This window comes from Prinia subflava, chromosome 11, assembly GCF_021018805.1.
Source record: "Prinia subflava isolate CZ2003 ecotype Zambia chromosome 11, Cam_Psub_1.2, whole genome shotgun sequence".
NCBI lineage: Eukaryota > Metazoa > Chordata > Aves > Passeriformes > Cisticolidae > Prinia > Prinia subflava.
In genome coordinates this window covers 8,610,621-8,714,253 of record NC_086257.1, presented here as the reverse complement: position 1 = coordinate 8,714,253, position 103,633 = coordinate 8,610,621, and the positions used below count along the sequence as shown (strand labels likewise).

General features: G+C 42.5%; 2 protein-coding genes across 6 annotated transcripts; both read right to left on the bottom strand.

Moving 5' to 3' along the window:
• Positions 1–24,987: 24,987 nt before the first annotated feature.
• On the bottom strand, positions 24,988–28,123 carry KCNE4 (potassium voltage-gated channel subfamily E regulatory subunit 4). The gene is made up of 2 exons (XM_063407952.1): positions 27,971–28,123; positions 24,988–27,548 (listed from the first exon to the last, which is right to left on the bottom strand). The coding sequence occupies exon 2, from the start codon at positions 27,520–27,522 to the stop codon at positions 27,031–27,033; it is 492 nt and encodes a 163-aa protein (XP_063264022.1). The 5' UTR covers positions 27,523–27,548; positions 27,971–28,123; the 3' UTR covers positions 24,988–27,030.
• Positions 28,124–50,644: 22,521 nt separating this feature from the next.
• ACSL3 (acyl-CoA synthetase long chain family member 3) lies at positions 50,645–101,667 on the bottom strand. Of its 5 annotated transcripts, none has more exons than XM_063408747.1 (16): positions 101,529–101,667; positions 86,119–86,221; positions 81,221–81,642; positions 75,000–75,177; positions 69,972–70,081; positions 69,298–69,436; positions 67,336–67,486; positions 66,644–66,767; positions 66,409–66,480; positions 65,760–65,899; positions 64,875–65,047; positions 63,337–63,411; positions 62,524–62,715; positions 61,613–61,727; positions 56,919–57,076; positions 50,645–54,700 (listed from the first exon to the last, which is right to left on the bottom strand). In XM_063408747.1, exons 3-16 carry the CDS (start codon positions 81,569–81,571, stop codon positions 54,537–54,539), a joined length of 2,142 nt encoding a protein of 713 aa, XP_063264817.1. In that variant the 5' UTR covers positions 81,572–81,642; positions 86,119–86,221; positions 101,529–101,667; the 3' UTR covers positions 50,645–54,536. The 5 variants fall into 5 exon arrangements, 4 of the variants coding, with proteins under 4 accessions (XP_063264817.1, XP_063264818.1, XP_063264819.1 ...); XM_063408748.1 differs by having other exon boundaries at positions 101,601–101,653; XM_063408749.1 differs by lacking the exon at positions 101,529–101,667 and adding an exon at positions 100,992–101,134.
• Positions 101,668–103,633: the final 1,966 nt, after the last annotated feature.

Sequence of the window (103,633 nt, the reverse complement as noted above, 5' to 3'; positions counted from 1 at the left end):
TTGTTCACATATTACACAATATGTTTAATTAAATATTTTCTTTTATTTTCTGCTCTGTATCTCAAAAAGACAACAGAAAAATTAGAAAACGAATTGAGAGCATTTTGAGAAAAGGATCATCAAATAAATGACGGGGGGTGAGGGAATGGTGTTGGTTTTTAAAAAACGTTTTTGTTGGTGTTGTTTTGTTCCTTCCTTCCAGTTACCCAGCAAGGGAGAGTGGTTCTGGCTGTTCTTAAGCCAGGCTTTCTGTTTTCTGGATCATGCACACAGGTATGGCCAGGTCCACAGTCCTGGGTTTGGCCAAATACTCTTCCAGGGAGATGTTAAGAAAGGAATTCCTCCTTTTCCCTTCTGTTAATGCAGTTTTGTTATTTATCAGATTGTTAAGGATGACTGAGCAAAACAAAAGATGAGTTTCAGTGCAATGCTTCTCTCTGACTTAATGCAGTTTCAAGCAAATAAATATGTCTCATCTACTAAGAGATTAATAGAATCCAGTGGCATTGCTTTTAAGTAGGTACTTACTGCTCTTTCACAAAATTCAGGAATTGGATTATTAAAAAAAATAATCATAGATAACTTTGTACCAGGTACTTATGCCTAGGGCAGACAGCCAGAATCTGTAGACTTGTGAAAACATCTCTTAACATCTCTCTGTGGTGGCTGCACTGTTGACTTCACCAGGATTCAGAGATATTTTCTGTTCATGAGGGAGATAAGGGAATGGATGTCTTTATGCATATTAAAAAAAGATCCTCTGAGATGTCCTCAGAAATATTCAAATCAGTGCATTTCACAGAGGTCTCTGTCTTTTATGCACAAATTGCACCTCACAAAGCACAGTGCCAAAAGCAGCTAACACCAACTTTACAGTAGCAGTTACCATCATCTCCAAACCAACTAACTCCTGGAACATTTTGATGTAAATAAACAAAGCAATGCACAATACCAGGCAAAACAAACAAAAAAAACCCACCACCAAACCAAACCAAAGAAACATAACTTACCCCCGCCAAAAATCTTAGAACTCACAAGAGCACAGCTCACAAAAGCTCTAGTTTCCTGAAAGAGCTCAGTATTTGTAATTCATAAACATCTTTGGACAACAAATAAACACAAAAATACTAAGTAGGGAAAAGAGAGTTTGCACTTTCCTCACATAACTTGGCAGCAGGCTTTCTAGCTGTCCACAGGCAACTGCTCCCAGCCACCTCACAGCCCAACCTCACCAGGTCCCTCTTAGAAGAACACAAATCCATGCAATTCTTCCCAACCCCAAACAGACATTTGATCACCACCAAACTCAGCTGAGAAAAATCAGGTTTGTTATGGTCCTCAGAGACTGTTACAGATTCATTCCCATCCTGTGAGCTCTCATACATGAGCTCAGAGCTCAGAAATTGTAGCAAAATCTCAGGTGCTTGCAGCCAACTCCTTTCTTCTCCCAAGTGTCTGAGGAAACCCTCATCTCATCCAAGTCCAAGCAGGTACAGCAAACACCTGAGTGACAGGCAGTCCCACTTCAAATAAGTTTCTGTAAAGAATCACTTTTCCACACCACAAATAGAGCAAGTCAAAGTGCACCAGAGCTTCTCTGTGAACAAAAGTGAATCCTTTTGTTAGATTGTTAGTTTTGACCTAATCTGCAAATACCAGCATAGCAGAGGCCTTTTGCCAGCCGATCAGTACAGGTTTATCTAGTTAGAACCCAGCAAACAGAGCTTTTCACTGCTAAATCAGTTAATTTCTGTGCTGGTGGTGCAGCCAGGCTGCCTTTGCAGGAAGATCAGCTGCCTCTGAAAGATGAAATCCAAAGGCACAGTCACAAACTCAGCTAATCCACACAGACAACGGGATATTCCTTTTCCAAAGAATATTACCCACAGGAATATGGGGTATTTGCCCAGGGGAACTCCATAAAGGACAGCAGTACCATAGAATTCCTCAACCCAATTCCCATGAATGCATCAAAGGGCTCCTGGGATGCTGCCAGCAGCCTGCAAAGGTGGCACAACCAGCACTCACCAAACCTGCTCGTTGCTTTGCTGTGCTCCCATCAGCATCACACTGAGCATTCAAAATGTATGGGAAATTCAAACCATGTATTGAATTCTGTTCCCAAGATAGCAGATCCAATCACTCATCTGTTCTTTACTTCCACAGCTGTTCACTAAGTGTCTAACCAGAGCACAGATAAACGTTAAGGTACCAACTTAAACATTTTCCATATGGTATCCAGTTATGCAGCTTGGATTCTTTTAGTTTGAAGCTGGAATGTCTGAATGTTTTTACATCTTTTTAGGAATAGCACACAGGAAATAACACCTAATTTCCTCAAAAGTCAGGATAAAAGCAGGAGCCTAATAGTCACCTGCTTCAATGAATCTGCTTAATTAGTCATCAACAATGTGCATGAAAACAGGAAAAGTAATGGACTCTCAGAAGTCCCCTCTGTGTTGCCTGCTGCTATCAAATATATAAAAACACCATTACCATATGGAGATTGCAAAATCCCTGTGTTCACTCATTCTTAAGTCTGTTCAAATGAATTTTTTTCTGAATTTTCCATTTTTAGATATCAAGGTGGATTTTTTTTCTGAAAAGCCTAAGAAAATTTCTTTCAGCTGTTTCAGAAACATGGGAGTTAAAATCTTGTTTTAAAAAAACCTCAATAACAACCACCAAACAAAGAGCCTCCTCCCCCCACCAAAACAAAACAAATCCACCCTCAACCACCCACAAAATTTCCCCTTTTAAATGACAGTAGATAAAACAGCAGCAGCATCAACAACTGAAATGTCTCACATACCCTTCAGTTATTAGTTTAATTTTATGGTGAACTTTTGGCAAGTTTGTTGTGCTGGGCTTCACACATAGGATATATGTCTCAGAGAATCTGCTGTTTGGGGATATGAAAATGGAAAATACATCTGGCACATAAAACATGCTGCAGGAGCAAGCTGGGAAGGAAACAGGTTGGCTGTGGAACCACTGGATTAACAGGATCCCACCAAGCTTAGTTTATTCACTGTATTAAGAAACCACAGGTGAGATGAGCTGCCTTTTGTCCTGATGTGTGAGGAGGCCTGGCAGAGAACACTGAAAATGGTTTTTATTGGCTTGGCTTTGTGCACATGTACAGGAGCCAGGCTCTCACAGGGCACAAAGCTGGAGGAGGACAGATGCTTCCCTGGAATATACCAGGGAGATTCCCCAGAACACTCCACGTACAGGGTCAGGTCAAAGGTCCCTCTAATCTGCTCTTTTCCCCCACAGCAGCTGGGATGCCTAGAGAAAGTAGCACAAGTATACAATAATATTTCCCAAGTGTATCCTCCCAGCTCGGAACTTCCTCAACCAGAGACTGTATCTACTGTTCAGGAGCCTTTTGTGGAATTTTTTCTTCCATTGATTTGTGTAATAATGGTCTGAAACTTTTGGCCTTCAAAACATCCTGTGGCGAGGCATGCCATCATTTAATTATGTTTCTATGGAAAAAAAAAGTACAGGGGGTTTTGTTTGTCTTAAACTTGTCAGCTGGTTATTTCATTATGTACTTATAGATCCCGTGTCATGAGAAATGTTGAATATGCCTTCACTAGTCACCTTTTCCATATCTCTGAGTTTATAGACTGCCATGGTCTGCCTTTCCCACCCTCTATCTCACATCATATTTTGCAAGTTTAAGGAGTGTCACCATTTCCTACATCTTCACAGAAACTTCTGAACACAGTAAGTCCAAAACTGCACAGACTGAGACAAGAACAGACTATGAAGATGTTCTCTCTTTTATTTTCCTAGTATTTTTCCTAATTTTATTTTTCTGCCTTTTACATTATTGTCAACCACTGTGGAAAACTAGTGCTTTATTCCTAATTCAATCTCTGTGAGGAATTTTGAGTGTGTGTCTTGGGGTTTTTTTCTTGTTTGGGGTTTATGTTTTTGTTTGGTTAGGGTTTTTAAGAAGTTCTAGTACTCTAACATTCATAACATAAGCCAGATGAAGAATTAGCTCCTTAATTATTGAGACTTTACAAAAACATCATAGATGTGAGGCATAGCTTATTTGTGTGAATCTCTCCTCTTCATCATAACTACATGACTACTAATTCTATTGTTTATTATAATTGCTTAATAGTTGTCTCCTGTAGAAAGTCATCCTTACCCAACTTAATCTTGCTAGATTCCCTTAAGAATCAGCATCAATTTACCATCTGTTATTCATCTGGCACCAAAGCTAATTTAACTCATATATTATGCACCACAGTAGCAGCTCAGTAATTTCTATTTGACTACCTTCAAAACACTCAGGCTAAAAATTGTTCAGCTTTGACAATTTGTTACTACTCATTTTTATGGATTTGTTCCAAAAACTTCTCCTGACATCACAACACCTCTCTGAGAAATAGTTCAAGTCAGTCAGACAGAGTCACACCAGCACACACACATGGAAGAGAGGAGATTGCCCCACAGAAAAGGATCCTCAGAAAGGGCTGGATGTCATGGTGATGTATTATGCAATTAGAACACCACATTTACCTTAGAAGTGTAAATGCCAAATTTGGAAAGAGTCAGAGACCCTTACCTCCACCCACATCAACATTAATGTTGACACCATTTATAACTCACCAGAGGAAATTTCCAAAACTTTTTGCTAGTTCTGTGTGCTATAAAAGTCTGAAGACTAAACAGTACATTTAGCTGTAAGTAATACCTCCTAGGATCACATTACTTGAGGCTAGGGAGAGTACAGAACGTCAAGACTGAATGAATACCTTACAAAGATAAGCAAACAACAAAGTGCTTTGTCCTCAGGGCCCTTTTTGTTTTGTAAAAGATTGATAGCAAAGTCAAACCCCACATGTTCTCAGGTTTAGGCTTATGCGTATAAGTCTTACAATATGAAAGCAAAATTTCTTGAGGTTTTATAATGAAGGTTATTTGAGAAAAAGGAAAGAAAATAATAAATTGAGCTGTTCCCACAGGCACCCTTCTTTTCCTTGGCCTCATTTTTTCCACTTCCCCCTACTTCACATTGAAGTTCCTTCTGCTTATAATCACATCTCAAGATGGTTTCTTTAGCTTAGTCATAAGTTTTGGTTAGAAGGAGCCAGCCCAAACAGAGCAACAATTATGCTTGTTGCAGTCTTAATTCATGAGGTGTTCCTGTTACAGCTCGTGTTTTCCCAAAAGATCCTCCAGTTTCACACTCCAGCTTGGTGCTGTTGTTGCCATTTAACTGATGTTTTAGACACTTACTAAAACTGATGCTTTGGTGTCGGAGTCCATGTTTTCATGGATCCTCCACAGAGAGTGAAAAGTACAGAGATAGAATTAAAGCCTTTAGAAAAATTAGAATATATAAAAGCTTTAAATGCATAAAGTAGAAATCTAACCCTTAGCTTTAAGCTTTACATGCCCTAAGTCCTAGTTCAGTGTAGAAGGACACAGCTTCAGGCCTAGTGATAGAGTAAAGACATAACAAAAATAGGGTAGATTGTTGCTTGTAACTCGTATAAACTTAAAGACATAACAAAAATAGGGTAGACTGCTGTTTGTAACTCGTATAGACTTTATGCAGAGAAGATAGAGTTTTTCATATATGATAGAATAGAGGTTTTTTACAATAACAAGATAGAACTTCAGGCTAGCAAGATAGTGTTTTGCGTTAATAGATATGTTATGTGCGTAGGTTCTGATACTGTTTTTCGTAGTTTTACGAACTTTAGAATTGTACCTAGATTGGTTAGTGTGTAGATAAAAAATATGAATATGCATTTTGCAATTTGGGATAAAAAGCCTCAGGGTTGGAGGTGGAGGCATCGATTGATTGATCAATTCGATCCATCGATCCAACCTCCACTCTCTGCAACCTGAGGAACGATCCTTGACAGGGAGCCGAGATGGGATTTTAAGGTATTATACATCGCGGTCCCCGCTCTAAGGGACCTGGGCCCCGGGGTCCCCCCTTTTCCCCTGCAGCACTTGCTACCGGTGCGCTGGTTGGGACAGTCGGGGACTCTGTGTGGGGAGGGACCCCGGGGCCCCACTGCCCTCGCGATCCCGCGGACGGGAACCCTGTGCGGCTCGGACCCTCCATCTGCCCTCGCGATCCCGCGGACGGGAACCCTGCGCGGCTCGGACCCTCCATCTGCCCTCGCGGTCCCCCGGACGGGAACCCTGTTTGGCTCGGGCCCCCATTGCCCTCGGGAACCCTGCGTGGCTCGGGCCCCCACTGCCCTCGCGATCCCCCGGACGGGAGCTCTGTGCGGTTCGGGATTTCCCGTTGCGTTCGCGTCCCTGTGACCGAGGGCTCTGTGTGGGTTTGGAATTTCGGGGTTCCTTTTGTTACTACGATCCCTGTGGCTGAGATTCCTGTCTGAAATTTGTGATCGATTCCTCTCTGTTAGTGTGATCCCAGCGATTGAAAATGCAGACAGTAATAAGAGGTTGCTTTACCCTGAGGCGGTGAATTATATGCTCTGTCTATAGTTTTATTAGAGCTTTGTTTGTTAGGAATTCAGTGCTTTATTTGCTGTTTCATTAGAACTCTGTGTGTTAAGATTTCTATGCTTTAGTTATTTTCTTGTTCAGACTTTCTTTGCCTAGGTTTGTAACTGGTTGTAGAATAAGGCCGCTCTTAGAACTCTCTGCCTTCAGATATGTGCTTTTGTATGAATAAATTACTCTATTTAGAAATCAAGATGTGGTGAGATCTTTAGAGACTTTATACCCGTACCCAGCCTAGGCACTTTGGTTAGTTATGCTGTCAGCTCTCGCACCTCTGCTGGACAGGGATGGCCCTCAGCTCTGTCTTTGTACGAGACTACAACAAAAACAATAAGGACAGCCTTGCTAACAGACCACACTTAATTATTTAGAAGCCAAAAAGACAAATGGGATTCATCCCTTAATCTACATACTTGTTCTGCTGAAATCACAGGATCCCTGCACAAAGCAAAACCCCTTTCAGGCACTGCCCCTCTGCCTGACCCCGTGACCTGTGATGCCCAGTGTTTGAGAGGAAGGTGGCAGGAAGGTGGCAGGAAGGGCAGCAAAGAACGAGTTGCCAGCTCTGAATAATCCCTTCTTAATATATCACCTTAAGGATCACAAGCAGGAAAGCAAAAGTAAATCCCCACACAAACAAACCCCCAAACTATCTCCATACCACATAATTTCACTAAATTTATAGGTCTGAACCCTGTTGAGAACAACTTTTCACTTGGGTGAAATGACATTTGTTTGCTTACAGGGGAGGCTGGAAAAAAGGAGAATTTCACATCCTCTGACTTATTTTGTCAGGTTGAATTTGATCTTACCCACATCATCAGTTCAGACAGTGAACACCAAGAGCTCCAAGGGAAAGGAAACCAGACAGTTCATGAGAAGAAATAAGATCTTTTGAACATGAATATCACTGAATATCCCATCCTATCAGGCATGTGCATGTGCTAAAATTGCTTACCATCCTCAGCCTCGTGCATGTTCTATCTGCATTGCTTCTGCTGCAGGAGCACCATTCCTACCTTAATTCACACACTGCCACTGTCATTCCCAGTGAGTTTCTAAAACCTAGGGCCCCAAATAAATTGCTTCATAGGAGGTTTCACAAAACACAGAGCTAAAGCTGCAGCAACTCAGCACTAGCCAACATCCCACCTGCAAGCCAAATCCCTCTCCTCCATCAGCAGGGTTGTAAAAGACAACAACAGGAGCACAGAGTGCAACAACCCAGCCAGGCTTGGTCCTTGTCACACCCCAGGCCTCAAATTTGACTCTAAGCATTACAACATGAAGAGTTCTGCAGGGGCCAGCTGGCACTGAATGGGTGATTGGCTGCTTGTTTCAGTGATGTGCATTCCTATAGCATCTACAATGCACACCTCTATCCCTTCCTTGGGAAATCAGTGGTCAGGTCAAAACTGAGCAACTGAGGGAAAACTTAAAATACCTTTCCATTCCTACCTGTAGAAAAAAACCAAACCAAAACAAAAAGAACCCCCCAAACAGCAACAAACAAAACAACCGAAAAAAAAATTAAAAAAAAAAAAAATCAGAAAAACCACATCACCCAGCTCTTTTCATTAGCACTAATACTCAGACCTTCAAATATGTTAGTGTGCTCAATTCCTGTTGAATTCCTTACAGATAAGACAATTAAATATCTACAATCCAATCTTGATTGAATTAGGTGATCTGTATGTTTTCTCTAGATATTTAAACAAGTCTCTGAGTCATAATACAATAGAATAAAAGAAGGAAAATATTTGCAGAGACAGCTCAATGAGAAAAGGTAGCAGGAATCAACAATCCTACAAGTGGTATCCATGGCACTGAAATAAGATAGCACTGTCTCTGCACACATTTAACACTTTGTTTTTATCCACTCTGAAAGATAAAGCTGCTGGGGTTTTTGAGTTATTTTTGCTCAGACTTTCTGCTCTGCTAAGAAAGTCAGATAGGTATGAGCCACAAGAATATTTAAATTCTAGCCATAAAATACAGCAGGTGCAGCTTTGTCTCAGGACACACAAATTGTACCACACAGGCTGGAAGGATGTAGAGTCTATATATACATAGTCTATTCTGGGACTGCATGATTAGGCCATGTGGGTCATTATAAAGAATAAAATGAACTGAAGGATTTTGCACAGTCAGAGAAGAAGAAATAGTAGAAGCTTTAAGTAGGTTTAACAGACTGCAATTCAAATTTAGAATGCTTTGGGATTAAACTGGAGTTTTAAGATTAGAAATCCATTTATAAGATCTGATAGGACTGAAGAAAATGCATGTTAGTGTTCCCTGGCACTGAAGAAAGCGAAGCACCAGGCAACAAGAAGAGAGTTGCTCTTTCAGCATTATCCTTAAATTTAACAGGTCTGGTCTCTTCACACCACTTATTTATAGAGAACACCAGAGACATCTTAGGAGCCTATGGGGCATCCACAGCAACATCCCTGACCAGTCAGCAAGGTCCTTTCACTGGGTGTGCAGCAAGCCTGACGTGCTCCAGGGAGCACTGGATGTCTGAAGTGCCTGCTGTGCTCCTCGTGCACAGTGAGCCCACCCCAAGGAACAGGCAGACTTGGTCTTTGTCAGAGCATGGAACCACTGGAGCCACTCTCATCAGCCCCAGCAAATGGAATTCTTCAGGGCTGCTGCACATGAGCACAGCAATTTCACACACACTGGCTTTGGGGCAAGTTTAGAAGTACTACACCAGTACACCAGGGACCTACAGCATAAGCCTTAGGTTACTATCAGTAAACACACCACTTTGAGTAGCCCTTCCTCTATAGCAAAGAGATCCCAAGCCCTTTATTTGCCTGCACAGGTGACACAAGCCCTAACAATCTTTCTTCACTTTTAAACAATATTTCAGTCACACTGAGGGCAATAAGTTTCATCTATCTCTTATGCCTCTCATCTCTTGGAACTGACCCCTTTCCAAAAGTGGCACATCACAGGGAACCACATCACATTTTTGGAAGCAAGTGGCTAGAAAGGAACTTAACAGTTTAGATAAACTTCATAATATAGGCAAGCTAAAAATCAGTTCTTAATTTGAACAACACTCCTCCCATCTCTAAGGGTCTCTGTCTAAAAAAACTTATCCACAGACCTAGCAGTGGGCTAAATTCCAGCAGTATCACAAACTGCTTTCACTACAAGTGTGACCAAATTCTTTTCTCCCCATGACCTTTGTTTGGTTGCACTTGCCTTTTTGTACACCTGTGAAAGGCCAGACTGTTTGGAACTCATGGTTTACTCACATAACTGTTCATTTGCAAAGCCAGTAACAGCTTGCAAGCCTCTGGCTGATCTGAGCAGTGTTTGCATAAACAACTTTTTCCTCATGGAGATACAACTTTACTGCCTCACATCTGCTGCACCTGCAGCCTCTCTGAGAGTGACTCAAAATGTTGTCATTCTGTGATTCCATGCATATCAGCTCAAGGCGTTCAGCTACCAAGTGCTGCTCACTTTAGCTGTACAACAGAAAGAATAAATGCCTCTTTTGACTTTTGCAGAATAAAAGGATGCAAACTGCATTAGCAGAGAATAATCCCTTTATTTATAATAACTTTAAAATCTAAGTGTGATTGTCATACTTAGATTATCCAGGAATTTTGAGCAGCTTACAACATCAGTAGTGCAATATCTTGTTACAATTTGTAAATATTTTAATATGTTTTCTGTGTAAGTAGTTATTTTTCCCCTAGATATGTGTGTAAAGCTTAGGAAGATAATAATGGCTGTGACCTGATAGACCAGAAAAGCCATCTAACACAGTATCTCCAAGGATACCCTAGAATGGATGCACGCAGAAAGGAATAAAGGCAAGGGAGCACAGGATAATGCTTGCACAGAACAGTCTCTCAGCATCCTGACGTGTTGCTCAGCATCTTTTTCAGCAAGAGACCACAGTGGTCAGTTTGATAATTTCAAACCCTAATAAAGCTGAGATTACAAGAATAAAAACTGGGATTGTGCCCAAAAATGAAGCAGTACCTGAAAATGAAAGAAAGCTATGAATATAAGGCAGGTGGAGCACCAAGACCTGCATGGGATGAGGAGTTCCCAGACTGCAAAGTCCTGATGGGAGATCCCACTTCAAAGAGGGAAAAAGTGCCAGCCAGGGCTGTGCTGGCATTACACAGAAAGGTACAAGGAACAGGGAGGTGACAACAGCAGCAGACAATACAGAATAATCATGTCTAGCACACCTTGATGCCAGCTTACACCTGCATGAAGCAGCAGCTGCCCTGGCTGCAGGGACTCGAGGGGGTGGCACCGTGATCTCTGTCAGAGTCCAGGGCAGTACAGAGGATTCCTTTTACCTCCACACACTGCTCTGGTGCCATGGCAACATGAACAACAAATGAAAAGCAAGATAATATGAACTTCGAGCAGAACTTGCCATTTTCATAATTTCTGATTAAAATGCCTTTGAGAATTTTTTGTAAATTTTTGTGCTTTTTTTGGAGCCTCTTCTGTCAGTAATTTATTAGGTTCTGATATTCGAGCTTGTCTTCAAATCACTTTTCACAAGCAGATCCCCAGGTAATAATTAGGCTTTGACAGGTTTTTTTCCAGGCAGCTTTTCCCATACCTTTTAGAAAAACAGTGCCCAAAGCCCAATCCATCAGTGATAACTCTGCTTTGCAAATTTTCCCTCAAATTCCAGGTGGCAGCTGCTGCCATGAGACAGAAAGTCACACAAAAGCTTGGGAACAAAGGCAACAGGAAGGACCTGTTAGTATACTCCATAGCTTCTAAGGAACAGATAGTTAAAAATAAAAACATGCACTTCTTTCCACCTGCAGTTTGCCATGTCCTGGGGTCCTCTGTTCATTGTGCTCCGGAAGACTTTTCCTCCAACACCTCCTGAAGCCAATGTGTAACAGCACTGAAGAACCCTGTGCTCTGGGAAGGAGCCAGCATTCTCACAGATGCTGATGTTCCACGTGAAACCTCAGAACAAAGCAGCATGCTGGAATTGCCACCCTGGTTCTCAGATCACCCTGTCCACTCTGGGATGTAACCTTCCCTGCTTCCAGAGGTTTTGTTCTTGCACCACAGGACCACACCCACACAGAGGAGTGAACACGTGTGTACAAATGGGTATATAAAGGATATATCTGAAAACCAACTGTAGCATCTTTCACTAACTCTTCTGCTTAGAACACTTAATTGCCTTTAAAGAGTTTTGAAATATTTATCCACAAAACTTCTGCCCAGGTTTGGTGATGATAGCAGGGACTGTCAGTGAAAGGGAATTCTTATCAATGAGTTTGCACACCTTTCTGGCTTTGCAGGAAAAAAAAAAACAACCATAAAAAAGAACCAGACAAACAACCAAATCACAAAAAGATCCTTCACATCAAGGTTTGTCTTCAGTTTCTGAAAGCTGGATGGAAGCTAGTGCAGTTGTACAGCAGGGTAATTGTGCCTGAGGTGTGACATCTCCAAGTCTGCCTCCCGCTCCCTCTTTCACTGCACTCCACCACTCAGCTGGAGCAAACCTCAGAGATGTGAGCCCGCCAGCACGGCAGGTTTTAGCCAAACCAGGGCCTGAAGCAGTGAGGCACACAGCTCAAAAGCACGAGCTCTTGTGCAGAACCCCCAGGCTGTCAGCCCAGCGCATCCCTGTGCACACACCCTCTGTGAGAGGACACAGCTGGGACACAGCACAGAGCCCACCCACACGCTGCCCCTGGGTCACCCAGCAAGTGCTGTGACAGCCACCCAACCTGCACTCGAGTGTGGTGACTCATCCCGGCCATCAGACCGTGCCTGGCAGCAAAAGGAGCTCACTGCCATGCACAGCACCAGGAACTTCCCAGCCACCACGGGCCAGCCAGCAAAATGTCAGTGCTGTGATCTCCAGGACCTGGCCCACCTTTAACAAGCTACCAGGGTGACCCCTGTCACCCCTTCTGCACCACCCACATTTTCCTGATGTGTCACAGGCACCTACAGACAAACCTCCCAAAAACTGAGCAGGACTGCAAATTGGAAAAGTTCTTCTCCCACAGAGATCAGTTATGCATGCTAAGGTACCACAATAGATCTCACCATACTTAGAAATTCCTCCACCAGAAGAGCCTGACAGCTTTCTTATTCAGCAATTTTTTAAAAAGAAATTATTATTTCTTATTCAGCAAAAAATATTCCAGGCCACGTAAAATAGAAATTTAAAATTACAACTGTGAGCTAGAGGAAAAAATCAAAAACACACCTTCCAGTCACAGAAGCAGTACTTAGAGTAACATATTCCTCCTTTCCACCTTCTGAGAGCAAAGAGGAGAGCTGTGGAAAAGGAGCTCCAAATCCTGGGGCATTAATAAGTTTTATTACCCTGACTGGCCTCATCCACACTCTCACCCATGCCCCCATGGCCCAGGACCTCCTTTGCAGCCCAGGTTTGGCACACCAGTCCCAGGACACACTGCAAGGACAAGTCCCCCAGCTGGCCTGGGCTGTCCCAGGACCTGAGCCCAGCACCCACCGCCCACCCCAGAGCTGTACAAGAACTGCTGATCCCAGCCAGGGCTGCACTGGGGGTCCCAGGGTCCTGGAAGGAGAAAAGCAGAGGTGGCTCTAGAGGAAAAAAATTAAGGATGTTACCTTTTGATATTGTCTCTGAACCATATGCTTCAGTTAAACTCTTCTGCTGAGATCAATCTCATTAGAATTCCCCTTTGACTACCTTGTTATTCTAGGCTTCTCTTGAATTAAAAAAGAATAAATAAATTCTGTGCAGTCTTTGTGATGCTGCTGTAAATGACATGTCCAACAGCCTTTGTACTTTTATTAAGACAGCAATATTGGCCTCAGAGTGCTAGCTGGTAAATGCATTTAGTGAACTTTGATACCTCTGCAGTGCCATGGGATTGGAGACTGTCCATGTTCTGGCAGCTCATAAGGCAAATCCTGTGTGCTTACTCACTGAATTGATGAGAATTGTATCCAGTGCAAGCTGCTGCACTGCTGCTTTTCTCTTGTCAATATTTGTTTAGAGAAAAATCCTGGAACTGCTGATTACACTGGCTCCTGCACTCTCTGTCAACCCACTACCAAGGAAAGCTGTGCATTCATTTACAGATGCAAAACCAGAATATTACACGTTTCCTTTCAAATATCAACACATCCTAACATATACAGGAATTGGAGTTCAGTGGCTGAGCATTAACCTGCAACAAATCTGAGGTGGAAAACACCAAATACCAATTACTGCACAAAATTCAGGCACACAGAGAATGATTAGTCACCTGCTACTTCCACCAAGGCTAAAACTGCATGGTACTTTCCTCAAAGACAGTCATATGCAAAATATCCAAAGTGCTGAGCTCTGGCCATCTCAGTGAGCTGTTTGTGCCAGGTACAGAGCTGTTACATGACCCTGCAGTGCCCTGTTTGCTTTACCACCACACTCTGGGCCACTCTCCTCTCCCCAGTATGACATTTTGCAGCCAGACCCTACAGGAATGCAATAGCCCTCTACAAATATACTTATGAAGGTTCTATTCAGTCTTGCAACACCTGCCATGGGGTGACTTTTCAGCTGCTTGCTGCATGGATCAGATTGGATGGGGGGCAAAGGTACCAACACTCTGAGATGTTACTACACCATTATTATCTGCCTCATTAGCTAACTGGAAAAAAACTGTAGAGATGCAGCTGAAATTCAAGCTTTCTTCTAGGTTAAGCCCAGTATTTTCATCCTTCCTGACTCTGAAAGGAGTTTTATTTTTTCCAGTCAAAACAGATGTAGAAGGAAATGATCAGAGAATGTTTTGAGTTGTCCTGAACTGATCCAAAAAGCCTGTGCTTATGGGTTTGGGTTTTGTAGGATTTTATCCCTGACATTCTTCCCACCACACCTTGCCCAGTACTAGCAGCTACTGAGAAAAAGACAGGACATATTCTCATCAAAATCTAAAGTCTGTTTCCAGTTAAGGTTGCAGTAAAATAACATGTCATTTATAAAATCAGATGGAAAAACCCAAAGAACAATTTAAAGACAGGCTGGTTTCTTCTCAGAAAAATAAATGTCAGCCTAGCTCCATTTTTCCTTCTATGCTTAGGACAGACTGAGGAGAAAAGAGGTCACACGGTCCTTTCTGTCTCATGAGCTGAATATTTCCCTTATGCTTGCACTATAAAAGTCTGCTGCAACTAGCAGCACCTTTAACAAGTACACTGAGGCCATTAGTGAGATCCAATTATTGCTTTCAGGTTGTTTTTAAATATTAACACAGTTGCCAAAGACCTACCTATTATCCACTGCCTGCCAGACCACATCCCAGATTATTTTGTCTCAGCTTTCTGTGTACCACATCTCCTCTCCCAGCCTGCAAGCTCAGGTGAATTGAGTTGCTTATTTTGTACCCCCTCCTTTAGCAGCTGGCGAATGAGGCCCCACTTTTGACAGATTCATGTGAATAATTGCTTTTAGTCAAAAAGATGATATACAAATTTGAGTAAGTTGATGTTTCCTCACCAAAAACTAAATCAACGTGGCTTTTACTTGAAACACAGTTGTTTCAAAGAAGCATTTGCTTCTTAAACACCAAAAGAAATCATAGGGTATTTAATTCCGTGGTTAAATCCAAGAACAAATGGATCCAGACTGATTTTTACCTATGCCCTGAGAGAATCCACATCTCTTACTGGAGCACTATGGCTGCCAGGCTACAGGATAAACAAATCTCACACTGTCTTGATGTTCTTGTACAATTTTATACCAGTTAGAGTCAGAGAGGACTACAGAGCAGAAATTAGATAGATCCCTGCCTCTGGGTATTTGCTAACCACCGTACTGGGCAGTATTTGCAATTTCTTTCTCTCTGGCTGAGGAAATACATATTTTATCCTGTAGGGACACAGGTCCAGTGGGACATACTTTGCATGTACTGTTCTTTCTTCCTAACATACTGAAAAGTGCTGGCAGTTCAGTGGGAATGGATTGTCCAGCTCCACCCAAGCATGGACTGAAACTGTATGAGGGATTCCCAGTTTCTGGGTAAATGTGTTACCTCCTGAGTTTAGTAAAAGGGAAAAATTAATCCTCTCCCAGGAAAAAAAAAAATCAAATCCCAGGAGTAACTACTCAGAAAATTTGAACTGAATTGATAAATAGTTTTGGGATGACCTAAATATCATTTTCCCAACAAACTTACTATTCACCAGATTTTTTGCCTTATGACTTTGCAGGCCAGTTGGTTCATCTGAGGTCCCTCACTATAGGCATTAGACAACAAACAAGATTTTCTTCATATACAGCTTGGATAGAAAGGAATTCACAATGGGATTCCACAGTCCACACTTAAAAATCTGCAGTCTGGTTTCCTAGAGTTACCATCATCACAAAATTCTCACTGTGAGAAACACAGCAGACAAAATGGTCACAAGTCACCCTCAAGAATGACATTCTCCCAAGTTAAAGGTCACAAAATGCCTGACAGAATTGCCCTTTTCGTAAATCACTGGAAATATTAAAGCTCCTGAGAAAAGCAGATGACACGGTATCAACCTCAGACACAAAGCAAAATGAAAGGGCAGCTAATTAGAGGTTTCACAAATATCAACAAGGCAAAGCTAGAGCAGACCTTAGCCTGTGGGGAGGAAATGCTTTCTGATTACCCTGTGACTGAGACTGCAGCTGTGGTCACCACCAGCACAAAGGACTGGCCGTGTCCCTCTGGCCCCTCCACGGGCACAGCCACAGGCAGTCCAGCCACAGGAACAGGAGTTTGCTGAATCCCTTCACAATCCCTCTGAACCTTCACAAGGGAGCTCTGCAAAGGATGGGGAGATGTCAGGGCAGTTTGTATTAAAGATGCAGCTAAGATAAAGCACTCATTGGGTAAGCTTGGCACATTCTCCTCAGCCTGCTCAGTGCTGGGACGTGGATGCTCTCAGCTAATGGGGCCTGACAGGCTGAGCAACAAGAGACATTACTCAGGCTGGGATGTGTAATTAAACCATAAAATGTGTCTTGACACGGCTGCTGGGGACTAATCACAGGCCTTGGGGGATGAAAGAGCATAAAGTTGTGAGCAGCAGCACCTGAGAGGTGTGAGAGAGGAGGAAATGACAGGGTTTGGTATCCCTCTGGTCAGCCTCAGCCCCAGGGGAGCCTCTGCCCCTGCCCTTTGCCATCCCCTTGAGCCACCACAGCTCCCAGGCTCCCTCACGGCAGATGGCCTCAGGGGGGGCACGAGCTTCAAAGAGCACAGGCTTGGGGTGCAACTCACAGAATTCTTTCAGAGGTGCCCTGTGGGGCTGCTGTGGAAGTGGAAAAGCACTGGCCTGGGCTGTGGCCCCCAAAGACCTCTCAGAGATGCCCCATGGGGGCTGTGAGTCCTCTGCAGCTCTCGTGGCCCCTCGCTGAGCTGCACGCCACTTGCTGCCCTTCTTTGCAAGCAGGAATTCTCCTCACTTCAAGGCTTTTATCACCTCACAGTTTCTTCTGAGAGTCAATCAGTGTAATTAGGAGATTTTTTCAATAACTTCCCATTGCTCCACACATGTGAACTAAACAGCCAGAGAGCTGCACAGAAGCAGTGTGAATAGAACTGTGTGGCCACAGCTCGTGTCTGCCTCAACTCTGCAAGTTCTCTTCACCCCTGACAGACTCAACCTCCACAGGTGGAGGGGGAGTTGGAACACCTCAGTTCCCAGCTTGCCCCATGTGGGTCAGAGCTCTGCGTCAGGACAGCCTGTTTCCTGTGCTGATGATCCAGGGCACAGTGGAGAGAAAAATGCAAAACAAGCATCTGTGAATGGCAGGTTAAAAGCAGACGGCAGGTTAACCTGCCCTCAGGGACATCTGTGACTGAAGGTGAGAAATCTGGTATGAATTGGACCAAAAACCCCACAGATTCAGAATGAGGAGACCCTATCCAGATGTCTGAAAACCTAGAGGATCCATGGCCACTGGAACTCTTTTGGGGCCATTTATAGGGGAGCCCCACTGGAGCGAGGAGCCAAGAGCAAACCTGCACATTTGCTGGGTTAGAACAAATATGGAAAGCTAAAGAAAAAGGATTTATTTTAATACTTCAATTTTATTTCTACTATGATATACAGAAAGTGACCCAGGATGCTGAAGAGGGCAGGGGAGCCCATGAAAACTGAAGCACTGGAGGAAGGTGCTGGATCAAAGCTAATGGAACAAATGAGGATATGTGTGAGGATGAGCTGTCCTAACAAATCTTTAGAGCTTCTTTTTCAAACCTTCACCAAAGAAACCCATTCTCTAAGCCAGCAGTGTTTTTACAGCTCCAGCATTCCCCATTTGGCTCTGTCTGGGCTTTAACATGCAGATCCCATGGTAGCACAGGGAAGAGAGGCAACCTCAGCCAAATTTCAGTGATCAGGGGAATGGTTGCAGTAACTGTCCATGTACTGCTAACCTCACAATGCTTGGCATACTTATGAAACCATTATTTCCACACAGAAAATATCACCAATGATGAATCTTGTGAAAAAGATTAGGGGTAAAAAAGGCTGAGGGCTGTAGCTGACGTTAGAGCAGGGTGCTGTTTTCACTGTGTCACGGCTCAGCTGGTAACTTGCAGCCCAGTCTTTCCCTAGGGCTTGACAGCACAGTCATTTTTATGGATCCATGCTTAAATGGAACAGTTTGGCCTTCAGATGCAACAATAGCTTACGTGCAGGACTCCCTAAAAGCGCAGGTCCCTGGAGAGGAACATGAGGATATCTACAGGAATGAGCTGGCTGTGGCCCGAAGAGGCAGAGCAGAGTCGTGCAATCCCTTACAGACCAAAGAGAGGAGTTAATCATTTTCCAGGCAGTGCTTCAAATTGGATCACTAGGGATATCTGTGAGGATTCCAAAAGAAATGTTCCTGATGGCCATTAATGTGTTCCCAGTGACGTACGAGATGCACACGCACACCAACAAAGAAGAAGCGAGCCTGGAAAAAACTCAGCTCATATGAAAAGGTGCACTTACAGTAAATTTCATTGCAAGGGACTCATTCATTTCCAGCACAAATAACAACTCCCACTGCCCTTCCACGTGTGCTCCCAGCAAGGGGTGAGGGAGTGGGATGCAGGGCATGTGTACAGCCCAGCTTCCACCCTTGAAAACTCCAAGGGGCCACGCTCTGTTTCCATAACACTTTTTACATGCTTACTTTTATGGGTCTCTTGATGACAATCTAAATCCTGCCTGTTCTTCAATAAACCATTAATCTTCCAGATAGAGTTCAGGGAAGTTGCTGTGTAGCAATAAAATGCATGTTTCCAGAGCCCAGAGGGAACAAAAAGGAAAAAAACGAAGTGAGAGACACTATTTCTGATAGACAAATTCCTGGCTTGCAGGGGTTGGGGGGCATGTAGGGTTATCTCCCCAAATCCTGCCTGGAACCTGTCCCTCCCTTCACCACACCCTGATGCCACTTTGAGTGCCACATTTGTGAGAAGCTCCACCCTCCAACATCACTATCAGCACAAGAAAGGGGCTGGTGACCCCTATCCCTCCCATCCTCACTGCCCAGAAGCCTTTTGTGAAGGGTGCCAGCTGGGACTGTGCTTTGGTGAGCAGATGCCAGCTGGGAGGTGACAGTGATCATCACTGCCCCTGCTAGCCTGCCTTGAAGGTCGGTGGGGAGAGGGTTCCACCATTCCCCACCAGCCAGAGACTCCAGCAGCTACCTCACATCACCCAGTTCACAGACGTGCTGCTGCTTTTGCAGAATGAAACATGAAATGTCTCCTCTTCATCCTGGAACGACGTCCTTCGGTGTGCTGAGGGAACTGGTCTCACAGAGCCAGTGACACAAACGCCATTGAGTCCCCTGGTCAGCCCTGTCCTGGGTTTGCATTTGAACTGGTGACCCACAGTAGAAGTTACAAGTTCTGTGCCCCACTTTATAACAGGATAAATGAGCACAATCCCTGGTGCTTCCAGGCCCCTATAAAATTGATGGTAACCATATGTCAGTGTGTAGCTGGTAGGAAAGCACGTACTGCGCTTCTCAAAAGAGATGGTAGCAGTCAGCATTAAAGAGTGCCAAGGAAAAGAAAAAAATCAGGTTCAACCTGACTTAAGTGCCTTAAGCTATGTGTTTTATGCAGTAAAGAAAGAGAAGGCAAGGATAGGCCTGAAAAAATAATTTCCCTGGGCTATGGTCCTGTAGAAAAATGGTGGAAAAGGAGAAAAAATACAAGAACATCAAAAACACACGTACAGATATAAGCACAATTATTGGAATCTCCCAGTTCAAACTGACACAGCTCTCAACAGAAAAATGAGGCAAAATTCACTGTCTGTCTAGACATCATAAATAAATAAATACAAAGACTCAGAGAGTCTAGTACTGTTGCTCTCAACTTCTGGGTTTCTGATATTTCCCTGGCACACATGTATCTCACCAATATTCCTATACAGGACACTTTTAGTCCCAAAGCTCTGTCTATTCTATATGAATGGTTTGTACTCTTCTTTCCACATTAATATAATGTTCTTGTTGTTCCTGATGCTAATACTTTACAAGACAAACTAAAGGTCATGGAAGAGAAGTTGTGGAAAAAAAATGTTTTTACTGACAGAAGAAATCCTGGGATCTATTGAATGTTCTTCATGAGTTTTATTACAAAGCTAATGCATAATGCACTGTGTAAATGTCTACACAAACAGTAAGTAAAGTACCTATAGATCACCTGAAGCAATAAAAGCCTTGAGCAGCCACCTCAGAGGCAGCATTTTTCTTGCCACTGCAGCATGAAGAAGGTCAGCCCTCTCTGCAGCCATTTGCACCTCTCTGCAGAAGTGAGCTGCACGATTATTTTAATCTGGTCTTGAAGTCTTGATGAGCTCAGGAGAAAAAAAAATCTTTACAATGAGCATCCATCTGAGATATGTGTCCTGGCCAAAGAGCAGCTAATTAGATATGACTGAAGCTAATTATGTTTAGCACTGAGCAGATAGACCCTGAGAATATGACAGGGCTCTTGCTGCTGTTTCCTCCAGTGGAGGCACAATGAGCTGTTTCTCAGTAAACATGGGGAGGTGCTACCATCACATCACCTCCTGGCCTCAGTGTCTTTTCCTAGATAACATTCACCCTTGTAACCAAAGACAACAGCATCCTTTGGTGTAAAATGCTGTGCAGCTGATGAAAATTAACCCATATTCACTCAATGCACATCCCCTGAATTTCCATGGTGCTCTCATGCAGTGATGAGTGAGAAAAGTCAGATCTGGAGAAATGTCCTGGTGGTGTTTGGGCTTTCAGCAATGCCAGCACTGCTCCTGCTTCTGCAAGCTCCCTGTGTCCCAGTGCAGTGACAACACAGTGCTGACAGGCTGCAAAGCAGTCACTGACACTCAGTGGCTGCTGCTGCTGACAGGGCAGTTGCAATGGGTCATTTTGTAGCACCAGGTATTTGTAAAGAAAACCATGGGATGGGTCTTCCCTTAAGCCTTGAAGGAGGCACCACTGGGGCTCTCCTGTGTAATGTTCAGGGCAGCCTGTGTGCTGTATCACTCCATACCTATTGTTAAAAAATAGTAGCAGCATCGGTTTTTCTCTTCCTCTCTCTTCTCTTACAGGAAACCTTGTTAGATCAGTTTATCTTGATCTGAGGAAAGAGAAGGGGGATGGATGTACATCATTAGAGGTGCACAGTTTATATTTCCTCCTGAGGAGAAGGAAAGAGCAAGCTTTTGTGCATTGGCTAGGGTGGAATACAAAACCACTTGCATGTCCCACATCCTCTCTCCTGCAGTGTTTAGCTGATGTTTTCATTGCTGGGATGAGACACAGCTGTCCCAGGAAGGGCTAGGTTGAGGACCAGCCCCACAGCAGGCTGCTCCAGGTCCAGCATTCATAGGTAAGCTGCAGGGCCTGGAGGCATCACTATTTAGATAGTTCCATCTAAACATCTGGAATTCAAACCAGAGGAAAGTCTTCAATTCTTTAATTGCTTCCTTCTACAAGGACAAACAATTCTTCTGCCTTTTCTCACTTTCCATCAGAGCTCAGCACTCTGAAATTCTCATTGTAATCTTCATATCAGCCTTAGGCGGGGAAGGTGTGCTCTTGTTTAAAGTTTATAAAAGGGTCTTAGCCAAAGCAAGTAATTTTCCAGAGTACCACAGTGAACCTGGAGCTGAAATGAATTTAGTCTCCCATATCTCAGAACTACTGCCCTGCTCTCCAGCTCTCAACAAAGCAAAAATCCCTGTTACATGGCTTCTATGGGCCTGAGAAGGGATGAGCTGAAATATTCCAAGTGCTAGTAATTGGCATTTTGTTGCCAGTGACTACTGCTGCATGTAGTGGTATTAAGGAGGGGGAAAAAATGCTGTTTCTAAGTGGGCAAGAGTTTGGTATTTATATTGTATCTTTCATCTAAAATTCACAAACATTTCATATCTGTCAGAAACATCTCATATTTTCACAGACACCAATATAAGTAGCATCATATGATAATCAAGGGAAGCAAAGGCCAGTTGAACAGATTACTGAGGGATTGAGCTGGGAGCACTGTCTGTAATGCATCATCCAATTGCCTTTATTATCCTTTTTTAGTCACTTATTTGTGTGGTAAAAGTCTCAGTCTAACCTGGCCTAATACAAGCTAGAACCCTACCCAAACCAAACAAAGCAGCCTTGAAAAACTGGTTGATTTTTTTTGATTCTTTTCCATTTTCTTGCCCAGTTGAGATGGTTTCAGAAGTGTCAATGAACTAAGAAGATGCAGCTATTTTTGGCCATACATGGTAGGACCTGCAGAGGTGTGTGAAAGTGGAAAAAATACAGGAGTAAATCAACCAAATACACAGAGGTAAATATGATCTGTGCATGAAAACCAATAGCCTGAAAAATTTTACTAACTTTTATGCCAACTGTTAACTCAGGAAAAAAATCATCTTCCCACTAGAATAAGTTCTAAAATGATTACAACATGACCATGGTAAGTCAACAAACATAGGAGAGCATGGTCCAGCTTTACCACAATTGCACCTGGCACATCCAACTCTTCTGTGCTGCACCCACTTTGAGGACCTCTGAGAATGCTCATTTTTTGTGTGGTAAGGACTCCTTTCCATCTGAAATTTTTCGATGAAAATTAAAGGCAGATGGTTTTACCTCTTGGTTGAAATGGCTGTGATAACAGCATGGTCTTCCCTGGGGACCTGTGTGTCCCTTGTCCTCAAGCAGTACACATACCCTAGTCCAGCATCATGCACTGAGGGCCTAGAAACAGAAATGATTGTTAGAGTTTACCCATTTCCCCCCTTTCCAGCTCTTTGAGAATAGATTTGATTATTTGTGTGAATGTGGGCACCTGTTTGAGAAAGGGACAGATCCAGGGAACCCACTGCAGGAGGGCCAATCCAAGGAGGGAAGTTTTGCAATGAGTTGTAGCACATGAGGTTCCTGGCCTTACCACAATCTCTGACCTGTGCTCTGGTCCTGGGAAAGTGGATTCCCTTGTTCACCTCCCTTCTCTGGTTAAATCTCCCTGTGCTAGAGCACAGCCATGCTGGGAGAGCTTGGGAGATCCTGTGCTTGGGGAAGAGATGGGCTCTGCATTCCCCCTTCTTTTATTCAGCAGGTTCAGGCATTGAATGAGTAACCTCACAGGTGTGTCTGAACATGATGCACTGGTAGGATTTAGGACAGGTCCTGTCACAGATCCCAGCTTGGCAATCTTGAGAGCTGGCATTTCTGTCTACAGTAGATCCAGGAGCCAGCCCAGGCCATATGTGGTCATCTTCTCCCTTTCTCTCAAAGGGGGTATGTGTTAACTACTGCAGCAAATGCATGACATGTAGCACTGCCAAGAAATGAGAGCATAATGCTATGTTCTTTCAAAGAAGGATGCATTTGTAAAAAAAAATTACCTCCATTCAGTCAAATTACAGTCAATTATCATGGCCTTCAAGCCAAGATCTATTAGCTCTGAATCGAACTTAACTCAGTTACTGAAGCACACTGGAAATGTCATTCATTTTGGAAAAAAATTATCTTGCTGCCTTTTACTCCTTAGTAGTCAAAAGGATTTTGAAATAAGATTAATGGGAGCAAATTTTTTCCTTCTATCTGTAGCTTTTGAATATTAGCAACACTTCTTTTATTTTGCAGTAACAGCTACCTGGCAGTCTAGGGTCAGTGAGCTGTCTTCAAGACATCATTGCATTCACTTGCACATCCATCTAACTTTTATAGCTAAATAGATTTTTGCTTCCTTTTTTTTTTTTTTTTCCCTGATGTCATCAAAATACTGATTTGGATAACGACAAACACCTTAGGGCAAAGGCAAACACATTCAAAACTATCAACATGCTTTCTCCAGCCCCACAACTCAAGGATGGCTCCATCACAGTCTGTAAGAAGATGGCCACATTTTTGTGTTTAGTAGCTCTTTTCACTGTAGATAGGCCCTAAAGCAGGCGGTGTTTCCCTTTATAGCAGCTCAGTTCAAAACAAGACACTGCTGGAATAAGCTCCCTTTTTGATCCATGCAGCAGAGCTGTAATTAACATTTTGCTCCGTTTTTCTCCCTGTCCCCAGTGCTGTCAGAACGCCCTGATTCACTGAGTGGCAGGGTGGGTGGGTGTGGGAGAGGCAGGCTGCGGGCTGACCCGCTGCTCCAGGACACCGCGCGGCCCCAGGGAAGAACAGCCCTCCGAGGGGCAGCCTGGGGGCCACACCAGCCTGTGACCAGGCCCCAGAATTGTTTATTGAGGACTGAGTGAAGAGACCGAAGCACAGGGGAGCCTGTTTTGTGGGAAAGTGAGCAGATGTAACTTTTTAGCCATCCCATTTTTGAAACAACCTCAGATTACCCCATGAAAGCAGGTCTTAACCAGTGCTGGTGAATCTGTAAGTGTAACTCAACAGATTCAGGGAAGTTCAAAATTGCCTCTAAGATTTATCCCCTCCTTAGGGAGGCAGATTCTGAAAACTTCCTCTCTACGTAAAACTGAGAATGACAGAGCAGCAGTGAGACCCGGGGTCAAAGCTTGTGACAAAGCCAGCTGTGTGCCATGGCCACACAGTGGAAATCCAGTGGGATCAGAGATCTGTGTCAGATACTTGTCCATAACCTCAACCCTAGCCCACTCAATTTGCTACAATGCAAATCTAACTGAAACTCAAAATGCAAACATGTCCAGAGGCTGAATAAGCAGCAGAAGTTTCCATAGCAGTTTTGCCAGCCTCCCCAGCACCCTCAGATCTTTGGGTGTCCCTGTGGCCCTGCTGGCACACACTCATGACCTGAGTGTGCTGCCCAACAGCCAACAGGGACCAAAGGTGGGCTTGGAGCACCTGGCTCAGCCCTGCAGCCAGCCCACAGTGCTGCAGTACTGTAAAGCTCAAGGAATCACTTCAAAAAGAGGCTAAGGAAAGGATTCTGCAGGAATCGTGCCCACTCTTGTTGCTGGAAATCTATTTGACGTAGTACGTAGAATGAACATGGAGACTTTTCCAGGAAATGTGTTTCTTTATTTAAATAAAATTAGTGCCAGTAGAAACAGTAAACTTTAAATACATGAGACAATTATATACAACTCGATGTTAGGAATTATATACATCAGTTTTTTACAGATACACATACATTTATACCAAAAGTAAAGGACGAAGGAGAAAGCAATGGAAAATGTGACAACTTGCACATGTCAGTCTCATTTGGAAAGTTTCAGGATTCAAGTGATTCCAGGCAAAGTGCCAAACTTAATTTGGCTCCTTTCAAACTTAAAACAGCCCCTTTTAGAGTAAATCTACCAAAAAGCTTTATATGGTCTGATCCAAAGTTCAGTGAAGCCGATGGAAAAACTCCCGCTGCCTTCAGTCTGCCCCAATCGGGCCCTTTGCGAGCACAGTGGAGCCTTTGTTCTGCTGTGCTTAGAGAGAGACAGCGATCCCTGATCCCTGCATCCATTAACCCTCTGATTCCTGCATCCCATTAACCCTCTGATTCCTGCATCCCATTAACCCTTTGAGCCCTGCCCAGCAGCAGCACACAGCACGCTCTGGCTTCAGCTCATTTCTGCTGCTCAGCGTTCATGTTTTTCAAGCTCTCAAGCTCTAATGCCAGTGGATAAATCACAGAGCTATTTTAGTGCAGGAAATACATGGAGACATTTTGCAAATATTTTGCTGTGCAATGCTTTAGATTCCGGCTCTTCAGCCCTCATGCTTCAAAACTAATCAAAACACTGTAATAAGTTATTATAAAATATAAGGTATGATTGAAATATTAATTTTCTTCTTTGTATTAATTTTTACTTCTTCTAAAAGTGCAATAATTTAGCAACACATTTCATGAGCATTTGAAAAATGTCACAGTACCATTAAATTGGGGGAGGGGGAAGTCTGTGGTGGTTTGGAAAACTAGTTACTAATAGCTTCATAGAAATGCATGTGTCACATGCAAGCTGATTTAAAAAATGATGTAACACAATGCCTACCTACACTGGCTTAAATAGAGCAAAAAGTCTAGATTCTTTAATGATGTAACTGGGTACAATTTTACTGAACTCCAATAGAGAAGCACAAAATCTTGTGCCAGTCCCTGACTCAGCTGATGATTTCACTGGGGCCAGGAATTCACCTTTGCTAGGTAAATTCCATTCAGAATTCCACCCATTTTTCAAGAAGGTGTAACAGAGCAAACATCTGAGCCTTTCTACATCTTACAGCCTGTAACAAAGATCTCTAAACCTCTCCTTTAACTCACAGATCTTTACCTCTAGTGACCAAATGTACACACCTTTAAAAAATACAAAAGCAAAACAACTAAACCACCTTTCCAGTTCATAACTCAGTCACAGGCTGGATTGCAGCAGAAGGTGGTGAACCTGACCCAGGTGTAACTTAAACAGAGACAGGTAAGTGTCATGGGTCTGGAGCAGGCTTTACAAACTGCACAGGAGCTCAGTGCCTCTTTTCTTCTGCCTTGGCTTTCATTCTTTCTGTACCTAAAGTCAGTCTCCAGCCATGCTGCAATCTCCTTTCAAGTACAGCATCAACAAATTTTCAGCTGTCAAGGCCTCATTGAGCAAATGTGCTGTTGGCTGTGATTTGTCATAAGAAAAACACAGTAAGTATTTCTAGTCTATCACAGCTTTGTGTGAATGAGCATTACCCATCATTTTTAAGAACCAGGCACTTGTCTGAGGGTAACTTCCCCAAACACTTCTGAGATATTTACAGAATTCTGAAATATGCAGAGACATGCCAGTAATATTTACCTTGTTAGAAAATACATATATATTCACCATGTTCTTAGCTTTCATAGTAAGAAATAATAATGAAAAAATTAAAATTAAGCAACTCAGTTATGTGCAAGTTACACTTTGAAGTTGGGTACCACTGCTTCCTTGTCCTGCCAGCTCTCAGGAACACCTTGGGCCCAGGAGCACAGATACCTGTTCAGAGTTCATTGGAGAGCAGAAAAGCAGAGCCACAAGTTCTTCGAGGGAGCTCCACTCACGCTTTGGCAGCTGCTGGTCAGGGGAGCCCTGCGAGTGCTAGGAGTCCTTGTGGATGTTTTCCACAGAGCCCTCGGCGCTCTCGTTGAGGGGCGTTTCTGACACTTCCCCCAGTTCAGTGTCCAGCACTTCCTCCTGGATGGTGAAGTGCACGTCTGGGGAGGAGGACTCGGAGCTGACGCTGCTGCCTTCCATGGAGCAGATGGCGCAGGACAGGGAGGGCACCATGCTCTCCTGCAGCATGTTCAACATCATGGGGATCTGCACGGATTTCAGCCCTGCCACCGCTGGCAGAGGCTTTACAGCTTCCCCCCATTCTCTCTCCTCGTCTTTGTAGAGCAGAAGCAAATGGGATGACTTCTCCTTTCTTTTGGATTTCATGTAGCCAAGCATTATTCCTATCAGGAAGATCCCATAGAAAGACATGACAATCAGAATGTAAAAATACTCGTTGCTGTTGTTCTTCTCTGTGCTGGGGGATTCAGCATCAAGCATAGCTTGGGTCACATTTGCATGGTCCATCTTCAGCATGGAAAGTGTTTTACCACAGCTAAAGCCTAGAGGAGAATGTAAATGGATATGTAAGATCAAAATTCAGAGCAAAGATGTAAAAGAAGCACCTGGAAAAAGGTCACCCCAAACTCTCATAATTGCAAGCTTCCAAACCCCATACCTGATTGAAGCTCTCAATATATTATACTCCTGCATTAGTATTGTAACTGAATGAACTCTTATTCAGATACAGAAAACATTAAAGGAAAGAAAACACATAATGTTAAATTATCTTGGATTCAATGCTGAATTATAAACCCCCCAAACCATATGATTAAAGAAAGATAAAACCTATATAGAAATTAATTCTCTGCTAGGCACTTAAACATAGTTTTGAGCTACTTGATCATGTTTCCATGGTGGAGGAAAGTTAGAAGTATTATTTTGTTCAGTGATGCAGGAAAAAAATAATCAAAAAGCAACTTACGCTGGTATGCAAATAATTCCTCCTTTTGCAAAGCTCAAGAGACCTTTCCTCTACCAAATGCCGGGTGTTCTGAAAACTTTCCTCTGCTGCAGTTGGAATAAATAGCTCTCAAGAAATGTTTCATCACGTGTTTTAGAGGCACAGTTTATAATAGTTTTGTGTTGGAGTCAACAGATGAACTTGAAGGATTGCAGTTCAACCCACTGAACTCTTAACAGCTGTGAAAAGAAAAAGAGTTGGGAATTCAGATTTTACTCTTTCCTAACCAGTTCCACACTGGCTCTCTCAGCTTGTGAATCTGCTCCTTTAACTTCCCAGTTGCTAAATCTGACCTCTTACCCTGAGAACTGCTTCACGAAACGGAAAACCTGCAATTGTTATTTGGTGTTTGTCAAAACATATAGAAAAATATACATGTGAATTTTATATTCAACACTACCAAGTTATTTACAGGTCTGCTATATACAGTCTTCCCTAAAGAGATGGAGGAGGAAGCAAGTTCTTTTCTTTGGTCAGGACTAGTGACAAAGCTTTAGAAAATGTGTGCAGAACAAAGTGGTGACTTACAACTCGAGGTGCAGCTCCACTTTGCTGCAAGGTGAGGGATTGGGGAGAACTGGGCCCTGAGTTTTGAGTGAGTTTTGGGTGGACAGGTGCTGTGCTGCCTAACTTTGGGCATCAAAGCAGCAACCGTGGGATCTAGGTTCTCCACATAATCAGTGGAAGAGCACAGATTCCTCCAGGGAGAAATTTGGAGCTTCTGAAGTTTGTAGCTGCCTTCTGCCTCTGCAGAAGCAGCTAAGAGTTAATCAGCTCTGTGCATGATATTATGCCTAAGCAGAGGCCAGGGCCACTGAGTTAATGACGATGGAAGTCCAAGGGGATGTTCCAGTTCCTGGGCAGAGGGGTGCTCTCTGAGTGACACTGCTGGGCTGAGCAGGACACTGGGGAGGGCAGCTAGGATGCAGCCCGGGCTGCAGGGCCCACAGAGTTCCCAGTCATCAGCTCAGTGGTACAGGAGGCTCTGAGACCCCTTTCCAACACGTAAGCAACAGCCCAGGCCATGGGAAGAAGGAGGCCCAGCTTGCACCTTAGGGATTTCATTTCCTTATACTCTCCATCCCCGTTCTTCACACACAAAGCCCAATTAGTCAGGGCCCACATGTGAATGTCACCCCTTCTGCAAAGCTTCAAGGATGTTTATGTAACAGAACACTCCACTTCCAGAAAGCAGTAGACTGGTGCTGGAGTTTCCCAATGATAGGTCTGGGGTTTTTTTCCCTGCAGTCACTTGTGGATTCTTTGCATAGACAGCAAATTCTTTTCTAAACTCTGCCCTTACAATCCCTCTGAGGTAAAGGCAGATAGGATTAACTTCTCCTCACATGTAGGAAAAGGCAAGAGAGAGAAGTTAAGCAACTTTAGATGTAGTTGAGCACTCAAGAAAAGACAGAGTTGTATCTGTGTTGGAACCAGCATTTTCCATCATTTCTCTGAACAACTACAGAAAGGAAAAAATTACATTAGCCAGATTGCCCTCTCTGCACCTTAAAATAGAGGATCCTCCCTTTAGGATGTTGGTTTTATCTCTCTGTGCATTCCCATGTGATAGCTCAGGAGCTGTTGATGTTGGACTAACGTCTAGCGGGATTTCATCTGACAAAATCTGTCTGCAACACCAGCTTGCCAAGTCTGAATTCTTCTTCCCTGTTCCCGACAAATTACCAAGCAGGCAACAAGAGCATATCAACCATAGGCTAAAGCAGAACCCAGAGCAAGTCTCTGGGTTTTCTAGTTAACTTTAGGGAATATTTACTTCACAGCTTTCTCAGCTCCATGTGATATCTGCCCTCCCCATTCAGCTCTGGAAATTTGGGGCTTGAAAAATTAAAGACAATGTGTTAGACTTTAGCAACACCTCGTGCAGGACTTTAACAGACTCGTGAGGGAGTGCCTTGCATTTTTGGGTCAATGAAAATTGGCTCAGCCCAAGGAGAAATCCTTTCTCTCTGCCCATGAAACCCTCTTGGGAGTTGCCTGATCCTGGGAACAAGACCAGCTAAAGCCTGTCATCAGTGTCACCACTCACCTGGACACAAAGGCACATCCAGAGGCACGGACACCCCCCAGCTCCCAGCAGTAAGCTGGCAGAGCAGGGGCAGCCCAGCTCCTCTGTAGGCACCTGAATGTGCAAACAGAATCCTTTATTTGCTCCAAACCCTCAGATTCTTCATGTAGGTAAAGCCCTATACAAAATTACCAAGAAGAACTGGAGCACCCAACAGGAACACAGGAAGACTGCTCAGGTACATCCACAGATTTATGCAATTGCCCAGAAGTTTAACCGAAAGATGACTGGATTGCATAATTCTCCAGTTATTGAAAAAAAATCTTTGCAACTATGTTTACTTTGGCTAGCTGATGACATCTCTTCTCCATCTGTCAGCCCATGGTTCTTAAAAACAGTTTAATTTTAAAAAGGTCTGCAAGGAATTTCTGAGCCTTCTATAGACATGAAGAGGAGGGATAGCAAGACACTGGGGAATAACCACCTGAAAAACATATGCCACTTGCTTATCGATGCCATCAGTCAGCTTCTGAAGCTGTACTCTGTAGAAACTATATTTTTGTCTAAAAACAAGACCTAGAAAATTAAAAATTGGAGTTTTAGTTATGTTTCAAAATTATATTTGCTGCAAATTATATTGTAAAGCCATTGATCACAGCAAAAAGCTTGCTTAATATGAAATCTTTTTTTAAGCTTACTAGCTACTTCTTTTTTGATGTCCCTTCCTTCCTTCCTTCCTTCCTTTCAGATCAATTCTTTTCCTCAAACTTCAGGGAATTTTTCCTGAAATTTCACTTCCACATCTCTTATGCTTTCAGCAATTGCCTCTCATGTGTTCCTCTTCACCTTCTTTGCACCCATGTCACACAAGGCTGTAATGTTTAAGAACAATCCTCACAGTGTTGCTACCACCTTCCATATTCCCCCTTTGGAAAATGTTCAGGCCAATAAAGCAGAGCAGCAGCCAGGCACTCCAACAATGAGAAGGTCACAACATACTTGTTGATGCCAGATTTTTTTTCTCAAGGTCCCTGTCTCCGAGAGAGCCTTTTGTGGCAGCAACCTCCGTCACCAAAGGACGCAAACTTTGAGGCTTGAGGCATCCCACGGGGCAGGAATGCACAACATGGCTTAAGGGATCTTATAATGTGAGCCCTTTCTCCAAATAAAAATTTGAGGACAGTCAGAAAACTGAACAAAGACAGAATCTATTATGAAGACAACATGAAACCTCCTTAGAGACTCAGATGACTCTGCAGGCTGCCTCGGAAAATGTATGCCTAACCCTTCATTATGGGCATAATCCATGGTCTGATGCTGCATTTATCTTTCTTGCCCCAGTTAGTGAGTTAATAAGACTAAAGACACCAAACAATTGTGAAAAGGCCAGCTCCTATGGAAGCTCAGTCTGTTTGATGAGTGTTTGCTGACAGTGCCATCCTAAAGAGTATCTGAGTATGTGCTTTTTTAGAGATATCATCTGAAAAAAAAGAAGAGAAATAGGAAGGACAGAGGAGTTGGGTTTTTTTCTTCCTGCACATGCATATTTAATGGAAGTAATGTGTGGTAATTTACTGCTAGGGGAAAAAGGGAGGGAGAGTTTTGCCATGCAAGTATGAACTTATTTTTGATTTAGACCTTCCAGACACTACAGTTGACAAAGGACAACTAACCAATGGTGATCAAAAAGATGATCAATATATTTCACTCCCTTATATTATTTCAGTTAAAGCTGGAGCTGCTTTTGACACCATAAAGGAAGACATGATAAAATAGATGTTTGTGGTCCTGATCTGGTCTTGCATTTAAGGACCTGCCATACTGACTGACTTTCAGTCCTGCTGCAAAATTCACACCTCAGTGAGGACCTGAGCCAAAGCCCCCTAAAGTTACTGGCAGTGCCTCTCCTAAAACAAACATCAGCACCTGCTCCTTTCAAGTTCTGTGGGACTCAGTGAAGCCTGTGAGTGTGTTGGAATAAAAGCTAGTTCAAAAGCAGCAATGCACTCATTCCCAGAGCAGGCAGTGAGGGGCAGAAGTAGCACAAGCCACGTGCTTAAGTGTACTAACAGTATGAAATTTATGAGCTTCACTAGGTGTTCTTAGTGCTTCTATGCCTCATCAGTTCAGCCACTTTAGTGAAATTAATCTAATAATACCTACAAATTTCTTGTGCTGGGAGGCACAGCATGGTCACCACCCAAAAAAGCAACAACCACTGTGTCCAGAAGCACCAGGAATGGGTTGGCAGCTGAGCCACTCCCACATGGCCTTAAGTTCAGTGTCATTTTCCACCACTCTCCCTTATTTTTCATACTGCAGAAATAGATGACATTCTTCATAAACTTGACACAAGCAATTTCTAGAGGATGATGGCAATTTCCTCAGTGTCATCCATAATATACTGTGCCACCATCTGGATGCCAAGTGGGAATAATGGTCTGATCTGTTATTAACTATAAAAAACTTAGTCAAATGCTACAGCTCTGCCTTGTTACCTTACACTCTTTACTGGGGAAAACATGCAGATATAACTCCAGAAGAGGCATGCATCGGCCTTCTCTCTGACTTCAGAGTTTAGTTTGCTTTAATTCAAATTTTATTTAACCTTTATAGCAGATCCATATTCATGAAACTTGAAATTTCTCAGGCCTTCTCTGCACAAAGGGCAGCAAAAAATATTTTAATGAACAGAAGCAAATACAGGGGTTAGTAGCATCTCACAGCCAAGGTGACCACCTGCACTCAGTCTCAGCTCTAGCAGTGGTAAGAAATTTCCCAGAAGCCACATCTGGAGTGTGCAATTGCTCTCCAAGCACACAACAAAGAACTGTAAAGGCAAATTGGTTTCAGATCCTGAGAGATGACAAGCAACAGAAAACCTCAATGATATCTGTAATAACAGTTCAGACTAAATTTAGCATTTACTGTAAGGCATGTGTTGTGAGAGTCTTGGAGTTTTGGAGACGCATTCCATTTCAACCACTAAACTGAATTTCAGAAAGCTAGGAGTGGCTGCAAACAGAGTGGAAACAGGTAATGGTACCAATAACAAGAAATTACATTAAAAAAATTAACAACTTTTCAGTGGTTAATATGAGAATCTGAGTTCAAAGTCATCACAGCCTCAATTCAGCTTCCTGTAGCTGACAGGTTACAAAGTTACTTTATTAACATTAATTTCCATGCAATAAAATGAATTCTATCTTTCCCATCACCTTACCCTTTTCTTTTAATGTGACATAGTGAATGTAGTGATGCTTGATTTGAAAATACTTTTTTTCCTTTTTCCTTTACTTTTTCTTCCCCCAAATATAATTATCTGTTGGATGCATCACTTTAAAGACAAAATTAACTCACAGCTTACTTTGCTTTTGGAGCCAAATAGTAGATTCAGCTGCTCTGTATGGCTCAACTATATTCAACATTATTTGCTTCTATTTTTATCCAAAACAGCAAGCAAAAGACTAAATTCTGGATGTCAGTGAAAACAAATAAATCAAGAGCCTTTAAATGTGATTAGCAGTGTTTAGGAGAAAATCACTGACAAATCCAAACACACAATTCTTTCTCTTCAGCAAAGAGAGAGTTCTTGCTCTCCCAGCTATGGAAGGGTCCTTGTTTAGGTCCATTCATTCTCCCTGAACAGCTTCTAGCTCCAATCTGCTCAGAATTAGCACTTTGATTTACATTATTGAAGGTTTTTCAACTACAAATTGTAGATAAAGGGATATGTATCAATATGTATAGGGCTTTTGAAAAATTCCTCTGTATGCAGCATGAAGAGCCCAGGTTTTTTGTTTTTGTTTTTGTTTTGTTGTTGTTGTTGTTGTTTTTGGTGGGGTTTTTTGTTTGGTTGGGTTTTTTTGGGGTTTTGTTTGTTTGTTTGTTTGTTTTGGGGTTTTTTTTGTTAATTTTAAGACTTTCTACGACAAGAGAAATTCAACAATGCCAGTAATTGCTAAGCACAAGAAACAAAGGGGACAAAAGCACTGAAAATATTCAAGTGCTCAACTTGAACCCTCACCTAAGCACAGATCATAAATTAAAGATCATTGGAAAAGTTGAGATGCTTACCCAGCGTAAGGTAAAAAGCTTACGGAGACACTGATAAGCATCTAGCTGTCCAGTTAAACACAACCAGAGATCAAATAGGGAAGCATGCACTAATTCCTTGTGCCAGGAAATGTTTTGTTAGAATGGGTTCACATCAGCTGAGGCTCTGCTGCCTTTCTGAGGAGCAGCAGCCACACATTCCCTGTTGCCACTTACACAAGTTCATGTCTCTCCCCAGGTAATCTCTTCCTCCTCGGTTCTGCAGGCTGTGGAGAAGCCCAGCATGGCTCCTTTTGCCTTGAGCTTTTTAGAAAGAAATGATATTTGGAAGCCAAGGAGAACAGAGGAGCAGGATCCTCTCTCATGAAACAAACAGGGCAAGGTTCACACATGCAGTGACTTCACTTGCTCAGGTTTGGAGGTGTAACAGTTCTCAAAGTTGGTCACACTCCAAAGAACTTGAGAAGAAAAACAAACAGACAAAAGTTTAATCATGAGGGAAACCACAGACTCTGAAATCAAGGAGACAGCTCTTGCTTAGTCCTACTAAACCACAGCATTGTGGGTTTAATTTTCATACATCAAGAAAAGGTAAAGATGCCAACATTTAATAATGCAAGTTCTGCCTCAGACATGCCCAGAGCTCCCACTGAATCCAGCAGGATTTTAGTGAGTGTTAGGAATACAACTACTGGTACAAGGCAGGGTACCAGTCCAGCTTCCAGCATGGTCTCTGTCTGTTTTTCTGCTTTAGGATTAAAGTACCTGCCCGTACTAAGGGGTACTTCATACCAAGTTCTAACACTGCTCTTGAACATGCAGCATTCAAAAGAGATTGGAAACAGAGAGGGAGATCATCATGGCATTTACTACAAAAACAATTCTACCCCTTTAGGAACTCACATCATACAGTAAAAACTACAGCCCGAGTGTCATAATGATCTTCCATCCTCCCGAGGGCAGCAAACACGTGCAGGGGGAGATTCACTCTCCTCTCCCAGAAATAAGTGTGGGGCAGAGATGAAAGGAACAGAGAGTGCTGTCACAGTAGCACACATCCAGCCCAGCCAAAGGAAAAGCACTTGCAAGGCTTTAGAGGAAGCACCCACTTTTTTTTCATTGTTATTTCTTCCAATCCCACAAAATTAGTTCACAAAGAGAGAAGCAGCCTATCCTTGTTTCACAGCCATGTCAGTGTAATGTCCCAGGTCACTGTGACCTTCAGCGCTTGTGAGATTTTCATTTTCACATGAATACCAGATGCTGAGCCCTCTCCCTCTGATATTCACTTTTCTACATCAGTCACTCCGATCATGTGTGTTTGTGGCACTCCCTCTGAGTTTTTGTTGTGAATCCTCCACATTTGACTGTAGCTGTTACAGCAAACATCCATTAATTTCAGCTCTCAACCCTGTTGACCTGAATCTTCATGGGATTTCAAATACAGCTTAGATTACATCACTGCTGTTCTCTACAGCAGTCCCCTTTCAAGCTGAAGCAACTAAGATAGCACTTCAGTTTGATCTATTACATCTTGGCATCTGTTGACTGTATTCACTTTTTAGAGCATTCACTTTTTAAAACACTCAGAACAACTATTTGTATTCTTGTTCCAAAACTCCACTTTGGAAACACAACAAAAGGAACAAAATAGCAATCTGGGGTGTAAAGAGCACCAATAGGATGAGCAGGTGTATAGCAAGGAGGACAGAAGGAATAAAAAAGAGGCAGCAACAGCACATGCATCCTCTCCAAAGGGAGGGATTCTGCAAGGCAGAGGAGGGAAGCAGTAAGCTGTGATTTCTGAAACCTGAGGCTCGGATTTGTTCCTGTGTTTCAGTATTTCTGAAACCTGAGGCTCGGATTTGTTCCTGTGTTTCAGTATTTTGGTATTAGTGCTCATAGCCACAGCTGTGAGTGTGCAGGAAAAGGCTCCCTAAATGCACAATGTAAAGAATGGGTTGTAGGCAATGCAGCATCATGCCAGCTCTAACAGGACAGGATTTCTTTCTTCTTAACTGTTAGGAAACCTTTATTTCCTTCAGTTAACACAAGCACTCCTAATCCAGCCTGGCGTGGACAACCAATGGAGTTTGAATAATCTAATCCTCTACTGCCAGGACCTTGGCTAATGTAACAGCCCCCCAAACCCTCCCACACCTCCTGCATGAAAGGTGTTTGCAAAGAGTTCCAAGAGACCTGCAAAAGCCCAAGGGAAGCCCTGCTGACATCTCCCCTATCACTGCTTTCAGGGGAAATCACTGCAGATCAGGAACTCCCAGGGGTTTGCAGGTGGCATCAAACTGAACCAGGAGTGCAGCCTTGGGAAGCACTGCCATAGTCCATGCTGGGTCTGTGCCCACACCACCCACGGAAAACTGCCCCTGTGCCCGTGGGGAACAGAAACAGGGGAGACAGCACACACCAACAGTGCGACAAGGCTGAGCAAAGGAACCCAAACTGAATTCCCAAATGGATCCTTAAAAATGAAAACAAAGAAAAGAAATTTAGCAGCATAAAAATGCCTACTCTAGGCAGAGGTGGTTTACTTAAAAATGATAAATAAAACCAGAGGGGATGTCTTTTTCAAATGCAATCCTTTATATCTCACTGGGCAGACATGAAAAAATTTTGTTAAAGCAAAGACAACCATTGCTTTGATGGAATTGTGCATTTAGAATTTAGGGAAAAACACTCTTCCTCTCTTGGCTGCTTGTAACATGTGAATAATCAGCCCAAAGTAAACAACATGTGGTCTTGTGTGGTCTTTCTTTTCATATGAGGTTGGTATTTCAGTTGAAACTAGGAAGTGACAGGAAGTGGGGAGTTCTGTGCAGATACAGGAGACCTTGTGCTTTCCCAACGAGCTCTGGAAATGCAGTGTGTTTGAAGAAAAAAAATCATTCCTGTTGCAGACAGGAAATGCAAAAAAGAAAAAAAAATCTAAACACATAGAATGAATAAATATTCCTTTGAGTCATATAACTAAAGGATTTTGTGTAGCCTTATTTACAACATTTCCTGGCTCTTTCATGAGCATTTCAATGCTCCAGCGTCACTGAGTACCAACCAATTCTTAAACTGAAGTGTTAAAGGAGTTCCTGAAAGCAACATAAGTGCTACATTATTTGCAATATAATTCTTGATGTGTGGCGGTGGCTCACATAAATGATCCACTTAGGGAAGAGAAACAGAGCTCTGGCAGACACAAAGGCTCAGCACTGCAGGGTCTGTGCTCCCCTTGTGCTGCACTGCAGGCAAGGGAACCATTAGCTGCTTTCTTCGGGAAGGCTCCTGAAAGAATGATGAGGGTTTAACATGCTGCTACCCATTTTCACACCAATATGGGCAGTGGAACTCTTGTGTTGTGTTTCTGAACCGCTGCTCTCTCACCCAGCCCCAGCATGCCCTGACTGCTCCCATCCTGGCAGGGCATGCACACCAAGCATCAACCCTGCCGGTTTTCCAGCTGTCTGCTCCCTTTCCCTACCCCAGATCCTCTCTGCACCATCCATCCATATCCCCAGCAGCCCAGCCCTCCCTCTGCGAGGGTTTGACCTCCACCCTGCCCAGCCATTCAGTGCAGCTCAGCCAAAGCCCTGGAGAGGTTTGCTCCCTCCAGGCCCCTCGCAGGATTTGGCTGTGTCCCTGTGTCCCTCGGGCTCAGCTTCGTGCTCTGTGGAGTACAGAGGCACGAGGACACAGCCTCCCCTCATATACAAAATCCTTCCACTGGAAGCCATAGCTTTGAATACTGGGACCCATGTGGTCCTTGCCTTCCTTTCTGGGCTTCCCACCTTCTGAGTTAAACATCCCACCACCTTCTCCCTCTGTGACTCTTGTCCCTCGCCTTTGATTTCTCCCAAATTATCTCATTTTCACCATCAGTCCTTCAAAAAACAGGTTGCCAAATCATCTCCTTAAAACCCCTCTAAAATCAACCTACTATCTAACAGTAGTAGAGTGGGAAGTGAGATAGAAAAAATATTGTAAATAACACTAAAATACCATGAAAAATACTGATGTGCACTCAGTACCATATCCTTATACTTGTCCATACCTTCTGTGTCTTTTCTCTGACATTACTGGCTATAAACACTACGTGTCACATCAAACCAAATTGCTCTGTTTGTGCTGGGGCAGGACTGTGTTTTTCTGGAGTAAAATACCTCACGTTTTTCTGAGCCCTGAAATAGCAATCACATCCCGTAGGTTTGTGAAGACACTCAGCTCTGCAGGGTTCCAAGTGCTTTCCCAATACCTCCCCTCAAGAAGGAGTTGCCCAAAGCAGTCCCTTCCTTCTCCCCAAAGATAAATTCTCTTTGCCACATTTCCCTGGGGGTGCAGCTCAGCACCTTGATCTCCACACCACCAGCACTGGGTGCAAGGCACATTCCAGGAATGCTTCCAGCCATAGTCTGTGTTTCCAGCCCCTAACTCTCCTCCTTTTCCTGAAACTTCACTCATGCTTTAGTCAGACTTTTTCTTTTAAATAGTTCCTCATTCAAAAGCAGAGAGGGGTGAATCTATTCTGGAAGATTCCCTACCCAGGTCCTCATTGCCTGGTATAGCCTATTAGGATTGGAGCTCAGATCAAGAAAATATTAATCTGAATTCATTTGCATTTGTAAATAACAGATTTAAATGAAAGAGTGGATGCAGAATTAACAGCGTTAGGATTAGCTAGCAGCATAAGCAAAAAAAGAACCATAAAACAAACACAAAAAAAAAATTTAAAAGCCAGTTGTTTGGGATTAAGGAGTTTTGACAATTAAGCTTTATGATTTGCTGCTGAACCAACCAACAAGTCAAAATATGTCATTTTTTTCCTAAACTCAAGAACTAAAAGAAAAAATAAACTCCAACCAATGTTTTGGTCTATTATAAAGTCTTTTTTTTTTTTTTTTTTTAATATCAGGATCTGAAGATTACTACAGAACAGAACTTAAGATTGCCAGTGATGAGCTGTGCCAGGGTGCAAGTTTGAAATGACAAGGGCAGAACCATCTTGTTCTGGAGTCCCTCATGATGTCGGGGTGAATAAAGCAAAATTAATCCCTTCCAGTTATGTGAAGGATGAAAAGCAGCTGCAGAGTCACTCAAACAGACACAGATTAGAAATCCCTGAGGATACCACACCACTTACCTCCAGGATCAGCAGGCTCTGCCCTGCCTCTGCTGCAGCCCCACTGGCTCCTGTAGCTCTCTCAGAAGGCAGGGCTGAGCTGACAGACATTACAGGATCCCAAAAGTTCCTGGGAGGAAGGTCACAGCCTCCTGTGCTCCTTCACAGACACCCACTACACTTCATTTTAAGGAAAGAAAGCATCTCTTTTATTACAGGCACTCAACCAGCACAGGCACGGCCTGGGAACTGTTCAATTCCACAGGACATCAAACCCACACAGAGATCATTCCCCACTGAAGTCACTGTGTTGGTTTGTTTTTCTGTAAGGTGAATCATATTCTGCCCTTTGGGTTTAACACCTAAATCCTTTTCTAGAGAAGATTCCTACCAGCTCAGCTCTGTAAATGGCCTCATCACCTCATATCCCAGTGATGTCAACAGCAACAAGGGTTGGTCACCTCCTCACCATGCCCTAGAACACCACATTTGTGTTCCTACAAATCTGCCCCTTGGCAGCCACCTCCAGTTCTCCCAGTTTAATGTTTGCTGGTCTCTGGTACATCTCTGCCATTGGGTCCCTCTCAAACACAACTCTTCTGGACTCTCTTTGGTATTCAACAAACCACAACAGGTTTCCTACGGGTGGGAGTTGTGATAGATCCTGTCTCATCACTGGAAATCTCAGTGTGGGAAGTTTAGGTCATCACTAAAACACCAAGCTGTCTTTTTAGGTTTTTTGGTGTTTGGTTCATGTCTTTTTATCCAGCCCTCCATGACTGGTTTCAGGGTCTGACAAAACTCAAAAAGGATAGAAAAGGAAACACAGACATTATTTTGGGCACCCAGTGCTCAGACTCTTCCAATAAATTGCCCCGTGCCTTGCTGTAAATTAGCTCAGGAAAGCAGACATTTTGCTAAATTAAAGATATTAGAAATCTTATGAGCAAAGTGAGCTTATGCCTTGCCCCCTAATTCATCAGCATTTTCATCTAATTTCTCTTATTTTACTCAACCTTTCATTTCAGAACTGGTCAAGTTACAACCACATGGGTTCATTATCACATGGAAAAATCCACGTGCCAGGCCAGTGGCACAGACTGCAGCAGCTCTGTGAGAGCAGTGACTCCAGCAGGAGTGAGCTGCACATCCATCCCCGGCCGGCCTCCCCTCGGCCCGGGTTGCCATGGCCACGAGCGATGCTCGGGAGAGGAGATTGCCATGGCACCCAGGCAAGGGGGCTGCCCGGGCCAGGGCACACTCCTGATTCCAGCTGCCATCGTTTTCATTAATAAGGGAAAGTAATGTAGCCAATTACACACAGGTAATGTAGATTTCTGGGGCCATTTCTGTTGGACTAAACTTAGGAGAGGTTCTAATCCAGCTTTAAAAACAAGTGCCAAAACTACATGTGCTTGTTAACAAAATCACAGACAAAACACATTGGATTTCTATTGTTATAACAATAAAGTGAGGGCAATTAATATGGACTAAACATTAGTAAAAACCAAATGAGGATCCCTCAGATCTACATGAACCCCATACTACTTTCTGAAGATGAAAGGTGGAGGCTTCCTTCCTAAGGGGCAGATACAGTGCAAGGAAAACCAAGCAAGCAGTAATCTCTGTACCAGGATTTTTAATACTGGAGATTTGTCCATGACTGGGGGTATTCAGAACTCAGTCTGTGACTCACAGGCACTCTTAAGCAGGACCCTGTTATCACCTCCCATTTAATAACTCCCCCATTTAATCAGATACCCTGCAGCACTGAGATACTCATCTCACACCGCTGAGCTGTTGCCAAGACACCATTCATACTTCTGACTCCCCATTAACATCAGCTAATAATCTTCTGCCCTCGGCTTTCAAAGCACTCCACAAGGATCCAAGGCTGCTGTAAGAAAACAGGGCAAGAGAGAAAAGCTTCTTGCTCTTGCAAGCAGTCAAATTAACTTTAGCCCATGGCTTTTGCATGCCTCAGATAACCAAGAAACCAGAAAAATAAAATCCTAAATCCATTACTTTAATCATTTGGGGATCTGAGTTGTGAATTTTGAATTACAGCTTGCTAGGAGTTGGCAGGAGCAATTAAACTTTAAGAAGCAGACATGACCACAGGTTCCTCTGTTCCCACCCGTTTCTCCCTCGAGTGCTAACAAGGTCTCTCTCTCTCTCTCTCTCTCTCTCTCTCTCTCTCTCTCTCTCTGCTTACATCCATAGCTGGGTCCCTCCTCCTTCCCTGGAAGCCCAGAGCACAACCCTCCACTTCTCAGCTGCTTTCCCATTTTGTTCAAAACACGGAGGATTTGAGCAGAGGTTCAGGCAGGGGCACAGCAACTGTTGATCCTGAACAAAGCTTTTGGGATCAGCATCCCAGGGCTGGGGCTGGGGCAAGCCGTGCTGCAGAGGCTGGCCAGCACTGCTGCTCCTCAGCGTGCACAAAGTCAGGGAGATGGAAGAATTCCAGCCACACTCATCTCACCCCATTATTTTGCTCTGACTGAAACAAACTGTTATCTTTGACCCTACTCTCCTCCTAGGATGCAATCACAGCACTTGTGAAATGCTGCTGCTTCTGCAACACTAAACCCACGGTGAGGAAATCAGCCCTGTAGATCTGAGTCTGAGCAAGAGCTACAGACAGCCAGAAACCCCCACGTTTCAGGGCTGTGTGTCCCAGGCTCTACACTGCTAACACTCACTCTGTGTCTTTAGCCCTTGGCACCATCACCGTGGTACAGGGAGATGAATGCCAAGGCTGCTGCAGGAAGCCAACAGAGCAATAAATGTCCAACCTCTACTGCAGCACCAGATTATTCCTACCCTCAGGTAGGTTTGTGTCAGATCTTATTTCAGCTGAACTTGATATTAGCCTTCAGAACAGGTAAAATAAAGAAATTCTTACATCTATGAAAAAAATACTGCAGGCAAATAAAAGAGGGATAAGGACCCCAAACCAACACATTTTGTTGAGGTCGGTGTGATGATACGTGGGTGTGAGAAGTGGAGATTTCTGACTTGCACCCTTCATTCTGTCACTGGACACATCACTTGCTCCAGGACTGAGAGGAAAACATGACTGGGTCACTGCCCGGCAGGAAGATGACCTCCAAGAGGGTCAGGGGCTCTCCCCTACAGCAGGAAAACTACAAAGGATGGATTCAGAAGAGATAAAGATTTTTTTTTTATTTTTTTTTTTGCTTTGATATTGTGAAATAGACAGTCAAAATCTTTTCAAAATAAATAAAGTAGGACTGGGAAGATAATTCTTTACAATAATGAAAGGTATTGCTTTTTTCTTGATCCAAGATGTGAGGGAATCAGGTCAGAACCATGGGTCTTTGCCCTTGTGGGAGATTCCCAAATTCACAGGAAAACAAATGCCACTGCAGCTCACCAAGTCATCTCTTGCACGCAGCTGCTGTCGTAACTGAGTCACTGACAGGCTACAAACATTTCCCACCACTTTCCAGTAAGGTTGTGGGGCTTTTTTTTGTCTGGTGACCAAAAAGAAAAAACCAAGTCAGCTCTGGCACAAAATTCCTGTGTTACATTTTAAATATTACTGAAATTATATTTAAATGGTATAAATATCTATTGCCATCCTTTACACCTACTGTCAGCTGAGTTTTCTTACACTGCAGTGTCAGGGAATGAACACACTCAGACTGTGCCCCAAGATATTCATATTCAGCCGTTTAAGACTATCACATGGACCAGCAGACAAACGCCAGTGGAGATACTTTTGCATTTGAAACTACCAATACCAACATTTCAGTTCATTAGCTGAGGAAATTTTAAAAAATTAAGTAAATTATCCAACCTCACGAGGTCTGAGTTACTGATTCCTTCAGTGCTTCAGGACCATTTACCCCCAGAGTGGCTGCAGTGACAAGGGGCTCGGTCACACTTGTTTGCTGGTTGGACACCACATGACCAAGGTGGGTGCCCTGTGCAGCCAGGCTGCTCCACCTCTGCAAACACCTGCAGAAGTGATGCCTGCTCACACCAAAAAACTCCTTGAGGCAGAGACAGCTTGAGGTATAAAATCCAGAACAAAAGAGATGAAGAGAAGGGATAATGAAGAGGATTAAAGTTTCAATATACTCTAGAAAAAAAATTGACAAGACTTCTGTCAGCTCAGTTAATACAGAAAGTCTTTTGGTGCAGCTGAAACGTGCTTCTGATCTTAAAAATGATTTATAAATTAGGAGTGAGATACCAGATGTGGCGATGATGCAAGCATTTGAGATGCATCAATCTTTAAAGCTATTTCTCTCTAAAAACTATGAGAAAGGTCTTGGCAGCAAAATCATAAAGTTTTTTTTTAAAAAGGGGAAAAAGATACAAATTATTTCTTAAGGGGAGCTAGGAAGACAACCAAAGTGGGACTATGGAACAGTGGAAGCTGGCTATAACTTTCTGCAGCCCCTCTAAAGGTTACCACAGCAGTGTCCTTTGCTGTGTGACATGGGCTTGGTGCGGTGTCTAGCCTGAAATGGAGTGCTGCAAGCTTCCAGAGAGAGCTCTCGCTGCAGACAGCCTGCGGGGGCTTGGGCAGCCTCAGCACGGCCAGGGGCTGCAAGGGCTCAGCTCTCAGCAGGGATCTCAGCTCTCAGCAGTGATTTCAGCTCTGAGCAGTGATTTCAGCTCTGAGCAGTGGTTTCAGCTCTGAGCAGGGATCTCAGCTCTGAGCAGTGGTTTCAGCTCTGAGCAGTGATCTCAGCTCTGAGCAGTGATTTCAGCTCTGAGCAGTGGTTTCAGCTCTGAGCAGGGATCTCAGCTCTGAGCAGTGGTTTCAGCTCTGAGCAGTGATTTCAGCTCTGAGCAGTAATTTCAGCTCTGAGCAGTGATTTCAGCTCTGAGCAGTGGTTTCAGCTCTCAGCAGTGATTTCAGCTCTGAGCAGTGGTTTCAGCTCTGAGCAGGGATCTCAGCTCTGAGCAGGGATCTCAGCTCTGAGCAGTGATTTCAGCTCTGAGCAGTGATTTCAGCTCTGAGCAGTGATTTCAGCTCTCAGCAGGGATCTCAGCTCCGAGCAGTGGTCTCAGCTCTGAGCAGGGATCTCAGCTCTGAGCAGGGATCTCAGCTCCGAGCAGGGATCTCAGCTCCGAGCAGTGGTCTCAGCTCTCAGCACTGGTTTCAGCTCTGAGCAGTGGTTTCAGCTCTGAGCAGTGATCTCAGCTCTGAGCAGTGATCTCAGCTCTGAGCAGTGATCTCAGCTCTGAGCAGTGATTTCAGCTCTGAGCAGTGGTTTCAGCTCTGAGCAGGGATCTCAGCTCTGAGCAGGGATCTCAGCTCTGAGCAGTGGTTTCAGCTCTGAGCAGTGGTTTCAGCTCTGAGCAGTGATCTCAGCTCTGAGCAGTGATTTCAGCTCTGCCTTGCAAGGTGTTCCCAGACCCACTCAGGGACAGGGAACACAGCAGTGCTCTGTAGCAATTTCCAGCCTTTATTGTCCAGCCCCGCAAAGGGTGACCAGGGATGGCAGCTCCCTCTGGACAGGGGAACAGCTCGGGTATTTATGGGGGAAAGCAGGGGTGGTACCAAAGGGGAGAAGCCGATGGGTTGGAAAGGATCTACATGAGTCTATCAGAGCATTGTGGGCACTTTACCCTGCCTCATCTAAGGGCTCTCTCTCCCGGGGAGGGGGTTTGAGGTGAGTTTATCACATTGCTCTCAAGGGACATCCCTCCAGGTCAGAGGCCTGGCAGGTTCATCCTCCTCCACGGTACGAAGTGTTTACGGGGAGGGAGCTCAGAGCGGAGGCTGCTGTCAGGGGGATCCCTGCCCTGGCTGGGTCTGTGCACGGCTGGCTCAGCACAGGGAGCGGCGGGGCCGGGCTGCGGCCGTGCCTGGGACCAGCCCTGCTCCTCTGTCCCGCCCCACACGGGTCAGGCCCGGGATAAGGCTGGGCAGGAGCCCGGCACCACCAGGGACCCCATGGCATCACCAGGGACCCCACGGCACTGCCACTGCTCCTGCAGGGACCCCACGGCACTGCCACTGCTCCCGATAGGGACTCCATGGCACTGTCACTGCCCTGCCAGGGACCCCATGGCACTGCCAGGGACCCCATGGCACTGCCACTGCCCCGCCAGGGACCCCATGGCACTGCCACTGCTCCCGATAGGAACTCCACGGCACTGTCACTGTTCCTGCAGGGACCCCATGGCACTGCCACTGCCCTGCCAGGGACCCCACGTCACTGCCAGGGACCCCACGGCACTGCCACTGCTCCTGCCAGGGACCCCACGGCACTGCCACTGCCCCACCAGGGACCCCATGGCACTGCCAGGGACCCCACGGCACTGCCACTGCCCCACCAGGGACCCCATGGCACTGCCAAGGATCCCATGGCACTGCCACTGCTCCTGCAGGGACCTCATGGCACTGCCACTGCTACTGCCCCGGGCACACAGGGAACACCCGGAGACTCAGACACACGCAGGGAAGAGAGCGGGGAAGAGAAGGCACCAAACCATCCTTAAAAGAGGCCGTACTTAAACAAAAGGTTGAAAGAAGCCAGGGAGGTGGCTGTAATCTCAGCCCTAAGAGGGAAAGAAAACGTGAAATGGTGTCAGCCTGTGTTCCTAATGAGACTTTCTAAGGCTTTGTTGCACTGAATCAGCACAGGATTCTTCAAATCACCACAAGCTCGAAATTTCTATCACAATAAAGCTGTTCTGAGTACTACTGGAGCTTTCTTGAAAAAGTAAATAAACAAAGACAAACAGATGGAAATAATTATAATTTGAATACTCGGAATTGTTGGAGTGCAGTTTTTGACTATCCCAGATTGGTCTGGGTTTGAAAAACCAATTCAAACATTTTCTACAAAAAGTAAGAAAAGGCTAGAAAAGAGGAAAAAAACCCCAACCCCCCCCCCCCCCCCAAAAAAAAAAAACAACGAAACCCCACCACAAAGAACTGACTCCTGGCATAACCATGTGGGAGGTTCCTGGGCTTTTTGTTGTCTCCATCACACAATCCATGGAGCCCTGAGGGACAGGCTGGCACCCTGGCACCCACCTTCACACAGGGACGAGCCCCTGGACTGGGACACACAGAGAGTGGTCCAGCAGTGCAGGTGTTTGACCAGGTATTTGCTGTGGCACACGAGGGCCAGGACAATGGTTCAGCAAAGGAGAGGGGCAGGCAGTGCCCCCCAGCACAGAGGGGGATGGAGAAGGGGTGAAGGGGCAGCTCCCAGCACCAGGGGTGCATCCTGCAGCCAGTGAAACTGTCAGACATCACATGGCAATTCAGCACCTTGCTTAATTTTAAGTATGGAATATTCAGGCTAATGGAAAAAGAAAGGTGTCAGGATAACGTAAATTTTTCTCTTTTCCTTTTCTATTTTTAATCAGGTTCTCCATTTCCCACTGAGTTGTGGCTGCTACAGACCAGCAACACTGGCTATTCACAAACCCTCAGCCAGAGCCAGAGAAGAGCAAATCTTTGCTTTCATGGCAGGCATTTCTCAAATGGAATTCTTTCTCTCTGCCAAATTAGCTCACCCTTCCACAAGGACCACAAGGACAGGGTGGCTACACACCTGCACAGTGCCCTGAGCACAGGCTGCTGCAGGTGACACTTGGCAGCCACAGCCTCACTGTTCCAGCATTGCAGAAAAAATCCTGTCTAGAAATCTCTGCCAGTCAAGACTTACAGAGGGCATCATGCCTCCTGTGGAAGCAATCCATTTTATCTACATCTTCCTGTAAATTCTGTAAAACAATTTAAAAAGACAAAGCATCAGTTATGGGAAAAAAGCACACCAGAAAGGTCTGATCAGCCCATGGTATAATGAAAAGTTACTGGTAGAAAATAAAACTGAGAAGGAAATGGAAAAATGGTTTTAAAACAAGTATCACTTAGTAGCACTGGGAAATATTCTGGGGAAAGTCCCAAATCTCATCTATTTATGAAAACATTAGGAAAATTACTGCAAAACACAAGGGGGGACACTCCCCATCAGCAATACACTGCCCTCAACCAAATCTGGCATCTGCCAGTCCTGGAAAACCTCACATAATCCATTACTAAGCACATGGAGAAATAACTGTATGGGAGATACTTTCAAATAAATATTTCAGACGATGATCAAGATTTCAAATAAAAATTGAAGAAATTTCTCAGAGAAATGTTAGCACATTTTACTTATCCTCGGGGAGACATCAGACAGTTCAGCAGGAACCACTACAGCCCAAAACTCCACGGTGGTCTGCACCAGGAAGGGACAACCCCAAACCTTCTGGCCCAAGCCTGCCCTGTTGCAGGTCACCCACACAATGTTTGCTGTGCCTGTCAGCCCGTGGGGGTGCAGAGGCACAGGCAGATCTCCCACCGGAGCTGCACTCAATCAGTGACTTATCAACCCATTTTGATACAGAAATTACTCTTGCAAAGTCTCCCTTTTTTGATTCTCCCGTTGTTTTACAGCTCTTACTCAACTTTGGCAAGAAGGGGAAGAAGGAGGATGTGATGCTGAACTGGCCAGATTGCTCATTGGCATTCTCAGCCTGCCTGCTAATTATGTTACGCTGCTCTAGCTGGAACAGACCTTGTCCTGAATTGCAACAAAATTAAGCAAAATCATTTCCAAGAAACCTGGCAGAAACACTCAGTAAACCTGTATGAGATCCAGAGAACTCATGAAACACAAAATGCTTAATGAGTTTCAGTAAATAGCTTCCTTACAGCTTGTTAAACATCCACAACCTATCTTCCAACTACACTGCCTAACAAGGAACCACGCTTTCCAAATCATTCCTCAGTCTTGTAAGCTATATGCTTAAGATTTAAAAACAACTATATAAATATGGTACTAGGAAATGTACCAAAAATAGAGTTTGCTGAAAAATTCCTGATATAAATCTTATTTCAAAAAACCTGAACTGTATCTGACCACCATTATTAAGATACAGCTCTAACTCAAAGCCTGTACTAATAGCTAAGCATCCAGGATGTTTTACCAGGTAGGCATACAGTGAATTTTATGGGAATTTGACGGACAGTCTCTTTTCGTATTAGTAATTTCATATTTCAAAATGATGCTTCTTTCTCCTTTAACATCTCCAGGAGGCTAAAGTAGCAGAAGCTTGATGGAAATTTACTTTATGTAAGGAAACTTACTCAATGTAAGGATCTACGTCAAAATCTCACCATTTCAGAGGAATAAAGGTCACCAGCCACCAGGCTCGTTGCCAAACCCCACTGTGATTGCACATCAATGGGAAGCCATATAAACTTTTCCATTAAAACTTAACTCCTATATTCATAAAGTTGTCTCTCAATTATCTGCAAATAATTACCAAAACAAAAACCAAACAACCTACCCAACCTTGCTACCAGCAGAAGGCATTACAGTTCCAGAGAAAGAAATAAACACACACTTGTAATAAAGTGGGAAAGGGTACAGTGGAATACATGAAAATTCAGGGGCCAGGGATTCAAATGTGGTTTTTTTTTCTTGCGGTTGCACTTGGCAATGCTGAGTTCCCCTGAAGTCTGATATAAAACATCTTTTTGACATTTCAAGCATGACAGGCTGCACTATCCCTTTGGGCAGGTGTGCTCCCAGGAACTGAACCCACCCAAATCCCAACAGGGAAGCGGTGTTTGCTTTTTCACCAAGCACCCTGCACTGGGGCCAGGCAGCACTTTGGGATGCCCATAGAGAACGTGCCTGATGGCCAGCCCTGTGCAAGGTCTCTGCACTGGGCAGGGAGGCAGCTAAAGCAAGCCCTGGTTTGTACATAAAGCAGGAAAGAAATGCTGAAGCCAGTCTATACAATGAAATCTGGGATTCAAATCATAGAGACATTACTTGTAACAGCCACAGGTATCTATTTTAATCACAGCTAGAGAAAACACGTGCCACTGCTCTCTGAAGCTTTCAGCCACCCACAGCTGCTGTCCCTGCAGCCACCACAGCTGGATCCGAGCTGGGCAGGGGCACACACGGTCCCACTGCCCCAGCCCTGCCCTCAGGTCCAGCTGCCCATGTGCAGAACATTCAGCTGCCCTGCCTGGGAACATTCCCTGCTTCCCCAGGCATCACTGGCACCTTTCATCCCAAGGTAGAAACTTTTCTCCCACTGGCTCCTCAGCACAAAAAAAGGTGCATCTGTCATCTGTTCCCTGGCTTGCTGAGGGCAGAAAAATCCACTTTATATCAATCCTAGGGAGAGCCAGAGCTCCCTTTCCACACCACCCCCTTGGACCTGCAGGAGAACATTGGAAAGGGAGGGCAGGTGCCAGCCCTGCCATTGCCAGCACTTCCCAGGGCAGCAGGGAAGGGCAGGCACTGCTCTGAACACAGCACAGCCCTGGCATTCCTTTACCTCTAGTGCCACAGAGAAATGCTACACACAAAGAAATAACAACTGGTTTTTAAAAATATTATTCCCAAGTATTGCAACTGTTTTAAAAAATTACTCACCTTTTCAACTGTTTGGGTACTCCCTTTCCCTGCTGTCACCTCTGGATTTTTTTTGTAGACTGTAATAGAAAGTCAGGTCTACAATGTTTTTATCTGTATTTTTATTGTACCTATTTTGGATCCCCATGCCTCTCTAATGGCTACATTAACATATTTTCTGATATGGTTACATTTAGCCCTCCTGAAATTAGTTGCTGTAATAAATACCTATTATAATAGTTCCAAACTTTTTTATTTCTCTTTTTAGTAACGAGACCCCTAACAGCATTTTATTAGTTATAAATATCTAACAAAAAACCCCACAAAAACCCCACAACCCCCCCCCCCCGCAAAAAACCCACAACCAACCAACCAACCAACCAAAAAAATCAGTTTAAATTAATCATATTATCTTAAATTATTTGCTAAAGGAATAAACAAAAAAAATCAGCTACACAGCAAGGAAGATTTGACATTGTGTCAGCACTACAACCCTGGGTATTTGGGGAACCTGTAAATAGGGACACAAAAAAAGGAAAAAGAGGCTTCTGTTGAGATGCCTCCAGGCTGGACTGTTACCAGCAATGGTTTGTGAGCTTGTAATCAAGACTTGAAATTTAAGTGCTTAAGATCTCTTAAGTTCAATTGCAAGCACCTAATACCTGACCCTTCAACATATAAACTTAAGGAAAATTACACACTAAATTCAAATCCTAGCCAACTTGGATAGGAAAAAAAATGGCATAAGAGCCATTTACAGCTTTACATCAGGTATTACCCACAGCCAGTGCTTTTAAAACCAGGTAAACAGCAGATTATATGCAAATAAAAATTGACCAAACACGATCAATTTTCCTGCAGTGAAAATCCAGGCTAACCTGGTAATTCCTGCTTCTGCATTCAGTCCAAAATGGTCACATTTTGAAACATTTGACAATAACAAACACATTTCTGTATTATCAGCTCTGTACCACTGAAAAAACTGGATGTACAGGGCCCAATTTGTGAAATTAATTTTATTTTTGAAACATGATATCCAATTGCAAATAAATAATTCATACAATATAACTCAATTAGGATATACAATGTTCAGGCAGTTCATAGTAACAACCAAGATCACATTGAAAATGAGTTTACATTAAATAACCCATTACAACAATATACAATTGGTCATTCAATTAACGTCTCAGCCTGGTCCAAGGTGTAGGCAAGTTGAAAATTGTTCCCCTTACCAGTAAAGAAACAGATCTACACCATTTTATACCGAGTCCAAAGTAGTTAATACACCACAGTAATAAAAATTAAAAATGCTGCATTGCATCACCTAAATGTAGTTCTAGTAGAGAATAAAAAGGTTGTGAATTTTAGCAAGACAACGTTATTGCAAAGGAGTTTTATGTCCTATAGCAATTTCTGCATAAACTCATGAGCTTTACAGGGTGTTCCCAAAGCATGGTTCTGATTCCACACCCTTCTCTGCCTGTAAAGCAGTGGGATGTAGGTACCTGTTCTGTTCTTAGCTCCAGTCACACATTGCTTTTCACTTCCATTTCAGCAGAATTTTCCCTACTCAGCTACAGCTCCCCTTTGAGATGTGCTCCTGCCTCTGTGAGACCTGCAGCAGCAAACTCACACTGTCTTTTGACATGCACCTTTTGAATTTCTCATCTACCCCAGAAATGCTATGCTCTGTAAAGAACACTTACATCTAGATTGAATGATAGCCTAAAGTCCTGAAAATCTTTTAAACAATTGTGAAACAAAGGATATTCACAGCATCCCTGGAATTTCTTGGTCAACCATTTTAATAATGAAATACATAGATTTTCATAAGAGAGTAAGTAGTTACAATTTTCAGTGATTCAGAGACAGGGTAAGTTCTTATTTACAAAAGCTTTGTTCAAAATCCCCCTCTTTTGGAGGCCCTTCAGGTGAGGTATATGGCCCTTGCTCTTAGTTTGAACTCAGATTGTATAAAGGTACAGCTCCATCACAGAATCCCCCATGTGACAGAGCCCAGTCCTCCTCAGCTCCTGCAGGGCTCCCACAGCTCTGGGACAGTGCAGTGCAGCCCAGCAGGTGCTTCTGTCCTTGTTACACAGGGCATGGGAAGACACACCAAATAAACCAAAACAAAAACCCCACAAAAGCATGGAGGGAACTCCCAGCTGGCAGGCAGGGCATCTTTGCAGGGTTGCAACAAACCCCTCCTGAGTGTGCTTTGCTCAGCAGTGCAGGAGCAGGGCAGGGAGGGAGCCCCAAGATGAACTCAGCCTGAATGAACACCCCAAGACAGCCCCATGACAGCCCCATCACCTCCCAGCACCCGCGGCCTCAGTGGGACAGGGAGTACTCACAGTCCAGCATTGTGGAGTCTGGCTTCTGTTATAAATCAAAAGGAAAAAACCAACACTCATCACAAAGATTTTTAAAAGTCTTTCTATCTCCAGCACCGAGATTGAACTTAATGAACTGCTTTGTTTTCACATTCTGTAGAAGAAATAAATGTCCACAATGAATCTGATGCCTAATGAAAGAGGAACTATATATATATCACATCCATTTTAAACATAAAAAAACCCTGATTGTAAAATCAAATGCAGTTAGACTGCAACCCCATCTTGTGACTGGATTAGAAAGAAGAAAATAAAACTAGTATTTCCAAACCATTTAAAAAGTTTAATTTATGCAATTTCTCAAAAGGGGATTTAAACCCTTAGAAGAACAAAATACTAACTTCAGGTTTGTTTAACCAAAAGCAGATTTATTTTCTTAAATCTGCTGCACAATGCACCAGGTGATATACATAGTACTTCAGCAATTTATTAATTTTTACTAAAAATCACAAAAGTATTTGAACAATGTACAGTCTGTGCTGAGTTCTGTTTAAGAACCTGTTGATGGAGCATAGACACAAATTTAAGTGGTTGTAATGTTCAACAATGTGACATTTCCCTACAGCCTTGGCAATTCTTCCACATTTGGATTCTTCAGTAATTTTTCAACATTTGTCTGATGTCTGTTTGTGACAAGGTTTTCATCTATGATCTGGATTATCTAAAGGCAATAATCTCAAAAATATGGTTCTAATTTCTTTTTGTTGCTTCTATTTCTACTTGATTACTTAGACCAAAATTTACCAAATGTTAATAGTTTTTCATGGATAGCAGCAGGGGAAATTCATAATTAGTACAAACCACCTCATCACTTCATCAGGGAATCTGCTTGACAACCTGCAACTCTTATGAATCTGCCTTCTATAATCAGTGGAGAGCTTTAATTAAACAAAACTATTTCAGAGGTTTATAAAATGAGAATTTGCACCTCAAGTACCTCCCCAAACCTCATGTCACAAAGACAAAGCAGGAACCCCCTCTCCCAATCTAAGCTTCTGGCCTTCAGCATTGCTATGTGCTACCACAGCAGGGCACTAAGTGAGCATTAGGACCTTGAGTTTTAGTACTACAAGTAAATGACACACACGAGAGTAATCTCCAAATTAAAGCCATTTTAGTATTTGCTTCATCACAAAGTTGACCGACGTATGCCTTTTCACATTCTCATGTAACCCTGAATATTCTTTCCAGAAATATTTTGAAAATAAAATTCACATCTGAAACAAATCTGAACATTCTCACTGAAGATGAAAAGAGTCTCCATATTTTTCAAACAATATCCATGAATCCCTACTGAAACAGAAATTGAGACTCCTTCCCAAAGTAAGAATTAGGCGTAACAAACCAAGCAACATAAATAACTCTGACAAATGCTTCAAATATCTGTTTTTAAAGCAAAAAGTACTACACAAAAGAACAGAGAATCAAAGGGAGATTTTTAATGGCACAAAGGGCAGCTAGGCACTGTGTGAGGTGAGAACATAACTGTCATTATGACTTTAAAAATCCCCCCGAGGAAGATTTGGGTTGCAGCTAGGGCAGAGCAGGGGTCTTGCCAAACCTTCACAAACAACGAAAGAGCAAACCCACTGTAATGTCCAAATTTAATGAGAAAAGACAAAGGTTGCTACAGTCCCTCTGCTAAAAGGACAAAGTCAAGCTTGTGAAGCGTTAGGTGAAATTAATGATGAGACGTCATATTAGCACTACACAATTCAGCTCTGGATAAAATGCTCATGAGCTATTTAAAAAAGGAGTCTCTGTATCTGAGAGATTATTCTCAGGTTTAACTTCTGCTGTGTTAATAGCATCTTCTGCATTAAAGGAGCTTTAACTAACACCTGCAAAAGTACCTGCCTTGAGGCAGAGCTGTGCCATGACCATCCTTCCATTTTCAGATAAAAATAAAGTAACCATTAGGCACATATTGAAGGTGTATTACACAAGCTGGAATGTCAAACATTTTCTCCCTCAGATTTACACAGAAAAATAGCACATCAGCAAATAACCTGGTCCTCTGTTCAACAATTACCTTGTAACAAGCATTTTCAATGTACATAATGTCACAACATCAATACCTCCTTATCTTTAAATAATTAGGTAAAAAAAGGCCCCCAGTATAACCATTTCTTATATAGCCAAGTTCTCTCTATATACATCCAAATTTTAAAGATACAAATAAAACATTATACAGGATTTATAAATGTTTAAAAACTTGAGGCTTCAGAATCATGGTTTCCCAAAAAGACGTGGGAAAATCCACAGACTGACAAGGTGGCAGAGAAAACTGGAAAAAAGGAGACAGACACAAGTTTGCTGCCATAACATTTTACTAAACTTGCCAGTCATCATGGTGATGTCATTAGAAAGAACAGTTTAAGCTGGAAATGAGGAATGGTGGTTTCATGTGTTGATCTCAAGTGTCGAGTCGAGACAGGCAATTCAAGTATTTCCTATTTGATCCAAGCTCAGGGTAGCAGAGTGGTGCAGAGGAGGACTATTTTACATTTTTGCCATACATTCGATCGATGTCCATTTGATAGAACGCTGTGAGCTCCTTGCGTTTCAGTTTGAACGCGTCTGTCACCAGACCAGTCTCTGGGGTCCAAGGATCTGGGCTCAAACGGATCTTTACTGGTATTTCAAACTTCTCCAGATTTGCTGTAAAAAGAAGTATTTAAAAGAAACACTTTTAATACAAAACCTAAATGCAACCACTGTCCTAAAGTTAAGCACAAAAGGCAAAATCATATTCTGACGTGACCCAAATGAAGAAGTGCTCCTCCAACCTCCCTTGGCTGGTTTGACAACCTGTGGGGTCACACGTGGATGTGACAGGATCTGCTAGTACCTGTTGTCCAGTTTGCACAGAAATACTGGAATAAAGCCCAGCTGTGCAGGTACCTGTGCAGCTCCCTAACTTCAAAAAAAGCCTCAGTTCATGGAAGTGATATCCTCAAACAGACTCTGCTCTGCCAGCATCACAGTACTCATCATCTGGAGAGAAAATCTTAAAATCCATACTACTTATGTTAGAAAAAATGGGGGAGTTTGCTTTTTCCTGATAGTTCTATATTGACATGGGGAATTAAGTTCATATGGGAGCTCTTCCCTGTACTGAAAGAGAGCAGTGCTCTCCATGTTACACCTTCAGCACATAACACCATCATTTGCTACAATTTCTGCTGTGGTTTGAGACACGAGAAAAGAAAAACAGATAACTAAGAAAAGTAGCCAACAGATAGCGATAATAAAAAATCTTCTCTTTTCAAGTTGAATTTCAAAAACATACACAAATGTATACCTATCAAGTACAACCTGCCATTTTTAGATTTTCCTGCCCTTTTTTTCTCCCTTTGGCATTAGATTACTGGGTTAGGGTTTTTGGGGTTTTTTTGCAATTTATCACTAAACCCCATAGTATTTAAAAGTAAAGTCCGTGATACTAAAGTGAAAACCAAAACCAAATGTAAAATAACATCAAGATCATTGATACCTTTCATCAATTTTTAAAAAGTATTCAATTCTCTTCAGAACAATGTTGCACAAAAAATGAAAGCAACGTTGTGCATGCTCTCCATCACAGCAGCTTCTGAGAATGACTTTGCCCATGTGCTCCACACAGTGAAGAAAACCAGACTAGAGAGTGGGGCAAGGAAAGAGCAGCTGCAGTGTTGAGACTGCACTCATGGCAGGAGGCTGCTCCTGGGATGGGAGCTGGCAAATACCTCATCAGTTTAACACTTTCACAAACAATATGGAGAAGAGATGAATATTAACAAGCAGAGACTGCAGGAAGCATGTAGTTATTCAGGTAGGAAGGAAGAGGACAAAGGGCAAAGAGGGACAGAAGGACATTGTGATACTGAGCAACTGCAAAACAGTGGCAAACATCCATGGCAGGAAAGTGTCAAGAGATGAGCATGGAAAATTTTACACCCCTGATGACCATTTTAAAAAAAATTCTGTGGCCATAACTGACAGTGTTATGAAAAAAGCTCAGTGCCCAGAAACGGCCAAAAGCAAAAATAAGGCAGAAATTATTACAAAGAACAAAGAAAATATCCCTGTGCCACTGCTTCATTCTTCACCAGAGCAGCCTGACAGACTATGGCCAATTAGCATGAAAAAGATACTGAGGGAGAAGAATAATCCACACTGTCAGAATCACAGCCACCACTGGGACTGTTCACTGCCCCTCCCAGACCAGAGCTCAGCAGAGTCAACCTGAACTGGCAGATGGAAGGCCTGGCACAAACAAGGCATTTCCTCACACATACAGGCCAAGCTGCAAACTCACCACGAGGTACTGTGGGCACTGATATGGAATATCTGAGTCATTTTTAAATGTGGCTAGAAGAATTCATGTAAAGAAAGTCTTCTGTAAGTTACCAACTACAAAGATGCTGCTTTGGTTTTGGAAATCCTTCAGATGCAAGTGGGAGCCAGGAGAGCCCCTGGCACCATGGGTTTATTTCAACTCTGCACTGGTATGTAGCATGTGAGACTGTCTGATATCTAATGGGTATTGTGATTATGGATCTATAGTTGGCCCACACTGTTTCTGGACCAGCAGCAAGGCCAACAAGATACTACAGGGCACCTTAAAGAACACCACACATACACACAGAGAACTGTATTTGTAAAGCTTTCCTTTTTTATATTCTTTCCTCAGCTACTGGCCACAGTAAAAGAAGCTGCACGAAACAAAAGGACTGACCCAACTCATGTGTTGTTGTTGGGGGTTTTTGTATGAAAATCTCACTTCATACAGGTTCAATGAAATACACACACTCAAGGAAATATTTTAGAGCCTATGCTTATCTATTTCACAGACATCACAGTTTACAAGATTGATACCATCTGCCCAGCCACTCACCTGCCATGGCAGCCTCAGCTAGCACCTTCAGAACCTCTTTTTCCATCTCAGGACTGTTACAGATCTCTTCCCAGGTTCCTTTAAATCCTTTTTTTCGCGCTAGTTCTGCGAGCTCCTTTTGATTTGGCACAACAAATCCAATGACATAAGAATGGAAACTGAGAAGCACAATGTACTTTAGTATGAATTTTGCAAAGTAAACAACTCTTCAAAAGCAACATTTCAACTTGGGGGGTTTGCACTTCATACAGAGATATTGCTCTTAACAGCTGGCTTTTGTTCACCTGATAATCTTCCTGAAGCAGTACACAAGTTACCTCTGCCTGCTTAAAAATAAGTAGAAAGAGAAGCTACTTACCTTACAGTAACTGGATTGCTTCAAGGTGTGCTGTCCATATGCATATTCCACTGTGTCTCATGCCCAAAGCTTTGGGAAGCAGTACCCACACGATGCCACTGTGCCCTGCCTCTCCTCATGTTCTGCAGCCCGGAATGGAGACTGGTGTGCGGCTTCCCTACCTCAGTTTCCTCTCAACTGCAGAAGCCAGTTACTGTAGAGGAGTAGAGGACTGCAGTGAAGAGGGGTTGGAGAGCAGGTTGTGGAATGAGCATATGCACAACACATCTCAAAGGATGCCTGCTTCTGTAAGGGAAGTGACTTCTCTTTCTCTTTCAAGTGATTGTCCATACACTCACTCTACTGTTGGCACTCTTTGTCTGCTCCTGACATGCCCAGAAGCTGAGATCTCAAAGTATTTGGGCCCTAAAGCACAATTCACTCTGAAACAGGATATTCAAAGTTTTTCAGATGGTGTAAAGTTTAGGTAAAACCTGCACAGAACCTCACAGAGCAGCTTGACACATTCTAACAACGCAGATTAGGGCCAGAGTTGAAAATGAGTTTGAGTTGAGTTGAAAGTGATGTCAGAAGAGCTCCTGATCAATTCACCTGCCCTGAAGCAGGGTCAGATACATCTAACAGATGTTTGTCTACATCTTGCTTAAACATCAGCAAGCACTAATGCCAATGCTTCATCACTTATAGCATGGAAAAACTGCTGCTGATGGCAACTGCTGACTCTTCCTCTTTGCAGTTTACTTTAGAATAGTCAGATGTCCCTCTCCCTTCCACAGAAGCTATTTATACATTCACAGATTTTCCCTGTCACCTTTTTTAGTCTTGCTTCCTTTCTTAGGTTTATTTAGACATATCAGCAGTGCCCTTCCTTCCTAATTCATGCCATCACAGGTCTCTGCCCAGACGTTGCCATTTTTTTCCTGGACTCTTTCCATGAGGTCCATCCCTTCCGATGTGCTACACGTGGAACTCAGACCCTTTAATACTTGTCAGGGCAAAGAGATCATTGTGCATTTTGTAGGCAGTACATCTGATTATGCCCTTTATCTTCTTATAACAGCATGGCACTTGTGGAATCATGTCAGCTCCTACAGAATTGCTACCAACTGGTGGTTCTCACCCTTAACTTTTGCAGTTTATTTAGCTGTAAGTATAATTTATAACTCCTCTCTTTAAACTTAACTGCTATTTTCAAGCAAATCTCCATCTAGTCAAGCTTGCTCTGAATTCTCATCCTATCCTCCACTTTGGCTTTGGCTCCCTCCCATCTTAACTATCTACAGATTTATTAAATCTTTTCAACTCTCACCAGACTGATCATGAATACAAAATAGGGAAACTTAGTCCTAGCATGCAGATTACTGTAGCTATACCCTTTAACGTCTTCAAGATAATTTTAAGATACTACCTCTAAATATGATTTTGGTTACTGCACATTGCAATTTTCTCCTTTGTTACTGGCATGAATCATAATGGGCATCTGACAGGAGTTGAGAAGACTGCACCAGAGTCCATTACAAACACAGACTTCCCTGCAGCATCATCCCAAACTTTGCCTGCCAGCTCAAAACCATTCCCATTTTTCTCTTCCTGAGAACATATTATAGGATGATTTCAGGTTAGTCTCCCTACCACTACTGCTTGCATCTCACCTTCTGCCTTTGCCTCTGTCCCATTTTTCCCTCATGCACACTCATGCTGTACTCTGTCCTGAACCCTTTAACTTTGCTCCCTGCTGTGTAGAGGCACCTGGGACACAAAGGACTCTGGCACTTTCATCCCTGGTTCCTTTTGACAAGATCATGTCCAGCAATATCCAGTCCCTCCAGGGAAAGACATCATATAGAAGTAATCAGTTGGCTGGGTAAGCTTCAAACTTTCTGTTCATCTAAAATTCAGCCCCTTGAGTGGAAGTGTACTTGTTCTGGACAAACAGGTTCATCCAACTGCTTTTTTCTTGGAAAGAACACCTTGCAGCTCACAGTTTCTGGTATATGTAATTTTTCATTCTGTGCCACAAAGTTAAATCTTCAGTTGCTGCAGTTCAAATGCTAAAGCACTGTTTTGTCTTGAGAGGGATCCTGAAGGTACATCTTCCTCTCGCTGCTCCTTGTGCCAATCTTTTGTATTTGGTAGCTTTGTCTTCAAAACGATTTTCAGTGGAAATTTTCAGACTTTGGTTCTCAAGACCTCCTTAGTCATCTCTTCCACAATGAAAGATTTTGCCACAATGCCTGTCCTACACTAGGCAGCCTCATTCCCTTGCTGTGCTCATGATTCTACCCCTGCATGGCTCAGACCTATGGTCAGAAACATTTAGTGGCACTACAGATAGATACCACTGTTTGTACTCTGTGAAGCCTGGTCCTTATCTCCTTGAGATTACTGAGGACTCCCTCAGGTTTTCTCCCACGTTTGCTCATTCCTCAGGTAACTGAGCTACTCATTTTCCTGAGGTGATGCTTGAAACCCACTTAATGTGTCTTGGACAGGTGAAGTGTTGATAAAGCAGTAGGAGTCTCCCCTGACAGAGCTCTCACCACGATTCAATTCAGCAAATGTTTTTATTCTTTATCTCACTTAATTTTTCTGAAGTCAATACAGCTTTTGAAGCAGCAATATCATGCACACAATTCTGATTCCCTACTACCATGTTCAGAAGAACTCTGCACCCTAAAATCCAAGTTCAAATCACATATTAAAACCATTTGTAAAAGTCTGCCCTCCTTGTCCTTTTGCATGTGGAGACAGAAAAGCTACAAATAAAGGACTCCTCCTGCACACTAGATCAAAGTATAAGGAGAGCCAGGATCTAAAAAAGGTCACAGGCACTGTGACAAAACCTCTCTGAGCTCAGACTGCTGAGGCGAGCCCACAATGAAATGTGCATATGGACAATCATTCAGGGACTCTATTCCACGGCTACTCAGGCCACATGACACACATAACAGTATTAAGAAAAAGTACAGCAGCAACAGAAAAACCAATCTAGAAAGTCTTGTCTTGTTTGTCCTTGGTCTGGACTCTTGTTTGCAAATTACCTTTAAAAATTGCTCATAGGTTTTCCTGTCTTTAAGTAATAGACATGACATGGCCTATCAGAGTCAAGTGTCTGGCTGGCAAGTGCATTTTAGCATCCAATGTTTTGTTGACCTGGCAAAAATTTACACAAAAATTTGGTAGCACGAGTCCAATAGTGAACTGCAATCCTGGAAGAGAAGAAATCACATGTGGGAAGCTCTTTCTCCACAGATTACAGAGGGTGCTTGGAACAGTTGCAACTTCAGGCTGTCAAAAAGCCAGCAAACATGAGACTCACTCAGTGAATCCAAACCACAAATAAAGCTTAAAAGAATGGGAATTTTCTCAGCAGTGGCAGGCCAATGCATGCCAGCCTACTGATCCAAAACTGTCAAAACTGCAGTTACAGAATGACTACACAAACCCCCCCAAAATTACAGAGAACCAGGTGAACAAACCAAAAGTTTATTGTTTTATTTATTACCACTGAGCAATTCTCTGGTATGCTTATCCTGGCTTCTTTCAAAGTAAAGTGGGGCTTTTCAGACCATACTGGGAATTAGAATATTTCTGATCATTCAGAAGCTCCAAAATAACTTTCCCAACATCAATGTTACATGTCAACAGGAAACAAAGACCACTTGAAGTACATTTATCTGTGTAAGAGCTAAGAAACTCCAGAAATAGAAACTTAAGACATATTTGAGCCTTTATCAGCTCATTTATTAGTACACATATAAAGCAAATAGAAATAACTTTTTTGATTGTAATTTATTTGATTGTCATTTATTGTGTGTTTGCATAGTGTTTAGAGTGTATTTTTTCTCAAGCTTCAAGGTGGTGTACTGCAGGGGTAAAGAAAAGTAACCTTAATTCACAAGCCAGCTACTGGGCCATTGGTGTTTTTTTCCCCCACCTTCCTCTGAAGTAGCACAGTACTTCCTCTGAAGGACAAATCACAACTAAACACAGCAAGGAACAAGGTGTCCCAGGGCTTCTAAAGGTAACAATCTCCAAAGTGCTTGAGTAAATAATGTAATTAATGCAAATGAACTCAGCTGCTTTTCAGATTGGGGAAGGGGAATATAAGACTCATCATTGGTATTCTCCGATAAATGATGACAACAAATGAGAAAGGAAAAATAAAAATGGATTTCAGAACTTTTTGTTTTGATAGAGTTGTTCCACTGTATTTTAAGTAAAATCCTCTTTTTAGCTAAGTAAAAAAATTCCACACACTGAGTGGCAAAAAATTTTGCTTATGGCTTCAAGATGACAAAAAACAGTGCAGTAACAAAGTATTAACTGCTCTTACCTGCTTGCATATGCACAAATATTATCCACCAGTGGGAGATTCTTCAGAGCTGCTTCTACTTTGCCAAGAGAAACATATTCTCCTGCCTGCAGTTTTACAAGATCCTTTTTGCGATCTATCGAGGAAGAAAGGAATTCAGTATTAATTCCAGAACAGAAAACTTGCAAACATTGATTTTAAATTTTTCTGAAATGCATATTTAAATATCCAAACTGACTCATGTTTGGTGAATGTACCAGAAACCTTTAACGTCAGGGTTCCAGGCTGCATTTTAGCACTCTTGTCTTTCCCAACAAAATGAGGGACATTACAATTCCATGCATTTTCTGCCTTCAGAACAGCATTCCCTATATGACAGCACCATCATGTGCATGGAAGACACGCAGGACTATGCAAAAGCCACTGTCAGCCAGGAGTACACATTTTGTGCTGTCTGGCCCAGACCCACAAGGGAGGATATGCACCATTTGGTGACATTATGTTATTTATTTCAGGCTAAATCCATATTTAAAGAGCAACTGTTCACCTTTTACTTGAAAAAAAACAATAGGAACCAAAAATTATGCCCAAATTACTTGAGGTTATCCTACATAACCATACAAAATTATACAATATAAGGTAGCTTATCTACTCAATTAGCTTATATTTAACTCTCTAATTGCTACCCAGCTCACTAATTTAGGGAGTCAATGTTAAGATTGTTTCAAAATGAACCAAAAATCAGCTTCTAGAACACCCAAACAAGTTTCCATTAATATATATCAGACCTTCCCTGGGATACATGGGAAGGCTTTAGGTTGCATGACAAGATATGGAGGTTTCTTCCATTACTGTATTCCACAGCCCTGAAAAATGTGTGTGTTATATGAATAACTATACATACACATGTTTACCTGAATTTAACAACTCACCAATAATTTTCAGACATCCATCATGATGAAACTCTCCAATGTCTCCAGTATGGAGCCACCTCTGCCCATTCTCATCAACAGTGAAATCTTTTCTGGTTCGTGCTTCATTTTTGTAGTAGCCCACAGTCACATTCTGCCCTCCAATAAGGATCTCACCTCTAGGATATGGTTTGTCAGTGTTGTAATATCCACCTAAAAGGATGGGGAGTTTTATTAAGTTTATGAGAATGAAAACATGTTCCAAAGCAAAAATTTGTGCCATTCTTCTGGTGGTAGTAATCAGTGTCACACAGGCTCAAATAAAACCAAATAATTTTGCCTCATAGTTTAGAAGAGAAAAAATGTTTTGCATTAGTCCAAAACACTTAAGTATTATGTATTTCTACTCTACAGTACATAAAAGCCTACAGTGAAAGGAAATACCCAAATGCATTTGAAAATTTATTATATGTATTTTATGAAGTATCCATTAACCTTCTATTCTACATGCCAATTTATAATGACTAAGAATAGTATTATGAACACTATTTACAAATAATTTGGCAATGGTAACTGAAGGTATTGTGCATATTACCTAGTCAAAATGCCACTTGCATCGATAGCTTCTGTCTGGATATTTCCCTGTTTTGAAACTACTGAGAAATTTATTTTACCTTTCTTCTCACCAAGAGCAAACTTGTATAGGCAGGAGTAGCATTTAAAATACAAAAAGCCGAGAAACAGTCTCCTAATTACTACTACTGAGCAAAGCCCAATAGAAAAACACGGTTCTTACAAATGCATTACAATTTAATCACGAGCAGGAATTCTCACCTTCTTCCCAGTTCATTAACTTGATTTCACAACAGACCAAAGGTGCTCCCACTCTTCCTGTAGTGTAGTCCCAAACTAGAATTTAAACAAGGGCATTTTCAGAAAAACAAAATCCAAAGATGGTTAGAAAAAGAAAATCTTTTGTTGTCATGCATCCTCAGTGAAAATTAACTGCTATTTATTTCTGAACTTTAATTCACAGAAACAAGCTTCCAAGAAAACCCAACGGATTTATCAAGAGAACACAGATAAAATTCCCATCCCACCAAGAGAGTAGGTAGCTGTATTAACAGGTACCCTCAGTTACTAAAAGGCGACTGAAACCATTAGGTTCTGTTATATGAAACTAAAATCTGGTGCAGGAAGATTTTAGTTCCTGACATCTCAATATACTCAACAAAATCTGAAAAAAATTATTCAGTTCACGCAGCGAGTACAACAATGCCCAGATCCCACTCCTGCTAGAATGGGCTGCTCTACCACAGATGAGAACATTCATTTTACACACAGGTCATCTGCTTTAGCACAACGCCTCCAGATCAGCACTGCCTCTCCTTTACACATTTGGGGGAACACTGATTCCAGGACTGCCTGATGACCTTTGGAGGCACCACCAAAGGAGCGGGTGGGCAGCGCTGAGCCCCGCAGGGCAGAGTGCTGGTGCCAGCACCACAGGGATGCGGTGCCACCACCTTCGGTGACTGTGTGAGCCCCGGTGGGACTCAGTGAGGCCATACACTGCCACCCACCTTCAGTGATGGTGCCAGCCTCAGTGGGACTCAGTGAGGTCACAGCCCTGCCACCCACCTTCAGTGATGGTGCCAGCCTCAGTGGGACTCAGTGAGGTCACAGCCCTGCCACCCACCTTCAGTGATGGTGCCAGCCTCAGTGGGACTCAGTGAGGCCATCCCCTGCCACCCACCTTCGGTGACAGTGCCAGCTCTGGCAGACTCAGTGAGGCCATACCCTGCCACCCACCTTCAGTGATGGTGCCAGCTCCGGCAGACTTGGTGAGGCTGTACCCTGCCACCCACCTTCGGTGACAGTGCCAGCTCTGGCAGACACGGTGAGGCCGTACCGTGCCACCCACCTTCGGTGATGGTGCCAGCTCTGGCAGACTCAGTGAGGCCATCCCCTGCCACCCACCTTCGGTGACAGTGCCAGCTCTGGCAGACTTGGTGAGGCTGTACCCTGCCACCCACCTTCGGTAACAGTGCCAGCTCTGGCAGACACGGTGAGGCCGTACCCTGCCACCCACCTTCGGTGACAGTGCCAGCTCTGGCAGACCCGGTGAGGCCGTACCGTGCCACCCACCTTCGGTGACGGTGCCAGCTCTGGCAGACTCAGTGAGGCCATGCCCTGCCACCCACCTTCGGTGATGGTGCCAGCTCTGGCAGACTCAGTGAGGCCATGCCCTGCCACCCACCTTCGGTAATGGTGCCAGCTCTGGCAGACCCGGTGAGGCCATGCCCTGCCACCCACCTTCGGTGACAGTGCCAGCTCTGGCAGACCCGGTGAGGCCATGCCCTGCCACCCACCTTCGGTGATGGTGCCGGCCCCGGCGGACTCGGTGAGGCCGTAGCCCTGCCCCACGGGGCAGCAGAAGCAGATGTTCATGAAGCGCTGCGTGGCCGCCGAGAGCGGGGCGCCGCCGCACAGCAGCACGCGGATCTTCCCGCCCAGCAGCATCCGCACCTTGCGGAAGATGAGGCTGGAACGCAAAGGGAAAAGGACGTTTTAGTGTGTGAAAACAAAGCAAGAGAGCGCCCAGTTTTGGATCTGAACTGAAAGCTTCCACTGTGTCCAGACAGACTTTTATGACATCCAAGGAAAACCTTGAAGGAGCACATTGAAGCTTTCAGAAATACATGCAAAGATTTCTAACATGGTTTCCATGTTCTAGTTTGAAGATGGGTTATATGTTTGAGAACACAGATTTAATGAGGCAGTAAAGTTGCATGATTTTCTCCTGAAAATACTTTAAGTTGCATAAATATTGCAAATACATTATCCTTTACTGTCACAGAAGCCCACAGTTACACTCAATGATCCTGTGGGTTCTTTCCAATTTGAGGTATACCATTGCTCCCTTCTGCGACAATGTGGAGTCTACAGTTTCTGTAGGAATAAACTTCTCATCTTACCCAAAAATTGTATAAATCTATTATTAAATTCCTGATGAAAATGCAAGAAATGTAAATTTTCAATAAGTTTCAAGTTAAATAACATTCACTTAAATTGTATCATTAAGTATTTAAATCCATGACACAAACTCCTGATTTGTTTCAATTTACACTCAAGTACAGATTTGTTCATGTGCAAAGTGTCAACAATAAAATGAAGAAGAGCACAAAAAGAACAGATATTGCCCCTTTGGTAAGTCTTTGACTTTTTGGTGCCATTAAAAATGAAGTTAACATTACCTGTCACAGAGTGGAGTAGTGTAACCTTTGGAAATCTGTTCCATTTTGTAGTTGTAGGCCAGTATAAATAGATTCCGCTGAAAACTGGTCATTTCATTCACTTTATTCATGACATTTTTGTAGATTCGGTCCATGATTTCCTAGGTACGTAAAAAGATGAACTTTAACTCAAAGAAACAGAAATCCTGAATTCAGTACAGAAAAAACAAAATACCATCTAGAAATTCAAGTGAGCTTCAGGTGACAACCCACTCCCAGGTTTGTGTCTCTTCCCTTGCTAAGGGACAGCAAGATACTCAAGGGAAGGAGGAAAGCAAAATCTGGGCAGGAGCAGCAGTTAACCCCCTACTGCCTGCTGCTAACTCTCTTTATTCCACTCTTTCACTATATCAAACATGAAATGACTAATTAAAATGGGAATCAAATCTCTATTGCTATCTTAACTTTGAAAAAGTTTGATACTCCTATCGTGATTGTTTATCTCCAACATAGAAATAAGTAAGAAAATTATTATTTTAAGGCAGCTTAACACCAAAGATTCTACCTTTTCTATTTAAATGGTCATAGTATTATTTTTGTTGCTAAAAACTGAATTACAATCTGTATTTTAAAAAAGGTTTTAAAAATTATTCATCCTTTAGTTACTTACCGGAACAGCTGCCATTAGAGTTGGCTTAAGTGTAGTAACATCCCCTTTGCTTCCTTTCTTTATTTTAGAAGACTAAAGTGAAGAACAAGTTTACTAGCACACACATTCAAGATCTTTAACATCAAAAACAAAATGCGTACTATTTTTAAAGAAATATTACAAAGATCTGGCAAAAGTAATATTTTTTTAATTTTTTTTTTCTTTTTTACCATTAGGACTCACATCTACAACCTACCTGGTCAGCCAGTGTCTGAGGGGAAGAGTAACCGATGCGGCACCCGTGAGACAGACACACGAGCTCAGCACTCAGCTCCAGAACATGGGCAAGGGGCAGGTACCCAATATAAATGTCTTTCTCCCTGTAGAGAATTTTTAAAAGATAGGTTTATGCTGCATCACTAGTCCTCAGATGCATCATTAAGCACAATTTATGTGAAGTTTACTGCAGTAATGGAGAAAGCAGAAAATGCCTTTGAGCTTCAGAGCATATTTCAAATCATGTGGGGTTTGATTTCAGGAGTTGCATACTACTGTAGGTTTAATGCATGAAAAAAAGGTGATGGTTACTGTGGTTACTCCCAGTGGATGAGATTAAAAACTGCACCAAACAGAAAGAAACCACAGAAATAAACCATTAACCAAGGGAAGCACTGCTTTGGGAGGCTTTCAACCAGTGCAGTGCAAGGTGGCCTCACAGGTTTTTGTGTCCTGGTCTTGCCCATATACCAAAGAGGAGAGAACAGAGAGTACATGAAGTAGTCATGTCATTTAGTGCAGTGCTGGAAGATGCTCAGATGTCAGTGTCTAGTATGATGCATCACAGCCACAGCAATATAAAACAGTTCATATTTTACACAGCAATTAATCTAAAATTAAATGCAGCTACATGAGTTCTTTATTTGCTGGTAAGTAATGGTTGGTACGCACCCCAGATTTGGGATCCTCTCGGCCATTCCAGTTATCCCAGCAATTATGTTGCAATGGGAGATCATAACTCCTTTGGGAACTCCTGTGGATCCACTGGTGTACATGATCACTGCGATATCCGAGGGCACAGGCCTGCACGGCTGTTTGTTTCCTGCAGGTTGGATAAAATAGGATGTGAGATGTGTGGAGAGCCTGTCGGGCTGGGAGCTCTGACACACTGACACACTTCAGCAGTCACTGCAATACAGCACCACTGGACTCTTGCTATTAAATTCTGCTTTTGCTTAAAAAGATGTGGTAAAGCTTAAGTGCCTTCACAAGGAGTAGAAACTCTGCATTAGCTGAGCAATACTTTGATTGTCCTTATCTACCACAACAGTTTTCCTATTATTTTTCCCCTACTCCTGCAGTGGAGAGAAAAACAGGCAGGATGTTGGCTTGCCCAAAGCACCACTGAGATCCCTGCCTTGGGAATGTTCCCTGCCCTGGTTCCACGCTGCCACAGGATCCATCCTCCTGTGCCAGGCTCCTGCCTCCCGTGCTCCCTTGCAGGGAACAACACACTGCCTCATTTGCAACACCTGCAGCACAGCCCTGCCGAGCCAGCCTGAGGTCCAATCTCCATAAATATTTAAAAGCTCAACAGCTTTAATTGGATTAAAGTGCTTTTTAAATACTTGTGCTGAGTGCAAGAAAATACAAAAACTACTGTGCTTACTCAGAGGAAACTGCATCACACACAGCACATGTGGCACACTGCACACACTGAATGAGAAACACGAAAGCAACATTTAATCATTTTCCACTCACTGAATCCTGCCTATCCTGCACAATGAAATATACAGAGGAAAAAAAAAGATAACCAATAGCTCATCTACTTAATATTAATTGGACATGCTTGACCATAAACAATTCATGATAGCATTTCACAGTTTATAAATGGTTAGCTTAACAAAGAATGTTCCTTTATTGTAGTGCAGAGTATGTAGTGTTCAGTATTTATAAGACTGAAGAAAGATTAAATATCTTTTTAAATAGCAAACAGACTAACAAATTTCAGGGAGCTAATAAATTACAGCCAAAATTTTTCTGCTGGTGTTGTATTAAACTGTTTTAGTAGCACATAAAACTGGTATATCAAATAGGGAAAAGCGTATTCTAAAGAAATTGAGAGGTTTGGAGCAGATCTGCCATTCCCCTGAACATCAAAATCAGATGGATTTACCACCCCCCTACTCCTAAAATACAATCAAACATTCCTTGCCTGCAGTAGTTAAGGGATTCTGAAAATACAAAGGATAAGAACAAAAGAAAGCAATTACTGAATATATTGAAATCTTAAAATACTAGGATGGTCAGCTATTCAGAACCAGGAATAAAGTTTTTTAAAGATTACAATTAAAATAAGTACTAGAATTCTGAATTACAGTTCTAAAAATGTTACATAGACTGGAAATAGATTTCAGTGAATTTACATAGACTGATGCTTTTAGAAATGTAATAAGTGACAAAGTTCTTCAGATTCAAATGACTATTTTACATTTTGCTATCTGTCAATTTTACAGAACTTAATGGTAACAAATAATTGATTTCTTTTGTTATAAAAGACCCAGTGATTTTCCTTTTGTGCCCTGAATAACCTGGTTTTAATATGTCTGATCTTAAGAATGCTAAGTTTCTATCCTAAATTAATTGCTTATCCTAAAAAGTATCCTTTAACCTGTGACACTTGATTGTGGAGTCAGTTTTTACTCTGTTGAAAAACAAAACAAACTTACACTCCAAAATCCAGCCATCCACAATCAAAACAAAACAAAACAACCCACACAGATTTTATTTAAAGGAAAAGGAGGTAAGAAAAGGTTACATCTGCATTATTTTGAAATCTGCAGTTCCTTCAAGTGTACTCAATGGGGTCAAATGAGGGCACCACAAGAGATGGTGAGAAGAGGAGGAACCCACCCGTGTCTGCCTTGGCCCCCATGGCCTGCACAGATGCCATGGTGTGGACAATGACACCCTTGGGGAACTCTGACCACGTGGTGGGTTTGCCATCCACCGTGATTATGTGTCGCAGCAGTGGAACTTGAGAAACAATCTCCTGTGCAAAAGAAAAGTGGGTTCAGAAATTTAAAATCAGTTTTATGCCAAGAAGAAACAACAACAACAACAAAACAAGAATAAAAACCTCCGTGCTATCTGCTGTATACTTTTTAAAAAGCACTAATATAAAACCTCTCAGAATTTTAAAAGAGAAATCTGCCAAGCTCAAATAACTGCAAAGCTTGAAACTTTCCAATTTTAAGTCAAAAGCCTTTTTTTCTCTTCTTCCCATTTTTACATTTACAGGCCCTAAATCCACCCATGGCAGTTTCTTGTTAAGGTGTTTTTCCAGGCAGCACTCCAGCTCTGCAATACTGCCAATTGCTCATTCTCCAGTCACTGAGCAGCCTAAAACCTACTGAAAGCAAACTACCACTTTCTGTACATGAAGACAGATACATAAATCTTCTTTATTCCAGAAGTGTCTGCCTTAGGGAAAGGCAATAAATCATTGTTCTGTACATGGAACCAGGCCATTTAACAGTGGTGAACAGACATGCTGGAAAGAGATAAACAAAGAACAGTTTTCTGACCTTTAATTTTGTTTGCATCAATTCTTTACTAGTAATGATGGTGGTCACTTCTGTTTCATTCAGCCCATGAACTATTGCTGGGCCTCCCAGCGTGGCATACAGAGTAACAACTGAAACACAAAATGGGAAATGGTCAGTCTCTGGGTTACATTTTCAAGTATAGTTTACAAAAAAAAACTGAGATTAATCTATGCCAACTTAGGCAACACAGTAAAAATATTTGTCAACTCAAAGATGGGACAGTTTTGTATTTAAAAAGCCTCTTAACATCTAAACATTTAAAAAGCCTCTTAACATTTAAATACAGTGTGATTTTTCAGTTACTCCCACAAGGAATAATGAACAACCGTTCTCTATGTGACTGTTTACTCTTTTCCAAGGTCTAATTAGAGGTCCCAAAACCACATCACCTTATACAATTCTCCTGGATCTACTCTCATACTTAGATTGCTTTTACCACCTGAAAAGTAGGCAAACCTTCTCAGTTTAACCACTGTGTAACACTCCTCTTGCACACAGGAAAGAAACAGCTTTCCTTCATGTGACTTCTCTTTCCAGAGGTCACAGACTCTGTTACTAACCTTTTACAATTGACTGCTAATAGCAAATTATTACAGCATGGCAATATGTGTCATCGGCAGAGAATTCTCAGGAACACTCAGGAATAAATCTGTGGCTATCCTGTTCTGCCATCTATTTAAAATAATGTAATAAAGGTTTAATCATCACAGTCATTAAACCCTGAACTGACATCATGAGAATCATACAGAAGAGCAAGAAAGAAAATATTTAGAAAATTAACTATAAGAAAAATTGGTTCCTGTTTGTAAGGTCAGCTCATCCGTTAAACAATGATTTCATATTAACACCTTTAAAATGATATTTAACTTCCTGCCATTTTCAATGGAACTGAATAAGAAGAGATCGGAAGAGATTAGAGAAGAAAAGGGCAGCTAAAAATTGAAGAGAAGTACTGCTCTCAAAAAAAAAAAAAAAAAAAAAAAATCTGTTCTCCAAGCAGAACACTAACCAGGGATATACCAAAAAAGCTCTGAGAGGAATCAACACAATCAATAATTACAACATCCTTGCTGGGAGTTTTCTCACATCAAGTATCTAAATATCTTCTGCTTTTTAGTCTGTATATAGCTGAATATTTAAAGAACGTAATTATGTAAATAAGACCATTGTACACTAGGACTGTAATCACTGCAGCAAAGACTAAAAATTAGAATTAAATAAAGTTCTGTTGTATTTTAAGATTTTCATTTTAATATTTTAAATCCAAGGAGTTAACCCAAGACAACTCAAAAGCCGTTTTCTTACACAGAAAAGTAAATAGTTGACCTCTACTTATTTTTTTCTTGTTAAAACAGTCCATCATAGTTCAGAACTGTTGCAGGGCAAATGCACATGCACTGTGTTTTCTTTAATTTGGTGGGAGCAGAGTCCAGAAGAGTGCCTCTCCTCGTTCCCACGAGCTCTCTCCACTCACTGCAGTGACCCCTGTTATATAAACACGGAGCAGAAATTCAGCTGCCCCAGCCAACAGGCAGAGCCCAGCAGACAGCACCGCCCAGAAAGCAAAGCATCATCTCGGGAATAACCACGGAGTTCTTAATTACTCATCTGCAAATAACGACAGTGAGACACTCACAGCTGTATGACAGAGCCAAAGACACAGAGAGACCATTTATGTGATGGTGCACTGATGTCACAGAGAGCAAAACTGAGCAATGACTCCCATCTCTGAAATTCTCCCTTCCGCACACTGGCACCTAAAGCTTTTCCAGGAAAATCTGAAAGTTTTGGTCATTTTTTTCTCTCCTCATTCTCTTGAAAACATACTGAGAAGGGATTATTTTGTATTCACCCTTACATTTGCAATAGTGTGAGTCTTTGTTATCTGACCAAAGGCTTGACAAAAGAAAATCCCCAACACCACTGAATTTGCCAGTTTGTATAAAAAGACAAAATCTTGCCCTAAAGAAACAAATAGAACTTTTACAATTTATTTCAAGGTAACTGGAATGTTAAACTGAGTTTTTCAGCATCCACAGTACATCAAGAATAAAAAGAAATGCACCTTTAAAGGCTTCAGTCAAGTTTAATTCTGACAAAACCACTTCTGCTCAAGCGTGATTGAAAAATGAAACCCAACCTCTCCTATTCCACCATTTGGCTATGCACTCCTGTTTCATCTGCCTACCCTGGTGAAGAACTGTTCACACACATGAAGAGATACTTAGGAATAAAATCTGGTTTTGTGTTAGTACTACAACTTCTGTTTCTGAACTACTTTCTGTTTCACTCTGCCTCCTGCAAATTCAAGACCTACAGAACTTCAGAAAAAGTCACATTTAAAATCAAGCAAGTATTTCAAACCATAAAATCACTTGTTTATGCAAGTAATCCATAACAAACATCACTTTCCTCACTTTAATTCTGTAGTGCAATAGGTATTCTCTCCAACACTATGCACGAGGCAGATGAACCTGCTCTGTTGCCATCACTTCTGGCCCCACTCCATCAGACTGAACATTTCACATTTGGGAGGAATGTCCCAACACCCCTACAACAGTTAGCTGGCATCAAACCTGCACGCTGAAAAATGCTAACATAAGCCATTTAGCAATGTCTTGCCACTACTACTGCTTCAACAGCATCTGAATCTTCCCACTTGTCCTGCAAGCTGCCCATAAACACTGCATGGCTGTCTCTTCATCTGCCAGCACAAGCCAGCCAAGTTCACAGAAGATGACACAGCTTAGACGCTGAACACCACGTCAGAGTGTGTGCCCAGGCACATTGCAGCAAGGGGATTTCAATCCAACAAACCCATACTGCATACCATTCTGCTCGCAACATCCAGCCCCCAGCTCAGGTTTCCCCCCTCAAATTACAAATCTCTCTAGGATTTGTAGATGTGCTTCAGTTCTAAAGGAGAAAAAAAAATGATACAAGCCTTTGCATTTTATTCCCAGGGTAGCCACTAGGAATTTGACAGATCTCAAAAGTGATAAAAGGGAACTGGCACAGAGACATGTATTGAAAAGCAGCACAGGATCTTATCTGAGAATAGTCTGTGCAGTTCTCTGCTCTGGCAGGCAGGCCAGCAGCATTTACTCACTGAAGAACTAACTAAAACCATCACCAAGTGAGGTAGGAAGGCACCTGGAGAGATCCCCTGCACACACCACCCTCTGCAGCAGAGTGCTCACAGCCATGGCTACTCTGGGTTTTATGGATCTCCAAGGATGAAGATTGCACAACTGTTCTTTGTTCCTGTTCTGATACAGAACCACCCTCACAATGAAGACACTTGCCCTAGTATTTAATCAGATTTTCCTGCCATTGAGCTTGAGACTGTGGCCTGCAGTGGTATCAAAGCACACCTTTGTGAGCAGAGCCCAGCTCCATCTCCTCTGCATGCTCCCACCAGGCAGTGTAGGACAGCAACAAGACCTGAACTCACTCATGCTAATGCTGAACAGACCCCTCTCTGTCAGCCTCTCCTCAGATGTCACGTTCCCCAACCCCTCCAGCATCCTGCCAGCCCTCCACTGGACTTGCTCCAGGATGTCAGCATCTTTTTTCCTGACAGGAAGCCCCAGTGCAGACACACTAGTCCAGATGTGATTCTACCACTGTCCAAAAGGAGGAGAAGGATCATTTCCCCAAACCTACCTACTACACATCCAGGATGCTGCTGGCCTCCACTGCAAGGAGGTGCTGCAAAACCCTGGGTGACTCATGGCCCACCAAACCTCTCAGGTGCTTCCCTGCAAAGCTGCTGTCCCCAGCTGTTCCCCAGCCTATGTGGGAAATGGTTTTGTAGAGAATTCTTAAAGCTTGATGGAATATACTGCCTACACTGGTGCATGAGGTGCACCAGCACACACAGAGGAAATTTTAAGTGCCTTTACTGAATTCCATGAGGTTCCAGACAAGCCACTTTTCCAGCTGACAGGCTCCTCTGCACAACAGCCCCACCCTGGAGTGCACTGGCTGCTGCCCCCAACCTGCCACAGCTGGGACCTCCTGTGTTTGCACTGTGTCCCACCACCCAGGCCCTCAGTAAAGGGATCAATACAGCAAAGGTACATGCAAAATAACCAGAGACAGGAGTAAAAACTTCAATAAATTAAAACTGCTACACACTCATCAACATATTGCTTTTTAAACTGAAACAGACTCATGCTCAAAGCAAAGAGGGACCATGTCAATATAATTCTTACTAGACTTGCTTCCAAAATCTGAAAAAAGTATAATTGATTGACATCTTTGGTGCATCTAGGTAGGAAATCAGGATTTTCTGCATATCTGGCTCTTATGGCCCACCTGTTATTGAAGAAGGGTGAATGTGGCACAGAAGGGGAAAAGCCCAAAGCCTGTGAGGAACAGCAGTTTATGGCATGCCCTGAAGGACAAGATGTGTCCCCCTGAGAGCATCACAGAACGCAGCCAGGCTGGGCTTAGTTAGGTGAAGGACATGTCAAGGAGCAATGATGAAACAGGCATTTAAACAACTACAGCACACTGAGACCAGCACTCAGTACATTCCTGAGCAAGAAAAATAGGCCTAACCAAAATCAAAATTGAAGAACTGACAAAATACTCAGATAAAACAAAACTTGCAGGCACAGATGAAGGTTTGACGTCAACTCCTGAAATTGAGTCAATGAATTAATTTGTGATTTTTGTTTGTTTGTTTTCAGAAACCTGGGAATCTGTACTGATTCAAGATGAAAAGAAAATAAACCTCTCACAAATTTATTGAGCAAACTATACTTACCAAAACCATTCTGCCCATCTGCCAACAGATACAGGTCTCTCCATTCACTAAAGCAAAAGGCTACAAAATGCACAGTTTCTACCTTATGCAGTATTTTTTAATTTGGAAACTTTAATGTTCTATATAAAATCTAAATAAAGTTTTCTTAGTACATAAAGTGACGGAAGAAAGAGCTTTGTTTTCAGATTGTGAGATCAAAAGCCATAAGAACTCCAGGGAAGACAGGTACTCACGCTGATAGTTGCACATAAAGCAGGCCTGGGCTGCAATCATCCACTCAGCTCTGGTCTCACAGAAGATAGCAATGTTAGTCTTTGGCTGCTGACCCAAGACTGCTAAGCCATTTCCAAAATTAACAGCTTTAATGTATACATCTTCGTAAGAAAGCCAGGTATACTTGCCAAGGATGACCTAATAGGAACAAAATCAATTTAGAAAATGAAAATCCTTAACACACGTCCTGCTACATCTTCACCCATGTGCAGAATGCACAGATATTTGAATAACATGTGCTTGAATTATAACAGCAGCTGACTCAAGATAAAGATGAAACTTTTTCATGCCAAAAGCTACAAGGCCTGTGCAAGTTCCAACATAAATACCATATCACAATGCAATATCTCCATGCATGTTACCACCTCAGTTTCTATTTTCACAGAAGGGAAAGCACATGATTCCCACCATCTTTTGTAGCTTCAGAAGCCCTCTGAAAGACTGTGTTTGGTTATCTGGCCCACATAGCTCTACGTTTTAAAAAGGGTTATGTAAAGGATGAAAAGCACTAGCTAGCACAGTACATTCTCTATATTTGCTTTCTTGGATATTTGGGCTACAATTCTATACAAATATGAGCTCAGATGTTCATTTGAAAAAAAATTTAAAAAAGGGAAACCGGAATCCAGAAAGCAGTATATCCTCAGTCAGAAATTGTGAAATCCCTTTCCCTTTGTTCTGAAACAAATGTCAAGGGGATGAGTAGTAATAATTTTGCCTTTTTTTACTGTTAAGCAAAAGCAGGACAGAAAACAGGACGGGAAATTACTGGCAAACCTCAGTTCTGAGAAGTCATGTAGGATATATTGTGCAATCTCACTTTTCCATATGGGAAAGCTGGTGCACAGTAGAACTGGATTTGAATTTACAGGTCACTCCCCAGATTTCTGTGTGCACTTGCACCTTGCAGTACTGCTTCCTTACTGAGTGACAGGATATCTCTTTGAGACCATCCTAGAAACTTTCATATGTAGATAAGTATGAAGATGGTTTACACTGAAAATCTATACTTTAATTATCATATCCTACCCATCTATTTATATAAGCATACTGACAACTTTGGAAAACAATTTTTAATCAAGTATTTCAGACACGTTCTTTACAAAGCATTAGTAATTTATGCAAACAAACACTAAAAAAGACCTAGAAAGTTAGAACTATAAAAGGTCTTTCATTTTTTTTCCATATTTCATTCATCAGTGTGAACTAAATTTCAAACTTTAGGCTGTCAAATCTAAAAACTTTCTGACATGTAACTACATTTCTAATGAGTCTATATTTCCACATCCACTTCTTGAATAAAACATATTTTAAAATCTCTCTTAAACTCTAATAGAAAAAAAAAATCTAGTAGATTTCCCTCATCAAGACACTTTTCCAAACTTCAAGTTACAATTACTTGCCCCCTGAGGAAGAGGGGGGACCTGGGAGTCCCTTTTTGTTTCAACACACCAAGACATTTCTGGTGTGGAAAACTCTCACTGCTTCCAAAAAATAAAAATTGCACCTCTTCCTGCCCATCCAAATTTCGGTAATTTGGAATTTAAATTCCATTTCGGGTTATTTTTTTTCCCCAAAGGCAGTATTTGTGACAGACGTGGAAGTTCTTGACAAGCTCATCAGCAGCAAACAATTTATAGCAATGACTTGGGCAACACCCTTTCCCCAATTATACTCTGCCTACAGCGTAGCCTCAGGAAAACTGCTCACAAATAATTAGGCCAAGAAAACAAGGAGATTCTTGTTACTATTTCTGGTAAGCTTGCCAACCCATAACAGGTTTTAGTAATTTTTACCACTCCATAACTCACTGAACTGGGGAAAATAAATCATTAAATGGCCAAAAATTAATCTCTCCAAAGAATACTTGTGATTCTGCTTTTCCCCCCCTTTTTTTAGTCTCTTAAATAATTCATCCTCATTGCTTAACCAAGTTTGATATGTAGTGAAAGCCCACTTCATTGGTGCCTTCTTTTCTCAACAGGAATAATCCTTTTTTAGGATGTATAGCACTGTTGGCTGTAGCTGTTTATATAAAAATATATTTCTGAAGAACACTGACGTGAGAACAGGTAAGATCTTTTTCAATACACTAATTTTGAGTTTTACTTTCCTGCTGCCTTCCAAATATTCAAATTCCAATGCTCCCTCCCCATGCCCAGTGTTTCTTCTTTATTCTGTCCCTATGACGTTTATATTATTTACACATTAGTGAATAACAGATATTCATATACATATATTACTGAACTGCCTCTAAGTCCCTTTCTCCTGCATTTCTCTATCAGCTTCCTCTGCAGGACACAGAGCAGGTTATGGTTTCTCTCACACTGCTTTTGTTGGAGTTTGTCTCCAAACCTATCTCCCTTCTTGGCCTTGCCCTCGTAGCTTTTGCTAACATTTTCCAATGTACAAGAAAAACAAGGAGCCACTGGAGAGAGTCCAGGGGATGCCACAAAGATATGAGGGGTCTGGAACAGCTCTCTTGCAAGGAGAGACTGTGGGAGCTGGGTCTGTTCTGCCTGGAGAAGAGAAGGCTGAGGAGAACTTATTAATTCATACAAGTATCTCAAAGAGCTGTCAAGAGGATGGTGCCAGGCTCTTTTCACGGGTTCCCAGTGATGGGACAAGAAGCAATGGCCATGAACTAAAACATAAGAAGTTCCATTTCAACAGGAGGCAGAAGTTCTTTACACTGAGGGTGGAGAGCACTGGAACAGCTGCCCAGGGAAGGAAGGTGTGGAGTGTCCCTCTCTGGAGACATCCCAAACCCACCTGGACACGTTCCTGTGGCACCTGCTCTGGGTGACCCTGCCTGGGCAGTGGGTAGGACTGGGTGATCTCCAGAGCCTTCCAACCCCAACAATTCTGTGATTCTGCTTCTGCTGCAAACAGGTGATAAGACTGGCATTAGGTGCCACTACCTTTTAATCACTGACACACATGTAACTAACTTCATGACTTTCAGAGGTTATTTCTGCCTGATAACTACTGGAAAGAAAGTAACTATCCCAGAGTTGGCAGAAGGGCCCGAGAAGTGAGTTTGCAGAGTGCCAGGAAGAGCAGGCAGCAGCTCTGGGGTTTCCCCTGGAAGCACAGCATTCCATAGGAACACGCTGCCCTCTCGTGCTCCAGCCTCAAACTGCAGCCTGGCACATCTGGCACAAAACACCGGGAAACATCCCGGCTCTATTCGTATTTGGAAATCCAGAAGTTAAACACACAGCTAACATTTCTTTGACCTGGCTTTTAGAAACATACTAAAATTTGTGTAATAAAATGCTCTTGACAAAGCTGCAGGCTCAGGTAGAGTCATTAAACTACCTGATCTCAGTTACCTTTGAACATCTTCCTAAAAGTACCTTATAAGGTTTAAAGAACCTTGACTATGATTTGGAAATCAGTGATCATAAATTACATTACATTTTCTTGTAAAAAAATATTAAAAATAATACAAAGGAGGTTATTTGAAATGCCCACTTTTGGCCTTTTTCACATGAACACACGGATTGCAGCTGAACATATCTGAAGATCTCCTCCCTAACATAACATTTACAGAGCAATCTATGGTTTTTAACATCACAAGTGACTCTCTTACTGCTCAATGACTTGGCATGGCAAGAATCTTCCTGAACCTTCACTTTAAGTTTCAGTATCAGCAGTAATGAGCAAAGTTCTGAATTCCCAAGTGCTTGCCCAAGTCCTTGCTGTTGCACCAAGTCTCTCAGGCTTTAGACGCATCACCTTCCCCAACAAAGCTGTGTTTCCTTCTCCCCACCATGCCTTATTTATCATGTTCCCAGTAACTCTGTTCTTGGTTACCAAACCTTTTAAAGCTGAGCAACACAAACAAACAATCCCCAAAACAAACAGACATCTCCCTTGAAAAACAAACCAATGAAAGAACACACACACAGAGCCAAATCCACGTACCAACACAGATCAAAGCAAGCACCTGATGACATAACCTGTAACTAAGCACAAAATAATGCAGCTCATCTTTTGGGCAACATCAAATTTCAGCTGTGGTTAAATTAAGTCCCTTTTCTGTTTAATTACATCTTAATCTCAGAGGTATTTTCAATATTATTTAATCTGACTTAAATACATGGTTCTTGAAATTAATATTAGGTATGCACGATATTGAAGAAGGAAATTGGAGAAGGAAATAGAAGAACTAACCATATATGAATTACTATGAAATGCAACATGTGCATAAGCAAGTATTTGTATTTTATTCACATCCACGAATTTCTGCTACTTTGGAATCTGCATAGAAACAAATATTTTTGCAACAATAAGATATCATAAAAATTCAAGAAATTACAGATTATCTGAGGTATTGTTCTCACAATAAATTAATGGAGTATCTGATGTTAAACATGTTAAGAAGCTCTGAATAATTTTAGCTACAAGTGCGAGGACACTTAGTTTTCCCAATAATCAAAAGCTGAGTATTTTACTCTTTTTTGAGATAGATATATATAAAAAATATAAAAACATATTGCAGCTCCTGTAAGGTATAAAAATTACATGTATTATACCTAAGAAATAAACTTGTGCACCCTTTTGAAGAACTGCACCAAAACTTGGCAAGCTGCCTTTGCTAAAGGGAACCAGGCAATAAAAAGGTCCCTGGAATGAAAGTCAGCAATCAAAGGAAGAGAACCCTGATATTTAGAGGTATTTTGTGAAATGTTCTGATTTTCCCCACTTGCTAACACATGGTAGGAGGTCTTAATAACACTGTATTCCCTAATGCCAAAAAGAAATTAAAAGTGGATTTGTGTGATAATGCCACAACTTGGAGTGAAGTAACACGAGGGCAAGTATGGCAATCGACCATAATGAATCTTTGTGTCAAGCTTAGACAAAATTACCTAACTTGGGTAATTCCTAAGTCTGAATACTCACAAACAAGTAATTTAAGTTACTTAAGGATCAACACAAAAAAACTTCAGCTTTCCAATATTCACAACACTTTGCTTGCATAATGGAAAAGGCTAAAACTCCTAAGTTCTTAAGTCTTACATTCACAATTATGATTAAAAACAGGGCACATGTCACAGGCAGCCAAAATTCTGATTTGTGCTCAGAAGCTGTTCTTTGTCAACATGAACTTTCTGTTTCTTTACAGGGTAATGAGGCAGCAAAACATGCATCAAGCAAGAGTACATGTAAAAACCATTCATCCCAGCACTTCCTCCATACTGCAAAACTAACTCCACAGCTAAGGGGCAGTTCCACTAACAAAGTTTGTATGAAGATTTTAACAGAACTAAACTTTGCCATATGTTGTGATATTAACCAAATTCTATTTTAAACATACTCCTTTATCAGAATTAAAACTAGCAGCACGAAGAGAAAATCTTTTCATCTGCACGGAAACTAATCTTAACTAAAAATTATCTTTTGTGGATTTAACAACTTCTAATACAGAAAAGCAGACCTTTAACATGCAGAGATGCACAAATATGCATATTCTGTTGCAGCATTCTGCCCTGCCTCTTCAGGCAAAAGTGCATTTTTCAATGTGTTTGAACAAATACGAAGGCGCAAATGAGCATTATACATTATAAAAAGTCATTCCCTTGAAACAACAGCTGTCATATACTGAAATCACATCTCCCACACACACCAGGATTACAGATTAGCAGAGCAGTTCACCTTAAAGGAGACTCAAAGAAAAAAAGATTCTTCCAATAAAATCTGTGCAATCTTTTTCCAAACATAAAACTCAATTAAGAAGTCTTGAATTCCCAGGACAGAACAGCAAATCCTTAAATCACAACTAAGTCTGCTGGAAAGGCACATCTGAGCACTGGCACCTAGTAATTTTTGTATATGTATCTGATTACAGTTCAGAATAACACAAAGGAAGACTTTTTAAAGTTCACTTGAAAAAGAAACCTTTAAAGCCACTTACATCACTAGCTGAATATTTTTGTTTTTTTCTTTGAATGAAACCATAAATATGGTATCTATTCAAGAGTGCAAAAAGGTTTAGATTTGGTTTAAATGCCAAATATTGAAAGATTGGGAATTAGATAATTTAATTCTTTTCACAGCTACTGAATCTAAGCATAGAAATTTATTTTTTCCCCAGCTTTGCTTTACTGGACTAGAAGTGCTGCATAAGAAACATATTTTGGAAAAAAAAATTTTGAAGGCAGAAAAGACTTACCTTTTTAAAAACTTTTCCTGATGGCTGGATTTCATCTTCCTCTTTCAGAATTTCACGTGTTCCCAAGAGTTTTTTGTCCTTATATTTCGTTTTAGCATATTTAAAAACTTTGTCGAGTGTATCACAGCCAGGATATAAAACTGAAGCTAAGCAATGCAGACTGTTCACAGATCTGTATGCACCCCCAGGCTTGTTATTCACAGGCCTGGCTTTAACCTGCTTGGCTTTTGCTATAGCCTGCTTTGATCCTGAAAGTATGTACCATGGAATGTAAGTGACAAGGGAGTACAGCAGGACTACGAAGTTTATAAACTGTAGAAGAACAGGGTTGATGTTATGCTTCAACTTCATTTTGGCTGCTTGAGAGTGTTACAAGAGAGAGTTTGGAAACATGGATCAGCTAGACAGGGATCCAAAAAGATCTGAAAAGAGAAAAGAAAAGGTTACTACTAAACTATCACTGTTGGCAGGGGGATATTTTTAAATATGATATTAATCCATATCCCAGGAGGTCTCTGTATGCAGGAGTTAGAGGTCTGAACCTCGTACACAAATGAAACCAGACACTGAGACAGGAGGCAGAACTGTTCCACTCCCCTTTAGCAGACTGCAGTACCAGGACACGTGCACTGCAGGTATTTATCTGGAAATGTTTTGTGATTATACAATTTAAAAGATACTCTTCAACATCAGAGCACCTCCATGGGCACCTTCCCTAGGAATCTCTATGACCTCTGACTGTGAATCATCAGCCTCCAGACAAGTCCTAGGGACACAGACAATGTCACCACTCTGCACATGGGAACCATTAAGGATGCTGAAATGTTTCCCAAAAATTGGACACACTGGGACACCCACCTAGGAGAAGGAAAGCTGTGTATGTGACAGAAATTTGCTGGTTTATTCCTAGGGACTTCCCACTCCTCCTATGATTTGGTCTCAGAACCAGTACTCAATAGGCCCACTTGTTCTGTCAATAAACATGACTTTAGTAATATTGGGTAAATACCAGAAAAGAGCTTATAATTATAAATATCCCCAAATTCCCAACAACAGCATTATGAAGAGATGTGTAACTTTTTCCAGAGTCCCTTATGTTGCCAGGATATTCACTTTGTCTTTTTTTACTGTTTACTGTTTTGTCTGATTTACTACATCCAATGACCACAATGATGATGTAACTTTCTAATGTATTATACTGTTGAGTCAAGAAATCATGCAATGTCTAAAAGATTAAAAAGATATCAACATAATAATTGAAATCCTTATGGAAATTGGGGATGGCTGCCATGATGGATAAAGATGAATTTCTGCAACAGTCAATGAGCCACTGGCTAAAAATCAGTGTTTTGTACATAATAAACTACAAATGCACTTCACTCACTTAACCTTTCAAGTGTATTGATACAATTTACAAAAAGCAGTATCATAAATCAAACAACTAATAATGGTGTATATGTAAGATGCACAGCTTTTGACAATTCTGAATTAAGTAAATTTTTATTCATAAAATGTATTATGCTGTGCTGATGTCTTACACCCTTTGACTTTTCTTCCATTAGCTCTCTGAAAACCCTAATGAAAAGAAATTTGAGTTGAAAAAAGTAATGTTTAAATCATATATGATCCTTCAGTAGTAATGGGAAAAAACCTTGCCTCATTAATCCTAGATCTGCATTCCTTTTGGGAATGGATCAATCCAGGATGAGATTAATTCCATCTTTCCCTGAAACATAAAACTTACTAAAACTCCAAGCAAAAATATTTCATGATCATCCTTTTCCCTAATAAGCTGTAATGTCACTGTTAACACTGCATCATTACAGGCCTTTTGAAGGAAATAAAAACCATCAAAGGCTGTTCTGCAGAGCACCAAGACACATACTCAAATAAACCACAGGAACTCTTCACAGTAGGGACTTACTGCAACAAGCAGCAGAGGGGGAAAAAGATTTAAAATATAAAAAAAATAAATGGAAGTGCATATATTTTAATTGTCAGACCAATGGCAAAAAGCAATGACCAATGAAAAACAAACTTAAATAGGCTAAAGGGCAAATTCAGTAATCGCTTGAAGAGACTTATGTTCTTAGGCTGTCACTGAAGGATACTTAATGAAAATAATCATAAGCCAGCCAATCAGCCACTGCAGGCCAGAAAAATTATACTGTTGTTAACAGCAACACAGAACAAGATGTTTTAAAGCTGAATCCAGAGTTCACACAACAGGAGTTAACCCGTTTTCTTATAAAGTTCTATTTTGTACTATTATTTTGCCCGGCCCAGTTCAGGAGGTGAACAGCTTTTTTCTCCTTATAAAGCTGGAGAACTTCTCTCTGCCTAAAAAGTAGAAACAGAATTTAACCAAACATTGCTACGTATGAAAATTAAAGCAACTCATTTAATACCTTTAGGCAAGCTGTTCTCCAAAGAAATTCACTGTCTGACAAACAGTCAAGGCTGTTGATATATAATCAATAATATTCTCCAATATTCTCCCCAGGTTTCATAACTTTCCTTGGTTAGAGAGGCACTGAGCCCTTCCAGAGCAGCAGCCTCCCATTTCATTTTAGTTACTTGTCCCAACAGCTTTATTCTTTCCTCAGAAGCAGAGAGGAACCTTTTTCACTATTTCTATGATAACCACACCAAGGTGTCATGTCAAGCTCTCTCTTCTGGCTCCTCCCTTGCATGATAACCCTCAAACGTGGAAATCTTTGCTTTGAAATGCCAACATAAATTGTGTTTTGCCCACCATTTCATAAAAGGTTCCATTGCAAGAAAGAGTCTAAGGAACACTCCAACAGGACAGACTAAAGGGACACAATGCTTGCTCAGAAAAGCAAGCATCCTGCTCTACAACTCTGCTCTGATGTACTTCTCTTACCCTAAGTAAAATGCTAATTATTTCAGTTACTCCTTCACAAAAGTGAGGCTATTACAAGTCATTTATTGAAAACAATTTATTTTAAAAATTTAGACAATTTTTTTCACTCAGAATGTAATGATTTTAAGATTAAAAATTATCTTTTGCAATTGAAGTTTCTTGTCTTACAGGTCAAGTAAGACTCCATTTTTTCCCTTCAGAATCTTATAATTAGGAGATAGCAAACTTTAGCAAGACAAGCTCTGGTGCCAATGTCTTAAGAATTTGGCAACGAATTTCAGACCGTGATATTTGAAGAGCATCTATGCTTGTAACTAATTGTAATTAGACATTGGAAAAGTGCAATGCCTTTCGCAACAAGAAAGTAAAACGTATTTCAGTCATTTCATTAGCAGAATAAACTCCAGAATCTTTGTAGGGTGATGGTTCTCAGGAGAGCTGAGCCATGACACAAAGGAAGTTCCTTGGTGGCTCCTCCTCTTTCTTTGTGTAACTGAAGAATAGAAGCTGCATTTTAACTCATTTTGTTTATTTGTTTGCTATATTGTTGAAGAGGAAAATACTGGTAAGCAAAGGAGATGCAGTTTAAAATGCCTTTGTGCCTACCAGATTTATCACTGCCATTCCCAGGAGAACATCAAAGTTAGCTAAATGGATCACTAAACATTCAATAAAAAATCACTTTGATGGCCATGTAGGAGCAAAACTCTAAGCTGAAGCTGGAGTGCTAGCTGTAAGGCAATTATGTTTTACAGTAAGCAAAATCAGCGCAGCTGAACATGACAGTACATTTTCTGTTGTTTATTTTTTCTTATGCAAAAGGTAATTTAACCTCCATTAAGAAAACAACTTTTAATGACAATGTAGAAGAAAAAGACTGTTTTCATTAAGATACAATGCTTGCTCATGCATTCTTCTCCGTAACAATTACCAGTTCAAACCGTTAATGTATGTTATTTTAAAAACTCAAAATGAAAATACATTATTAAAAATCAATCTGCAGAACTAATCTAAAAATTAGAAGTTTTAGTGAATTTATCAAGATTAGATCAGATCTGGAAAGCCTAAACGAGAAGCAGTGTTTGCTGTTTAATATTCTGCCTCTAAAAAAAAAGTAGCACCTAACAAATCCAAAACTTTGAAAGGTTTAGTGAAATACTATACAGGGCTATAAAACTTCATTGAAGTACAATATGTTGTCACTTTATTAATTTTGGAAGTGTATGACTGCTTCTGACCATAAAAAGAGTGTAAGCAAACCCATCATTTTGGGGTAGGGAACAGAAAGCAGAGGACATGATCCTAAGCAGTTTTTGCAAGTGTGAGACTATGGCACAGGGAGAATGTTTACTGCATTTTCAACACTGGAATTCTGTTCTCAGGTAGCTCCTGCCTAATCACTGACAAATAAAAACACATGACATGTGGCAATATTCTAACTTAGTGGTTTGCTCTGCAGGTTAGCTGTAAATACTCAGGTTCTTACAGAACATGCAGCCTGGTTTCACATAATCCTGCTGGGGTTTTTGAGGAATCAGTGCTCAAACCCTGACTGGTGATGTAGGAAAGGCTGGGAGGTGAAATCCCGGATGAAAAGAGCTGCTAATTTATAAAAGAATACAATTTATAGAAAATCTGCTCAAGCAAAGGGCTTTGGACACACATAAGAGCTGCTCAGTTACATGTAATTCATGTTTACTCTAGTAGTCATCAAATGGGAAAGAGCAAGACCACAAATCAAGTTTGACACACTTTTTCAGCAGCTAAAAGGAGCAGTAACCAGCACACTCATTCATGAGTCTGGAGAAGTACTTTTCAGGACTGATCCTTCTTAATACATAATCAGTGATTTGGCCTGATATGCTACTTATATTAATACTGTTATACCCTTTAGACGAAAACTTTTGTTAGATGAGAAAGAAAAAAATCCCTAAAGGAATGTGTTTACTAATTGACCTGCTTATAACAATTACATTACAATAAAAGCATGCATTAATAAGAAAAAAGGAACCTTATGCAACTTCTCATCGTGGCAGGTACAGGTACAGGAGCTGATATGAGAGTTCCAGTCTCAGTTTACTCAACAGGAGCTGTCACAGGCAACTGCATCAAATCTAGAAATTGAAAATCCACATTAAATATGGCAATTATAAAACACACCCCCCCATTTTTTCCACTCACATTTTGTAATAAATAAAGCCCTTTTCTCATCTGATACTGTACTGCATCACTTGAGGGAGCCTAGGCCCACTGGGTTCAAGTTAACACAAAGCCAGATGCTGCACACAGCACAGCCACTGGACCTGAGCCCCTACAGTCAAGGTGGCTGCAGCAGCTTCTGTAAATTCAGGAGTTAGTTCATGGTACTTGTCTCCCTGACAAATTCTAACTCCCCAGTGCCTTTCAGTGTCCACTGTTTCCACCCTTTGGGGTAGGAAAAAAGAGACATATCTTTGTGTATCCACTCACACAGAGAATGCATTTCAGCCTGAGCAATAAAATATTCTTGAACATTTTACAAAAAGGCTTAATAAAATAGTAATCACTGTATTTATTGATTTTGCTCTACTATACATTAAAGTTTTATTTATTGTCCTCTGCAGAAAGAAGTCCAGAAAACCTGTGCTAGCAAATTACATTTAAAATAGGCAAATGGAAACATTTTGTACTTATTACTTTTCTGTAAACATTACTATTTACACAGCAATTCAGTTCTTAAAGATAATCTTTTCCACTTTCAGTGTATTAACTATTTGCTGTTTGAGGTGAGCACCCAGGGTGCTCACTGCCCTCTTTTTTGACTTCCGTGACTTCACACATTGTAACCAAACTCCAAGCCAGAGACTCCAAAATACTCTTGCAAAAAACACATTTTGGTCAACAATTTATAGTTGTATAAATACACATTAAATTTCTTTTATCAGTGAATCTTGAAAAAAAAACCAACCCGGATTTATTAACATTCACTGAAAGGATAAAAAGGTTATTCACTGGCTTAGGCTTTAATGGACAAAATAACCAAATATCTTCATGTACTGCCCAATCTCTTCATTAGAGAATATAACAATAGTTCTCAAGACAATATAACAAAGCCCATAATACAGACTTCCAACTGTACCAAAAAATAGCCTCTATTAGTTTACATCTGGGCTTAAAAAGTAACAGTAACAACCCAGAAGAGGCAGGTTTTTCCTACATCTGGAATTCACTCAAGAGCTGTCAGTACTAGCTAGCACTCAGCAAGTAAGCCTTTCTTTTACAAAAAGAAGTGACCAAAAAGAAAGAAATCCCTATTACTGATTTATAAATACTCACGTAGTCACCTATATAAAAATAAAAAAGCAACCCAAATGTACACAAACACAACAGCCTATGGTTCACAAGCAAACGCCCTGGACTGTGAAGCAAGGAGGGCCTGAGGCACTGAACAGTGCAGAGGAGAATCCCAAACACGCACCTCTCTAAGTGGAAGGTCTCTTTTGCAATATGGGTTTCAGGGACAGTTATATTTGAAAATAGATGTTCTTCATAGGTACTGCACAAGTGTTTTCACGTATTTCTTGAAACAGAGAGCGCACAAATCCCAGCAAGCCCTACAGAATGCTGGAAATGGATCCCTGGAATAAGAGCTGGTGCTCAGCACATCCTCCCAAATTGGAAGAGAGAGCACAAGGACACCCCTCACATCCCCAGCTCACCCTTCAGTGCTTCCCACTGCAAGCCTCTCCTGCCACCACCTCCTGCCTTCCCTGAGCACCGCTGCCCTGGCACTGCCTGTGGGAGCTGTGCTGCTCTCCAGGGCCAGCACCCTCCAGGCCAACCTGGCTGAGCCCTCTCTCACAGCCCTCTGGCTTCCACACAAGTGCACACACTGTCCTTGTCCCCTTTCCAGCCTCCAGCCCCTCCAAGTCACCCTTTTCCAGGCTGCTGCCTGGCTCTCAGCACCACTGCTAGCACAAGGGAGACCTTCCATGAGCTCCCAAACATCACAAAAGCCTTCTCCAGGCAGACCTGAACCCTGCCACAAACAGGAGTGCCTCTCTGCAGCCAAGCTGGGAACAGGTCCGTGGCTCTGTCCCAAAGGACATCTGCCTTCAACAGGGAGGAAAAGCAATGCAAACCAGCCCCCAGGAACCAGCACCCACTGGGGACAAACCCAGCGGGACCTTCCTCAACAGCTGCACGAGACCACACAGGGCTTCTCACAGGGACTGAACAGCCTCTGCTACAGAAAGTTGTAGAAGACTGAATGGCTGTAACACAGGTGCATACTTGGCCAGAGGTTCTTCTGAAACTCTTTCAAGCAAGCACACAAGAATGAAATTAATTCGCACATCAACTCCTGGCCTTGATGTCTCACTCCCAGTCCTGAACAAGAGACAACCTGTCTCTCCCTGGACTTTGCCCTCCCTGCTGCTCCACATTCTGTGAACTGCTGTGGTCTTACACAAAAACAGGGATGGTGGGAGACCCAAATTGCTACTGATTATGTCTCAAAAGGAGGGAGATCTTCAGGGCACTGAGAGAATAAACACTCTCTGAAAAGACACATAGGGCAGTCCTGAGCTACCTTATTGAGATCATCTGTAGCCTCCAGCTGTGACACACGTCCAGCACAACCCTGGGTGAATCCTAGGGCTCTTCTAAGGCTCTTTAAACGCTTCCCCTTGCTCTGCCAGGGAACACAACACTGGCAGATGGCCAGAGCCAACAGCACTCCCACTCCTGCCTCCTCAACTCGACCCACTCAACGCTTCAGCGTAAGCAAATCTACAACTCAGCCCCAGTTCCGAGGGAAACTCCGGCACTTCTCTGCAGGAGTGTGGCTCTGAGAAGCACAGCAGGGCACACAGACCGGCAGGGCAGAGGCACCATGACCTGGAACTAACCAGTTTCCACCATGACCTGGAACTAACCAGTTTCCGAGGCAGGAGCTCACCAGAGCGCTGGGGCAGCAAAGGTTGCTCACAAACTGCACAGCCTGAGGGTGTGATTTCAGCTTGGCTCAAGCGGATTTAACACTGGGCTGCTAAGAAAAACAGACTGTTCATCTCCAAAAGGTAATTCCACTCTCGCCCTCCATTGTACCAACACAGGAGTGCCTGTGTGGCTAGGAGTGAGTCAGATTAGTTTGTTGATCCAATTTAAACTCTCTCCTTCTCAGGGCAGAACGGTGGATTTTCCTTTGTATCAACTCTGGTACTCATTTGAGCCTACCATGAGTCACTGCCACCACCTAAATCAACAGAAAATTAGCACTAGAAAAGATGTTATTCTTCTGCTGTCTCAAACTGAGTAACCATGAATTGACAGGAGTTACAGGCAAGGTAAAACCTGGCGAGCAGAGGGAAGGAGCCTGCAGTGGAGCTGCACACGAAACCCCTTGGGCTGTGCAAGAACAGGCTGGGGACAGGGTGGCAGGGCACCTTGTGACTCGGGTGTCACAGCTCACTGAGGGATCAGGGCACAGCTTCGCACTGGGGATTAACCTGCTGCTCTCCCACTAATGATCTCACTACTTGCTTTTTTAGGAGCTCAGCCTTGGGGGTTTCAAGTGCTACAAGCTTAAATACCTTTAAACTTTGGGTATAGGCTAATACACATCCTATAAATACGGAGGGGTTTAATTCATGTCCTTCACATGTCAATGCTATATTCCTAAAACAATAGTCCTATTTCCTTAGGAGGCATGTTATTAGGATAAATAAATTATGTCCTTGTTAAAGATCAAGATACTACAAAGGCAGGAATTGCATGAACCAAAGAAGTCCCTTTAACCTAGAGAGACCCTCTCTATGGTATTAACTAAATTTTGATACAAAGAAGAAGTTTTATTATCTAGAAAAGACTCCTTTTCCTCTTAGTAGCTTCATTTACATCAAATGGAAAAAAAAATCACACCTAGTGTTGGCAGACAACAGGGAGACAAACACAGTAACACAGACAGAAGGAACTGACATTTCTTGAGGGCACAGAACTGTGCTTTCTCTAAAATAGGTCTTTAGTATATCCAGTTATTCTAAAAAGGTAATGGCAAGTGGGTATTAAAAACTTCTATTCGATATCAACCTCTTTTAGGTACACCCAAGCCCCACTGTCTGAAACATCACTGCACACTGCAGGACAGCGAGGCCCAGGTTGGTACATCTCTCCTCTGCTTCTTAACCAAAAAAAGTGTGACACTTATGAGAAACTGAAAGCCAAAGTGACATCACAAAGCACACAAACAGATTTATTTCCCCCATAAAAAATGCTACAGGACTCCAACGCACAGTCTGACTGCACAGGCTACAAACTTAAGTTTAAACTTTTGTTCCAGGTGAAAAACAAAACTAAATCAAAGTGAGTTCAACACTAATGAGCTCCAGGAACAATACTTAAATGCTCCTAAAGCCACCTTCACCCACAACATAAACACCCTTCCAAGAAAATCAACTAAAGATGCAAACCTCACTGTAACTATGCATCCTAAATTTTTTCTCTTAAAACATTTTCAAAATTATTTTCCTTAAATAAAAGGGTTTTTTTTGAAGTTACCCAAGACAGTAGGGATATTTAATGGATTGATAAATGCATCTTCTTTTAACAAGAACAATAAACCACAGCTCTAAGGTGACAACTTTGTCAGCAAGCCTGAAAGCACTCCCCAAAAAGAAGGCAGTGTGCTAGAAACACTTACTTAAAATCATGTAACAAAGTACCGGCTATGCCAGAACACAATCCAGTGCTGCTTCCTCTTTCATCTCCTTCCCCTCCCTCTACATACATGACACTTCATGGCAAACAAGTGTCTTAACTCCTTTCAGGCACTTTACCAGACACTGTCAATACACTGCTTCCATTCCTTTTCACAAGCAGTTACTAGAGCATTTAAGAAACGTGTTTAGTGCCAAACTAAATTAAATGTTTTCATGTTTGCGTCAGAGAAAAAGAGAAACTAATGGCTAAAGCACCCTCCTACTGGAGAAAGCCTCAGGGGAACTTTGGAATCTGCCAGCTCACTGCTAGAGAGAGGGGAAACCACCAATTTCCCCAGCATACTGCTGGATTTTTAAACCACGGATACAAATGAAACATAGAAGAGTACTTAAACAAGAATATCAACACCATCAACACCATGGCACATACAGTATGAAAGAAGTCTGCATAAAAATAAGCCAGAAGCTTCACCAGTAACCTCTGCCTACTGAAGAAGTGGTGAAACAGCTGAGCTATCGCTGCTGGTTTATCACTCCAAATTCCTACAGTCATTTTCCACTCGTTTAAGTCAATTGCCCTAAGTGCTTCCACTGGGAGGCAGACTCTGCTTTCCATCCGAATCCAAGGGACTCACCACGATGGTTTCATGTGCTGTTTTCTACTACAAAACACAGCCTAAAATCAGCTCTCCAACTTCTGGGAAATCTGAAATGCTAAGGCATGAATAGTTCTGGCTTGTTTGTTTCTTAGAAAACAGAACAAAAATAGATGGTCTGCTGCCATACATTCAATGTGGTTTGTACTGTATCCTGCTCATGTATTCATTAGATCAGAACAAAAACAACAAAAAAATCTAAAAACAATCCCATACATTTTTAACTGTAAAGGTGCTTTCGTATTTTTTTGTATGGCAGAAGCCATACACGCAGAAAATTGTTCTCACTTACTTTTAGACGAATTTGAGTTTGTGTAGAGCCACAGTAAAAAATACTCATTATCCTACATTCATTTTTCAAAAAATACCAGGTGGCCAGGTCCAAAATCTGGTAAGTCTGTATATTTATGCTGTCTTCGCCTTCTTTCTTTAACATTTCTTCTCTATTTGATGGGATTTTGTTAGGGATAACTGTTGACCCTGATGCTGGCTCATTACCTGGTATGCAGTGTCAATTCACACACCAAGATGAGATACTTTATTTTTTCATTCTAGTTTGCACAAAGTAGGGATCTAGACGTAACCCCACAAAGCCAGCAAAACTTTACACTAGTTATACATTTTACCGAGGGCATCAGTGTTCCTTGGTTACAAATTACACTGCTTTTTCACTAATTAGTACACAAACCCCTATTCACTAGTTCTCTCTCTCACTTCTCCTGCTAATTAGTCCACATGCACAGCTCCTCTCTGCACAGGTCAGGGGTCTGCTGTGAGTAGGGTCAGTGGGTTGGTGGCTGTGAACCCCCTGCCAGAATCACCTTTCCCCTGTCACTGCTCTGTCTTGCTGACTTCACTCCTGGTGGCTCCTGTCCTTTCATCTTGGGATTGTGCTCCCTTTCCCATAAAACAGAAGATTAGCCAAGCCTACAAGTCTCTAACAGGTTTCACAATGCAATTGCTTCATCTAAGGTGCCTACCCATAGCTACTGATTAACACCAAAACAACTGCACAGTTCAGTTCAAATCTTGAGGGACCTGATAACCTTACACCAGAAGATATTGAAGAACAAGAAGCAGATGAATACTGAGGTAACAAATCTGAGAAAACAAAATGAAGACATAGACTTCACAAGAAAAAGTGTGAAAGCTCCAAGTTTTTGGGTAAATTTCTCACAAAAAACATATCAGCCAGATGAACAATACATATAAGAGGAATTTTACAATACATTTCAAAGCAAGAAGGATATCCACAGCATGATCTAAGCTATCAAAGTGATAAAGTGGGATGTTTCACCATTTAATTTGAAAGGCTAAACTGGTGACATTTTCAACGCTTTCTCTTTTGAAGGATAAATACATTCTCAGGTTCCACTTACTCGGGGTTTTGCTAGGTTTGATTTGGTTTGTTGCCTTTTTCTTAAACATCATCGTCTCCAGTCATCTACAGTGATTTACTACCAAAATAAATGTAATTTAAAAGTTCTCACAAGAATATTTTCTTTTCTCACATCTGACACTTCCTACTCAAAAGTTTGTAGGGCCTCAGACTCCAGAATAGGAACAATCCCTCTCCTCTGGCCTGCAATGGAAGTCACAAGTCCTTCAGAAAGGATCACTACCTCATTAAGGAAAGACTACTGCTCCCAAGCCAGGTGCATGGTTCAGATTGTGTTATCCAATATCCACTCTCGGTACAATGAAGAGATCCCCCTCAAGCCACACAGCAGAAAAACAACAGGAATGCAATTTATAAAAGACACAGCCCTAGCAAGTCTTGCCTCAAGCCAAGACTTGCACAAGATTCATTGAGAGTTTCAGAGTTTGCAGACTGAACCCCTCTGTAAGGGCTAAGCAAGACATCTCAAAAGCAGTGCTTCACTCCAGCAGCAATATAAATGCAGAAAATAACCTGTGGAGCTTTTCCTGAGCACAAATACAAAGAGAGAAATGAAATTGGCTCAAGTTCTGGAAATGTGTAATTTTCACTCCTAGTAACTTTACCTCTGCCACAGGTTATAAACGTATTTTCAGAACCAGAGTCATCTGTTCCTTACATTGCTTACAGTGGTGTCTGTGAAACCTCACATCCTAAACACCCAGGTTTTACAGATGATTGAGCTTGACTCTTAAGCTAGTTTAACAGAAACACTTTGCTTAAGACCTGGTGTATGTGTCCAAATACAATTATTGTCCTGCAATTCTGTCCAGGCCAGAAACTGCCTCCCTCCTAATATTTTTTAGGACCTAAAACTAAAAAATTACTTTACTTACTTAATTCTAGATTTCAAAAAACTCCAACTAAACCAATTGATAAGACACCAGAAATACTGCACACACAATCAGTAGAAATAGAACTTCAAAAAATATTTTTTATGGATATAAGCATAACACTGTAAACACCAAATTACCAAAAGGAACTGGAAAGCCTGGAAACCACGGCAAAACCATTCACCAATCAAGCACGTGATGAAATCTGGGGAAGACCAGCAGAGAAGATTTTGGCTGTTAATGGTACACTTCAATTGGCCTCACTCCTCCATGCATTTATGGACAGACAGCACACTTTGCACTCAACAAGCTGTGGGGTGACTGATGGGAAGTCACACAAAAGGCTGAGCTACAGAAAGACAAGTAGGCTGTTTCTCTGCAAACTGCTTTGTATTTCTCTTGGCTGCTCTAAAGTTCTAGGGACAGCGGGGAATAAGGTACTGCAAAAGAAAGAAACAGCCAAGGAAAAAGAAAATATTTCAAATTCAGTGTTCTCCTAAAGAGCTACTTGATCTAGGTTTTATATCTATACTGCTTGGGGAAAAATTACTCTTAGTTCAAAATCTAGCACTACAATTTCTTTAAACATGGCATAGAGAAGTCTACCCTGCTCATTTGAGTCATCATGCTATTTTCTAGCTTTACAAGTAACAAAATATACAGACAACCTCTCCCCTCCATCACACTGGAACAAATATCCTTTTCTCTCTTTTTCTCACTCTTCCTTTTGTAAGCAAAGCAAGGCAGGATCAGTCATGAACACGCTCAACAATTGCATAACTCGAAGCAAACACGGAACAAGGTCTCATTAAATTAGAAGCCATTTTATTCTCTGAGAATAAGAATTACACAAGTGTAGTTCCTTATGTGTCACCCTTAAAAATAAAACTTACAAACACAGATGGTGACAATCAGAGGACAATATCTAGTGCCCACAGATCTGTTCGGAATGGGATGAAGGTGAGGAAATATCTACATCCTCCCAGGAGATCACTCCAGTCTGCAGAATCAGTACACAAATATTGCGTAGGCAGAGGGAGGTTTTGGTAGAAGAGAATCCTGTTTTTCTCTTCAGGGAAATCAAACACACCCTTAGACTCTGATTACGTAAACATGACCAAAATTGAGGTAGGTACGTGGCTGGGTAGGGCCTTCACTGCTATGTTTCAAGAACATTGACCTTTTTTAAAAAGAAAGTTGCCATAGTATCAACAGCATTTGTAGAAGTTTTGTGAATATTCTTAGGCAAAATTATTTTGTCTGTCTTCTACACATGTCAGCATTAGACTAATACAATTTGACAAGGTGGAAGTCCCAAAGAGACTCTTAAATATTACTAGAAGAACATAAATATTTCACCTGTTTCCTGAGCCGCTAACATTTCAAACACTATGGGAAATACATCTTGCTTTTAAAAAAAATCCCCCAAAGTATCATTAATTACTAAGCTAATGATGTAATTAAAATATATGCAGTTCCAACCACGGGACTCTTAGCATCTGTTATCTTAGATGTATACACATTTACAGATGCACAAAAAAACAAGTCAGGGTAGCAGATGTGTCAATCCTTTCACAAGCTGGACCTGGCCACAACTGCATTTGTGACTGTGTAACACAGGATTTGGGCAGAAGATTATTTTTTTCTTAACTATAACTGATTTTATTAGTAAACTACAGATTTAAATTTTTTATTGTCTGTTTTACCTAGCTTTCCTGTTTAAAAACCCTCACCCCACCTTCCAACACCCGCTAACAGCCTTGGCTTGGTGACCTGGACATTCACACATGAGCACACAACCCTGCTCCACCTGCTGGAAAGTGAATTTGTACCTTGTTCTTGAAAGTACTGGATGTCACCAGGCTAAGCCTTTTGTGCAGATTGTAAGAAAAACAGGTAAGAATCTACATAAGCATCTTCCCCTTCAAGAAAGGTGAAAAAATAAAATCTACAGTTTTCAGCACTGCAGAACTGGAAAACGTTTTTTATGCTTCTCCAAGTTATCCATTACGAAAAGCATTTCTCTCTCCAGTTTCTCTAGAACAATACACTGCAGTAATACTTCATCAGGACAATGCAGCTGTAAATGCCTGGAAAGTTCTGTCACCAGGGCTTTACAAGTCATTTGTGGACTTAGTGCTGGAACAGACCAAACCCAGATTGCCACACAGATCACCAAGCTCCCTGCCTGAGCACTCCTGGAACAGCCCTGTGTACCTGCTGCCTTTACCTCTCCTCAGCACTCACAAACAAAAATCCTGACAGAATCTGCAGAAACAAAAAAAGCAGATGTTTCTCCATATAACCACTTAAAACCTCCTGCAAGCCATCACCTCCTGCTTCTTCTGTTTCCTTCTGCCTTTCTCCATACCCATATACTTAAAACCAACTCTTTACCAAACACCAATTACCAACTCATCTAAATTCTAAATGTTAACCACAGATGCTCCACCTTCCAGTTTTTAATAAGTTCTCACAGAATGAGCTCATAAACATTGATTTTAATAATGTCTGGTGAAACAACTGCAAACCACACTCCACTGTTTCACAGCCTATCTTCTCATACTGTCTTAAAACTTTGGTTGGTAGAAATTCTTCTGTGTATCTGATCCAACACACCTTATGTCACCATACACATTGATGTACGACACTGTACTAATTGCTCAAGCACAGTGTCCATGCAAAACCTTCCTGTGGATGGCCAAGGTTTCTCACGTGTCTGGGCAGCCAACCTGAACAAAATGAGGCACGTTCCATACCCTGTCCTGGAGAGCAGTGAGGCAAAGGCAGAAGTCTTGCCTCTAAAGATGCAGAAAAAGTGTTTTTACACAGTTTTCAGTTCACAGTATCCTCATGAAGTTATCTCAGGAGAGCGTACTCTACACACAGGAATGTAACACAGCAAACAGATTGGAAACTGAACCTGGCAGTGCTGGACTAGTGCCATTCTGCTGCTTCAGCAAGGCACTTCTCATCTTCATTATCTATTTTCCCCTTCCAGGTCTCATACTGGCTTCATCTCATAGATACAAGCATTCAAGATAAGGATATTTACACAGGTCTAAAAAGCAAAGCACTAGATTTACACTTTTATATGCAATGGGAGAAGGTTTGTAGTTTGTTCTTGCTGTTTTCACTATCAACTGTGAAAATCCGTAAATCAGTAACTTCAATCACCTTATGTTTCCTGCTTTTCAGGAAACTCATCAGACTGGAGAAGCCAGCTTGTCCCATTTCAGCTATCGTAATTAACTAGAACATTTTTGTAATTAACAAGGCTCATGAACACCGAGGGAAAGAAAGACTTCCCAGTGCATGAGTGGTAACAAATTGCCACCTCTTCCTCTGGGATTACAGACACCTTAAACCTTGACTTCCCAGGAGCTGCAGACTCACCTAAGGAAGAAGAGGACACATGGGTGAGGATTCCTTCCCAAGGATCAATTAAAGACTCCTGCAAGTTTTGAATCGAGTTGATTCAAACCATTTTGAATTATGAACAACTTTTATGGATTCAAAAGGTAATACAGAATATCAGAATATGATTTGAGTTTCCTTCAGAGCTGCACTTACCCCCTGGCCACCCCATATTTCAGAACAGCCATTTGGGAGGTGTGTTTAGGATATGGCCTTGCCCACATGATTTCCTTCAACAGACTCAAAATCATTAGATCCCTAGCTGTATCTTGCAGCTGAGTACTGAATCTTTTGAGAATCCTTCAGGCTTTACTACATGGCAAGCCCTGATGTAGACCAGGCCCTCAGGATGACGAACAGGTTCTTCCAACTCTTAACTGCATAATTAAACAAATAAAGTCCTGCCATTTGAGAGCTGCCTGGGACTGGCTTGAGTGCTTGCTACACTGCTCCAAGTCTGAGGTGTAAACCTGCACTGCCAGACCACACGCAGCCCTAAATATGCTGGCTCACAACCTTCCAGTGCAACTGCTCTGGCAGCAGAAACTAGACAGAGCCATGGGTAATTCAGGTGGAAAAGGACATCAGGGGGACTCTGGTTCAACCTCAAGCTCAAAGCAGCCAGCTGTGAAATCACACCTGCCTTTCTCAGGGCTTCATCCAGTTGGGTTTTGAAAACTTCCACAGAAGGAGTCTGCATGAGTTCTCTGGGCTACCAAGTCCCACCACTTGATACACATCAGGGTGAAAAATGCCAAATAAACAGACCTCTGTGACTTCAAGTCACTCCTGCTGTCTCTTCCCACCACGCACCACTGTGAAGAACTTGGCTTCACTCTCTTGAAGACCTCCACACAGGTGCTGGAAGGGCGTCCCAAGCCTTTTCTTCTCCAGGCTCAAGAATAAGTCGAGTTCCTCCACATCTCTCACAACTCAAGCCAATCTTGGCAGCTGTCCACTGAACTCGCTCCAGTCCATCGACATTTCCCTTGTCCCAGGGAGGGGAGCACAACTGGATGCTGTGTTCTGGACACAGTCTGAGTGCCACATGGAATGGGATAATTGCCTCACTTGTCCTGCTGGCTGTGCTCCTGGTAATACAGGGCACAGCCTGCCCCGTGCTCAGCTCGCTGGCCACCATGACCCCCAGAATCTTCTTAGCTGAGCTGCCCCCCAGAACAGGCTGTCCTGGTGCAGGGGGTCACTCCTGACAGGGAGAGAGCCAGGCAGCCCCCACCCTTAAGGAGCTGCTTAAATGGTAAATTTGCTTAGTAATCGTCAGCAGATGAAACGGATAGAAATTGAAGCCAAGTCTTCTTAGTGTTAATGCACCTTACTTAGTGGTACTAAGTCGCCTCTTAGGGCCATATTCAGATGGCCTAAATTCCACATAAATCCTTCTGCCTCCTATTTCTTATTAGCTAGCTTTCAAGCAGCTCCCCACTCAGTGTCTTATGTAAATTCTCTGAATTGCTTTTCAGAACCACCTAGAATTCTTCCTTGACTGAGAAAAGGGGCTTCAGTGGAATTCAGGCCACCTGAACCTAGTTTTTAAGGTCCAGTAACACTGCACCATCAGACTGCATTATTTTTTGGATTTGCCACCATGGCAGTAAGTAGCAGTTGGCTGTCAGGACAGGTTTAGTTCCACTCTTCCACTGGAACAAGTATTTTAAAAGAAAATGTAGACTGCTAAACAATTCAGGACTCAGTTCTTCCTGCTGCTTTCTGGAAATTTACTCCATAGCTGGATCTCCTTTAACAAAAACGCTTTATCCATAGTTCTTTTGAATTTTGTCCTGAGCCATGTGCGATGTTTGTTCCAGAAGTCTTGACAATCCATTGAAAAAAATTGGGTCTTTAGTATGACTCAATGGCTCAAACCATTCACTGATCTACAGAAAGGAAGAATAAAAGCCCTACAATCAGCACTGAATGGGGGCTGGGGAAATCAATGGCTTAAATGCTCACCAGTTCAGCAAAAGCACACCATGCTTTAAGTCAAACATGAAGACAACTCCCCTAGTTCTTCAGAGATTAACAGTTTTCCAACAAATATCATTCTGATTTTCCAAGGTTTCTAGTTAAACCTCATCCTGTGATTTAAGAAGTTATTTCTTGCAGGCATTATGGTTTTGGAAGTGTCATAAATGAGAAGTTACTCACACCAGCACTGTCAGCCCAACAGGCCCTACTCAGTGTTCTTACATACTCAGGATCCTCCAAGCAAGAGAGATGGAGCAGGGAAGATGGGAACCACTCAAAAACATTTCTGTAAAGTGGAACCAGATTCTACACACCACAGTCCTCACACCTCTTTTCAGGCCATTAATAGGGCTTTTGTCAAAGCCTCACAGCACTCAGGTGCACAGGTATGGAGAGTCTATCCATCCTCCACAGCTGTAAGCCAGAGCTCTCACAAAACATCCTAGTTCTGTGAAATATAGAGAATAAAACCGAGGCTGAAATTTATTACCTTCATCCTTACTTGAATAGTGGAATAGGACACTTGAAGATAGCACAAACATTCAGAACCAAGTGCCAGCTTATTGCAGGTCAAACAGACTACTGTAGAATTTAGTTTGCACCCCTCGAAGGGATTCTGTATCCATGAGCAAGCAACCTGCTTTCCTGACCAGCCAAGAGGCACTAGATCCACACCACAGACTGACTTCATTATGAGTTTCAAAATTTTTCACTACACAGATCAGCAGCTCCATCAGACTGACTCAAGTTTGCCAGCCAGCCATCAAAGCTGAACATGCAAATGTTAACCGTGAACCTACCTCCCGTTTCTAGGGACCAACAATAACAAACATGCTGAACAACTACAAAGAAAAATAGGTCTGTAAGTCACAATGCTTAGTTTCAGTCACTCCTGAGGTATAAATCTACAGGTCAAGGAGGAATTACCAAGCTTAAAAACGTCTTTCCTTAACTTTTCAAAGCACAAATAACAAACACTATGAGAAGAATATAAAGTCTTATAAATGCACCCAGATGATTACCTTCCTCTTAGGAGATAGTTAAGACCTGATAACACATCTATTATTTCATGCCTCTGCCATATTTAGACCCATGTCTAAATATGAAAGTCATAAGCCACAGTGAATTTTTGCAAAATGAGATGGCAGTCCACTCTGGGGAAAGACTGTATCAAGACCAGAATGTAACCAGTCTAAAATCACATTAAGGCTTTTGGTTTCATTTTATGCTTTTCCTTTACATGATGCTTAAAACAATAACAAGACAAAAACAATAAGACAAAACTCCCATAAATAAATATCATGTGAACTCAGATTTTTGTATTTTGAGTAAGAATGATTGCCCTTTCCTTAACAAACTTTTTAAAGTAACAAAACTGTTTTATCATTAGTATTACTCTTTTTCATTAATTCTGTATTGATAACAACAGTTAAAAACTGAGGCTACTCAAATACAAGAATTTCACATCTGGTGTTATCAAACCCATTTCACAGGCCAAAAAAAGTGCTAAAGTATAGAATCTGATACTCCTACACAAAATGCAGTACTTACTGTAAAAGATTACGTACCAGCTGTTGTACGTAAATTCGGGGAGGGGGGGCTTGTTTCTTCAGTAAGGTAAAAAAAATGCAGTGGTCATAAACAATCTTACAGATATTTTTATTCTGCTACTGCCCTAATTTTTCTGGAGGTTACTGTTTTCTCATTTCCCAGGGATTCTGTGTGAGTCCCAAACACTGAACTTCACGCTATTTATGGAACTGTCGGTAGCAGTATTTTAAGGCTTGCTGCTCTCCCTACGAGTGAAAGGTGTTCCTGTGCCATCCTTCCCGGGCGAGTCCCGGAAGGGAACGCACCTCAGCGTTAAATCCTGCATCAACCCCCTGGAAAACAGATCTGCAATCCTGAAACCACACCGGAGATCCCGGCCCGCTCCTCTCCGGCCCCGCCGCTTTCGCATCACCGTGCACACCGACCACGAGCCGCACGCCGAGCGCGGGGAGCCGCGGCCGGCGCGGAGCCCGCCCCGGGACGCGGCACTCCCCGTGTCACCGCCCCGCGGCACCGGGCACCTGCCTCACGCCGGAGCCCACACACAAAGCGGAGCAGGAGGGGAAAACGCGCCTGTTACCCACTATTATCTCGCTAATTATCCCGAATGCCGCTCCCGCGGGGGCGGCGCCGGTGCGCAGCCGCCGGCCCCGCCGGCAGCCGGGCCCGTGCAGCCCCGCCGGACCGCTGCGGCACCCCCGCGGCCCGGATGGCCGCCGCGCTGGCCCGTGCGGAGGCGGCGAGAGGCCCGACGGGGCCCCGCAGCACCGCACGGTCGGGCGGCCCCGCTCCTGGCGGCAGAGGGTCCCGCAGCCCGCTCCGGCCCGCGGCCCCGCACTCACCGGCCCCGGCCCGGGGACGCCGCGGCGGCACCGCCCGCTCCGCGCACAGCCCGAGTGCGCGCCCGCGCTCACCCGCGGCCGGGCCGCCCGCCGCCGCCGCGCGCGCTCATTCCGTATGCGCCACGGCGCCTCCTGGTTGGCCCGCGCCGGGTGGCGCGCGGGGCCGGGCTCCCGCGGAACGGGGTTACTACAGGTCACCGGCGCCGGGGGGCGGGACCGGCGCCGGGGGCCAATCGGCGGCGAGGGGCGGGGCCGCGTCAGCAGCGCGTCCTTCCGCGCCCCGGGCCTGCCGCGCCTGCGGAGCGGCCGCGGCGCCTCCGCGCCTGGCGGAGCCGGCCGGGTGCCGGTACCTCGGTCACGGGCGGCATTGGCCCGCGGGCGTGCCCCGGCCCCGGTACCGCGCGGGCGGTGCGCGCTAAAGGATGCTTCTGGCCAAGTCTCCCGGTCAGAGCGAGTGACCGCGGCAGCGGGGTGAACGTGCCCCGGAGCCGCCCGCGCGGGCCGCTGCAGGGCCTGGAGCCGCCGTTCGGCCTTGGCCGGGTCTGAGGGTCACAGGAGCGTGTCACCCGTGGCAGCTGCTGCAGGGGTTCCTGGCCTGCTTCTCTGCTGGCAGGGCTAACGGAGATCGCCTGTTTCACATCCACCCTGACCACAGCTGGCGTCACCTGGAACGATTTTGGTCAGTGCTGCTCGAGACTGGAACTTTTGTCAATATTGACTCATCCAGGCCCTGCAAATGTTCCTCCAGAATTAAAGGTTTGCATTTAACCGATGTGATACGATACTGAAACAAAACAATGAGCACCTGCCAAGGAGAAGTGAAATAAGAGCAACAAATGGGTAGAAGGTTTCAAAGCCCAGGGGACAGCTTTAGTTACTGTCGGTGCCGGGCTGGCCTCTGCGGTGGTGACAGCCACCATTGTCACAAGGGTAGGTTTGTTTGGCTCAGTTGGTGCAGGTCGAGCCCCTGGCACAGCACATGGCAAGGGGAGAGCTGAGGGCGTGAGCCTGGACACTGCTGTACCTGCAGACCAGCAGCACTGAGTTACTGTGAGCCATTTCTAAACTGCACTGCCACCGCCCGTGGCTGTGTCCCACTGCAGCCGCTCCTCCTTCCCCTCACAGACATTTCAGAGGCAGAAGCACTGTTTGCATCTGCAGGGTTACCTGAGTGGCAGAGGATGTGTTCACTCCTGCTAAAAGCAGATTAACAGGATATATACTTCTAAGACAAAGACTATGTCAGTCACCTCAGTTACTGGAAAAAACACTTCCAGCTGTTTAGAACTGGAACACAGGACATGGCTGCTGACTCTTCTGAAAAGCAGGAAAATATTATCCACAGGATTTACCTGAGCTATAAAGGTCATGAGCTGCTTGAGCAAAAGGGATGTAACCTGAATTATGTAGGAGTGTGGAGACATACTTAAAACAGTTGCAAACTGACTGGAAAAAAGTGAAAAAGGATAACCAGATATGGAAGGAGAAGAAACCCAGTTTTCAAAGATGGAAGAGGCAGACATTTGTGCAACAGAAGGGAATTCAGGCATTGTCTGCCAAAAGATTTACTAATGTTGGTAGAGCCAGCAAAGTTAATAAATATGTTGTAAACGTTAGCACAGGGAAAAGTCCTAGATTTGTGTTACACCATCTTTCACATTTCTTTCAAGGCAAGGAAGGTTCAGGATAAAATTACAAAAGTGATTTGATGTAAAGGAAAATGGGAGATAAAGCACTGGACAGCACAGAGCTCATCTGCTCAGCATCAGATCTCATGTTGAACCCTCTCCTCTTGTTTATTTCTGGGTTATCACCAGCAACTGAGCCATGAAACACCTTGGCAAAAGCATCACTTTGAGAAATGCTTGGATTCTGTAACCTGAAATCAAATGTTATCCTTATTAAACTGCTAGGTCTGCTACTATCAAGTTTATGAGAAGGAGATTTCAAAGAAACTTTTAACTTCAAATACAGATTTGTTTTAAACTTTGTACTTCAGCCTCACCTTTATTACAGGGTGCATCAATTTCAGTTTGCCTGAACTTCTCAGTCATTTGAAATCCAAACACTGGCTGTGTAACTGGCTATATTTATTCCATATAGAC

Excerpts from the sequence above, each read along its gene's own strand:
- KCNE4 (XM_063407952.1), bottom strand. The coding sequence starts at position 27,522 with ATGCTGAAGATGGACCATGCAAATGTGACCCAAGCTATGCTTGATGCT.
- ACSL3 (XM_063408747.1), bottom strand. The coding sequence starts at position 81,571 with ATGAAGTTGAAGCATAACATCAACCCTGTTCTTCTACAGTTTATAAAC. Across the intron at positions 62,716-63,336 it reads GTTAATGAACTGGGAAGAAG|GTGGATATTACAACACTGAC; the intron begins GTGAGAATTCCT and ends CCATCCTTTTAG. Across the intron at positions 54,701-56,918 it reads AGCTGAGGCTGCCATGGCAG|CAAATCTGGAGAAGTTTGAA; the intron begins GTGAGTGGCTGG and ends TTCTTTTTACAG.